We start from the raw sequence: 144,179 nt of genomic DNA on the forward strand, positions 1-144,179 counted from the left end.
AATACCAACTGTCTAAAAAGCGCAAGTACAGTATCCACGGCCATCTGTACCGGAATACCAACTGTCTAAAAAGCGCAAGTACAGTATCCACGGCCATCTGTACGTGAATACCAACTGTCTAAAAAGCGCAAGTACAGTATCCACGGCCATCTGTACCGGAATACCAACTGTCTAAAAAGCGCAAGTACAGTATCCACGGCCATCTGTACGGGAATACCAACTGTCTAAAAAGCGCAAGTACAGTATCCACGGCCATCTGTACGGGAATACCAACTGTCTAAAAAGCGCAAGTACAGTATGCCACGGCCATCTGTACGGGAATACCAACTGTCTAAAAAGCGCAAGAACAGTATCCACGGCCATCTGTACGGGAATACCAACTGTCTAAAAAGCGCAAGTACAGTATCCACGGCCACACGAACTGTCTAAAAAGCGCAAGTACACCATCCTAGCCAGCCACTGCATCCATCCTAGCCATACCGAATATCCCTCGTAGCTATCCCGACCCTCTCTCCTAGCCATCCCCTGTCTCCCTGCTAGGCATCCCCTCCCTCCCTCCTAGAAATCCCCTATCAGTATCCTAGGAAAAACAAACAGGGGGGATAGGGGGGCGGAGCCCCACCTGGGGAGGCGGGGCGGAGCCCCGCAACAGGCGCGCGGAGCGCGCCTGCCGATTTTTGAGCCTATTGTTCTCGTTTTATTTTTCTTTAATTTTCATTTTTATTTTATTTTATTTTATTTTATTTTATGTATGTATATATATATAAAATATATTATTAAATTAAAATTAAATTTTTTAATTAATTTAAGAGGAATTAAGTTTATTGAATCAGAAGAACTATTAGTTAGAGTCAGGAAATAATATGCTTGGTGTTGAGAGAGTGAAAAAAGTAAGATGTTTATTGTACAACAAACTGTGAAACATCAAAGGACAAATTTGTTAACAAAATTTAGAGAAAACATTTGTGGCAAAGTTTAAGAAAATTTTATACAAGTTGTAAGAATTTTTTTTACAAGTTATAAAAGAACATTTAAAGAAAAAATTTCTAACAAAATTTTAACGCAATTGTTTAGCCAAGTTGTATGCAAGCAAATTTTCATGCAAAGTTTGATGCAGTTTCAAGCAAAATTTTCAGCAAAGTTTAAAAATGTTGAGCAAAGTTTGACGCAATTTTAAGCAAAGTTTTACGCAATTTTTAGCAAAGTTTGAAATTTTGTTAAGCAAAGTTAGACGCCATTTTGGGCAAAGTTTGATGCAGTTTCAAGCAAAATTTTCAGCAAAGTTTAAAAATGTTTTGAGCAAAGTTTGACGCAATTTTTAGCAATGTTTAACGCAATTTTTAGCAAAGTTTGAAATTTTGTTAAGCAAAGTTAGACGCCATTTTGGGCAAAGTTTCAAGCAAAATTTGAGCAAAGTTTGACGCAATTTTGAGCAATGTTTACAATAATTTCTAGCAAAATTAGATGCAATTCCAAGTAAAGTTTCTAGCAAAGTTCTACACAATTTTTAGCAGAGCTTGAAATATTTTCAGCAAAGTCAGACACCATTTAAAGCAAAGTTTGATGCAAAGTTTGACGCCATTTTGAGCAAATTTTTAAGGAAAGTGCCGCACAATTTTCAGCAAAGTTTGAAATTTGTTTAAGCAAAGTAAAGACTCGATTTTGAGCAAAGTTTTATGCAAGGTTCTGCACAATTTTTAGCAAAGTTGAAATATTTTCAGCAAAGTCAGACACCATTTAAAGCAAAGTTTGATGCAAAGTTTGACGCCATTTTGAGCAAATTTTTAATGAAAGTTCCGCACAATTTTCAGCAAAGTTTGAAATTTGTTTAAGCAAAGTTCCGCACAATTTTCAGCAAAGTTTGAAGTTTGTTTAAGCAAAGCAAAGACTCCATTTCAAGCAAAGTTTGACGCAATTTTAAGCAAAGTTTGATAAAATTTCAAGCAATGTTTCAAACAATTATTATGAGCAAAGTTTCTTTTAATGAATCTTGAGTCTTGATCTTGAGTTTCACATCTCTTCTACAACCAGATCTTCATGGTGTGACGAGGGGGTCGACTCAAACAGCGAACTTGAAAATCTGTGTAATAAAAATAGAAAACAATTATAAATAAAGCAAGCAATTGTCATTTTACATTGATGCAATGTTTGGTAAAGTGTAACGGCAAATTTAACCAAATATATTGCAACAGAATTTTAACCAGTTCCAACTAAGTTCAAGCACAGTATGCAGCGTTTCTAGCAAAGTTTCACACAATTTCAACCAAATAAATGCAATTTGCAGCAAAGTTAAGGGCAGTTTCAGCCAAAAATAAATGCAAAGGGTAGCAAAGTTTTAACAAATTGAGCAGAAAATAAATGCAATTTCAAACATAAATAAACGCAATGTGTAGCAAAGTTAAGGCAATTTCAAACATAAATAAACGCAATGTGTAGCAAAGTTAAGGCAATTTCAAACATGCAAAGTGTAGCAAAGCAATTTCAACCAAAATTTAAATGCGCAATGTGTAGCAAAGTTAAGGCAATTTCAAACATAAATAAATGCAATGTGTAGCAAAGTTAAGGCAATTTCAAACATAAATAAACGCAATGTGTAGCAAAGTTAAGGCAATTTCAAACATGCAAAGTGTAGCAAAGCAATTTCAACCAAAATTTAAACGCAATGTGTAGCAAAATAAAGCAATTTCAACCAAAATTTAAACGCAATGTGTAGCAAAGTTAAGGCAATTTCAAACATGCAATTTACAGCAAATAAAGCAATTCCAACCAAATTTAAATGAAATGTGTAGCAAAGCAATTTCAACCAAAATATATATGCAAATTTTAAACAAAATTTAAACGCAATGTGTAGCACAATACAGCAATTTCAACCAAAATTTAAACGCAATGTGTAGCAAAGTTAAGGCAATTTCAAACATGCAATTTGCAGCAAAATAAAGCAATTTCAACCAAGTATAAATGCAATGTGTAGCAAGCAATTTCAACCAAGTATAAACGCAATGTGTAGCAAAGTTTAAGCAATTTTAAACAAATCTAAATGCAATTGGCAGCCAAGTTTAAGCAATTCCGAATGTAAATAGATAATATACGTACAATGTTCCGATGGGCTGCATGCATCAGAGAACCCCCTGTTTAACATCACACGTTCAGCACAGACATCGGCACAGTCATCAAGCTGAAATTCAACCAGAATATACAAACTGAATGTCATTGGATTGAAAATATTGTACAGTGAATGAAGGCATGAACAGAGAAACTTTTACATTGGACGATGCAGAAAGATGCAGAAAAATAAATAGTGAATGTCGTTGCAAGTAACAGGTTTATTATAAATGCAATGCGTTTAAGCAATGTGTAGCAATTTGCAGCAAAGTCGTAAGTGTAGCAAAGTTTAAGTAATTTGAACCAAATATAAATGCAATGTGTAAGCTTTTTCAATGAATATGTAAATGCATTTTGACATGTAATGTAAACATAAATATACGTACAATGTTATGACAGGCTGCATGCATCGGAGAACCCCAGGTAGACATCAAATTACATCTTGCAGCTCGGACATGTCGGGCCATCAAGCTGAAATTAAACCAGAAAACACAAACTGAATGTCATGCCAAGTAACATACTATAAATGTGTAGCAATTTGCAAAGTTGAATGCGGTTTCAATGTGTAGCAAAGTTTAAGTAACTCGAACTAAGTATAAATGCGAAGTTAAATCTATTTAAATTTAATATATACGCAATATACAGCATTAAAGCTATTCCAATCAAATATATAAATGCATTTTGACATGTAATGTACACATAAATATACGTACAATGTTTCGACAGGCTGCATGCATCGGAGAACCCCAGGTAGACCTCGAATTACATCTTACAGCTGGGACATCGTCGGGCCATCAAACTGAAATTAAACCAGAAAAGACAAACTGAATGTCATTGCAAACAAATACATTGGATGGAAAATATTATACAGTGAATGTCATGCCAAGTAACATACTATAAATGTGTAGCAATTTGCAAAGTTGAATGCCGTTTCAATGTGTAGCAAAGTTTAAGTAATTCGAACCAAGTATAAATGCGAAGTTAAATCTATTTAAATTTAATATATACGCAATATACAGCATTAAAGCTATTTCAATCAAATATATAAATGCATTTTGACATGTAATGTAAACATAAATATACGTACAATGTTATGACAGGCTGCATGCATCGGAGAACCCCAGGTAGACATCAAATTACATCTTACAGCTCGGACATCGTCGGGCCATCAAACTGAAATTAAACCAGAAAAGACAAACTGAATGTCATTGCAAACAAATACATTGGATGGAAAATATTATACAGTGAATGTCATGCCAAGTAACATACTATAAATGTGTAGCAATTTGCAAAGTTGAATGCCGTTTCAATGTGTAGCAAAGTTTAAGTAATTCGAACTAAGTATAAATGCGAAGTTAAATCTATTTAAATTTAATATATACGCAATATACAGCATTAAAGCTATTTCAATCAAATATATAAATGCATTTTGACATGTAATGTAAACATAAATATACGTACAATGTTATGACAGGCTGCATGCATCGGAGAACCCCAGGTAGACATCAAATTACATCTTACAGCTCGGACATCGTCCGGCCATCAAACTGAAATTAAACCAGAAAAGACAAACTGAATGTCATTGCAAACAAATACATTGGATGGAAAATATTATACAGTGAATGTCATGCCAAGTAACATACTATAAATGTGTAGCAATTTGCAAAGTTGAATGCCGTTTCAATGTGTAGCAAAGTTTAAGTAATTCGAACCAAGTATAAATGCGAAGTTAAATCTATTTAAATTTAATATATACGCAATATACAGCATTAAAGCTATTTCAATCAAATATATAAATGCATTTTGACATGTAATGTAAACATAAATATACGTACAATGTTATGACAGGCTGCATGCATCGGAGAACCCCAGGTAGACATCAAATTACATCTTACAGCTCGGACATCGTCGGGCCATCAAACTGAAATTCAACCAGAAAAGACAAACTGAATGTCATTGCAAACAAATACATTGGATGGAAAATATTATACAGTGAATGTCATGCCAAGTAACATACTATAAATGTGTAGCAGTTTGCAAAGTTGAATGCCGTTTCAATGTGTAGCAAAGTTTAAGTAATTCGAACTAAGTATAAATGCGAAGTTAAATCTATTTAAATTTAATATATACGCAATATACAGCATTAAAGCTATTTCAATCAAATATATAATGCATTTTGACATGTAATGTAAACATAAATATACGTACAATGTTTCGACAGGCTGCATGCATCGGAGAACCCCAGGTAGACCTCGAATTACATCTTACAGCTCGGACATCGTCGGGCCATCAAACTGAAATTAAACCAGAAAAGACAAACTGAATGTCATTGCAAACAAATACATTGGATGGAAAATATTATACAGTGAATGTCATGCCAAGTAACACACTATAAATGTGAAGCAATTTGCAAAGTTGAATGCTGTTTCAATGTGTAGCAAAGTTTAAGTAATTCGAACCAAGTATAAATGCGAAGTTAAATCTATTTAAATTTAATATATACGCAATATACAGCATTAAAGCTATTTCAATCAAATATATAAATGCATTTTGACATGTAATGTAAACATAAATATACGTACAATGTTATGACAGGCTGCATGCATCGGAGAACCCCAGGTAGACATCGAATTACATCTTACAGCTCGGACATCGTCGGGCCATCAAACTGAAATTCAACCAGAAAAGACAAACTGAATGTCATTGCAAACAAATACATTGGATGGAAATTATTATACAGTGAATGTCATGCCAAGTAACATTCTATAAATGTGTAGCAATTTGCAAAGTTGAATGCCGTTTCAATGTGTAGCAAAGTTTAAGTAATTCGAACTAAGTATAAATGCGAAGTTAAATCTATTTAAATTTAATATATACGCAATATACAGCATTAAAGCTATTTCAATCAAATATATAAATGCATTTTGACATGTAATGTAAACATAAATATACGTACAATGTTTCGACAGGCTGCATGCATCGGAGAACCCCAGGTAGACCTCGAATTACATCTTACAGATCGGACATCGTCGGGCCATCAAACTGAAATTCAACCAGAAAATACAAACTGAATGTCATTGCAAGTCATAGGTTAGAAATGCAAGCAATTTCAAATTTAAGTAAAGTGTAGCAAATGCAGCAAAGTTGAATGATATTTCAAAGTGTAGCAAAGTTTAAGTAATTTGAAACCAAATATAAATGCAAAGTAAAAGCTATTTAAATTTAATATAAATGCAATTTACAACAAAGTTAAAGCTATTTCAATCAATTATAAATGCATTTGGGCATGTAATGTAGTTAATAAATATACGTACAATATTCTTGCAGGTTCGGACAGGCTGCATGCATCAGAGAACCCCAGGTAGACATCAAATTACATCTTACACCTCGGACATCTGAAATTCAACCAGAACATACAAACTGGATGTCATTGGAAACAAATAAAAACAAATGCAAAATTTAAACAAATTATTGCAATTTGCAGCAAAGCTAAAGCAATTTCAACCAAATGTAGCAACTGGCAGCAAAGTTTAAAGCATTTTAACCCAACATAAATGCAATGTGTAGCAATGTAAAAGTAATTTCAAGAAAATATAAATGCAATTTGCCGCAAAGTTTAAGCAATTTCAGACAAAAACATTAATGCAATTTGCCGCAAAAGTTTAAGCAATTTCAACCAAACATTAATGCAATGTGTAGCAAAGTTTAAAGCAATTTAAATTAAATATAAATGCAATAGAAATGTAGAAAGAAATATACGTACAATGTTCTTGTATGTTCTGATAGGCTGCATGCATCATAGAACCCAGGTAGACATCAAATTACATCTTACAGCTCGGACAACTTGGGCAATCAAGCTTAAATTAAACACGAAAACCATTGCAAGTAACATGTTATACATATAAATCAATACAATTATAAGCGATGTGTACCAAAAGTTTAATGCTGTTTTAACAGATGGCAAAGGTTAATTAATTCCAACCAAATTTAAATGCAATGTGTAGCAAAGCAATTTCAACCAAAATTTAAATGCAATGTGTAGCAAAATAAAACAATTTCAACCAAAATATAAACGCAATGTGTAGCAAAGCAATTTCAACCAAAATATATATGCAACGTGTAGCAAAGCAATTTCAACCAAAATTTAAACGCAATGTGTAGCCAAATAAAGCAATTTCGACCAAAATATAAATGTAATGTGTAGCAAAGCAATTTCAACCAAAATATATATGCAACGTGTAGCAAAGCAATTTCAAACAAGATTTAAACGCAATGTGTAGCAAAATAAAGCAATTTCAACCAAAATTTAAACGCAATGTGTAGCAAAGTTAAGGCAATTTCAAACATGCAATTTGCAGCAAAATGAAGCAATTTCAACCAAGTATAAACGCAATGTGTAGCAAAGCAATTTCAACCAAATTTAAACGCAATGTGTAGCAAAGAAATGGCAATTTCAAACATGCAATTTGCAACAAAATAAAAGAATTTCAACCAAAATATATATGCAATGTGTAGCAATGCAATTTCAACCAAAAAATATATGCAATGTGTAGCAAGCAATGTCAACAAAAATTTAAACGCAAAGTTAAGGCAATTTCAAATATGCAATTTGCAGCAAAATAAGGCAATTTCAACCAAAACATAAATGCAATGTGTAGCAAGCAAGTTCAACCAAAATTTAAACGCAATGTGTAGCAAAGTTAAGGCAATTTGAAACATGCAAAAAAAAAGCAATTCCAAACATAAATAAATGCAATGTGTAGCAAAGTTAAGGCAATTCAAACCAAAATATAAATGCAATGTGTAGCAAAGCAACTAAACCAAAATATAAATGCAATGTGTAGCAAAGCAATTTCAACCAAACATATATGCAATGTGTAGCAAGCAATTTCAACCAAAACTTAAACGCAATGTGTAGCAAAGTTATGGCAATTTCAAACATGCAATTTGCAGCAAAATAAGGCAATTTCAACCAAAATATAAATGCAATGTGTAGCAAAGCAATTTCAACAAAAATATATATATGCAATGTGTAGCAAAGCAATTTAAACCCAAATTCAAACGCAATGTGTAGCAAAGTTAAGGCAATTTCAAACATGCAAAATAAAGCAATTCCAAACATAAATAAATGCAATGTGTAGCAAAGTTAAGGCAATCTGAACTAAATATAAATACAATGTGTAGCAAAGCAATTTCAACCAAATATAAATGCAATGTGTAACAACAATTCTTCAATAAAACAACAGTAGAATAAATGCATGAGAGGCACTTACATGTTTATGAAGCTTGGGTTTGAGAAGTACAGACGTGTACTACCAAGTACCCAAAGGTTGACATCAACATCAGGCTACCATGAGCCCATCAGGAATAGAACCGCCAGCAACCAGCATCGAAACAGGAATGAAGACTGCCAGTCGGAGGCCCAAGTTTTATACCCCTAAGCTCACGGTCCAAAGCCCTCATCAACAAAAGCCAACCGATTCAGAAGATGGTTTAGCCAATCAGAAGTTGCGTCTAGCCAACCCGGTATCTGTAAGTGTACAACAATGAATGAGTTAACTTCTCTACAATCCAGTCTATTTTGGGAGCTATTTCAATAGGAGTAAAGTCGTTAACTTCTATTGCGATTGTCGCCCGAGCGCCGGCCCTATTCAAAACATTTCTTTTCTTAGCCCTAAACGCAGATAGCTGATTTAAATGACTAAGAAATATGTCACATGGTATTGCTGAATTATTCAGTAGCATCTTTAATCTGCTGTTCTTTAAACTGGTTGGTTAGAATTGGTAAGATGTTGGACCATTCAGCGGACGCCCCGGGAATTAGTTCGCGGGTAATTTTAAGTTCGTGAATAATTTAAAGTTCTCAGGGAATGCAGTGCGAACCTCGCAGAGTATAGTACAAACAAGTTATCAATTCAGTTGCAAAGACGATGTTTGAATAATAAAACTCAAGGGTTGATCTAATTTTAATATTGTACAAATCAAATTCTCACTGAATAGATATCAATGAAGCATAACTGGTGAAACAATGAGCTCTTTCCGCAGAAGGCGCTATTTGTGTAATTAATCAAAGACAAAACAATTGACGTCGTGCGTGGGGGGTGTTTACGGTGCTGTTGTGAGGACGGATTTTCGCCCGGGCGCCGATTGCTATTTCGCCTGGGGTGAATATTATTTCGTCTGGGTTGAATATTATTTCGTCTGGGTTGAATATTATTTCGTCTGGGTTGAATATTATTTCGTCTGGGTTGAATATTATTTCGTCTGGGTTGAATATTATTTCGTCTGGGTTGAATATTATTTCGTCTGGGTTGAATATTATTTCTAATGGACTGAATATTATTTCGTTTCGGTTGAATATTATTTCGTTTGGGTTGAATATTATTTCGTCTGGGTTAAATATTATTTCTAATGGACTGAATATTATTTCGTTTCGGTTGAATATTATTTCGTTTGGGTTGAATATTATTTCGTCTGGGTTAAATATTATTTCTAATGGGCTGAGTATTATTTCTAATGGGCTGAATATTATTTCGTCTGGGTTGAATTTTAATTCGTCTGGGTTGAATATTATTTCTAATTGGCTGAATATTATTTCTAATGGGCTGAATATTATTTCTAATGGGTTGAATATTATTTCTAATGGGCTTATTATTATTTCTAATGGGCTGAATATTATTTCTAATGGGCTGAATATTATTTCGTCTGGGTTGAATTTTATTTCGTCTGGGCTGAATATTATTTCTAATTGGCTGAATATTATTTCTAATGGGCTGAATATTATTTCTAATGGGCTGAATATTATTTCTAATGGGCTGAATATTATTTCTAATGGGCTGAATATTATTTCTAATGGGCTGAATATTATTTCTAATGGGCTGAATATTATTTCTAATGGGCTGATTATTATTTCTAATGGGCTGAATATTATTTCGTCTGGGTTGAATATTATTTCTAATGGGCTGATTATTCATTTGCGTGTGGATAATTGTTTCATTATTTCCCGCGGCGAAGTGCTATTTCAAACGCAACCACAACTTGCAGTAGGTCAACCGTTCACATCAAAGGACTTGCCGCCGCTCATGTTGAATGCAAAGTGTTAGGCCGTGTCCGAAACGGCGACTTCGGCTACAGCTACGGCTAGATCGCGCGCGTCTGCCTATTCTTCAACGCTGGTAGACGCGCTGATCTAGACGTAGCTGTAGCCGAAGTCGTCATTTCGGACACGGCCTTAAGTATGTAATACATCGATGTTATACATTGTATCAACATCCGCCAAAGATGATGAGGTCATACTGGGCTAGGTTTGTTTACAAATAGAGCGCCCGCTGCGGCGATAATCTCGTACAAAATATCAAACAAAATTGGATATCGTCGATAATAAACAGAGCATTTATAAAAATACAAAATAATTGTCATTTATATTGCGCTAGTTTGGTGTAACTAAGCAAACAATCTATGTACATTAACTAATCTTCAATCGTAATTATATTGTCCCTAGATGGAAGGAAAATCTAAAACAAATCGTAGGAGTTCAAAATGCACATGATCAACTGGAACTATGATATTTGATAAATTGAGCAAAGGGGAAGCACTGGCTCTCTGATAATAAGCTATTTCAATTAAAGGGGAAGCACTGGCTCTCTGATAATAAGCTATTTCAATTAAAGGGGAAACACTGGCTCTCTGATAATAAGCTATTTCAATTAAAGGGGAAACACTGGCTCTCTGATAATAAGCTATTTCAATTAAAGGGGAAGCACTGGCTCTCTGATAATAAGCTATTTCAATTAAAGGGGAAGCACTGGCTCTCTGATAATAAGCTATTTCAATTCAACTATTTCTCACTGGCTCTCTGATAATAAGCTATTTCAATTCAACTATTTCTCACTGGCTCTCTGATAATAAGCTATTTCAATTCAACTATTTCTCACTGGCTCTCTGATAATAAGCTATTTCAATTCAACTATTTCTCACTGGCTCTCTGATAATAAGCTATTTCAATTCAACTATTTCTCACTGGCTCTCTGATAATAAGCTATTTCAATTCAACTATTTCTCACTGGCTCTCTGATAATAAGCTATTTCAATTCAACTATTTCTCACTGGCTCTCTGATAATAAGCTATTTCAATTCAACTATTTCTCACTGGCTCTCTGATAATAAGCTATTTCAATTCAACTATTTCTCACTGGCTCTCTGATAATAAGCTATTTCAATTCAACTATTTCTCTTTCATGCTAGTATCAACTTTCTTGACTTTCTACACTTTTTGAATTTTGTGGTTAAAGTATAACTGATTTTTTGTCAAGTAAATTTTTATAGTGTGTGTGTTTTTGCGGTCGCAGAGAAGATATTACCCTTACGTTCATTTTTCCCCCTTTTTTTATCAGAAATTGGGTTGATCACATTTTTGCTCACATATTTATCCTGAACGTTAATGCTTTCTTGGCTGTACAGCACTTTGCAAATGTGTTAAAGTGCTTTATAATAGCAATTTAAGTTAAGTTCAGTTAAATTAAGTTGATGAAAGTGTAGATTATTTTTACGAGTCTACACTTAACTGTAGATTTGTTATGAAGCTTCACTCAACCGTATATTCGTTACAAACTATAGTGATAGTTCAACTGGAACATGACTGTCTTTACAAATTGAAAGATAACATGATGGGCAAAATACAGCTGAAAACGTTTTATAATTATTTCAATTTAAACAAACATTTTCAAGTTACAAAATTTATTTAGCAAAAACACTTGTAAACTGATCAAACACTGTACTTGTTAATGTTGCACGCACTATAAAATATGCTTATAAACTTTGCAAAGAAGTGTTAATTGTAACCAAGCGTCGTTTGACAAAATACAAAGTTGGGGAGGGGATGGTTTAAGGCAGAGAAAAGACTCTGAAGTGTAGATTCGTGACTTCAATGTACTTGCTTTGACTTGGGTATGAGTTGACTTGGGATTGAGTTGACTTTGGTATGAGTTGACTTGGGATTGAGTTGACTTGGGTATGAGTTGACTTGGGTATGAGTTGACTTGGGTATGAGTTGACTTGGGTATGAGTTGACTTGGGTATGAGTTGCCTTGGGTATGAGTTGCCTTGGGTATGAGTTGACTAGGGTATGAGTTGACTTGGGTATGGGTTGACTTGTGTATGACTTGGTTATGAGTTGACTTGGGTACGTTGACTTGGGTATGGGTTAACTGGGTAGGAGTTAACTTGGGTATGAGTTGACTTGGGCATGAGTTGACTTTGGTAGGAGTTGACTTCGGTAAGAGTTAACTTGGCTATGAGTTGACTTGGGTACAAGTTAATCTGGGCATGAGTTGACTTGGGTATTAATTAACCTGGGTACGAGTTGACTTTGGTATATCAAGTTAACCAGGGCATGAGTTGTCTTGGGTATAAGTTGACTAGGGTATAAGTTGACTAGGGTATAAGTTGACTTGGCTATGAGTTCACTTGGCTATGAGTTCACTTCGGTATGAGTTGACTTGGCTATGAGTCGACTTGGGTATAAGTTTACATGGGTATGCGTTGACTTAGATACAAGTTGATTTGGGTAAAAGTTGACTTTGGTATGAGTTGACTTGGGTATAAGTTTACATGGGTATGCGTTGACTTAGATACAAGTTGATTTGGGTAAAAGTTGACTTGGGTATGAGTTGACTTGGGTATAAGTTTACATGGGTATGAGTTGACTTGGATACGAGTTGATTTGGGTCAAAGTTGACTTGGGTAGAGTTGACTTGTGTACAAAAAAATGGGCATGAGTTAACTTGTGTACAAGTTAACCTAGGCTGACTTGGCTATGAGTTGACCTGGGTATGAGTTGACTTGGGTATTAGCTAACATGGGTATGAGTTGACTTGGGTATGAGTTGACTTGGGTATGAGTTGGCTTGGGTATGAGCTGGCTAGGGTATGAGTTGGCTAGGGTATGAGTTGACTTGGGTTTGAGGTGAATTGGGTCAAATTTAACCTGGGCATGAGTTGACTTGGGTATACATTAACCTGGGCATAAGTCGTGTGACTTGAGTTGACTTGGGTATGAGTTAACTTGGGTATGAGTTGACTTGGGTATGAGTTGACTTGGGTATACATTTAATGATTAACCTGGGCATAAGTCAACATTGCTATGAGTTGACTTGGGTTTGAGTTGACTAGGGTATCAGAGTTGATTCGGGTATGAGTTGACCAGGGCATGAGTGGACTTGGGGTATGAGTTGACTTGGGTATGAGTTGACTAGGGTATGAGTTGACTAGGGTATGAGTTGACTTGGGTATGAGTTGACTAGGGTATGAGTTGACTAGGGTATGAGTTGACTAGGGTATGAGTTGACTAGGGTATGAGTTGACTAGGGTATGAGTTTACAGAGAAGCAAACTCTTCATCGATAACACAGACTTTCACCTGAATTCGATGAAGGTGGACATGTGTAAAAGTTAAGACACAACCTTTCAGACTTCAAGGGTGATTGGGTGCAGTTTGAGATGTAACAAGCAAGGCAGTTTGAGGCTGTTTGAGAAATGAAGTTTTAATGATAACGAAGATGAAAACATACCTTGCTAAGTTGCTTGTTTTATAGATGTTCTATCCTATATGAGGTGCAATCAATGTATGTTAAGTAGATGCTTGCAGAGTCCACTGGTTATCAATCAGTTACAAGTCGATGGCTCAAACTATTTGATCTGAAAAATATTAAAACAACATTTACTAGTTAATTTGCTGGTTTTGGTTTTATTGCACTTTCAAGGTATGAAAGATGTTGTGTAAAGAAACCTCAGACACATGAATTAAGATTGTTTGAATTGTAAATAATTTTTATCTGCAAAAACTTTATCCTAACACAAACCTCAAATGCTTGTTTCAAGGAGAACTCCCCAAAACCACAAGGTGTAAGCCTTGCATTTGACCCCTCTACTCTATGCTACTGGATAAATACTGACTTTATCCTAACACAAACCTCAAATGCTTGTTTCAAGGAGAATTCATCAAAATCACAAGGGGATAAGCCTTGCATTTGACCCCTCTACTCAACGCTACTGACTTTATCCTAACACAAACATCAAATGCTTGTTTCAAGGAGAATTCATCAAAATTACAAGGGGTAAGCCTTGCATTTGACCCCTCTACTCAAAGCTACTGAATAAATACTGACTTTATCCTAACACAAACCTCAAATGCTTGTTTCAAGGAGAATTCATCAAAAGCAAAAGGGGGTAAGCCTTGCATTTGACCCCTCTACTCAATGCTGCTGAATAAATACTGACTTTATCCTAACACAAACCTCAAATGCTTGTTTCAAGGAGAATTCATCAAAATCACAAAGGGGTCAACCTTGCATTTGACCCCTCTACTCTACGCTACTGAATAAATACTGACTTTATCCTAACACAAACCTCAAATGCTTGTTTCAAGGAGAACTCATCAAAATCACAAGAGGGTAAGCCTTGCATTTGACCCCTCTACTCTACGCTACTGGATAAATACTGACTTTATCCTAACACAAACATCAAATGCTTGTTTCAAGGAGAATTCATCCAAATCACAAAGGGGTAAGCCTTGCATTTGACCCCTCTACTCTACGCTACTGGATAAATACTGACTTTATCCTAACACAAACCTCAAATGCTTGTTTCAAGGAGAATTCATCCAAATCACAAAGGGGTAAGCCTTGCATTTGACCCCTCTACTCTACGCTACTGGATAAATACTGACTTTATCCTAACACAAACATCAAATGCTTGTTTCGAGGAGAATTCATCAAAATCACAAGGGGTAAGCCTTGCATTTGACCCCTCTACTCTACGCTATTGAATAAATACTGACTTTATCCTAACACAAACCTCAAATGCTTGTTTCAAGGAGAATTCATCAAAATCACAAGAGAGTAAGCCTTGCATTTGACCCCTCTACTCTACGCTACTGAATAAATACTGACTTTATCCTAAAACAAACCTCAAATGCTTGTTTCAAGGAGAACTCATCAAAATCACAAGAGGGTAAGCCTTGCATTTGACCCCTCTACTCTACGCTATTGAGAACCTGACTTTATAAAATACTTATTACAATGCCTTCTGGGATGGGAAGAAGACACCGTAAAATGTTCATATCCATCAAATTTAGCTAATTGAAGAAAAGCTTTGCATCTTATTAAAAAGCAATCCATGATGTGTACATAAATAAATCTTACCAGAGTGCCAAGATGTTATGATGAAGTAAGGCTAGGGTATAATTTTTGGGGTACAAATTGACTTGGGTTTGAGTTGACTTAGGTATGAGTTGACTTAGGTATGAGTTAACTTGGGTATGAGTTAACTTGTGTCAAGTTCACTTGGGTATAACTTTGGGGGTACAAATTGATTTGGGTATGAGTTGACTTGGGTATGAGTTAACTTGGGTCAGTTTCACTCGGGTACAATTTTTGGGGGTACAAATTGACTTGGGGTTTGAATTGACCTGGGTACAAGTTGACCTGTTTTTGTCTGCGATGAGTGAAGTAAATATTTGGGAGTAGGATAAGCAAGACCTTATCAGCCATAAACATAGCATTGGAGCATGCAAAGATAAACATGTTGTCAAAGCACACTGAACACTTAAACCCAAATGGTCGGACCAACCATTCTCTGACTTGAGTGAAATCTAGTTGTTATACAAACCAACAATGCTTCAAAAGCACATCGTGTTGTCTTTATTTGTGCGCTCAAGTCAAAACAGTCAACCTTTAGTTAACCATGGTGCACACTTGAACTTGTTCAAAGAGGAAAGCGTGGTATAAACAGATCTATATGGGATACTTATACTACGAATGCTTTTGGGACCAGGACATTGTAAAATGTTCATGTTCATCAAATTAAGCATATTCAAGAAAAGCTTTTGATTTTCAAAAGCAGTCCATGATGTGTATACAAATCACGCAAATATATCTGACCAGGGTGCCAAGATGTTATGACGTAGTGATCTTTCTCAATCTTCAAAGGATGGATGGGTTATTTAACTTGTTTTCATTGATGAATACCTCAGGACTTGTAACTGATGGGCAGACACAGATTGCAAACATTCTGGAGATGAGGAACATCAAATAAAAAGCTGTTTTTAAGACACTCGCAATTCCTGTTCTACCACACCCATTCTGAAACAAAACAACTTCAATGCCTCCCTATCTCTCAACAAATCATCTTCAAGCTGCTGCTCATTCTCCACAAAGCTCTTAATGGCAAGGCTCCCCACTATATTTCTGAACTGCTTCAAGTTTACACTCCATCAAGGAATCTTTGATCCTTTGATCAAGTTCCATGCTCCTCCTCATTGGGGGGGGGGGGCGGCAGATGTTTTTCTTCAACTCTCTACACATTAGATCTTGTCTTTGTACGACAAAATTCAAATCTCTTCTGAAAACTTACCTTATGTCACAGGTTTTCAAGGACTAATTTGGTTGTGTCTGTTTTCTTTCGTTTGTTTTTGGTTTACAATGCCGTGAACAAGCAACATGCGCAGTGAGGTACTTACTCGAACAACTCGTTTAGAAATCTAGTCTCCTGAGTTTGGAGAGACGCAAACTCTTTATCAATAAGAAAAATCTGTGCCGTCATACAGACTTACTCCTGAGTATGGAGAGATGCAAACTCTAAATCAACCAGAAAAATCTGTCCCAAAACATGAGTTTAGAAAGATGCAACCTCATTAACCCATAAGAAATTAAATAAGTTCTGTGTGATTGACATACACACATTCTTTGAGTGAAGTGTAAGGTTTCAACATACCTCAGACAAGAAGGGACTGATGTATAACAATCCAAGTTGATCTTGCTTGAAGTATTTTCTGATAAACAGGCTCTAGTACATGATGGATACTGCTGTTCAATCAGTCAATAATCTGCAAACAAAATAGGAAACATTAGCACTAAACTTGTGGTAGAACAATATTGGTTTTAGAGAGATTGATATAGTTCATGGAAACTTTTTTGAAATGGCAACAAATGGTTCTGGAAAGATATGTAACGTTCAACATCAACTTGGAATGTTTCAAGAGATGACAAGTAGGTGGTTGGGAGAGAAGCAAACTCTTAGTCAATAATCAACATCTGTGCCATCATACAAATTTTCTCCTGAGATTTGAGAGATGCAAAGTCTACATCAACAAGAAAAATTTATGCCGTCAAAAAGACTTTCTTCTGAGTTTTGAGAAACTGTTCAAGAAGAAGAAAATTTGTGCCGTCATACGGACTTACTCAGGAGTTTGGAGAGATGCAAACTCTACATCAATAAGTAAAATCTGTGCCATCATACAGACTTTCTCATGCGTTTGGGGAGACATAGACTCTACATCAATAACAAAAATCTGTGCTTTCATACAGACTTACTCAGGAGTTTGGAGAGACGCAAACTCCACATCAATAACAAAAATCTGTGCCGTCATACAGACTTACTCAGGAGTTTGGAGAGACGCAAACTTTACATCAATAAGTAAAATCTGTGCCATCATACAGACTTTCTCATGTGTTTGGAGAGACGCAAACTACATATCAATAACAAAAATCTGTGCCGTCATACAGACTTACTCAGGAGTTTGGAGAGACGCAAACTTTACATCAATAAGAAAAATCTGTGCCGTCATACAGACTTTCTCCTGAGTTTGCAATCTTGTTCTTAATGTTTGCACTTCTACACATATTCAACATTTGAAATGTTAGTTTCTACTTACCTCATACAAGGAGAGATTGATGCAATCCAAAACATCTTCTGATAAGTCAGGTTCTTCTTCATGATGGATACTACTCTTCGCTCAGTCAATAATCTGTAAACAAAATTTAAAACAAAGTCATAACCAATTTATCTATACTAGTTATGAATAATAATATGGACTTCTTATAGTGCAAATACATCTGTCACTCCCTGACGGTCATGTTTACAATATGAGAGATGTTAAATTTGCATCGGGGATGAAGAATATTAATTTTGTTTTTTTTACCCATGCACCGATGTGTGTTAATAGCACTGTATATTCAGTACTTTCCCGAGTCCTGTGAAAAAAACCCAGCCATGTTACTCGGGTGGGATTCGAACCCACGACCCTTGCAATTCTAGAGCAGTGTCTTACCAACTAGACTACCGAGGTTTCCCGGTGGCTACAGGCAGTTTGAATCCTATGTACCGCAACGATTAAAGAGATATTAAATTTGCATCGGGGATAAAGAATGTTAATTTGGGTTTTGTTTACAATGTTCTGTGCTGCATAATGCAGGCAATAAGACCATACAAGCAAGCACCCTGTCCAACTCCTTCACTTTAAAACTAGTGTTATGGGTTCTGTAACATGCATTACACAGCACACATGACCTACAGCTTTACATCCCAGCTGAAGGACAAGGCAATACTGGTTAGATGTCTCCCTTAATGACACAAGTGACTTGACTTGAACCCACACACTGCTGATGAGAAACACCACAGCTTGAGAACGGTCCTCTTATCCATCGAAGTAAATGTTTCTCACTTTTATCTTTGTTGGTGCAAACAAGTTCAACACCACTACATGGCTTGTGTTGCTGACGTACAGACATTCAACATGCTAAGTTAAGGGTCTCAACATACCTCAGACAAGCAATCCCACATACTACTATCCAGTTGTCCATGATAGGTACTGCCCATCAATCAGTCAATAATCTGCAAACAAAAACCAAAATACAGTGTCCTAAAAATGTCATCAAATGTCATCTGGATTTCTGAAAAAATAAAAAACGTCATCAACAGGTTCAGGAACTAGACAACATGAGAATACAGGAAAACCACAGATGGTATAAAACTAGTTGGAGAATTATAAGTTACCTACATAATTGAGTGAGAAAATATTTTGAAATAAGGATTTGGCTCTTATATCTTTGGAGATTCAGTCTTCAAAACAAGTTGAGCATCACTATCTTTTTGCATTTGTACAAGTCCTGTGTGACTGACATACACACATTCTATGAGTTAAAGGAACATGTTGCCTTGGATCGGACGAGTTGGTCTTTGTAAAGTGTTTGAAACCGTTTGTTATGAAATGCATATGGTTAGAAAGATATTTTATAAGTAGAATATAATGATCCACACAAGTATCACTCGAAATTGCGTGGTTTTCCTTTTACTTTGTCGACTAACACGGTCGACCATTTATGGGAGTCAAATTTAAAAAGTAAAGTAAAAGGAAAACCACGCAATTTCGAGGCAAGTTTGTGTGGATCATTGTATTCTACTTTAAAAACATCTTTCTAACTGATCCAAGGCAACGTGTTCCTTTAAGTGTAGGGCTTCAACATACCTCAGACAAGAAGGGACTGATGTATAACAATCCAAGTTAATCTTGCTTGAAGTATTTTCTGATAAACAGGCTATGGATGGATATGGTAGGGTACTGGTCTTCAATCAGTCAATAATCTGCAAACAAAATAGGAAACACCGTGTTAATCTTTTCATTTGAATAGTAGCCTACTGCACCAGCCTGGAATGGTTGATGAAAATGATTTGTACAGTACAAAAACAAAATGAATGGTTATGAGCAATGTCACAACTTCAGTTCTGAAACCATTTGTGTAGAACAACATTAACCTGAAATAGTTCTGAAACATGATGCAACATTGGTGGGACAATTTTGGGCAACATCATCTTGGAATACTTTCTTGAGGTGGAACGATACTGGTTTGAAAGAGAATTTTTTTAAAGTAAAACATAAACTTGGAAGTTTTTTTTTAAATGGCAAAAATTGGTTCCAGAAGGATATGTACAGTTCAACATTAACTTTGAATGTTTCAAGAGATGGCAGTAGGTGGTTGAGAGAGATGCAAACTCTCAATCAATTTGAAAAGTCTGGGCCTTCATAAAGACTTTCTCATGAGTTTGGAGAGACGCAAACTCTGCACCAACAATAAAAATCTCTTGTCATTTCAATAGGAGCCTACTGCATCAACCTGGAATGGTTTATGAAAAATGATTTGTACAGTACAAAAAATGAATGAATGGTTTTGAGCAACTTTGGTTCCGAAATCATTTGTACAGAACAATATTAACCTGGAATAGTTCTGAAACATGAGGCAACATTGGTTGGAGTATTTGGGGCAGTATCATCTTGGAATACTTTCTTGAGATGGAACAATACTGGTTTGACAGAGATTGATACAGTTAAACAAAAACTTGGAATGCTTTCTTGAATTAGCAAAAGTTGGTTCCGAAAAAAAAGAAAAAAAGTTCAATATCAATTTGGAATGTTTCAAGAGATGGCACGTAGGTGGTTGAGGGAGATGCAAACTCTTAATCAACAAGAAAAATCTGTTCCGTCACAAGTCATTAGTACAGAATAACATTAAACCTGGAAGGGTTCTGAAACACGATGCAAAATTGGTTGGACAATTTTGGACAATTTTGGGCAATAACATCTTGGAATATTTTCTTGAGAAGTCATACAGACTTACTCCTGAGTATGGAGAGACGCAAACTCTACATCAATAAGAAAAATCTGTGCCGTCGTACAGACTTACTCAGGAGTTTGAAGAGACGCAAACTCTACATCAATAAGAAAAATCTGTGCCACCATACAGACTTTCTCCTGAGTTTGGAGTGAGGCAAACCTTACGTGATTAGGAAAAATCTGTGTCGTCATTAGACTTTCTCCTGAATTTTGAGAAACTCTTTTTGAAGGAGAAAAACCTGTCTAGGGTTTCAACATACCTCAGACAAGAAGGGACTGATGTATAACAATCTAAGAAGTTGATCTTGCTTGAAGTATTTTCTGATAAACCATCTCTAGTCCATGATGGATACTGCTCTTCAATCAGTCAATAATCTGCAAACAAAATAGGAAAACCTGGCATTAAACTTTTAATTTCAATCGTACTGCATCAACTGGGAATGGTTTATGAAAACTAATGTGTACAGAACAATAAAAATAAATGGTTTGGAGCGATGTCACAATTTGGGTTCATAAATCAATTGTACGAAACAACATTAAAGCTGGATTGGCTCTGAAACATGATGCAACATTGGTTGGACAAATTGAGACAATAACATCTTGGAATACTTTTTTGAGGTGGAATAATACTGGTTTGAAAGAGATTGATAAAGTAAAATAAAATCAATTGGTTTCGGAAAAATATGTACAGTTCAACATCAACTTGGAATGTTTCAAGAGATGGCTAGGCGGTGCATGCAAACTCTTAGTCAAATCAACATCTATGCCATCTCTTGAGTTTCAGAGACATTAACTCTTAATCAATAGGAAAAATCTATGCCGTCACACAGACTTACTCCTGAATTTGGAGAGACGCAAACTCTACATCAATAAGAAAAATCTGTGCTGTCATACAGACTTACTCAGGAGTTTGGAGAGACGCAAACTCTACATCAATAAGCAAAATTTGTTGCAACATACACACTTTCTTCCAAGTTTAGAGAGGTGCAAACTCTCAATCAACCAGAAAAATGTGTGCAGTCATACAGACTTTCTCCTGAGTTTGGAGAGACACAAACTCTACATCAATAAGAAAAATCTGTGCCGTCACACAGACTTACTTGGGAGTTTGGAGAGACGCAAACTCTACATCAATAAGAAAAATCTGTGCCGTCACACAGACTTACTTGGGAGTTTGGAGAGACGCAAACTCTACATCAGTAAGAAAAATCTGTGCCGTCACACAGACTTTCTCCTGAGCTGAGTTTGGAAGACCAGACTTTTCATCAATAAGAATTGTGCCGTCATAGTTTGGAGAGACACAAACTCTACAAGAAAAATCTGTACGTTCTGAGTTTGGAGAGACGACGCAAACTCTAAATCAACAATCCTACCGACTGTCTCCTGAGTTAAGTGTAAGGTTTCAACACACCTCAGACAAGAAGGGACTGATGTATAACAATCCAAGTTGATCTTGCTTGAAGTATTTTCTGATAAATTGGCTCTAGTCCATGATGGATACTGGTCTTCAATCAGTCAATAATCTGCAAACAAAGGAAACACTGTCGTTAAACTTTCATTTCAACATTACTGCACCAACCTGGAATGGTTTATTAAAAAATGGTTTGTACAGTACAAAAACAAAATGTATGGTATGGAGCGATGTCACAACTTTGGTCACAAGTCATAAGCACTGAACAACATTAAACCTGGAATGGTTCTGAAACACGATGCAACATTGGTTGGAACATTTTGGGCAATAACATCTTGGAATATTTTCTTGAGATGGAACAATACTGGTTTGAAAGAGATTGAAACAGTAACACAAAAACTTGGAATGCTTTATTGACATGCCAAAGTTGGAGCTTGAAATATATGTAAAGTTCTTCATCAACTTGTAATGTTTCAAGGGATGGCAGGGTAGGTGGTTGAGAGAGATGAAACTCTGATCAATGATAAAAATATGTGCTGTCATACGGACTTTCTCTTGAGTTTGGAGAGACTGAAACTCTATAAGAGACTTGAAACTCTATAAGGAAAAATTTGTGCCATCATACTGAATTTTTTCCGAGTTTGGATAGACGCAAACTCCACATCAACAAGAAAAGTCTGTGCCGTCGTATAGACTTTCTCTTAAGTTTGGAGAGATGCAAACTCTTTAAAGAAAAATCTGTGCCGTCATAGAGACTTTCATTTCTAAGAAAGTTGTTCTGACCAAGCTTATTTTGTATTCCCATGTGTAAATGTTAAGATTAAACTTGTCAGACTTTTAGGGCGGTAGCAGGCTGTTTGAGAACTAAACTTTTGTTGAAAATTTGTTATGACAACATACCTTGCTAAGTTGCTTGTTTTGTAGATGTTCTATCCAATCATAGTCTATTTAATAAGATGCTTGCAGAGTCCACTGTTTTACCAAGCAGTAACTGGTTGATGGTTCAAACCATTTGAAGTTGCCATATTATCTGCAAACAATTTTAAACGATGATTACAATTTAAATTTTTGATTTTGTTTCATTGTACTCGTAATCCATGGATTACGAGTGCTCGAATTAAAATCCAGATTTTGACTTGCAATGAAATGTTTGCTGTAAGGCAAACTTTACATCATTATGAAAATTTGTGCTAGAGAGAAGCAATGTTTGTCACATAAATTTTTTCACAATTTCTACATCAAAACGAAAAATCTGTGCGGTCCTACAGACTTACTCCTGAGTATGGAGAGATGCAAACTCTACATCAATAAGAAAAATCTGTGCCGTCATACAGACTTACTCCTGAGTATGGATAAACCCAAACTCTACATCAGTGAGAAAAATCTGTGCCGTCATACAGACTTACTCAGGAGTATGGAGAGACACAAACTCTACATCAATTAGAAAAATCTGTGCCGTCATACAGACTTACTCCTGAGTTTGGAGAGACGCAAACTCTACATCAATAAGAAAAATCTGTGCCGTCATACAGACTTTCTCCTGAGTTTGGAGAGACGCAAACTTTACATCAATAAGAAAAATCTGTGCCGTCCTACAGACTTACTCATGAGTATGGAGAGACTTAAACTCTACATCAATAAGAAAAACCTGTGCCGTCATTCATACAAACTTTCTTCTGAGTTTGGAGAGACACCAACTCTACATCAATAAGAAAAATCTGTGCCGTCATAGAGACTTGCTCCTGAGTATGGAGAAACACAAACTCTACATCAATAAGAAAAATCTGTGCCGTCATACAGACTTACTCAGGAGTTTGGAGAGACACAAACTCTACATCAATAAGAAAAATCTGTGCCATCATACAGACCTACTCCTGAATTAAACAAACACAAACTCTACATCAATAAGAAAAATCTGTGCCGTCACACAGACTTACTCCTGAGTTTGGAGAGACACAAACTCTACATCAATAAGGCAAATCTGTGCCGTCATACAGACTTACTCTGGAGTTTGAAGAGTCGCAAACTCCACATCAATAGGAACAATCTGTGCCGTACTACAGACTTTCTCATGAGTTTGGTGAGACGCCAACTCTTCATCAATAAGAAAAATCTATGCCGTCATACAGACTTACTCGGGAGTTTGGAGAGACACAAACTCTACATCAATTAGAAAAATCTGTGCCGTCCTACAGACTTACTCCTGAGTTTGGAGAGACACAAACTCTACATCAATAAGAAAAATCTGTGCCGTCATACAGACTTACTCCTGAGTTTGGAGAGACACAAACTCTACATCAATAAGCAAAATCTGTGCCATCATACAGACTTACTCCTGAGTTTGGAGAGACACAAACTCTACATCAATTAGAAAAATCTGTGCCAACATACATACTTACTCCTGAGTTTGGAGAGACGCAAACTTTACATCAATAAGAAAAATCTGTGCCGTCATACAGACTTTCTCCTGATTTTTGAGAAACTCTTTTGAAAGAAGAAAAACCTGTGTTGGGTTTCAACATACCACAGACAAGAAGGGACTGATGTATAACAATCCAAGTTGATCTTGCTTGAATAATTTTCTGATAAACCGGCTCTAGTACATGATGGATACTGCTCTTCAATCAGTCAATAATCTGCAAACAAAACAGGAAACACTGGCATTAAACTTTAATTCCAATAGTACTGCATCAACTGGGAATGGTTTATGAAAATTATGTGTACAGAACAAAACAAAAAACGGTTTGGAGCGATGTCACAATTTGGGTTCATAAATCATTTGTACGAAATAACATTAAACCTGGATTGGCTCTGAAACATGATGCAACATTGGTTGGACAATTTGGGGCAATAACATCTTGGAATTCTTTTTTGAGGTGGAACAATACTGGTTTTTAAGAAGATTGATACTGTAAAATAAAAACTTGGAGTGCCATCTAAAAATGGCAACAATTGGTTTCGGAAAAATATGTACAGCTCAACATCAACTTGGAATGTTTCAAGAGATGGCTAGGCGGTGCATGCAAACTCTACGTCAAATCAACATCTATGCCATCTCTTGAGTTTCAGAGACATTAACTCTACATCAATGAGAAAAATCTATGCCGTCACACAGACTTACTCCTGAATTTGGAGAGACGCAAACTCTAAATCAATAAGAAAAATCTGTGCTGTCATACAGACTTACTCAGGACTTTGGAGAGACGCAAACTCTACATCAATAAGCAAAATTTGTTGCAACATACACACTTTCTTCCAAGTTCAGAGAGGTGCAAACTCTCAACCAACCAGAAAAATCTGTGCCGTCACACAGACTTACTTGGGAGTTTGGAGAGATGCATACTCTACATCAATAAGAAAACTCTGTGCCGTCCCACAGACTTTCTACTGAGCTAAGTTTGGAAGACGCAAACTTTTCATCAATAAGAAAAATTTGTTCTGTCATATAGACTTTCCTCTAAGTTTAAAGAGATGCAAACTCTAAATCAACCAGAAATATCTGTGCTGTCACACAGACTTTCTCCTGAGTTTGCAGTAAAGTGTAAGGTGTAAGGTTTCAACATACCTCAGACAAGAAGGAAACGATGTATAACAATCCAAGTTGACCTTGCTTGAAGTATTTTCTGATAAACCGGCTCTAGTACATGATGGATACTGGTCTTCAATCAGTCAATAATCTGGCATTAAACTTTCATTTCAACATTACTGCACCAACCTGAAATGGTTTTAAAAAAATGGTTTGGAGTAATGTCACAACTTTGGTCACAAGTCATTAGTACAGAAAAACATTAAACCTGGAATGGTTCTGAAACACGATGCAACATTGGTTGGACAATTTTGGGCAATAACATCTTGGATTATTTTCTTGAGATGGAACAATACTGGTTTGAAAGAGATTGAAACAGTAACACAAGACGTGTCAAAAGTTTGAGCTTTAAATATATGTACAGTTCAACATCAACTTGGAATGTTTCAAGAGATGGCAGGTAGGTGGTTGAGAGAGATGCAAACTCTCAATCAATTTGAAAAGTCTGGGCCTTCATTAAGACTTTCTCATGAGTTTGGAGAGACGCAAACTCTTTATAGAAACATCTGTGCCGTCATACAGACTTTCTCCTGAGTTTGGAGAATTGCATATACTACATCAGTAAGAAAAATCTGTGCCGTCATACAGACTTTCTACTGAGTTTGGAGAGATGCAAACCTCTTAATTATCTCTCATGAGTTTGGAGAGATGCAAATCACTTAATGTATAAGAACAATCTGTGCCATCATAGAGACTTTCTTCTGGGTTTGGAGAGATGCAAACCACTTAATTCATAAGAAAAATCTGTGCCGTCATACACACTTTCTCCTGAGTTTGGAGAGTTGCAAACCTCTTAATTTATAAGAAAAATGTGTGCCGTGATACAAACTTTCTCCTGAGTTTGGAGAGATGCAAACTCTTCAAAGAAAAATCTGTGCCAGCATACAGACTTTCTCCTGAGTTTGGAGAGACGCAAACTCTAAAATCAATAAGAAAAATCTGTGCCGTCATACAGACTTTCTACTGAGTTTGCAATCTTGTTCTTAATGTTTGCACTTCTACACGTATTCAACATTTGAAATGTTAGTTTCTACTTACCTCATACAAGGAGAGATTGATGCAATCCAAAACATCTTCTGATAAATCAGGTTCTTCTTCATGATGGATACTGGTAAAACCCTCACACAAAAAAAAAAGAAATAAGAAAGAAAGGGGAAGTAGGGGAAATAGTGTAAACCATATGCATAAATATTTTTTCCCCTTCTCTTTTGACTCTATTTTCACTGATATTATGTACACATACGCCCCATAGAAGTAGAAATTATCTTATTGTCACATAAAACTTTGCATGCAAGCGTTTCTTGAAACCCTCCCCCCAAAAAAGAACAAACAGAAGAAGAAAATAAAGGAAGTATAAGTTGCATAAATTAGAAATTGTCACCTTTTCCTCTACTTTCCCTGATAGTAGTAGAATTTATATTATCGTCACATAAAACTTTGCATGCAAGTGTCCCTGGAAACCCTCCCAAACAAAGTATCTTGAAAAGAAAATAGGGGAAATTATTATGCCCAATTTGTTGCATCCTTTTTTCACTTTACATGTTTGCCCCAATAGTGAGGTGGATAAATCCACACCCCCAGCCCGGGAAATAATTATGCCCAATTTGATGCATCTTTTTGTCCACTTTACATGCACGCCCCAATTATAGTGAAGTGGATAAATCCACACCCCAGCCCAAAATAACTGTCAGTTTTGTTCTCTTATATTGTGGGCCTCCATTTGATGAGAAATACAACCTTTAGTTTTAACACATTACTTTTTGAATTGATGACGAAATTTGTATATTTTTGGGATACCTTGATTCCCAACATTAATATTTGTTTATCCCCAATGAAAATTTGCATAATTTGAATTAACTTTAATAGTTAAAAGTGAAAATTGTATATCAATGTTGTCAGTCATAACAATGTAAGAAAAGTGTCATAAAACGTCAAAAACGAGGCAATGAATTGTTTACTTTATACACTGTAATCACCACACTTAAATCTATCAGAGCCTTATAAATATGTACATTGCTTTCAGTCTTAAAGCCCTGAAAAGTTTAAATTAAAAAATAAAAGCAGGCAGAAAATAAAACAAGTGCGCCCTCAATAGTCGGCTTTTGGAAAATGTTCACTTCCTGGCTGGCTGTTCCGTCTATTCTACTTACTTGCTACAACACATCAACAAACAAGGACCACCCTCCCACAATTGCCATAAAAATACAGTGTTCGTGTTCATCTTGCAAAAGATTTGCTAGTTGGTGTAAAACATGGGAATGGCTGTTTTACAGACAGTTCCTGAAGGTAGGTAGGGAATCCGGAAATAAACCGTGATCGTGCAAACACTAATACAGCATCAATGATTGATTCATTTTGGACTCCATTCGTTTGTACACACTACTGTCACTACATTTATGATTTACACACTCAGTGTGTTAGTGTACAAACTGACTAAGTCCGTGATTAGTTCATTCAGTCTTTGCCACTCACTAATGTCAGATGTTGTTGTAGTTCAGTTATTTTATACTTGTGTCATAAAAAACTCTTACTAAAACACTTTAAAATTATTTGTTAACGTTGTTTACACTATTGCCTTATTAATAATAATAATATAAGTATATTACTAAGGCAAGAGAAAAGTTTTACCATACCCGTAAAAGAGTCCTATTTTTATTTAGACCTTTCCTTATTCAACTGATCAGGGGCGTGCATTTTTGTTTCCGTTCTCAATTAAAAATAGGACTCTTGTGATCGTTAGCATTTGTTATCGCTGCAGTTATGTGACTGGCCCTTCACAGTACATATATTTCCCAGATGTCGAGAGACTTTGACACTATTTTAACATGTTCATGCTCATTTGCGAGTTGTTAATTTAAATTAAATGAATAGGATCAAAAAGCCAACCAAATATTTAACTAGGACTGGAGGTTAAACTTATCTGGTAATCCTGTATAGCAATTCTTTTCTGGGAAAAGTTTCTGTATGGCGCCACCACTTTTTCATTCGAAATAAAATATTATAGTATCTAATTTACCTGATTGATATATCCCCTTGTGTAAAAATTAGTGAAAAAGTGGTGGCGCCATACGGAAAGTTATCCCTTTTCTGTGCTTAGCAAGTTCTTGTGCGTACAAGTTTGATTAAATCCGGCCCTATTCTTTTGTGTGTATATTTCCGAGTAGGATTTACCAGTGCAGTAGAGCATCTGAACACCTTTCCTCAGGATATATTTGCAGAGCTGTGTCAGGAAGTCATATCTTTCCTCCAGTATACTAAGGGTCTGGTCAAAGCATCTCAGGTCCTTGATGTAAGTAGAGAATAGGACGAACATATACACGTACGATTAACAATTTGCAGTTTCCATCAGACAGTACCGGTTAGTTGCGATAAGGTAACGCCAGAACACTCCTCTAGGATTCGCTGTCGGGAGGTGGGTAACATTATCGCAACTGTATGAATCTTCTAGAGGAATGTTTCTGTCAAAGAGAGACGATTAAGGTACTGGAGTTTATGCTTGAAACTTCCCCTTTTCCCAGGGGTTATTGTGTAAGGGTGGGATGTGCACTAGACCTTTCCTTTGAACATGTAAATTGCAATGTTGTTGTGGGGGGGGGGGGGATGATATGATTTTGTAGCCAACTGTTTTTCCTCTTTGATTTAGAGACTTCATGAAGCCGATGTTGAAAGTAGCGAGGAAAGTGTACAAGCAGTCATCAATGCACTCACATTCTTATTCAGGTAACAGACGTTTAAAGGCACTCAACACTATTGGTAATTAATCTACTCAAAATAAACTTTAGCATAAAAAAACCTTACTTGGTAACGAGCAATGGAGAGCTGTTGATATTATAAAACATTGTGAGAAAAGGCTCCCTCTGATGTAACGTAGTTTTTGAGCAGTAATTTCTCACTCAAATGTAAAAGGACTTCAGGCCTGAAACCTGTTATTAGGCATCTGATTAACGCCAAGCTGGCAACAGCCAATCCCTCTCATAAAAACATTGGTTTAACCGATGAAAGACATTGGACACTATTGGTAATTGTCTAAGACCAGTCTTCTCACTTGGTGTATCTCAATTTTGCATAAAATAACAAACCTGTGAAAAATTTGAGCTCAATCGGTCATCGAAGTTGCGAGATAATAATGAAAGAAAAAACACCCTTGTCATGCGAAGTTGTGTGCTTTCAGATGCTTGATTGCGAGACCTCAAATTGTAAATCTGAGGTCTCAAAATTTGGTTTAGGTGAGAATTCTGAATCAGAGAATATCAAAGAATCTTTCTTCGACCGTATTCAAATTATTAATTTTCAACTTGTCAACAGTTGCCATTGTTGTTTTGTTTGCAGATCAGCAGCAAGATCAAAGGTTGTTGCAGAAGACTTAGTGAAGGAACTAAAACACAGCCTAGCGTGGTCTGATGGGAGCTTGAGTGTCATTAAACATTTGTGGGCAGATCAGGTTGGTAAACGTTGGGGGGTGGCCATTGGTAGGCCAGTGCATTAGCACTTAGAAATGGTGCAAGAACTGTTAAAATTCCAGTTAAAATGGATAGGTGACTATTGGTAATTATTCAAAAGAATTGTTAGCATGACAATTTACTTGATAACGATTAATGAAGCGCTGTTGATGGTATAAAACATGGTGAGAAACGGCTCCCTCTGAAGTAAGGTAGTTTTTGATAAAGACTTCAGGCCTGAAGTTTTTTATTAATATGCATCTAAAAGCACACAAAGTTGTGCAACAAGGGCGTTTGTTCTGTTATTATTCTCTTGCAACTTCGATGACCAATTAAGCCCAAATTTTCAAAGGTTTGTTATTTTGTGCATATGTTGGGACACACCAAGTGAAAATACTGGTCGTTCACAATTACCAAACGTGTCCTGTGTCTTTAAAAGATAAACATAGTGTAAAATACATTTTGTTTTGTACCTGAGGTGTAGTATCCTTTTTTTCTACTCCAGGGCCAGTCCTTCTCTTCCCTTGAGCTTGCCAATAATCTCCTCAGTGTTGGTCAACTTGTGGACATGCAGTGGAAACTAGGTGTAGCTATGACATCGGATAGCTGCAGAAGCCTCAATTCCACCTTTGTTGTCATGGCAATTAAGGTCGCTGACCCTTCCGGTAAGGTCACGACGAGGTCGTTTGAGATGACCGTAGCTGAGTTCAAGGTAAAGACTCAACAGTGGTGAACTATTTTTAAAACGCATTAATTGTTGAATCTAGGAATCATCAGCAAAAAAATGCATGTGAACTTGTAGTTTTAGAACATTAAAAAATGTTGGTGGTTTTTGCACACTGAGATAACAAAAGAATGATCACAAACTGTTCATACATGGACGTTCTGAAGTGCACAACTTAATATGTTATCTTTCTGAATGAGCCCACATAGTACAGTAAGCCAGATTACAAATCAATTATCAAAAAGTAAGAGAAGCTTCAATATAAGAAACTTGTAGTGCCACAAGTTGGATAACTTTTGAGTTATTGGTAGTTCTGACAGTATACTCTTCAGACATACAGAATATACTGTTTGAAATGTTGAGTCCATCGGTTCTCCATAGAACCACCAATCACTCTAAAGAGATCTATCCACATGATGTCACTAAAAGGTGATGTTTACGTTTATTGTCCTTCCACCGTGCAAACTTTCAAAGAGAGAGAGACTTATAAAATAAATATTCTATGCCTTTTTCCCCCCCGAAGGCTTTTTCTAAACAAATGAGGGAGATGGCAGCAATGTTGGAGACTGTATAACGCAACTAAAGAAGAAGAAAAAATGTCCACTACACAATCAGGCAGTTTGATGAAACCTATTCACATCTAAAGGGACCTGGAAATGACAGTGAATGAACTGCTTCAGCTCTCAGTATAGCTCCACTGCAGTTTTACACTTTAATCTTACTTGATAAAAGCTGTTGGTTTCACCTTCTGAATATTCTTTGGCCGGGTACATGTTTGGATGCCAGGGTCGGGACGTCATGATTTCATTTTCACTCTTTCATTTTGTCAAACAAATCTAGCACACAATGGGTGAGTTCGTTTAGCTTCCCTAGGTCGACCCTGGTGTGTGGCGGATTTTTTTTCTAGGACGAACGTGGGTTATTATCTGCACACGTTCGTCCTGAGAGAAAAAAACGCCACACACCGGGGTCGACCTGGGGAAGCTAAACGAACGCACCCATAGTTACCAAAGTGACTAGCATAAAGTGAAATCACTGCACACCACCTTTAATTTGTGGGTGATCAACTGTGTTTTAATGCTGAGCGAACATTTTATGTTCAAAACCTTTCATCCTCAGTTATGATACTGGGCCTAATGAAATGGCGTAATTTGCATAAGGTATATTGCATACAAACACCGCACGTACATTTTAATATCATTTTTTTTATACAGTAATCTATTCAAAAAATTTGAATACATTTGGAGTCAGGATTGTTTGCGCTTTTATACATTTCAGGTACTAATAAATCATAAATATTTTTGTTTATCTTTGATTATCAAGATGACAAATGTGTTAATACTCAACTGATTTGGTATCCTGAAACAGTTTTCTTGATAGTTCAACTACTTACATAAAAAAAACTGCTTAAAGGCAGTGGACACTATTGGTAATTACTCAAAATAACTATTAGCATAACCCCTTACTTGGTAACGAGTAATGGGGAGAGGTTGATAGTATAAAACGGCTCCCTCTGAAGTGACATAGTTTTGTGAAAGAAGCAATTTTCGATACCTCAGATTTAGATTTTGGTATCAGAATCAAGCATACAACTTTGTGTGACCATGGTGTAACGAGGGTGTTTTTTTTTCTTCAATAATATCTCGCAACTTTGACGACCAATAGGAGACTTTCCAACGCTAGGTGGCGGCAGACATACCGGGTAAATTTCCATTGTTTACGTAGTTCTGAACATGCGCATAATTCTGAGAACAATGGATTTACCCGGTAAGTCTGCTGCCCTCTATCGTCCCAGAAAGTCTCCCATTGAGCTCAAATTTCCACAGGTTTGTTATTTTATGCATGTGCCGAGATACAACTGTGGAGACTAGTCTTTGACAATTACCAATAGTGTCCAGTGTCTTTAAAGCTCTTGCAGAAACAACATCCTTGCATCTGTTGAAGTTGTTGCTACAGAAGCTTATGCAGTTTTTGTACATTTAGCTATAAAAGCACTGGACACTTTTTACTCAAAATAACTGTCAGCATAATAAATTACTTAGTAACAAGCAATGGAGAGCTGTTGATAGTATAAAACATTTTGAGAAATGGCTCCCTCTGAAGTAACATGCTTTTTGAGATAGAGGTATTTTCTCACTCAAATATGAAAAGACTTAAGGCCTTTTATTGTGCATCTAAAAGCATACAAACTTGTGCAACAGAACAAGGGTGTTTTTCTGTCATTATTCTCTTGTAACTTCGATGACCAATTGAGTCCAAATTTTCACAGGTTTGTTATTTTATGGGTATGTTGAGATACACCAAGTGAGAATACAGCCATCAATTTCACAAAGAGTTAGGACTCGTCTTATCAGGACGAGTAACTCGTCCTAACTTAGGATTAATCTTAAGGTCTGCATGCTACAATGCAGGGTTGGGACTCGTCCTAAGTCCTAAGATTAGTCTTAAGTAAGGAAGAGTTTTGTGAAATGGACGGCTGGTCTTTTACAATTACCAAGTGTCCAGTGTCTTTATGTGCTGCTACTACTACCTTCCTTGTTTGATGGGCTAATCAGTTGTGCTTAATCTCTTCTTGAAGTGCCACCATCTTCAGCAAAGTTAGGTACGATCTGATATTATTTATCTTGCCAAAACAAGTGAAGTAAAAACAAATGTTTGTGTAACAAAACAAAAAACATGCAATTGCTTTGTTTTCTAAAAATTTACATTGCTTTCTTGTCACATGTTCACAGGTTGTGCAATTTCTTTTTGTTAAACAAGATGATCCGAATGGAAATGATTTTGTAATTTACTGATCGTTGGTTAATGTGCTTGTAAATAAATAAGAAATGTAAATATGCAACAATAAATAGAAAAAAAGGAAAATAAAAGTGATATATTTGTAAATTGCAACAGTGTCTTTAGGGGTTCGTGGGAGGGGGGGGGGTTCGGGTGAGTGGGTGACTGCTATTGTAATAACAAACACAAAACAAATTAATTCAACTATGATTTTATTTTGTAAATAACATTTTTTAAATTAACAATATCAACAAAATCAACATCCTGGCAACAAAACAAAACTACAAAATGCTGTTTACAAAAAATAAATAATTAATGAGGTGAAATAGACAACAAAACGGAACAAAATGTCCAACACAAAATGATTTTGAACAAATGCAGAAAAGGTTTTTGTTTGTTACCTGTTCCTTCAGGCTTGTGCTTCTACATTTTAGTCCAGGACGAGCAACCTGTTTTCATCACAAAATCTTTTCTGGCAGTTTACTAACAACCTTTCTATGAAAAAAATATCTTCACAATCACTTTTTGAGTAACTCAATTGAAACTTGAAATAGAATAATTTTATTTATTTATAGATGCCCATTTTGCATCCAGGATCAAGAATGTTATTTGTTTTTTACCCTTCAAAACCAAACAGTATAAATAAAGGATTCAGACTGCCTCTGACCACTGGGCTAGCTCTGTGGTCTAGTCGTAAGATGTCTGCTCTAGAAATGCAAAGGTCGTTGGTTTGAATCCCACCCAAGTGATTTGCCTGTGGATTTTTCACAGGACTCCAGGGAAAGGACTGAGTTTAAAGTGTTCCATACACATACAGTAGCAAGGGTAAAAAAACAATTGATATAAAGTTTGTTTCTACATCACCTCATACATATTCATGATCGAGAGCCGAATTGTCATTGGTCCATTCACCATCACATGCCTTTTGGGCCTATCTCTGTTGTTTACCAAGCATTCACACATACGTTAATACACATATGTAGTGGGCACGGGCAACCGTCACACACAGTAAATAAGCATGCGCAGTAGACTATCACATGGGCAACAGTCCAATAAGAAAATATGTAATGGTCTACTATGTCTGCAGTTTAACGAAGCATTCCAAATTTTTATGTGCTCAATGATGCCAAACTAACAAAGTATGAGTACAGTTAAATAAACATAACATGGTTTATATCGGATGGACAGTCAATACAAGCTCTTATTGATATTGGAAGTTGACAAACTAGTTTCCTTGGCTATGCTTCGGGAGCAAGTCATCTTCCAATACTTCCGGGAGCTTATAAATCGACTGTGCACCCTCACACCGTGTTATGTTTGTATAATACTAACAAATTTTGAGAAAGAATGTTTATACACAAATTGATAAATTCAACTAGCATCTTTTCCATACACCAAATGGTGAGTAAAGTTTTTTACATGCTAAATTCCAAAAGTGGCTTTCTGAATAAAGATTGAATCTTAAGTAATTAATTTGTAATTTAAGGATATCAAATTAACAGAAGTTTTTACACAGAAATTTTATGAATTGAGTGTTCTTAACACGACACAAATCATAATTTTTGTATGATTGCTCATGAATGTATTAATTGGTTAAGCATCAAATCATTTACTTTAAACTTTTACTTTTAGTTGTCAAGGCTTAAGCTTAGTTGTAAAATTTTTGACTATGTTACCCATTAATGTTAGGCCTATTAAGTAGTTTGAAACTTCACTGGTGAAAACACACAAGGCCCAATTTCATAGAGCTGCTTATTTTAAGCACTTACAAAATGGAGTAGCTGAGCAAAACAAAATTATGCTTACCAGCATGGGGGTTACAGGCCCAAAAGCAATTTCTCATGAACCATCTGTGACTGGTATCTTGCTCATTTTTGCTTAGCAGAACTATGTTTAGCTATATGTTCTGCTTAAGGACAGAGTGTACTTTTGGTAAAGAGCACTGAAGAGCTGTCAATTATCTAAAACATCGTTAGAAACAACACCCTTTGAAGTAATATAATTTTCCATAAAAACAGTTCAATCTGAGATAGGCTACTCTCAGGCTTTGAAAAGCAAACAATTCTATGCAACAGGTGTTTTTTCCTTTCATTACTTTTCTGCAACTTTGATGACCAATTGAGTCCAAATGTTCACATAAGTTTGTTATGTTATGCACATATGTTGGGATACACCAAATGAGAATTCTGATTATTGACAGTTGTCAAAAGTAAACCCTGCCTTTAAGCAGCTCTAGGAAATTGGGCCCAATCTTCAGAAGCCACAACTCAAACAATTCCCACAACCTTATACAGTTGTAGAGTGCATCCTTTATGCCTGTGTCAAGTTTCTCAGAAAATGGTGTCTTTCAATTATAAACGTCATCCCCAAGCTAAGAACGCAAGACACGCCTGATTAACTCGGACATGATTGCAGCGGGATTTTAATACAATGCATGTCTAGTTGGTGTGATGAGCCTTTATTAACACCTGGGTCAAATTTCATGGCTCTGCTTACTGTGAGCGAAGAATCCTTGCTTATGGAAGCACGGAATTCTGCGCTTATGTCATACATATTTCACAGGTTAGCCGGGAATGGTGATTGAAAGCGCAGAGTTTGGCAATAAGCAGAGTGAAGAATCTGTGCTTATGGATGCAAGAAATTCTGCGCTTACATGTACATCAAGCGTATTTCACAAGTTAGTGGAGAATGGTGACCGTAAGCGCAGAATTTGGCGGTAAGCAGAGCCAAGAAATTGGGCACTGAATTATCATAAAATCTAAAGCTTACATTGTATATCGTGACAGTTGGTGTGCACCTATGGCAGATGCTATCTAATTAAAGCTACTTGGAAACGTACTTTTTAATAACGCAGATTACATATTGAGCCTACCTTCAGGTTTTAGCTAATGAAAAAGGATCAGAATTGATTGCATTTCTTGAACACTTGATATCATCCTCCCACTTGTTTTCTTCTATCAAGTTTCACTGCCATCAGCAAAGGTTCATTCAGCCATGGGGAAGGCCTCTGTTAACTAAAGTCTGTCTCTATTTATCTACAACTCAAATGAATTCCATAACGCTATGTTTCACGTGGTGCGGCCATCTTGGAATCAACCATAATGATTTAAGTAGCCAACCAAGACTTGACAAATAGAACTGGGCCCAATTTCATAGCGCTGCTTAGCGGCCGATTTTGTGCTTACTGTGCAATTTCTATTTCATAGCGCTGCTTATCATAAGCACACAAAAAGGCATGCTAACCTTCCGGTGTTTACCGCACGAAAATAAATGACGTCACAATGCAAATCAACGGTAAACACGCAATATGGCCGCCCAATTTTTCTGCTACAGTAAGCACGCAAATTTGCTTACCGTTAAGCAGGGCTATGAAATTGGGCCCTGGAATCATTCTTGTATAAATGTAGCCTTTTGCCAAGGCTTTCGTGGCTTAGGCAGCTTCATAGAGCTGCTATCCCAAGTGACTGGAAGGAGAGACCACACCTCGAGTGGCCCAGCACGAGGGCCTTTTACAACTCAATTACGGTTTCTTATCTTTTTCTTTATAAATCTTGACTTTTGCTTCCAAATCGGTGTGCGTCAGCATACTTTAAACAGTTATGCACACTGCCTGGTAAAAAAAAAATCTAAACTTGGATCGGTTTATAAAACAGTTTTGGGAAAGTCCATTTTTTAATTGGATAATCTTGCCGCACTTTGCATACAAGTTATGAATAATGCACAAGTCATAATTCATAAATAACCGCAAATAGGTCCTTTGCCACTCTTCCAGTCACCTGGGATCATGGCTATAGGGAGCTGTCTAAGCCACGACGGCCTTGACAAAAGGCTAGTATAAATGGAGAAAAACCCGGTACAATATACACATATTGGATGCATATTTGCAATATTGCAAAATATAACGTGAAATCTGGACTATTCCATTTCACGAGATGAAACTGATTGGAATGGAAAAAAACAGGTATCACAGAGTGATTTTATTCTGTGACAATGCACAAACAATGCATTCATTATTTGTTTTGTATACCTCACACATCCTTGTCATTTGAAAATGTTATCCTTGTCATCTGAAATTTACTCACAATAAACACAATATAGATCTGGAAACTCGTTCACCAAGCCAACACAAAAATATGGATGATTCCATAAATACAGCGACTTTGTATGCCGACCTTGCCTCACTTGAACAAATGGGCGGAAAACACCTCTCTTGAGGCCATGCAGCAAAGTGTCCATAAGTTACCCATATTGGACTCCAATATTAAATTATGGAGTGTCGGAATAAAAATACATGGGAAAATAGTGGATGACACGTGATGCGTGTTCTACCAATCAAATGACAAGGATCTGTGGTTTACGATATAGGATACAGAGACTCCGAGAGAACAACAAACATGATAAGGAGTTATTGTCATCAGAACATTTCACGACGACGACGCCACACCAGGGAAAGCTTAACGCTACTGGCTCATTTCTGCTTGAGTTCTTGTTTGACACATGCCTTGAATCCCTGCCAGCCTACTGGCTTCTGGAGGTGTTCCTGGGATTACAAAAATGGCAGAAAGTAAAAATAAATGTCAGATTATGGGATTTGAGGCATTGCATGGTGAGGTATCAATATATATTTGGTATGCGGTAACACCATGTGTGTGTGTCTCCTGACGATGACTAGAGAAAGCTAGTTGAAATGTTGAGACCAATAATAATTAATAATTTAATAATATTTTTATAATTTAATTTTTTTTTTTTTTTTTGGGGCAGCTAAGAGCTGAATTGCGAAGGACGCGGCTACACGTAATCGAGAAGCTGCCATAATGACCACGGAGCACAGCCAATTTCGAAAGTATTTGATTTTTTCCCCCGAGGGAGGAAAACCGGATGGTCTGGAAAACCCTCGTGACACAGCAGAGAATCAACGCACAACTCAACTCACATGTGGCCCCGGCCGGGAATCAAACCGGGGTCACCTTGGCGAGAGGCGAGCGCTTTACGCACAAGCCAACCATGCCAATAAGAACTCACTCCACGGTAGTGAAGTTAATAATATTTCACTATCGATTTACTACCTTCCACCAGGTAGCAGTTAAAAAGCAGGACAGTTCTAAAAAAAAAAAGAGAAGTCTCCCGAACACTGAAAATCTACTCTGTGGTAGAGTGTATAGCAAGAAAGCACTCTAAAGCACAAAATCCACCTTGCAAGTAGACAAACACATGGTGTTAACGCAAAAGCAAATATACATTAAATGTCAGATTGATCCTACCTTTTTACAAAATCTTTTCAAACAATTTGTGATTAGAAAATGGCAAAAAATCAAAACAAAAAATGTCAGTTTAATACAACATTATATAAAACAAATCACACTTAGAAAAGTAAGAAAAACATAATTCTTGAGCAGAAATCGGAAGTTATTTTTCACAAAGATAAAATCTATTGGTTGTTAATTTCATTTATGTACATGTACACCAAAGGGTTCTTCAAAACTGATCTAATTTGAAAATGAGTCATCAGTTTCCTCTTTTTTTTCCCCTCATCATCTCAATGTTCATTTTAAATTAAGTAGGAGGAAACAGCCATCTGTTGTGCTAATGCTGGGAAATTAGCGCGCAGATTAAAGGCAGTGGACACTGTTGGTAATTACTCAATATAATTATTGGCATAAGACCTTTCTTGGTGACGAGTAATGGGGAGCGGTTGATAGTATAAAACATGGTGAGAAACAGCTCCCTCTGAAGTGACATAGTTTTCGAGAAAGAAGTAATTTTCCACGAATTTTATTTCGAGACCTCATATTTAGAACTTGAGGTCTTGAAATCAACCACCGGAACGCACACAACTTTGTGTGATAATGGTTATTTTTCTTTAATTATTATCTCGCAACTTCGATGACCGATTGAGCTCAAACTTTCACAGGTTTGTTATTTTATGCATATGTTGAGATACATCAACTGTGAAGGCTAGTCTTTGACAATTACCAATAGTGTCCACTGCCTTTAAAGTGAATGTATACCTTTGGTAATTCACTATAAAAGTACATGACTATTACAAACTTAATTGGTAAGCAGAACTGCAGCTGTTGATAAATGTATCATTTTGAGAAAATATTTCTGCATGAAATGTTTATCAGATGTGTACTTCAAGTACGGATGCGAATGTATTTTTGACAATGTATGTAATAATAATTTCTTGTTTAATATCCTTTTCTTTGTTAACTTCTACTTGATGTAATTTTTTTAAACATATGATGTTGACATGTGCCGTTCAGTTTTTAACTGCGAGACATGTTTTAATAAACCATTTTTGAATTGAATTGAATTGAATTGAATTCTTTCTGCGTGGACATAACCGCTCCAGATTTTCAGCAATATCTATAAAAAACACTATAGCCTTTTGAAATTAAATTTTTACAGGTTAGCTTTATTGTATATTACACTTATATAATGTAGGATCATAACAATCACACAGATCCACAAACCAAAGGTAACCATTGCATTTAAAGGTAACTTGTGAAATTGGAAAGAAAAGTAAAAAAGAGAAGAATTGTAACAGGAAAATTAACATAATAAGGTGTATCAAGAAGAATTATGTGCAAGTCAAGAAGATAAATAAAACAAAATTATCCTAGAGCACATTATAAAGGGAAGGTAAAACATCCTGACTAGGTCTGAAGGTTCTAAAAATTTAGTTTCGCTGATGAATATTTAGGAAAAATAGTGACAAGAGGTTATTTTTTATTAAGGCCTGGGTGACTCAAAGTTGCGACTATTGATCGCTGTGTCAACTACCTGGTTAACCATGCTGCCACGACTACTATTATAAACTTGAAGTGTAGTAGTGAATTTCACTAGTAACCCACGCCTTATTGTCATTGTCTGTTCCGATACATTGTTGCATCAAAAAGGTAACTTAATGCAGTAACATCCATTGCAATGAATGCTTAAATTTCACCATAAATTTTACCACCTTGAGATCCTCAATCTTTGGTTTTGAAAAGTCACAAATAATGTCAAAGTTGCGACTAATTGAAGCACAGGTAGTGATTTTCACTAGTCACCCAATGCCTCAAAGTTATTTCGGGATACATGTACATTTATCAAATACCGTGCATGGATAAAGTTTCATCTTTCATTTAGGAGAAAGCCCAAACAAGTTTTTACCTTCCCATTATACTAATTCTACCACTACCAAGACTTTAATAGGACATAAAATGCAACTACATGTAAGCTTGCAACTGACTTTGCCAAGATCTGGTCGGCTGCTAACATATGCAACTAAAAAGCACAAACTGACTCTTTTATATATTGACCGAAATATCCATTAAAATCTAAAAGCATTAACGAATACATCTTTCTTTAACGACTCCAGACTTCTCAGTTTTGTCTGAGAAACTCATCAGTCAGTGAGCATTTAGGAAGATTCCCTCAACTAGGATCAGCCCGACTCCTGGGATGCATTTTCGCAGTCGTAACCAATAATTATTTTGGTCAATGGCTAGTGGTTAACCCATGGCAAGTTCACAAATTATTGGTTATGACCACGAAAATGCATCCAAGCATACTGCAAAGTGACAACTTGGGGTCGACTGTTGAGTGAGTGAGGATCAGTCGCATAACTAGACGACTACATCATTGGGGTAGTAGGGTGGGTTAGGGGGCGAACAGGGAGGAAACGGGGTTAGGACATAATTAATTGTTGTTTTAGGGGAGGGAAGGGGTCTTTGCATGTATCAAACCATTCATCTGTTTGATCCCTTGTTGGAGGGTAGGGGGGGGGGGCAAGGGTTTGTAACGTCCCTTCACCCAAATATTCATGATGGAGAGTGTATATAGAAGTGTTTTTAGAAGTCATTTGTTTGTCCACATTATGTACTTACCGTCTGTGAATGTGATGCCAATGGGAGGTAAACATAAAAGAGGTGTCAACATGAAGTTAAAAATATATTCTGTTAAGATGCATCGCCTTACTTTGTTTTAACTAGAACAGCGAAGCTGCCATGGCGAGCTGCCGATCGCCAGATTGAACCAATGAAAAACCAATCATTTAATCAACTGATGGTCAAAGGGGTGGAGACATTGACAAGTATGAAGTAATGACCATTTAAGTTTTTCATTGTTTTAGCTCATTCAACTGGAACCAGTGATAAACTCTTTGAGTTTCATCTTTTCATTGTATATTCATGTAAGAAGCATTATTTGATTTAAGTTTCAAGTGAGAACATCCTTGCAATAAGGAGATATGACCATTTAAGATTTTCATTGTTTCAGCTCATTCAACTGGAACCAGCGATGCACTCTTCGAGCTATATCGTTTCATATGCATCTATATGTTAGAAGCATTATTTGATTTAAGTTTCAAGTCAGTACGCCATTGCAAAAGGAGTTATGACCATTTATGTTTTTCATTGTTTCCGCTCATTCAACTGGAGCCAGCGATGTACTCTTTGAATTTTATTTTTTATTGAAAGCTGTTGCTATTTAGTCAAGGATGTTATTAACTTTCACTTGAGACTCCGATTGAAAATTCCTATCAACTATTAGTAATCCTTGGTTTAAAGGAGACCCACATGAGTTGACGCCAAGGCCTAACATTATTACCTCATGTTACCAACAGCCATGTACAATTGCATGAATTGTGTGTGGCATACACAAATGTAATAGTTGTTTAAACTTGAAACATCATAATTTGTCAACGTTTGCCTTGAGAATAACTATCCTACACTAGGGGGTCTTTTAGCCAAAAGTGGGGGTGATGCAACTTCGAATGAAAAATTAAAAAAGTACACCACTTTTTCTTGGTCAAGGAGTTCCACAGAAAGATATAGACAAATCCGGGCGCACACCGGGTGCGCAGGTGTTGAGCACCGCGCGCCATTTGCTGCGGTGTCTTCAGTGTATAGATTGTGCACAAAAAGACACCGCAATTTTAAACAATTTCAATAGAGGGCGCTACCAATTTTGTTTCGTCGGATTGGTTTATAGATAGTTCCCACACAGTGTTTAAGGCACTGAACACGTTGTACTGAACATACATGTATGCATAAAATAACAAGCCTGTGAATATTTGGACTCAATTGGTTCTTAAGTTGCAAGAAAATTATGAAAGTAAAAACAACCTAAAAAGGTTACGGAGAGTAATGAGCAATAGGGATTGTGAGAAACGCTGAAGTAAAACAGTTTTTGCGAAAGAGGAAATTTCTCGCTCAAATAATAAAAGACTTTATAGGCGGATGAAAACACACAAGGGTTTTTTACTTTCATTATTCTCTTGCAACTTCGATGACCAATTGAGTCCAAATGCATATTATGTTGGGATACACCAAGTGAGGATACTGAACGTGTCCAGTGCCTTTAATAAGTACCGTAACAGCTTGAGGTTCCAATCATAGAGACAACAGATTAATGCTCTTAAACCATGACCATACAAGTGCAATGACTGTCCCATTATTTGTATTGTTATTAAACAGGAGAGTGCATTTATAGGTGAAAATGGCTGTCAACACCACCCTGTAAAGTAGGTCTGCAAGAAACCAAACAACAGAAGTCTGTCAACTAAGCTCTTGCACCGTGACCATCAAAACTGCCAGCTACAAGTACGTTGACTGTCCATTGTTATTATTACTCGGTCGACGACATTTCCTTTCTACATGGAATGTTTCGACGCACAAGTATTTCCAATGCTCAGTCAATCAGTGTGTTTAAAAACTACTTACCCTGAAGCCACGGTGGATCCTGTTTTTCATCACTCCCAGGAACTCGTTCTGACTCAGTTTACCATCGCCTGTCAACGAGAATGAAGTTGCATCAGAAATGATCAGAATGCTCAGGTGAACATATTCAAGACCTAATTGTAAACCATCTGGTCAACCTCGACCCTGACATTCAAGAAATATCTGCTGTGTACCCGCAGTCACTTGCAGCTCTTCACAAGTTTGATTTCTCAGAAGCAAATACATTCAAGTTAAAGGCAGTGGAAACGATTGGTAATTACTCAAAATAACTATCAGCATAAAACCTTACTTGGTAATGAGTAATGGGGAGAGGTTGATAGTATAAAACGTTGTGAGAAACTACTCCCTCTGAAGTGACGTAGTTTACGAGAGAGAAGTAATTTTCCTTGAATTTGATTTTGAGAATTTGTGGTCTCGAAATCAAGCATCTGAAAGCACACAACTTCGTGTGACAAGGTTTTTTTTTTATTATTATTATCTCGCAACTTCGATGACCAATTGAGCTCAAATTTTCACAGGTTTGTTATTTTATGCATATGTTGGGATACACCAAGTGAGAAGACTGGTCTTTGACAATTACCAATAGTGTCCATTGTCTTTAATTCCTTGTACATTTAGGAGAATGTGTGATATTGATTGACCTGCAAGAGTGAAACTATTTCAGTGTCAAGGTCCTACATGTACAGGCTTTAATAATAATACTGGCTTCTTAAAGACACTGGACACTATTGGTAAATGTCAAAGACTAGTCTTCTCACTTGGTTTGTCTCAACACATGCATAAAATAACAAACCTGTGAAAATTTCAGCTCAATTGGTCATTGAAGTTGCGAAATAACTATGAAAAAACAAATCCCACTTGTCACACAAAGTTATGTGCTTCCTTTATGGGTCTCAAAATCAAATTTGTGGAAAATTACTTCTTTCTTGAAAACTATGTCACTTCAGAGGGAGCCGTTCCCCACAATGTTTTACACTATCAACCTCTCCCCATTACTCGTTACCAAGTAAGGTTTTATGCTAATAATTATTTTGAGTAATTACCAATAGTGTCCACTGCCTTTAAATAGCATGCATATCAGTCACTCAGTGTTGCTTAAAGGGTCTATGTACTTTTTGTAGGACAAAAAACACAATGTCTACAGATTTACACTCAACTTCCCTGAAAGCTTCCCTGAAAATATTAGTTGCTGAGGTGCTGTAGTTTTTGAGAAACGAGTAAAACAATGTCATGAAAATAATTTTCGTCTCAGTGATCATGAGACAAAAATTATTTTAGCATGTAAAAACGTATTTTCAAGAATTGTGGTACTCATTTCTCAAAAACTACAGCACCTCAGCAACTAACATTTTAAGGTACGCTTTCTACTATCATTATCTTCGAACGTTTAATGTAAATCTGTGGACATTGTGTTTTGTGCTACAAAAAGTACCCAAATCCTTTAACATAGAGTATTTTCCTGCAAGGTATGTGGGGCTACGTTTTGAATTATGAGACCTTAGGAATTTCACATAGCACTTTGTATTGTGGCGCAATATGCTGCCAATCAAACCAGGAACACCAGGGAAAACCCCATCTCTTTTTGATAAGTCCTCTGGGTTCTTTTACGTGCGATACAAAACACACCAGACCAAGGGTTTTACCTCCTTCAAAGGACAAAACTAGTTGCTCTAGGACAAGATACATCCAATTCAATTCAATTCAATTCATTAAGGTTTATTAAAAATAGCACAAAATACACGACAGAAGTTAAAAAGACTTAAATTGGCGTGTTTACATACATTATTGCAAACAATGACAAAAAACACAGACTTAAAAGAAGAGAAGGAAAGCTCCAGGCATGAATGCACAAAAAAAGATAAAAATTCGATTAAATTTGATAAACATTTGATAAAACTGATAATTCATTATTATTAAAAATTACAAAAGACAACAAACTCTGACTTAACAAGGAGAAGAAACTGTAGGCATGAATGCACAAATTAAAAAAAATTTGATCAAATTTGATAAACATTTGATAAAACCTAACCCAACTGTTAGAGATACTTGTTGATGAAGCCACAAATTTGATAAACATTTGATAAAACTTAACCCAACTGTTAGAGATACTTGTTAATGAAATCACCGATTATTATACAGTCTCACTAAAGCTGGAACACTAGACATTTTATATCTCTGAGTTCTCATTAGGGGCAAGTGAATGTTGTGTGAGTTTCTTAGTCCAGTGCGGGAGAGTGTTTGGCGTTCAGGGGGGAACAAATCTCGGTGTCGTGTTGAGATTGTGATAGATTTGGCAAAGTCTGTAAGTATTTCAGTTCTTCTTAATGCAAGGGAGGGAATACCAATATCTATCAGGATACATATTGATTTCCTTCTTCTTCTACATTACACAACAGACAGGACCAGTGGTTTTTATGTCCAATCTATAAAGGAAACATTAGTTTCCTGGACCCTTGCTCTTAGACAAGGTAGACTTTGATTTCCTTCTTCTTCATACTTCAATAATTTTGTGATGAAATTTTCATGTGAAATCCTTCCTGATCGGAAATGGAAAGATGTGTTTGGCGTGATAAAAGTCTCAATTCATCCAGATAAAATAACTATTAAAAAAAGTTGATGAGGCAAAATATCAAACATATGACCACAACTGTGTCATCGTGTTTCAGACTTACTGATCTGCACCTTTTGTATGCATACTAAAACAACAAAGTTTACGGAATCAGTGACATGTTATACCTATAGATCTATTTCCCCAGTGGTTTAAAAAAATTACCAGCGGAGGCTATTTTCACAGAATCAATAAAAATGAATAAATCAATTCCCAAACAAATAGGGAAGTGGTATATTTTGTTTGTAATCAGATACAAAGTTGTGAAAGGTTCTAATATAATGGAGGTAAGCAATAAAAACTATTTGGCAAATTTTTGGGAATGGATTAATGGTACAGGCTGAAACAAGGGTACAATTTCGAGGGGGGGGGGGCAGAACATTAGGTGACTATTTTTTTTAAGGGGGTACTACTGGCTAATTTAAATTTGCATTTCCCTAAAATAAGCTCCTTTTCAACGCTTGTAAATGATCAAAGACGGTCAGGTTGGTGTAGTGGCGTCTTGCCTCGCCTTCCATCTGTTGAACCCTGGTTCGAATCCAACCAGGGGCACTATGTCGATTGGGTTTTCTGTCCCTACCCGACTGCATTGGTGGTCCCCGGAATAATTCTCTGGGGTTTTCCTCCCATATATATATCAGGGGTGAGAGTCATTACAAACGAAAAAGTCTGAAACTTTTGGTAACCCCTGGGGTTATAGATTCCAAGGGTCTTTTGAAAACAGTATCCAAAACACTGGAGAAGTAGACAAATTAGCAGGATTTCTTTATTTGTGGAAAAAAACATTGTCTGATTTTCTTCAACAGGCCGACATAAAAAGTCTGAATTCAGACAAAAGTCTGAACAATCTCATCCCTGATACATCTCAAAGTGAAGTTTCCTCATTGTCTACTCTCTTCGCATTTGGCTTTATTGAGCGTTATTCCAAAAATCAAAATCCAAAATGGCAGATATCCGCTACTAGACATCAAATGAATAATTCAAAATAAATAAAATAATAACGACAAGTTCAAATCAATTCTCACCGTCCATGTCAAATATCTGGAATACTGTGTGGACCACATGTGGATCTAAGAAGTGTCCCGTTGCTATCTGCACAGCTCGCCCAAACTCTCCTGAAGAAACAAGACACAAAAACAAACTCGGTAAAGTTAAGTGGTGTGCCACGGGGGGGAGTTCAATAGGCTTAATTTATAATAGATGGATTGTACAAAGCGTCATCGACCGCCTTATTTGATGATAAACAATCTCAAAACTTGCCTCTACAGTCAAGCCTACCATTTATTTTCCCTTAATCACTTATAGCGCAGTGAATAGTTTTTTTCTCTAGATAACAGTGCTTTATAAGATTTATTATTATTATTATTATTATTATTATTAAAAAGGCATGCGTATAAGCGCTGCGCACAACTCAGCCACTGATAGCCTTTCACGCATGCACATTTCCTCAAAGATGGTGGTCAATGACGTCCTGTGCGATCCATCTATAGCATAGTGATTCAAGTACATGAGCAATGCAATTTCTATTATTTGGCTATATATAATGCTATCTTCTTTGCATGTTTTTGAATGTAATTTCGTTATTGCAAATTCTAGAGAGCTCGAGGTGCACAACAATTTCTGATGTTTTGGTTTTTAACTTTTTAACATTGGCTTAAAAAAAAAAAGAGTTATAATTCTATTAAATTATTGGAGTCTTTAAAAATAGCACAAATCTATCCACCAATAATGTGCTCATGGCACTTGAACAAATAAAAACATTTTTTATTGATTTTCAAGTTTATGAATTATGAGACCCATTTATGCAGCAGCTAAGGTGCTGCAGTACGATGGGCAGCCACTGCCAAAAAACCTGGGTGCGAACCTCTTCTTTTAGTGATAAGTTTTGTGGGTTCTCCTTTAAACGCATTACACAACACACAGGACCTCAGGGTTTTATGTCCCATCTGAAGGGCATAGTAGTAAAGGTTAAAGCCATTGGACACTTTCGGTAAACAGTATTGTCCAAGGCCCACACTTCGTGTATCACAACTTATATATCAAATAACAAACCTGTGAAAATTTAGGCTAAATCGGTCATCGGAGTCGGGAGAAATTAATGGGAAAACCCACCCTTGTTTTCGCACGTTTCGCTGTGTCATGACATGTGTTTACTAAAGTCGAGAATTGATAATGGTTTTAATGTTTTCTCAAACAGTAAAGCATTTCATGGAATAATATTTCAAGAGAAGTCTTTTACCATTACCTTCTCTAAACCCTGTAAGTTATTTGTAAATCTGTGAACTTTTTTTCTTCTTCTCATTTCCGAAAGTGTATAATGGCTTTAAGTGTTTTGCTTTATAAAGACACAAGTTTCAAGACTGGAACTCCAACCGATATACAATAAGCTCTGAAAGTAAAAACTCATATTCAAAGGCCATCACAGTTTATATCCCTCCCTGAAACATCAACCATCTTTTGTCTTTTGGTTAAAGGGAAGGTACACGTTTGGTTATTACTCAAAACAAATATTAACTTAAAAACTGACTTGGTAACTAAATTGGAGAGCTGTTGATAGAATAGAACATTGTGGGAAATGACTCCCTCTGAGGTAACATAGCTTTTGAGAAAGAGGTAATATCTCAGTAAAATAATAAAAGACTTCTAGCTAGAAGTCTTTTATTCCTGTCTGAAAGCACACAAGTTCGTCCAAAAAGGGTGTTTTTTCTTTCATAATTTTTTTAAAACTTCGTTGACCAATTGAGCCCAAATTTTCACAGGCTTGTTATTTTATGCATATATGATGGGATACACCAAGTGAGAAGACTGGTCTTTGACAATTACCAAAGGTGTATCTTCCATTTAAAGAAAATTTAGTCCAGTGAAAGTAGAGTGAGGTTAGTTTTGATCCATGTTTACACGACTTCAAGGAAATTGGTAACCACTGATAATTGAGAGGAAATTATAAACAGTCCAGGATAGAAACAGAAAACTCCCCTCATATCACATATGTTTTACAAGTTACAAGGGTAACTCAAGGTCAGATGTAAAAACATCATGGTCTAGATTTTAACTCCATTTCCAAGAAGTTGTGGGGTAAAATAATGTCCCACTGGGATTAGTGTTGTCTGCAATAAGAGATGTAGCCATTTCAAGGTGCGCTGCACCATAGAACAAGGACCTTCTGGGCACAGGTTCATAAAGCTGCTTAAAGGGAAGGTACTCGTTTGGTTATCGTCAAAGACCAGTCTTCTCACTTGGTGTATCCCATCATGTGCATAAAATAACAAGCCTGTGAAAATTTGGGCTCAATCGGTCATCGAAGTTGCGAGAAAATGATGAAAGAAAACACACCCTTGTTAGACGTATTTGTGTGCTTTCAGATAGGAATAAAAGACTTCTAGCTAGAAGTCTTTTATTATTTTAGTGAGAAATTACCTCTTTCTCAAAAACTACATTACTTCAGAGGGAGTCGTTTCCCACAATGTTTTATACCATCAACAGCTCTCCAATGCTCGTTACAAAGTCAGTTTTGAAGTTAATATTTGTTTTGAGTAATTACCAAACGTGTACCTTCCCTTTAAACAGGAAATATTGCTTTACTGTTGTCTGCTTAGAAGCAGAAATGAGCAGAATACCAGTCACAAATTGTACGTGTGGAAGGGAGGTTTGGCTGGTAACCTTATTTTAGTGAGCATAATTTTGTTGTGCTTTGTTGGTAATTGTCAAAGACCAGTGTTCTCACTTAATGTATCTCAACATATGCATAAAATAACAAACATGTGAAAAATTGAACTCAATTGGTCATTGGAGTTTGGAGAAAATGATGAAAAGAAAAAACACCCTTGTTGGACGAATTTGTGTGCTTTCAGATAGGAATAAAAGACTTCTAGCTAGAAGTCTAGACTTCTAGCTAGAAGTCTTTTGTTATTTTAGTGAGAAATCACCTCTTTCTCAAAAACAACGTTACTTCATCAGCTCTCCAATGCTTGTTACCAAGTCAGTTTTTAAGTTAATATTTGTTTTGAGTAATTACCAAACGTGTACCTTCCCTTTAAGTAGCTCTTTAAAATTTGGCCCAGATCTGTTACTACTATATTGTATAACTCATTTTAAACTTGTGGTAATATTTCACTGTTTCAGCGTTGTCAAATAACAATGTCAAAAGAATAAATTCTACACCAGAGTTTTGGGGGAGAATGATGATCATATGAAAATGGGGTTTGGTCATACCTTCATTCATGGGCTGGTCTGCGAAGGTGAACATCCTCAGAACAATCTGAAAGTCATCCAGGTTATTCAAGAACTGAAAGAAGTCCTTGAAGTTCTCAAAGTTTATGCCCTGACAAAAATGGAAAGAAACAATAAATTATGTGAATGTAAACAGGCACTGAACACGTTTGGTAATTGTCAATGACCCGTATTCTCACTTGGTGTATCCCAACATATGCATCAAATAACAAACCTGTGAAAATCTGGACTCAATTAGTCATTAAAGTTGCAAAAAATTAATGAAAAAAAACCCCAAAAACTGTTGTACAAAATAGTGTGCTTTCAGAGGATTCAGTATTTTATTATTTGAGTGAGAAATTTCCTCTTTCACAAAAACAAGGTTACTTCAAAGGGAGTCGTTTCTCACAATGTTTTATACTATCAAAAGCTATCCGTTGCTCGCTAGAAAGGTTTGATGCTAATATATATTTTGAGTATTACCAAACGTATACAAATGGAAGTTTTGCATACATTGGCTTGAGTTTACTAGTCTGACAATGAAATTACAGTCAAATTCCAGACGTGCCCATAATCTGGACAGTGTTGTACCCAAATGTATGTTGTTTGCAGCAGTATTTAGAACATGTGGAGAATTGGCCTTGTAATAATGAACCAAGCAATGCCAAGGATTAAAAGGTTCTAGGAAATTGCTCAAATGTTCTGTACTTCGTTTTCATTAAAACCATGAACCCAAGATGAAAACACTTCTATTTATAAGCTCAAGGCAATCAATCTTGTTCATCTGGTTTTGTTTTTTGATGGGGGGGGGGGGGGGGGGGGATGATAATGGATTGTGACTATATAGGGCTGCTATGGGGCTTCTTTCATGGATGGTACTAATGTTGTATGGATCAATGTGATCCTAGGGATATGGTGGTCCTTGCTAAGTACAGATACGCAGTCTACTTATATCAGAGATGCCGACATTTGCATCTTGCAATAACAGAGATTGCAGTCCACTTATCCATGGAACTTTAATAAGGGAATAAATATGTGCTTGGCCGGTTTTAAACACACTCTGTTTAATACTGGTTGCAGTCATCAGCACCCAGACTGCATCTGGTTTTAAACAGAGTGTTAAATACCGGCCAAGCACATTTTTATTCCCATCATAAACACCTTTTTGGTCAAAAAACATCAAACTTTTAGGTCCAAAAGTAAAAAAAAATCTAAAATTATAATTGTTCACTGAATTCTTTTAACAAAACAACCCTCCAGCTATGAAATGGTAAGGCCCTCTAGTAAAAACTCCTTATAAGGAGATTGGCATGCGCGTCGCGCGTATAGCGATATGTGGCACAGATGTTCCAGCCGTTGCTCTCGACCAATAGGAATGAATATACTGTCTGATATAAACACAGGTGCAAGGTCACGTGTCACGCCCATGTTGAAACACTTCTGACTGTGGTTATATCATCCGTTTAAACACCCCCACATGATTTCCTCTAAACCAATCAAATATAGAGAAACTGTCCCATGTATTTATGAATCTAGTTTATTGCTCCTTGCTTAGACAGAGCTGCAAACATTTGCCCCTTGCATTCGGGGAGATTTTGTACAACATGCTAATGGATCTGAACCTGCCTCTAACCATTGGGCTCAGCTCGATGGTCTAGTGGGGTAACCAAACTGAGGCTGGGCAAAATAATAGTCTGGTGCCATGTTTTCGCAAGGAATGTTAGCATTCCTTACTGTTATGGCAACAGGGAACATGACCAAGAGGGCTGCACTATGATAAAGTTCTATAACTGGTGCTGGTGAAAAGCTATAAATGTTGGAAGAAAAAAACCCTTGACAAAAGGTCATCCATTCAAACAAAACTCAAGATGTTAATAAAATATCTCATATAGTCAAAGAAACTCCGGTTTCAGAAGTTCATCATTCAATCAGTCAAACAATCAAACAATCAATCATCATAGACTATATGCCGCCTAAATCAAAGGTTTGCTCAAATGCGTTGAGGCACAGAGGTAATAAACAAGTTCATCATGAGAAACTGCAGAGAGGAATTATTTCACTTTATCAACAACTGTTTGGCTGTGGTTTAGATCACACCATGACATTTCAGATAAATACTGATTCTCATTTATCGGTAATGACAATGGGGGACTGTACTGTGTTTAGCGGAAGGTATAAAGGAAGAGAGGGCAGATTTAATCACAGCCTAAAAACAGGTTGCAAATTTACATGGAAGTCAAATTGCATTTGCATGAATGCATGACCCCATCGTTCTCTATTATGGTCCTGCGGAGAGACTAGCTGGGAAGTTAATCAGGCCAGAGGTCATCAATCCAACAGACTAAAGCCCCTTTCACACGAGAGCAATTTAGCAAGGGTCCCTTGCTAAATTGTAGCATGGTTGTAAGATTTTACAAAATGCACCTTGTGTAAAAGGACAATAATTTTTGGAGTGTCCAGGGTCCCTTGTTAAATCTTGTCCAACATTGCTACATTTTGCCGGAGGTCAGCGGAAGTTTTGACCAAGGACCTGGGCTACATCCTCATGTGAAAGGAATCTTGTTTATTGAACGACGTCCTAGGTGAAAATGCCCATACAGCGCATGCTATTGTGGGTGCTATCTTGTCCAATCAAGGTGATCAGGATTACCAATTCGTCATATCACTCTCATGGCGCACAAGGGTTGTTAGTTTTTTAACTTTGCAGTGTGAAAGCTCACAAAATCAGTCACGCACGGTGATAACAAATAAACAATACACGCTCGTATATTTTGTAGCAAGGGACCCTAGCTATACTTTTGCCGTGTGAAAAGGGCTTTAAGTACCATGGTCAGTTATCTTTGCAATGACCACCACAGTATGATAAAGTTTTGCTAATAAAGGGGCAATGTTGAATTTTTTAAAATAGACCTTATCGATTGACGTCATCCAACCGCCATCTAAGAGGAAAAATCGAAATTGACCTCTAGGTGATGTGCGCCCTACTGAAATGACGTCATGTACATAGGTCTATTGTGGGTGGGTTGGTCAAAAGAAATAACTCATCAAAACCAAAATTCAGTTATTAAAATAAATCACGTTATTGTACAAAAGAAGTAAAAGGATCTACCTGCTTTAACAATCGAAAAAAGTGGACAAGATAAGCAACTTTTGATTTATAGGTAGGTTTGTCTTGACCTAAGTTTTCTTGGCAAGATACAATTTTCCTTTCTTTCTATTTGGTAGTCGAAACATGAAAAAAAATAGCTAAACCTTGTTCTTGTTTTTCTTCAATCAGATCAACAACTTCATACAAAAACAACACATAATTACAATTGAAGTGTGGACCTGCTTCTAATTTTCATAACTAAGAAATGAAAAAGAAGAAGTAAAACTACTTTGCTAGCCGTCCAAGATGGACAATTTCATTCCTGATTTGACTACAAAGTTGTTCATTTAAGCCAGCATGAGGAAAAGCCATTGAAAATTACTGATGTTGGAGACCTTTGATCTAAAATATTGGGTGCATCACTTAGTTCTTCAGGGTGTTCCTTGTTCTATAGTTACATTTTTCTGTAACAATAGAGCAATAATAGTGTAACAATGTAATGTAATAATGTAAAAGTATGGCTTCTTAAAAGAAGCCATTCAAACAGCAAGGGCACCAAGGCATTTCTCTTTGGCAAAGGGCACCCTATCAAGGAATTGGCCATTTCTACTGGAGAATTTCATCAAGGGCATCAGGCAATTGGACCAGGGGCATGGAGGCAATCACCTTTGTTGCATCCTTTCCTTGGGGCTGGTGAGAGGGTTGGTGAAATCAATCAAATAAAATCAATTTGTTTTTACGTCTTAATGGCCCCGCACAAAGTCCCATGAGTTTTATTCATCAAATGAAATTATCTTACTAACAGTTTGTTCTGCTTAAAGGCACTGGACACTGTTGGTAATCACACAAAGTAATTGTTAGCATAAAACCTCACTTGGCTTTATGAGCAATGGGGAGAGGTTGGTAGTATACTTATAAAACATTGTGAGAAATGGCTCCCTCTGAAGTAATGCAGGTTTTGAAAAAGAAGTAATTTCTCACTTAAATAATAAAAAGACTTCAGGCATAAAGGGTGTTTTTTGTTCATTATTCTCTTGCAACTTTGATGACCAATTGATCCCAAATGTTCACAGGTTTGTGATAATAAGCCTATACGTTGAGATACATCGGTTGAGAGTACTAGCCTTTGGCAATTACCAAAGGTGTCCATCATGCTCTTGTAAACAACTGTTATTGAAAAGTAGAAAAATCAGACCAGGAAGGAAATAACAACAGGGTCATCATTTCAAACTCCATGGTCGTCCCATGATCTATGGTCATCCAAACAACTGTTTTTGTAGATAACAGACCAATGACTCAGTGAAACACCAGGGAGGTATAGGGTGGAAACCAGGGAGGTAGGGTGGAAACCATATATGGAGGTAGGGTGCAAAGCAATCCTGTCTGAAATTGGTCCATTTTTTCTAGCAGTATAGATTGGGCACCCATCCATTATGTAACAGTTAATCTTATAATCAATTAAGCGTAGAGAAGTATATAAGTGTCTAAGCAGCACCCTCAACCTCTGTCCTTGATAGATGATACCACACCAGCATGGAAGATAACAAAAGCATCTAAGTAAATAGTTGTGTACATAATCAGCAGCAGCCTAGTAGTAGGTATCAGTTGGGCCAGTCTAGCCATAGAGGAAGGTCTACCAGAGAAACGCACTGTTCTCCACTGAATGGCAATGCTCTACTACCAAGCTTAGATATGAACAGAAACATTAAAAATCGGCCAACAACTTTTTTTATATCAGTTCCAGTCTCAGTTGCTATGTGATGCTTTAGAGCGGAAACCAAGCACTCAACAATAAATTCATTGCGCAGGAATTGCTGAACAACAAGTTGTAGCCAACAGTGATCCCATAAATCACTACATTTCTTCCTGGTTCTGATGTGAAGCCACCCCTAGAGAATTCTCTGACTGTTTCACCCAAGTGCCACTATGATGACGATATGCACGCATGGCTGAAGTAACTCCAACACTAACACAGTTGGTTCAGGAAGTGGACACAAAGGATCTGAACTTTTTTAACACAATCTTCAGTGTCCAATACACAGTGGTGTGAGAATTGTCATTGACACAATTGCTGAGTGCTTAATCTGACTCTCACAAGATCGAAAGAAAATTTGTATTCAAGGCTTCACTTTCGCTGAATATTTAATGCTGCTATGAGTGACGACGTCATTGCTTTTATGATCACGGTACTACAGCTAGGCAGGTGCTTGAGGGATATAAGTGGACTACACCCAACACTTTGAATTTCAAAGTAGTGGGCTTGGATGTTTTCTTTCCTCAACGACTCAACGTGTATGTTTTATTCAAGCAGTGATTATATCATGTAGGTTCCTGTATATGCGGCTATTATGATACTCTAACAGAGCACAATATATTATTTGCAGATTCACGGATTAAACACCCATGCGGACGCTAGATGAGTATCCCATGATAAGTCCACATAGTACTGAGTGCTACCATTTACCGGACAATCAACCTTCGTGATTAGTATTCTGCTCAAGACCTAGTTTTCACCAGCTGGTGTTGAGATTTGTGACATCGCACTATGATTACCGTACAACAGCCAGGATCTAGGAATATCACCATCGCATGCGTATTCATGGTTTGACTCAGTGACAACTTGACAATTGTTATTGATTGTGACACACAGTGGCTATTCACACCACAGTACAGAGGGTCTGTGTGGTCTGCATTTGGTGGCTTCACAGTACTGAGAACAAACTTCACCATGGAGGGTGAGGAAAATCGAACGGAGGAGGAGGTGACCGACATTGTCTTCAACATCGTTGGGGCCTGTGCCTGGACTATAACGACCGTGTTGATTCTGTTTTTTAACACCATGTGCCTGATCATCCTACCAAAGGTTGGTGAGTTCCACCATTCCACCAGGATCTTCTTACAATCCATGACGGTTAGTGATCTGATGCTGGGTGTATTCTTCTACTTTCCAATGACAGGGATTTGGCTGACAGGGTCGGGAGTATGGCCGTATGGGGATGCATTGTGCTATATCCAAGCATGGATGATCAGACAAGCACTACCGGCGTGCTCCATATCTCTACTGCTGGTAACAACAGACCGTTACATCGCCGTCGTTTATCCCCTCAAGTACAAGACCCTACTAACATCACGACGAGCCAAAATCATAGTTTGCATACTCTGGATTATGACCAATATCTACACATTGATATTGACAGCATTATCGCAGTGGAAGAATAAATACAATGACGTACTCTTCCTTTGTCAATTTGGAGAAACAACCAACACCCTTGCAGCTTTCATCGTAACAGTGCTAACGCTATTCGTCGTCGTGGTTATCATTCTGATGTACGTCCAGATACTTCACATCGCACGGAGTCAAGTATCGCGGATTGCAACACAGCACCATCTTGTCACCATCGATGGTGAGTGGCAATCACCACAAATCAACCGCAAGTCTTTCACCACAATCTTCATAGTCACCATGGTTCTTTTCGTCGGCTGGCTTCCATCCATTGCTATGGGACTCATGAGGAAAAATTTCTCTCCGCAGTTGCGAGTCTCCAGCCAGATACTGTTGGCGTCAGTGAGTTGGTTAAATGTTATAGTGTACTATGTAAGGAACAAGGCTTTCAGAGGAGCTGGGCGAAACTTCCTCTTAAAGATAACCAGGAACTGTTGTGGATACTATAATAAAAAACCAACCTACACTACAGGACACAATAACAACAGTATTTAAAACATTGAATCCAGTGGAGTGCCTCGTTTGTGATAGAGGATCAACTGTTTATGTACTGTTAAAAAACTCTTCAAAGACAGTGGGAAAAATACTTTGAGAATGTGCAAATAGTGTGAGTATTCAAACATTAGGTTTTCCCACACATTGAGTCATGTATGTGTAATGGGAACAGAAATCCTGCACTTAAACAAAGCCAAACATTTGACTCATATGACTCAAGACGTAAGGCTTACCTGCTCTATTGCCTAAATAACTAACTTCTTTTTTTGTTTTATCAGGAGTGGATAGTGTGTGGGTAGTGTGTGATATTTGCAAATGGTAGCAACCATGGCGTAAACAATTTTTAACTTCAAAATTCAAGAAGCTTTTTAAACGAAATAGCAAAATTTGATGCAGTTAGTTTAGATTTTGTTCTTGAATTTTGACGTCGTGTCAGGAACATCATGTCAGTATTAAAGCCTGGTTCATACGTCGTGCTAATTGGAAGCAAATTTTGATGACAGAGCTCTGTTGTCACCGCGAACGTTTAGTAGACGTTACCCACAACTCAACTCTTCTGAATTATATGCTGCGCAATTGTGACGTCAACATTCGTATTGCATTCACATTCGCAGGAAGTAAGAATCAAGCTTACGACTAATTCTCAAGAAGCTCAAGCTGTTTAGCATCTGTTATATAACACCCAAGCAGATCCTTGACATTTGATTGGAGGATTGTCCGTCACGTGATAGCAAATAAAAGTACCATTGCACGCTGAGTCACTCACCGTGCTTTTTCGTTCCATCCGAAAAGTACCATTGCACGCTGGCAGCGTGCAATGGTACTTTTCGGATGGAACGAAAAAGCTGAGTAAAAACATCACTGCGTGCGCGTGTCTTTGGTAACGCAGCAGGTGTTACTGCAAGAAGGCATAGTAAAATTACTTGCATTTCAGCTTCTACAGTTGAAATTGTTTGTTTTGAAAGTTGTATCTTTCAATCAAAATGACAAAGATCTACTTGGATGTTATATAAAACAAATAATGAATGTTTTTCATTCGTGCAATGGTGCGAATATGTTCATTCGTTGAAAGCTGGAATGTTCCATTCAACTCGGCTCCGCCTCGTTGAATAGAACATTCCATCTTTCAACTCATGAACATATTCGCACCATTGCACTCATAAACATTCATTATGTGTATATTATTTCACCTATACTTGTCTCCTCCTTATAAAAAAATCAATGTAAAAAAAGTAATCAGAAATTTGAGAATACAGTCTCTGTTCCTCTACCTTACAATAATATGAATGCATGAACACACATGTTACCCAACATCTGACATCAAATGCCTTTATGCAAGGACATTTGAATATGTATGGCATATATGCACCGTACACTCTTCTGTACACCGAAACCAACCATCAATGCTGATTGAAAATAAATTGGAAAACATATCAAATACCATCTTGCTGCATTATGACTGCCTTCAAAACTGAATTGTTGTTCGTGCAAGCAATAAACTAAATAGAGCGAGCTGTATAGCTCCACTTTGTGGTCAGGTTACAGGGAAATATGTAATTCGGAACAACCTATTGACCTCTTTATTATTGTATTCTGAGCAACAACAAAAACATCCCAAACTAACTACAAACAAAACCCCACATTTCAAAAGACACGTTTTCCATGAATCTATCACAATGGTCTGTCAATGGTACAGAATGAAATTTGGGATTTGTGAAATACGACCAAAGTAATTGTTATTGATGAGTCAGTTGTTATTTCTGGTTGTATAGGAAAGATATTTTGGGTCTTTTCCCACTCACAATCTTTAAATTAATCCCGAGGTGCATTTAGATATGCAGGCCTACAATGAAACCAGCCAGTGAACATAAAAAAGGTGGTAGTATTTTTTGAGATAAGAGATATTGCCAAAAATCTGGATTGGTTATATCCACACAGGAAGAACAATCCGTAAAAGGAATACACAGTCTAAAAAATGTTTCATGCAGAAACATTTCTCAGATTGAAAAGTGCCTTTCTCTATAAAGCACATTCCCTAGAATAATTTCTTAAAATGTTATAGATTTACAACAGCTGCAATGCTTCTGAAAGGGAAGGTACACCTTTGGTAGCTGTCAAAGACCAGTCTTCTCACGTGGTGTATCCCAACATAAGCATAAAATAACAACCTGTGAAAATTTGAGCTCAATTGGTCATTGGAGTTGCAAGAAAATGATGACAGGAAAAAACACCCTTGTTGGACGAATTTGTGTGCTTTCAGATAGGAATAAAAGACTTAATTTTAGTGAGAAATTACCTCTTTCTAAAATTGTATGCTACTTCAGAGGGAGCCGTTTCTCACAACGTTTCATACATGTACCATCAACCTCTCCCCATATTACTCGTCACCAAGAAAGGTTTTATGCTAATAATTAATTTGAGTAATTACCAATAGTGTCCACTGCCTTTTATAAGGAAGTTTTTTATGATCATTATTATTTGAAGTAGTTACCAAAAGGTAAACCCTCCCTTCCATTCGGCATCAAAACACTGGAACATTAAATGCTATAAATAAAACAAAAAAGAAAGTCCAAACTCAGGACTTAGTCCTAGGAGATATTAAAAAAAACTTAAAGGCAGTGGACACTATTGGTAATTACTCAAAATAATTATTAGCATAAAACCTTCCTTGATTGTGAGTAATGGGGAGAGGTTGATAGTATAAAACATTGTGAGAAACGGCTCCCTCTGAAGTAACGGCGTTTTTGAGAAAGAAGTAACTTTCCACGAATTCGATGTCGAGATCTCAAGTTTAGAATTTGCGGTCTCAAAGTCAATCATCTGAAAGCACACAAATTCGTGTGACAAGGTTGTTTTTTCTTTCATAGTTATCTCGCAACTCCGACGACCAATCATGCTCAAATTTTCACAGCTTTGTTATTTTATGCATTTGTTGAGATACACCAAGTGAGAAGACTGGTCTTTAACCAATAGTATCCAGTGTCTTTAAGCTTAGTCCTAACTCGAGATAGTCCTAAACTCTTTGTGAAATCTACCCCAGGTATCAAGCCGTTTGATCTCACACACTCAAAAAGTGTAATTAGTCTGTGACCAGGAGAAGAAATTATACCTACACCTGCTTTCATTTGCATGAGCTCCAGACAATGTTATTAACAATTAATCTTACCAAGACCATATGTTGTATGTAGGTCTATGTGTAATGATTTCTTTAAAGGCATTGGTAACTTATCAAAAAAATTAATGACCATGAAAACTTACTTGGTAAAGAGCACTGGAGAGCATAATGATATTAAATAAAACATTGTTAGAAACGACCACTTTGAAGTTACATCATTCTATAGAAGGATGTAGTTTTTCATTTTCAGTTTGTAGATTGAAATTGTGCTCATAAGCTTGTTTACAATTAAATACATCAAAGCTCTGTTCTATCTCTATGACTACATTTACTGTACAAAGTGACACAATAAGAAATCTAGTTTGTGAGTAGTGGAGAAACGCTGGTTTCTGGCTGGACGCTACAATCAGTATGCTCCGAGTCTGACCATCTTCTCAAGTTTGCTCGAAGACAGTCAGAGCAAACGATCAAAACATTGAGAAAAAATCAGCTTTTTTCAGAGCCACAACTTGGTGGTCACCACAAACCTTACTTACTTTCCACACTGCATAGCCTTAAGTCTTCTTATCTTACTGTCCAGGATGGTATTTGTTTAGATTGCCATGATATGTAACTAAAATTCCATCCAAGGTTGCATTAGGGCTTATCATGGATTTCATCCTATCTAGGAGGCTGTACTTGCTGTTTGAATTATCACAAAGGTGAACTACTTATGTACATCCAGAAAACAATTCATCTATGGTAAACACATTTATGGTTTATGGTTTGGTGGAACTGGGGGGGTAAATTCAATGGTCATACCCAACCACGTTTACAATAATACATTTGATGCAGTCTTGCTTTTTAGGTAACCACAGTCTTTCAAACGGCAATGTAATAATAATAATAATAGCGAAGTCTTATATAGCGCACGTATCTACCAAACAAAGTACTCAAGGCAAAGTACTCAAGGCGCTGAGTATATACAAACTTTCAGAAAGGTAATTGCAGTGATCGATTTTGAGACCCAAGTGTTTAGCACTTTACAAGGTGCTACGGCGCATACAACAGCCACAGCCAGGAACAACGGGGCGAACCCCTTCTCTTTTCAAAAAGTGCCCTGGGTTCTTTAACATGCGTTACATAACACATGGGACCAACAGCTTTACGTCCCATCCGAAGGACGAAGCAATGGTTGAGTGTTTTGCTTAAGGACACAAGTGTCACGGTTGGGGATCAGTCTAACTACCACAAGAACATCTGTGAACTTTGGATATCAAGCAAAATGTTCTTTTGATTCCTATCACAAACCCTGAACAAAAAATTAAACTTTTGTGCAGTGAAATGTGTTTTACTAAAAACAAAACAATGAAAAACATAATTTACAGGGTTGCCCTTAACCTTTTTCAGTGACAAACCTGCAGGATCAATTAGCTTGTCTTTATAGCAACCAGACATGTGAGTAACTAGCCATGAAAAAAAGAGGAAAAGAGATAACCAGGCAAGCAAAAAAAGAGGAAAAGAAAATTTTCCTATACTTTTGTACAAAGTGAGTTAAGGAAAAAAGAGGAAAATCAAAACCCAAAAAGAGGAAATCAGTTGAAAAGAGGAAGTCTCTCTGCCTGAGCAAGTCACCAAGCTTTTTCACTGGGCCATGGCCGAGTGGTTAAGAGCATCGAATTCAAGTTCTGGTGCTGATTCACCGGAGTGTGGGTTCGAATCCCGGTCGTGACACTTGTGTCCTTGAGCAAGATACTTTACTATAATTGCTTCTCTTCACCCAGGGGTATAAATGGGTACCTGCGAGGGTAGAGGTTGATATTGTGTATGAAAAAGCCACAAGCGCCTTACAGGCAGCTCAGGGCTGTATACTCCCTAGGGAGCTGAGAAACATTACAGGGATGTTATTGGCCCTATGACCAGGGCACTAATGTAAAGAGCGTTGATCCGGTTACTGTGAAATGCGCTATATAAGAATTTGTTATTATTATTATTATTATTATTTCAAAACAATGAACTAGCCAGACCAACCATCTGACATTTTTTTTACTGGTCTTGGGGAGGTTTCAACTGGCATTTGGCCAGCGGACCACTGTTTAGGTAAATGTTATTATTATTTTGGGTAGGTTGGTTCATTCAGATTGCTTACTGCAGAAGTTCAAGCCACTGAATTCCCATTAGGGAAAGTGAGAAGAGACATGTACAAATAACAGACTGGTCATGATGGAACAACTTGCTGACTGGAGATCTGTTCCTTTTTTATTTTATTCAGTGGGAGAATAAACAAATATAAACCATCACCTGAAAGCTTGTTTGGATGAAAAACATGACCATGGAGCACAGACAAAGATCAATAGTGTTTGGATTTTCCGGAGGGAGGAAACCAGAGGGCCCAGAGAAAAAAACATCATGACAAATAGAAGAAAAACAATGTACAACTCTATTTATGTAGGCCTTTACCTGGAAAAAAAACACGGCCGCATTAAAGGTGTTAGGCTTGATAAACTAGCCACCTATACAATACATTGTATGACTTTATTTTGTATGAAAATGATTCTACCAACTTGCTGCTTTTTAATAGTGTCAGTGTCACGTTTCCTACAATGAATAACAGCAGCATATGTGGGTGTGGGTTTGGATTTTGGTCATAGTAAAATTACTTGCATTTCAGCTTCTACAGTTGAAATTGTTTGTTTTGAAAGTTGTATCTTTCAATCAAAATGACAAAGATCTACTTGGATGTTATATAAAACAAATAATGAATGTTTTTCATTCGTGCAATGGTGCGAAAATGTTCATTCGTTGAAAGCTATATTATCAGTACAGTGTATATTATCAGTACAGTGGCTATTCTCAAATATGCTATTTGAGAATCACTTCACAATGAGGTAAATGTGGTTATGGACAAATATTATACACATAATGAATGTTTATGAGTGCAATGGTGCGAATATGTTAATGAGTTGAAAGATGGAATGTTCTATTCAACGAGGCGGAGCCAAGTTGAATGGAACATTCCAGCTTTCAACGAATGAACATTTCGCACCATTGCACGAATGAAAAACATTCATTATTTGTTTTATATAACATCCGAGTAGATCTTTGTCATTTTGGTTAAAAGATACAACTTTCAAAACAAACAAAACGTAGGCCTACAATTTTTAATTGTAGAAGCCGAATGTTAAGTAATTTTACTACCTTGCAGTAACACTGCTGCGTTACCAAAGACACGCGCACGCAGTGATATGTGTTTACTCACCTTTTTCGTTCCATCCGAAAAGTACTAATGCACGCTGGCAGCGTGCAATGGTACTTTTCGGATGGAACGAAAAAGCACGGTGAGTGACTCAGCATGCAATGGCACTGTTATTTGCTATCACGTGACGGACAATCCTCCAATCAAATGGCAAGGATCTGCTCGGGTGTTATATAAAAGTTTTTATCCCAAAATAAATTTGAGATGGTATATTCCAAGTACAAATGATTAAGTCCCAGGAGTAGGTGGTTATGTGCCCCTTGTGACAGTTGATTAGGGTCGACATTCCAAATAAGTGAATTGTATCCCTATGCCTTGAAGTGGAGGTCCAGCGATTTCTCAACAACAAATACCAAAAAATCAAATAGTTATTTTATCTGTCTGTAGATTACTACTACTAGTACTAGTTGATAATTAATGGAATGTGTGTGTCCCACAAGGATATGTATATAAAGAAAATAAAACAGGAAAACAGTTTCCTCAGAGTATAAACATTCATGTTATTGTTTTCTATCTATTCACACTAACCATACTAATATCTCACCTATTGCTAAAGTGATTTCCTGCTTAGCAGAAACAAGCAGGACTTCAGTCACAAATCATACTTGTGACATGGTATTTTGGCTGGTTACCCTAATCTGGTAAGCATAATTTTGTTGTGCTTGGCTACTTTTTGTGCTTTTAAGAAGCTATATGAAAATGGTCCCTGACTACTGAACAAAAAGTCCACTACTAATCCCCCCCCAAACCCCCCCCCCAAAAAAAAAAACTGTTAAGTCAAAGAGAATAAATAGCTAACGAGGTCACAAAGCTGCTGTCTCCAGTATGCAGACCAATGTATACTTTATTAACATGCACAACATAAGCATACTAATCTAAGCCTGTGATCACACATTAACAACATGATTCCTGACAGCCCCCCCCCCCCCCCCCCCGGGAAATTAGCGCTGCATTTTACTGCCAGACTATACAAACAATTTGATAATTAGAAGAACTTGTCAATGTTTTCATTTATTTTTTAACTCCTTTTACTTTGAAACTCTTGCATGGCTTAAAGGCACTGGACACTATTGGTAATTAGTCAAAATAATTGTAAGCATAAAAACAAATTTTGGTAACGATCAATGAAGAGCTGTTGTTGGTATAAAACATTGTGAGAAGAGGCTCCCTCTGAAGTAACGTCTTTTTTGAGAAAGAAGTAATTTCTCACTCAAATATTTGAATTGATTTTGAGACCTCAAGCGTGAGGACTCGAAACCAAGCATCTGAAAGCACACAACTTCATGTGACAAAGGTGTTGTTCTTCTGTTATTATCTCGCAACTTCAACGACCAATTGAGTTCAAATTTTCACAGGTTTGTTATTTTGTTCATATGTTGAGATACACAAAGTGAGATACGTTTGGTTATCACTATTAAAAATTAAAGGCAATAAAAAGCTTCGGTCATTTTATCAAACATTTCCCTTAAAAGTAATGTGTAGGATTTGAAACTTTGCATGGTGGAAATACAATATAGAAGAGTTTGCGGTAACACCATGTAATAACAATCTCTAAATGAGTTTCTCCAGAAGACGATCAGAGCATACTGATCGAAAAGTCGAGTTAATCCAACGGTTCTTTTCAGAACCACCCCAACTCATTTAGAGATTGTTATTACATGGTGTTACCGCAAACTCTTCCATAAAAGTAATGTGGTTATGCAAAAATTTGAATTTGTGTACTATTAGGGATTTATTCTTCCTGAGTGGACAAATTCCGCCGGATTTTTTGGCGATATCTCAAAAAAGCTACCACCTTTTGTAGTCCAAATAAACGAAGGTATATTTCACCTTTAAGAACAAAGTTATTGCCCACCTTATTGTGAATGAAAAAGGTAAATGAATTCTGAACCATGTTGTGGTATTTAGGCCAGCATGACTACGAATTAAGAAGGCAGAAACTTGCCAGTATTCGTGCTTAATGCTGATCTCTTGACCATGTTATGCAGCAGTTTAATGTGGAATGCTAACTACTTGTCAAAACACATCAGGGGTTTCCAGCGTACATGGTCCAGATGCTGGTTAAAACACGCACGAATATTTGATCAATGTTGGTTTGGCCTGACACTTGTATGCATTATCAGTAACACATCTGTAAATGCATACACACCAAACACTTTCAACTCCATCAGTTTGTTTGGTCAGGGACACAAATGGTAATTGTCTAAGACCAGTTTTCTCAATTGGTGTATTCCAACATATGCATTAATAACAGACCTGTAAAAACTTTGACTCAATTGGTCATCACAGTTTCAAGAGAATAATGAAAACAAAAAACACTCTTGCTGCATAAATTTGTGTGCTTTCAGATGCCTAAAAAAGGGCTTCAGGCCTGAAGTCTTATTCTATTTGAGTGAGAACTTTCGTCTTTCTCAAAAACTACGTTACTTCAGAGTGAGCCATTTTTACAGTGTTTTATACCTTCAACAGCTCCCCATTGCTCGTTACCAAGTACGTGCTAACAATTATTTTGAGTAATAACCAATAGTGTCCAGTGGCTTTTGAACACGAGCCACTATTTGATCAATGATGGTTTGGCTTCACGCTAGTACATATTATCAGTAACCCATCTGTAAATGCATACACATTGACCAATTTAAATTCCATCAGTTTGTTTGGTCAGGGTACACTTTGGGTAATTGCCAAAGACGAGTTTCCTCAGACGCCCGATTGTTGAAAAATTTCTCTTAAAGGCACTGGACACTATTGGTAAATTTTGTCAAAATTCAGTCTTCACAGTTGGTGCATCTCAACATATGCATAAAATAACAAATCTGTAAAAATTTGAGCTAAATCGGTTGTCGAAGTTGCGACATATTAATGAAAATAAAAAACACCCTTGTCGCACCAAGTGTGTGCTTTCTGATGCCTGATTTCGAATCCTCAAATTCTAAATCTGAGGTCTCGAAAACTACGTCACTTCAGAGGGAGCGTTTCTCACAATGTTTTATTCTATCAACCTCTCCCTATTACTCATAATCAAGTAAGGTTCTTTGATAATAATTATTTTGAGTAATTACCAATAGTGTCCACTGCTCTTGAACAACATTACCTCAAAGGGTGACATTTCTCACAACGTTGATTAATATCAACACCTCTCCAAATAATTAGATTTTATGGTCATTTATTTTTGGAGTAATTACCAAAGGTGTACCCAATCATTGCTCCATGGTACAACCACGTGTAAATCTCTTTTGTGGGAGTGTTGGCTCTTGGTCTTCTCAGAGCCAACACCCCCACAAAAGAGATGTACACACTATTTCTCCACACCATGCAAGGCTTCAAACAATACTTAACTATAAACCTTTCTATTGTTGATAAACAAACAGTGCTAATTGGCAGGGGCGTCAGAGTGTTAATCAAAAGCATTTAATCGTGTTTATAACAGATGTTTGAACCGAAGTCAACATTCCCAGCAAACTTTCAATTAAATCAAATTTCTTATTGTTGAATATCCGTTTTACATTGTTACAAACTGTGGCTGTCTGTTTTTGTTTTGCATTCATGGCTTTCCAGAGTTTTCCAACCTCGGTTGTTCGCAAAAACTTGGACTGTGACGTTGCAATATAGAAAGGTCTTTCAAGCTTGGCAGCACGATTTGCTTGGTTTCAGAAGATGTATTGCGGTATATTTTAAAATGCGCTTCTGCGTATCAAATACTCCTTCACTAACTACAAGGGTAGGGTAACCTCTGCCGATTGTAAATAGTGTCATCTCCCATGATAAGCAAGCTTCATCGTTAACATTCACACCAAGAGGGTGTCATGGCCCAGGGGGTAAGAGCACCGAACTCAAGCTCTGGTGTTTCTGTTCAGCAGAGTGTGGGTTTGAGTCCCAACCAAGACATTTGTGTCCCTGAGCAAGACACTTAACTCTATCTCAATGGTAATTGAGTACCTGTAAGGGCAGAGATGGTTCTTGTGATTGATTTAGCTTAGTAGTGCATATTTGTTGCACAGGCTGTATACTCCCAAGGGAGCCGAGATGGTTTAAGAAATGAATTTGATGGCACAGTGACCAGGGATAATGATGTTGGAAGCGCTTTGAGACCCAGTGTGAAAAGCGCGACCTAAAAATGAATATTATTATTATCTCCCATAATGAAATCAGCAAGCCCTCATCATTAACATTCAATTGTGCTACAAGTATGACTGATTGAGTACAAGTCAGACAAAGGACATGGACACATTTTAAATCAGAGGGCTTCTCAATTCTTTAAAAATTGAATAAAAAGGGTGAAGGATGAAGTGAGTCTGTCATCGGTGAATAAAAACTAATGGCTGTATTAAGCCAGCCTCAGGTTGACATACGATTTTTATGCACCCGCAACAAACCCGACAAAAATATACTCAGGTCAGGTCACAACAACTGAGTCATCCTGTGCCTGCGATTGGTTCGAGACCGTCGGGATCACGCCGTACAAGTTTAAATTATTCTACTCTGCCACTGTAAAAAAATTTGAGTGACGACTGTTTCAGATTATCTTAAAATCATTGCAGTTATGCTCAGGTCGTAAATAGTGCCGAGTTGATTGATTGATTTTTATTTCCAAATATCACAATAAATAATCATAAAACATACAAGAAAAAAGAACAAAGGGTGATAAGAGGAGGGCACCAGGAAAAAGCTTAGGCTTATACAGAGCCTGTCGTCGATTTCACAAAACTCTTCTTAAGACTAATCTTAGGACTTAGCACGAGTCCCAACCCTGCACTGTAGCATGCAGAGCTTAAGATTTATCCTAAGTTGGACGAGTTACTCGTCCTAACTCGAGATAACATGAGTCCTAACTCTTTGTGAAATGGACCCCTGGACCCTTTAACGAAAAGTTCCCAATGGTCTTAGCTCAGGCGCATAGTGTGACCCTGAGAAGTTCCCGGTGGTCTTAGCTCAGGCACATAGTGTGACCCTGAGAAGTTCCCGATGGTCTTAGCTCAGGCACATAGTGTGACCCTGAGAAGTTCCCGATGGTCTTAGCTCAGGCGCATAGTGTGACCCTGAGAAGTTCCCAATGGTCTTAGCTCAGGCACATAGTGTGACCCTGAGAAGTTCCCAGTGGTCTTAGCTCAGGCACATAGTGTGACCCTGAGAAGTTCCCGATGGTCTTAGCTCAGGCACATAGTGTGACCCTGAGAAGTTCCCGGTGGTCTTAGCTCAGGCACATAGTGTGACCCTGAGAAGTTCCCGATGGTCTTAGCTCAGGCGCATAGTGTGACCCTGAGAAGTTCCCGATGGTCTTAGCTCAGGCACATAGTGTGACCCTGAGAAGTTCCCGATGGTCTTAGCTCAGGCGCATAGTGTGACCCTGAGAAGTTCCCAATGGTCTTAGCTCAGGCACATAGTGTGACCCTGAGAAGTTCCCGGTGGTCTTAGCTCAGGCACATAGTGTGACCCTGAGAAGTTCCCAATGGTCTTAGCTCAGGCACATAGTGTGACCCTGAGAAGTTCCCGATGGTCTTAGCTCAGGCGCATAGTGTGACCCTGAGAAGTTCCCGATGGTCTTAGCTCAGGCACATAGTGTGACCCTGAGAAGTTCCCGATGGTCTTAGCTCAGGTGCATAGTGTGACCCTGAGAAGTTCCACTTGGTCTTAGCTCAGGCACATAGTGTGACCCTGAGAAGTTCCCGGTGGTCTTAGCTCAGGCACATAGTTTGACCCTGAGAAGTTCCCGATGGTCTTAGCTCAGGCACATAGTGTGACCCTGAGAAGTTCCCAATGGTCTTAGCTCAGGCGCATAGTGTGACCCTGAGAAGTTCCCGATGGTCTTAGCTCAGGCACATAGTGTGACCCTGAGAAGTTCCCAATGGTCTTAGCTCAGGCCCATAGTGTGACCCTGAGAAGTTCCCGATGGTCTTAGCTCAGGCACATAGTGTGACCCTGAGAAGTTCCCAATGGTCTTAGCTCAGGCACATAGTGTGACCCTGAGAAGTTCCCGATGGTCTTAGCTCAGACGCATAGTGTGACCCTGAGAAGTTCCCAATGGTCTTAGCTCAGGCCCATAGTGTGACCCTGAGAAGTCAGTTGCCGACTGTTTTTTGTTGACCCAAGGTCGACCTGACGCCAGCTTTAGAGGGAGGGTTTACCTTTGGTAATTACTCACAGAAGTAATAATCATAACAACTTATTATTACTTAAGAATATTAACTGTACTAGGTATTTTTTAGAATGCTCCTGTGTGTGTGGTTTATTCCTTCACCATCATTTACTACAAGGTTAATGCCAATTGTGATCTCTGTGGGTAAAGGTTCGATTCCTGATTAAGACCACAGTTAGATATGCATAGGAGTACATGCTTGATAATCAAGGGTTACTGCTGTGTAATCTGTCTATCTTTCTCTAGAGAGAGGAAAAACAACTGACTAAACAAACAACTACATGTACTGTATTGTTCAAATGCAAAGTCATAATGATGGTCTGAAAGAATAACATTTCAAGAACAAACACAATGAAAATCCTTTCTAGGAAGTTTAGAAGTCTATAAAAAAAATTGAAACAAAAGATCACAAACAATAAACTGGTTTTTGTTTCCTTAATCTGAACCAGTTCTTTGAACTTCTTAATTTTAATGGTTCTAACCAAAAATTGTTAGTGCCATTAATTTTAATAGCGATTACCAAATGTATTTATTCCCTTTAATGTCAGTGGACACTATTGGTAATTACTCAAAATAATTATTAGCATGAAACCTTTCTTAGTAACGAGTAATGGGGTGAGGTTGATAGTTTAAAACATTGTGAGAAACGGCTCTCTCTGAAGTAATGTAGTTGTCGAGAAAGAAGTAATTTTCCACGAATTTGATTTCAAGACCTCAGATTTAGTATTTGTGGTCTCGAAATCAAGCATCTGAAAGCACACAACTTCGTGTGACAATACGCATATGCAATATGCATATGTTGAGATACACCAACTGAGAAGACTGGTGTTTGACAATTACCAATAGCATCCAGTGTCTTTAACCAAATCAGCAACAACAAAGACGACTTTTCAGGTATTCCACAAACTACAATTCAAAGAGTTTGACACTCATTTCTCACGCAAAGATTTAAACCATCACCAAAATAGTGCAACAGTCATAGAGCGTGACACTAATAAAAAACAAAAGAGTGTAACACTCACCAAAAGACCATGACACTCACCAAAAGACCATGACACTCCAAAAGACCATGACACTCACCAAAAGACTGTGACACTCACCAAAAGACCATGACACTCACCAAAAGACCATGACACTCACCAAAAGACCATGACACTCACCAAACGACGGTGACACTCACCAAAAGACCGTGACACTCACCAAAAGACCATGACACTCACCAAAAGACCATGACACTCACCAAAAGACCATGACACTCACCAAAAGACCATGACACTCACCAAAAGACCATGACACTCACCAAAAGACCATGACACTCACCAAAAGACCGTGACACTCACCAAAAGACCATGACACTCACCAAAAGACCATGACAAACACCAAAAGACGGTGACACTCACCAAAAGACCATGACACTCACCAAAAGACCATGACACTCACCAAAAGACCATGACACTCACCAAAAGACCATGACACTCACCAAAAGACCATGACACTCACCAAAAGACCATGACACTCACCAAAAGACGGTGACACTCACCAAAAGACCATGACACTCACCAAAAGACCAAGACACTCACCAAAAGACCATGACACTCACCAAAAGACCATGACACTCACCAAAAGACCGTGACACTCACCAAAAGACCATGACACTCACCAAAAGACCATGACACTCACCAAAAGACGGTGACACTCACCAAAAGACCATGACACTCACCAAAAGACCATGACACTCACCAAAAGACCATGACACTCACCAAAAGACCATGACACTCACCAAAAGACCGTGACACTCATTGGTTTCACACTCAATTCTCTCAAAAAAGTAGTTTGAATGTCACTTCTCTCCAACACAGTTCGACAATCTCCTCTCTCAAAATGGTATATATTTAAGACCTTTCATGCGGAAAACTTGCTGTGAAGTTGAAGGCAATTCACAAGGTTGCTCATATAACAATGACAACAATTACAAGACAATGGCAACAGAAACAGAAATTACTTCCCAGGTGGGATCTTCTTTCAGATAATTGATAATTCTTTTACTAGTCATTATATCATAACAAGATTTGATTAGTTTCAATCAGGAAGTTCAATGATTAAAAAGATCATACCAGACCAAACCTCTTCCCTCGGAAACACTTTCAATAGTAAAGGAAACTTGAAAAAACATGCATGTCACTGATACTTATTTTGAAGAACACAATCAAAATAAGCCTAATAAAACATGTACAGGTCCAGACAAAATATTCACAGGTTTTGAGTGTCTTTGTTAATTACAGAACCAGTAAACTTGATGACATTTGAACAGGTCGGTTGTTATAGTATGTGCAAAAATATTTTAATGGCGTGACATTTTGGCCCAAGCAGAGTCTTTCTCAAAGGCTTAAATGATTGAAAACTAGATGATAAGACGAATTTATAAACAAAGTTATACTTTTTCTTTTCATAACTTCCTTCCTGTTTTAAGTACTGCATGGTATGAAGCAAAGGTATCAGGACTTTTTGTTATTTAGTGTCAGCATTTCCTTGATGACCACTGAAGTACACTGATCACCAAAACATCTGACATAGACGTTGTGTACATGGAAGTGAGATGTAATGACAAGTTAACTGAACAAGGGGGGAAGGCAATATATGTAAACAATTGTTTTACAAGATTGTGAAAGTTTGATTGGTTTTCTGTCATTTATAAGTCATCATAGGAAAGTTAAATTCTGCATGGGAATAGGAAAACATATCTTTAATGTAATTCTAGTAACAGTAATGCCACATTGTTTTGGTCCGGGGCCAATTTATTACTTACATTCTTTTGTTACTGTGAAACAAAAGTACACCGATTGCGAAAGGGTCTGACATAGTCGCATGGCATGGAAGAAGGATGTAATCAAAACTTACCAGAGAGAGGGCATAAGTAATCTCTCCGGTTCTCTGTAGAATCTTCAATAATTCCATTGCCTGTGGGCGTCTTCCTCGTGGTTGGAAGCTTGCCAACATCACCCCTGTGTTTTAATCTGGTGACCGTTCCCTTCTTAGCAACTATAGGCCTATTGCTCTCACTTCTCTCGTTAGCAAGATCATGGAGAGACTGTTAGCTAATGCTGTTAAAGATCATTTAAATTCTAATTGTTTATTGTCTGATAAGCAGCATGGTTTTGTTCCTTACAAATCTTGTGTCACCCAACTTATGAATGTGTATCATTCATGGGCTACAACTTTAGATAAGCGTAGTCCCCCAAGGATTGATGCAGTTTTCTTGGATATGAGCAAAGCCTTTGATCGTATGCCCCACCATATACTTGTTCGTAAACTTGCCAGTAACTTTAACATCCGTGGATCTCTCTGGAGCTGGATAAAAGATTTTCTGGTTGATCGTCAACAAAGAGTCACATTTGTTGGTATGAACTCCTCATGGTCCGTAGTTAGCTCTGGTGTTCCTCAAGGAAGTGTTCTTGGGCCTCTGTTATTCAATTTATTCATCAATGATATATCTTACAACCTCAGTTCTAACTGTGTTCTTTTCGCTGATGATGTATTAATTTATCGTCCAATCCGTTCCTGTTTAGATGTAAGTTCCCTCCAGCATGACCTCGATGAGCTAAGCACTTGGAGTGTTTCCAATGGTATGACGTTCAACCCTACGAAGTCCAAAATCATGCATATTTCCCGTAAACACTCTCTCGACCCCCCTGTTTACACTCTTTCAGGTTTTCCTGTGCAACCCACATCCTCTGTCAAATACCTTGGAGTCACTCTGAATGCTCAGCTCTCTTGGAATAACCATGTTAAAAATGTTGTTTCAAGTGCCAATAGAACATTGGGCCTCATTAAGACCATTGCTTTCAATTCTTCTGTTTCAGCTAAGTTCTGTCTTTATAAATCCCTAGTTCTCCCAATTTTAGAATATGGCATGCCAGCTTGGCTCCCTCATACATCTCTCCAGACTCAGGCCCTCGAACGGGTACAAAAACGTGCTACTCGGTTTATTCTTGGGCAGAGGATGGGTGAGATGTCCTACCCCGATAGACTTAAGTCCCTCAACTGGTCGTCTCTGTCAATTCGTCGTAATTTTTCTGTTTTGTATTTTATCATTAAGTGTAAGTTTAACCTTATTCACTGTGATGTGGCAGACATAATTTCTGTCAACCATAGATATCCTAATGTTCTCACCTTCAAACACCTGTATGCTAGAACCGATGCTTTGCATTTATCTGCTCCTCATCTTTTCCCCAGACTTTGGTCTAGTTTGCCAGAAAACATTCGTAATTCACTACGACTCTTGCCCTTCCAAAGCTTTCTCAAATCACTTAGATTTTCTGTCTGTCAACCTCATGAATCTACTGAATAGTAGCTTTAGCCCAATGACTTGTGCAATATTTTAAGTCGTTTTAATTTATCTACAAGTTAAGGTTTTATTTATTTATTTATTTACCTTTATTATTTATCCTTACCTCTTCTGTTATTTTTACTTATTTATTTATTCTTAAATTAATTTATTTTTTATTCTTAATATATATTTATCATTTTCTATTGGTTTTTAATTTTCTGCTTTTATTATTGCTTTGTGTACTATATTATGTTAAATCTATATTAATTTTATTGTGTACCCCAGATGTGGGGCAACAGATCTACGGATCATAGTATGTATTTGCTTTTGTTGTCCCTTGCCCATCTTGGGGTATAATGTTGTCAATGTATTTTGTTTTGTACTGTTATGGCAAATAAAATAATAATAAAAATACTAATAATAATAATCAATGTGCAAAAATTGGTTTGCAAGAGGGTGAAAGTTTGACTGTTTTTTTGGGCCATTCATGAGTCATCATAGGAAGCTTAAATTCTGCATTTGGAATGGGGAAAATCACATTGGGGTAATTCTATTTCTACTAACTGTATATGCCACTATTTTTTTGGTCAGGAGATGTTTTTTTACTGGGCAAAAAAGTGCTTTGTGTGCCCATCATAAGGGCGGAGAGCCTTACGCCCTTCTCCAGGGCACAGGACACCATGACATGGTGCAGTTATTAAGTACACCTATTGCCAAACAATCTGACATAGTGTAAACTGTTTGTAAAGAGGTGTGGTGTGGGGGAGTAGAACCCACAAGGGAAGGTAATTACATCTTAAATAGACCACGACCTCAAAAGATCCAATAATGGTTTCTAAATCAGGAAAGTTTCCTTACCACGGTGTGACCATGGAGCTGTAAGTGTGACCATAGAGAAACTCTATGGTGTGACCCACAAACCATTACTCAGTGAACTTTGGTTTCACTCAAATGGTCAAAGACTACACCATACTTCACTCATTACAGTAATTCAATTGAAGAAAATGGTTCATTTTGTGCCTTTGTTTTGATGTGACTTATTTCATTACAAAACTACAAGGTCTTTAGGTATGGAGCCCCCCCCCCCCCACACCATTGCACTGCCCACAGTGGAGAAGTTCAATGGATCCATCATCAATGCCTGTGTCACAAGCTTTGTACTTTGTACACCACGTAGAGCACCGGTGTTTAAAGTTGAATGATATTTCTAAACGCAACTCTCCTCCAAAAGTGTTCTCAACTAGTTTTCGTAGCTTACAGTGGACACTTGATGATTTCAACTTATGTACAAACTGTTTTTGAATGTTGGATGTCCTAAATCAATAAGCAATTGAGTAAAATTAAGGCCAATGTTTGTTTGTGAAACTGAATTAAAGACAATTTCAAATGTACTATGGGCGAGTCACGGGAGTACGAAAGTCCGTGCATGCTCCACGCACAAGTACATGTGTCAGTTCTCTGAAAACAAATATTTAGTAGACATTTAAACAATTAAAAACATGGTTTTTGTACACACAGTGCTTTTGGGTCACCAGTGACGCACAGCAATAGATAACAAATTAGGTCAATGTACATAAAATGGGCCCGTACCGGGTCAATGTCCCTGATAACATTGTACATGTTGTAGCAAAATGATTTAATCATTTTCCCAAGTATTGATATGTCATCATTTAAAGTTAGACCCAGAACAAGGCTACACTTTGTAAATATAAGAATAGTTTTCAGGAACTATAGTTTGCAGCGATCCTCCAGTCCAAAACACTGATTGCAACTTCCTGAACTCTGCCGACCACAAACCAACTTTCAATGACACACCAAAAAACACCATTTCCTGAAGCTGTTTCAACAAAATAAGTCCCACGCATTAGTTTTCCTTCTACCCATTCCAAGGCTCTGTTTTTGAACTGGGCGATCTGAACATATGGTTTCATCATTTGGGTTTGGTGTGTGGTAATTTTCCGAGAACTCTATACAGTACTGCGTGTAATTACTTTTGGCAGACACAGGGCCTTGCAGCATTCCTTTCTCAGCAGAGGGAACAGAGTTGAATGGAGTGCAAGTTCATTTCAACCTGTGGATTTATTGTCTTGTATTACCACAGTCTAACATTTGGAAGCTATGCTGTGAACTCTCCAGTGGATCAAGTGAATGACAGCCACAATGCTACCATAGTAAGTCCTTTCTGATTACTCTCTACTGTCAGATACTGCTTCAGGATTTACAACTGCTACAGATTTACTTCCTCAAGTTAAGTTCCATCCGAGTACAGTATCGGTGGAACCGATTCTGAAATCTGAAAAACAGGCAATATGATTCTGCAAGACAGAAACGTTTCCAGCAACTCCACGAGCAACGAAGTTATCAGCGTGGTTTGCGTTTGTATATGGACCATAACTACAGTGCTAACGCTATTCCTCAACACGGTCTGCCTGGTTCTACTCCAGCATGTGCAGGGGTTCAATAAGTCCACATTGATCTTCCTAAAGTCTATGACCGTTTCCGATCTACTCTTAGGAGTGTTCTTTTACTTGCCTACCATCGCGGTTTTCGCTGCTGGACAAACATGGCCTGATCATGCCCTCGGACCAATTTTCTGCCTGATTGAGGCATGGGTTATTAGACAAGGGCTACCCACAAGTGCGCTGTCAGTGTTACTGGTTACCATTGATAGATACATTGCTATTGTATATCCTTTGAATTATGAGGTATGGTTATCGCCAAAGAGAGCCAGGTTAATAGTATGCACTGTCTGGTTCACAGCCAACATGTATGCCCTCGTGTCGTTACTAACGACTAAGAACATGGAGGCAACCTATAGTGACATCTTCTTCATATGCACCATCGGAGAATTCAATGAAACTAAAGCGGCTTTCACGCTGGTTTTACTGAGTGTAGGGATCATGATCTGTATCACCATCATGTACATCAGGATTTTGATCATCGCGAATAGACATGCAGCCCACATAGTCACCCATCGCCCCAGTACATGCAGTAGGGACGGTCAAGTACAACCAACAACGCCTACTCCCAACAGGAAATCTTTCACAACAGTCACCATTATAACTATGACTCTAGTTATCGGATGGATGCCATCTGTAATTATAGCACTGACCAACACAAAAGACACACCGCCCCTTGTTATTATTGTTACACAGGTACCACTTGCATCGGTAAGCTGGTTGAACGTTATCGTGTACTATGTACGGAACCAAGCATTCAAAGAAGCTGGACATGCTCTCCTCACAAGAATTTTTAAATACTGCAAAGGCTGCTGTCGGAATAAAGAAACTGAACTTTGAAGGTGCCAGTGTGGCAAGAGATTCTTTCCCCCATACTGAAAACTGTGCACAAACTTCTTCTGATAGCGCCCTCTTTTGAGTCATCCTCCTCCAGCCCATGTTCAATTCCCAACTTGGGGACTGAATCTGCGGAATTCCGTGGGACACTGACAATGATGGAAAAGACAATATTCAGCCTGAAATACTGGACAATCGTTACAAGACAAAGCCATAAACATAAAGAGAACACTCGACCACAGTCCCAGAGCTTATAAAACATGCAATCATCAAGAACTTGTACAGCAACCACAGAGATATTTTGAATTACACTCAACATAATAGGTAAATCAAGGAGCAGTTGTAGCAGAAACTAAAGACCAACTAATTACATTTATAAAACACCCCATTAAACTACGTATCAAAAACTACTTCATCAGATGCAACATAATAGGGAAAATGTTTACACAATCAGGGAGATTAGAGCATTAAATTAGTTTACTTTCATGGAACTGTCTGCAGAATCGAGGAGATTTGGTGGCTCTGTCAGTCCATTTTACCCTACTGTACTAGGTGACAAGGTTTTAAACAGATATTCATAAATACCCCAGATGGTTTCGCAAATTTAGACCAGCTGGAGCTGTTTATAACCAGCACGCTCGAGGCCTTGTAATAATTATTGCAAAGCCATAACCCTGCCAGAATTTATTCTCCTTCCAAAATAATGCCCTTTTGTTAAAAAGCATAATAATGTAGGGAAATTCTGTCAAACTTGTCTGTTTTGTGTATGTACAATATTCATGTCTAATCCCTAAGCTACATTTACAAATAGTATGTGACGCTATCGGGTGTGTGAACATGTTGGTACTAACTGATTATACATTGAGTTCTGGTATGTATCTGATTGCTTTACACATAGATTTAGCACCCGCGTAGATTTGAACACTTTTCACCCTATGTCTCAACTAGACGTTAAACAGAATCTCATGATCTCCTCTCCACCAATCAGAATGGATAAATTGTCTTGGTATTTATGAATGTGCCATTAATCACAGTTACAGATACCATTCAGGGGTCCAAAAATAAAGGTAAAAAAAAAAAAATCCTAATATGCAACCCAGTAAATAATAATGTTGAAAATTTCTTGTGTGCCATGTCTGTCAATAATGACACTCCTGGCGCAAAAAAAACAAGAACTCTGCTACACAAGACAACCAAAAGTTTGACGGCTATAGTTTCCCATATAGATATGTTTTGAGATTTATGAAGTTTCTGCTTTTCAATTTTGTTTGAAGAGTAATTTGTGAATGCGAGTAAATTTGTGTATATTTTGAATAATTTGTAAGGATTGATTGGCAACAGCAACAAAATGGGAGTAAACTTAAATGATCACTATTAAATATATTTGAAATATGGGTTTAACAGTGACAAACTTGATCATAGTCTATATGGAAGCAAGAGGCAATAATTAAAGCAATGGTTTAAATCCATACTTTGAGAGTACATACTTTGAGAGTGTCAATGGTTTGTGTTTTTAATTAATAAAGTTCTTTCCAACTTGATGATATTTGATTCATAGTCTTTTACACTAAATGCGCACACAGATCCTTGTCATTTGACTGGTGGAACACGCGTCACATGTCATCTTTCATTTGTCATACAGCTGCCAAACGCTCCAAAATTTAATATCAGAGTCCTAAAGGGATAAATAATGGACACTTGGCAGTGTTTGTTTCCAAAATTAATCATTCGCTGTTCATTTGTCCAAAAATGCATTGTAAAAACAACATACATGTAATTTCTCAGACAAATAATTATACATTTCATTCATGCACTGCCGCAGAATATAATCATATAATATAAAGCTTTTCCATTTCACTTTGCTTCGCCTCCTGAAATGGAGTAGTCAAGATAACACCTCGTGATTATATTTTACGACAATGCAGTCACATGCATCCAACACTTGGGTGCGTTTTTGCGACTGCAACCAATAGTTGTTTCGGCCAACGACCAGTGATTAACCAATGGCAAATTAGTCATTGGTTACAAACATAGAAATAGAAACCTGTGAACGCGGCGTATCGATACCACGCGATCCGCATGTATGGCAAAATGATCATCGCATGACACGTGTCATTGGCCAAATTAGCATCATGTGAAACACGTATATGGCCAAGTGGCAAGACGTCAGCGCACATAGACCGTTTATAGCGTGTATATTTCGCCATACACGCGTAACAAAAATGGCGTATGCACACGCGTAACAAAAATGGCGTATGCTCGTCCATAAAAATGGTATCACAACGAAATCGGACGAACAATGAGACACTCAGCGTTCTCTGGGTTCTATTTCTATGGTTACAACTGAGAAATCGCACCCTTGTAACTTAGAACAACAAGTTGTATCCTACCTTTTCTTCAGGCATCCGTTCTTGAACTCTGTGAATGAACTCCTGCATCTTGTACTCCTCCATGTTGGTGTATCTCAGTAGAATGTGAGCAAACTCAGACTCTGAGATTGTCGGCATACCCTTAGAGAACTCATAGAAGTACACAGGAAGTTAAGGAAAAATTACATCAAAAATATTGAAATACAAAAACACATCCAAAAACCTATTAAACTGATTCCAATGCAGGTGACTTAAAGGCACTTTACACTATTGACACTTACTCAATAAATAACATCTCTTGTACTAAATAGTTGTTAGCATAAAAGCTTCCTTGGTAATGGTCACGAGCAGTTAAGAGCTGCCACATTGTTTAAGAGGTAATTTCCCACTAAATTATTAAAAAAGACTTCAGCACACAAATGTGTGCAACAAGGGTGATTTTTCTTTCATAATTCTCTTGCAACTTCAATGACCAATTGAGTTCAAATTTCCACAGACTTGTTATTTTATGCATATGTTGGGATACACCAAGTGAGAAGACTGGACTTTGACAATATTACCAATAGTGTCCAGTGTCTTTAAAAGGGAAGGTACATATATTAATTAAAATAAATGGCAATAAAAACTTATTTGGTCAAAAGTACAGCAGCTTTGGATAGTATCGTGCATTTTATGAATCATTTCACTTTGACGTAATGTGGCTATGGAAAAGTAAATCAGTTTTTATATCCACCAAAATTTGAATCTCAGAAGCCCTAAACAGTAAACGCTTTTCAGATTGTTAATTCCAATTACAAATTATTCTTCCTGCATGCACATAATCGCTCCAGATTTTTGGGAATATCTCAAAAATTCAACCACCTTTTGAAATGAAATTTTCACACTTTTTTTTTGGGGGGGGGGGGGGGGTAGTTGTCAAAGACTAGCCTTCACAGTTGGTGTTTCTCAACATATGCATAAATAACAAACCTGTATAAATTTGAGCTCAATCGGTCGTCGAACTTGCAAAATAATAATAAAAAAAAAAAAAAAAAAACCTTTGTCACATGAAGTTAAGATTGTTGATTTCGAGACCTCAAGTTCTAAATCTGAGGTTTCAAAATCAAATTCGTGGAAAATCACTTCTTTCTCGAAAACTTCTCCACTATAGAGGGAGCCGTTTCTCACAACGTTTTATACTATCAACCTCTCCCCATTACTCGTTACCAAGTAAGGTTTTATGCTAATAATTATTTTAAGTAATTACCAATAGTGTCCACTGCCTTTAACGAGCAAGGAACATATAACGAGCAAAGACGGAAGAGATTGTAGACAAGTATATGATTTTACCAAAGAAATACTGTACATTAGTAGGCCCCTTTGGCTAAAAACATGATTAATGAGGACAGTATCACACCATCTTGCCACCCGGCACGCTTTCAGGCAATCATTTGGTGGCCTTTTGGTAATGTAATCGATGGTAAACAAGCCTCTTATTGGCATCCTCAAGGCATAGAGTCCCTGTATGCACATTGAGTCATTATGACAGGAAACGCTCACCCTAACATGTCCCAGATCGCGACACTTCAAACCCAGACAATTTGGTTTCCAAACTCTGTAGGGCTTTCTCCTGGTTCAAATTCCCCTCAAGCAAAATGAACTTGAATATTAACAGACATTTGTATTGTACAACACCTATATGAATATACTCTACTATAAAAGGGATGGAACAACACCGGCTATAACAAGACTCATTGTTTTGTTTACACAATTAGTTTTATATTGGAAGATGAGAGGTTTGTTAGAAAGGTATACGCCTCCATTTCATTTTGTTTCCCTTCAATTATACTGGTTGTGAAGCCAAGGACTCTCAGAATTAAATCCCTTTACAAGCCAAGAACCAAGTGGAGAGAAAACAAGTAAGGAAGTCTCAGTTTAAGATGTAGGAGGAATATTCAAGAGAAAACCCACAAAGTAGGGACTGAAAACCCAATCCACATAGTGCCCCGGCGTGATTCAAACCAGTGTCCTAGAGGTGGAAGGCGAGGAACGATACCACTAAGCCAACCCGACTACAGGCTTTTGAGATAATGCGTTCTGCCTTTATCGTAATTGGATGCCTACTGTATTACATTATGCAGTTAAAGGCACTTAGTTATCCGAGGCCTAAATGAGATTGTCTTGAATAATCAACAAGGGCTCTTGTGCGGTAATTTGAAGCACACTTAAGGTTTCGCTTGTTTCACGTACAGTTTGATCAACAAGATTTGCTCAATGACAAAAAGCAATCCCACTGTAATTCTATTGACTCTCAAAGCACAGTCAAGGAGAAACCTTTCATAACATTTATTCTTCAGGTTAAATCGCTGGAAGGTGCCTGATATAAATGAGCACCCAAGACAATGTTCAAGAAAGGAGATTACTCTAGAAACGCCTAAACCAATTGAAGGCCATGTCGCACTGATATAAAACTACATAACTCGAAATGTAAGAAATCTTCTTTCCAATATTTGTCAAGTCCAACAGTTCAAAAACAGTTGTAATAAATTACCGGTAGTCTTACCAATGTTAGTTCCTCTGAATAATTTTGGGGAAAATAATAGTCACTAGAATAGTTATAAAAGAACTGACTCCGTGGTAGTACAGTTAATCACGATCCTGTAAGCTTAAGTAGATAGTCCCAGCCTGTTTTCTGTAGATGATGTGACCTATGTTTACATTCAAACCGCACTCTGTTGACAAAACACTGTATACGTCATGTTTCGCTTGGCAAAAAGACACGTAGTCATGGTAAGATTGCATAAACTTTCTAGCTGGCTGCCAAAACACAAATGTGTTGCCCGGCGGTATGCGTGTGAATCATGTTATGTTTTGAGTGACGTCAGAGGTCACAGCGTCTATACTATCTGCCCGTAGTTCTTTTCAGAACTGACAAGTCTCCTGAACCCTTGAACATCTACTCCGCAGTAGTAGAATAAAGCAAGACAGTTCTCTACGAACAAACTCTACCTGGCAAGTAGATACACGCAAACCAAATATATATTGATACCTCAACATGCAATGTCTCAAATCCTATAATAGTTCAATATTCTTACCATCCTAAGACTTGGTGAAAGTTCTCTTCTAATGAGAACTGATGACACAAATTACTAAAAGGATATTTCAAGCTCCAGAACCTCCGCCTGTAAATTATCCATGAACCTGTTGGGATGAACAAACAAAAAATGGAAACATAAATGTTGTGTTGTTAGGACATAAAAAAGGTCATTAAACTAAAAAGAGATTGAGGAAAATATAGTTTGTGAAGATTTAAAAACTGACTTTAAAAGCACCGTTTGATTGTTTAAATCCTACATAAATACATACAATAAAACTGACCTGTCAAAATTACATTTCAAATGGTGATTGCAATTTTTAACATGCATAAAATAACAAACCTGTCAAAATTTGAGCTCAATTGGTTGACGGAGTTGCGAGAGAATACTGGAAGATAAGACACCCTTGTTGCACAAGTTGTGTGCTTTCAGATGCTTGATTTCAAGATCTCAGCCGAGGTCTCGTATTCAATTAAATACTTAAGTGAGAAATGACTTCCTTCTCAAAAACTACGTTCCCTACGAGGGAACAACTTCTCACAATGTTTTATACTATCAACAGCTCTCCATTGCTCGTTACCAAGTAAGTTGTCGTGCCAAAATTTATTTTGAGTAATTACAATAGTGCCTTTAAGACGTAAAAGGGCTATAATGAAAAAGACATTGTGAAAATATACTTTGAGAAGATTAAAAAATTACTTTGAAAAAAGTCAAAGAACACCAGACTAGGGTAGTTTTGATCAGACTGGTGCTACTGACCCCAACACATAAACCTCAACATTGTGACAACCTGTGTTTGTGATTTATAGACCTTGCAACATCACAACCCAAGTTCTTGCCAACCAAGGTTGGAAAAAACTATGAAAAGCCATAATTGCAAAACAAAAACAGATGTCACACAACTATTCAAAAAAAGTGTTGGAAGCAACGAATCAAGGGAGATGTTTTATTTAATTGAAAGATTGAAGACAATTTTGAAATTGATCTGTTCACACCATTGAATGTTTCACTAACAATCGGCCATTATGCACACTAAAAACCCAGACATCACTTATTTCCGGGTCAAGTTTACCCGGAAACTGGCAAAAAAAAAAAAAAAAAAAAACCCAATATGGTTCAAACTGACATAGAATCTAAAAAGCCTTTGGAGTGCTTCGGTTGCCCATGGTTGTATACTCCCCAGGGACCTGAGATAGATTATAGGAATGTTGTTGGCCTAATGACCAGGGCACTAATGTCAAGCGCATTGAGGCATTTATTGGGAAATACACTTCATAAGAATTTGTTATTATTATTATTAATAAGGAAAACCAAATTTTTGGCAGTTTCTCTGGGTCATTTTGACCCGAAAATAGGTCACGATGGGACTTAATAAAAATCTGGGTCAATTCTGACCCTAGAGTTTTTAGAGTGTGTCAACCAAAAATGCATGCTAATAATCATCTTGCAATAGGAACCAGATTTTTGTTGTTCTTCCAGCCTCTGTTTGGTAACATTGATATCAATGGGAGAAATTCAAGATGGCTGCACCATGATAAACATCTATTCTGAACCAGGAGTATTTAATAATAATAATAGTACAAGAGTAACCAGTACTTATAAAGCATTTTTCCCACCCGAAGGGCGTCTCACAGCCCTTCCAACATTCGTACCTTTGGTCACTGGGCCTTAATTGACTCCTTAAACCATCTAAGCCCCCTTGGGAGTATATTTTAGAGCGTGTCACCCAGTGGGGTTTGTTTATCAACAACAGAAAGGCCTATACTCACGTGCAGAAGCAGGTATAATTGAGAGTTTCTGTGCCCTTTGCGCCAAAGAAGTATCGCAACAGTGTGGTTTCCTGAACCTGTAGCTCCTGTTTGAAGGTTTAAGTGAAGCATGGCAGGTAGACAAGTTAATAACCAAAACAGAAAGTATTTCCTTTTACACATACACCAAAAACCATGAAACTAAAATTAGTTGGTTTCAAAAATGATTTTGTTGGGATTGAATTTGGACGTAAAGCATAAATAGAATGAACAAACCTTATTTCATTGTACTATTTGGCGAATATATTGAAGAAGAAAAAATGTCCCCACTCAACTTAAAATGCAATTGATACCTTTTACCATGTGATATATTTTGAAATGATAGTAAACCATGCAGAGAAAATCACATAATAACACAATCTTCCAGGCAAAGATAAATCATGCAAGAGTGGATCAGCCTTAAAACTGATGAAAAAACCTCCACAGAGAAAAAAAGATGTGCAAAGTGAGAAATGGATTTGTCAATCTATAAAAATATAAGCCTATGTTTCTGCTACATAAATCTAGACACTGTGTATGACATTAATGTTGACAAAGGCTACATATCGTCACTGACACTGCGAGCTAGCACACATGTAGATAACAGTAAAAATTGGCAATTGGAGAAAGCGGTGTTTAAAGTTTAATGCTTTTTAAAATCAAGTTTTCCAACAATATTTCAAGGTATTTTAGTGTTCTCACAGTGGAGACTTGATACATTGAACTCTATATATAGACATTGTTTTTACTGCTTTTTGTCTTAAAATAAAAAGCAAATGTGCAAGTTCGTGCGTTGAAAATTAATGCAAATAGACATTTTCCATTTTCCAATGACATTCCATCCAATGTATGTTTGTCGGTCCATGAAAATGTAGAACAATGCACACGTTACACACAAGGTTGTTGCTAGTTCGTTGCAATTGTACATTTTACCTTTGTGTTAGTTCGTGGCAATGACAATTTTCTGTTTCAGTGCAAACTTCCAATGCCTTATCATAGTAATTAAAAAAGTAAAACTCCTGAAGAGTTGAAACTTCATGAATGTAAGGACTGAACCCCAGAAAAAGTTGTGTGCTAGTTTGTGGCACTGGTGACGATATCGTAGGCAATGTATAATTGTAATGTTGGCAAAGGTTAGCTTTTCTTCTTTTGAATCAAGATATAACCACTGTATACAGCACTAAACCTTTGGAATAATCAGCAATAACACGTATGTATATATATAAATAAATAAAAATGAATATTCCTTTTCAATTTTACATTTTTGAATCAAACTTTTTAATAGGGAAAAGATAAGTGCGAGAGTAATTGATTCTATTTATGTCACCAGGGGTGGATTTCACAAAGGTAGTCCTAACTTATGACTAGTCCTAGGCAATGCTGAGATAGGACCAGTCCTAAGTTAGGATGAGTTACTGGTCCTAACTTAGGACTGGTCCTATCTCTTCGCATTGCCTAGGGCTAATCCTAAGTAAGGACTACCTTTGTGAAATCCACCCCAGGCAAGCTTAGTGGTTTTAGTGGTAATACATCTGCTCTATCAATGCAAAGACCGTGGGTTGGATCATCCCACCTGAGTGATGTGCTTGATTTTTTTCAACAGAACTTAATGGAAAGTACTGAGTATATAGTGTATAGTGTTTTGCACACATCTGTGTATGGATAAAACCAAGTAATATTATTATCCCTGATTTAATATCTATTGAACATATCAGTTATAGTATCATTTGTTTGCCTTCATGATGATGATTTGGTTTCAGTGCCATAAAACGCCGAATACATCGGTGCGGGAGTAAACAAACAAAATATAAAGCCCAATACAAAACTAACATATACTAAATCCATTGTTGCTCATACACGTATTCCAGTGTGGAGTTCCCTAAAGTTTGATGTGTTTCCCTTCTGCTCTACCCATATATTTGGGATCAGCTTGACCAGATTTACATGAAATGACAATGCCTGACATCTACATCTGCGCTTCTGGTAAATAGATCAACAAACCTGTCTGGTTTTTACTTGTGCTCATTTTAGATACCATACAGAGACCAAGGGCAAATAAAATAAAAACAATTAAAAAAGGGAACTTATTTCTGTGACTTTAAACAGCATGGTTGCTGTAGGTTTACAGTGCAGAGCTTTTCAGCGGCCCTTATAAGTTACTGTGGCTTGCAAAAGTCTTCTGCGTCTTTTTTTTGGGTAAGTTAGTTTTACATCACAGTCGCAGTAAGTTGACAGGGAGGTCAGTTTAAAATGCGTCGCCATTGGTTTTAATTTTGTCATTCTACAGAAATGTTGTGGTACTCTAACCCCCAAATCCATCGGGAACACGGTTTGATTTGGCTTTAGATTTCACTGTTTCGCTTTTAGATGTAGCTTTTATGTAAAGCATTCTGTGAACTGACAGGAAATCATGTAGAGGAAGTGGATTGACCTGGAAACAAGAAACCTTTATTGACTTACCGTTTGAAAGATATTTACATAAACAAATATTATAAATCAAGCTTTGTCTGAACAAACTACATGTACTAATACCAACTCATCATGAAGAGAAAATCATACTATAACTGTTTAGTCACACAAAGTTGTGTGCTTTCAGTTGCTTGATTTCGAGACCTCAAATTCTAATTCTGAGGTCGCAAAATCAAATTCGAGGAAAATTACTTCTTTCTCGAAAACTACGTGACTTCAGCGGGAGCAATTCTCATGTTTTATACTATCAACAGCTAGCTCCCTTTTACTCATTACCAAGAAAGGTTTTATGCTAATAATTATTTTGAGTAAAAACCAATAGTGTCCACTGCCTTTAATTTATGGACTCAGGATAGTATACCGAGTTTAAGTGCTTTACACACATCTGTGCAAGGGTAAAAACCAAATAAAATGTAACTGCTGTGGTCTTAGTTAAATTTTGATTCAAAGATATAAAGCGCCACCACCAAGAGGTATCTTTGCCTTAACAGCCTTGTTTGTAAATTCACACATTTGAAGAAAAAAAATGTTGGAGAATACATTCTCAAAGAAATATGTATAACACCAGAACGTACAAAAAATGAAGTTTTACAAAATGCACTTTTAAAAAGATGCAAAGAAACAGGAACAAAATTCAAAAAGCAAAATGTAATGTTTTGATTATTAATGGGTAAAATAATAAAAGCTGTTATAATGAAAAACGTGGAAAACTCAAAAACGTTTTGTGATAAAACACTGTTATTATGTCACTGGGTATTTTCAAGCACTTCACACGTTCCTACGTTTCGCATTTAGCGTTCAATTCCCCCAAAACAATGTATTGTAAAAAAATATGTATGTGTTGTTGGAATGCATTTTGTAGTCATGTTGGTTAAAATTAAATCCACCACAATTACCGGTTGAGTTGAGGATCTAGTCTTGAGGTTTCTGTCGTCTCTCAAAGCCTTAAAAGAAAAGTGTCACAACTAAGTTTAAAACGTCAACACTACTATCGCTCGTTAATTTCATGGCAAGCAAAGGAACATAATCAAGGATGGGTGTTATGACAGCATGACTTTGATTATTGGAGAGGCTTAATTTAGTTAATACCTGTTATTTGTAAGGTCTACCATTCATGCCCTTACAACTTTTCTACTAAAATGTTGAGCTTTTTTCTGCAAAGCATTTAGTGATTGTCATGCAGGAACTTGTTCTCGATGATAGATGAAAGTTTCATCGACAAAAGTTAAGATAGTTTTGACTACAGTTATTCATCTTCCCTTAGTACACTGCAGTGAGTTTTACACAGCTTGTCATGAACTCAGTTCAGTTGTTCACGTAAGAATTTATGTCCAACTAAACTAAACTGTTTTTCCTCAGAAAATGTCTGAGATTAATTGCTGGTCCATTCAATTACTGAAAGACTTTAACAGAATATGTGCCACTGAAAGCCAGTTTGCAATAAATTGAATTTCATCCAAACATCCTCACACAAATGGAAAAATAATGGCTCCATAAACAGTAGACCATATAACCCTGTAGGAATCATCAGGAATAATAACAAATTTGTAATCACTAATTCTGAAATTTGTTTACTTCCTAGACTTTAAAATAGATTGTCCTATTACGTCTTTTATCGAACGCTAGTTAGTTTAGAGTTGATTGATTTTGACTACTGCTGTTGCTGCAAACTGCCTTTTGAGATAAACAATCCAAGATTCTAAATTGCATTGTGTTTGTGTATAATAATAATAATAGTAGCAAGTAGTAAAGTGTGCAAAGTGTCACCTACGCCTAGGATGCTGGTTAGATTCTAATCAATTTATGTAAGGTGCAGAAGATTAACTGGTGCAGTAAGGTATTTTGTGTGCTGATTGCTGGGCCCAATTTCATGGAGTTGCTTAAGCACCAAAAGTAGCTTAGCACGGTATAAATACGTTGACCAGAATGCAGTTTTTATCCAAAGAAGCATTCCATATGTATCTTTTTGTGGCTCTGGTAAAGCTGCTTATTTTAATGCAGAACAATTGTTAAGCAGAATTTCCTGCTTAAGCAGCTCTATGAAATTTGGCCTAGGTTTTGGTTAAGATCATTATATTGTGAATGTTGGAGTGAATTGTATCGCAGAGTGACAGGGTTTGTTAGAAAAGATGTTAATTATTTGAACATGAGAAGATCGAAGTAAAAGCAAAACTGATCCGTCACCAGTAAGACGCATTAGCATGAAAAAATGCATGTGCAAATAATTCTAGCATTTCCACATTCTTTTCAAAGGCACATACCGTGAGAATTGTCAATGCTTAGTTCTTAAAAAAATGTCAATCATGCAATAAAAGACCGAGTTTGTTTTCAAGATATTGGTGTTATAAACTAACAGCCAACTTCGTCAAGTATTCAGCTTGCTACATCAATAAGCCCAATGCTATTTGTGTCTTTTGATAATGAGAAGGCAAAATGAATTGAAGATGAGTGCTTCAGTAGACCGATCCATTAAGCTCCGCCCCATTGCGTATTGACCAACCACAACCCAATGAAGGTCTGACAAATAAGGACCGACATGCGTGCGCATTCTAGGGGCGCGCGGCAGAGTTGTGCAGAAAGGCATTGGAGAGCCCCCATGTTCTTGCTCACACGTGCGTCGTGGGCGGAGCCTACTGGATCGGTCTATTAGCGATCTGACCACAATAAATGATGTTAGTATTTAAGCAAAAAAGCAAACCCTCTATAAAATTCATAATTACAAAATATCAATAATTCAAAAAGCCATTGAACATAAAGTTACAGCAGAAAGGCACTAATGTAACTAGAAGTTTGCACATAACTACAATGAAGTGACTTGAACATTTTTAAACACTGCTCTAATTAACATTGCTCTAAATAGATTAATTTGCATGCGGTTGAAGCTGAATCACCTTATGGAGCATTATTCCTGATCTATTAGGCTACGATAGCTACCGCATTATGTCAAACACATCTTCTATTTATCATAACATGCATTGGAGTCATCATGTATGGCTCCAGAGTAACACCGAATCAAAATACTGAATTAAGCACATGAAAAGTTTGACGTCTGAAACAGTTGGGAGCGTCTTAGTTTCAGTCGTTGATCTTGGCCAATTTTAGGCTCATGTATGGAAATTGGATGAAAACAGATGGAAAACTGACATCTGCTGGCTCAGAGCCTGTTGTTTTCAAATAGTAGTATGGAATACCCTATTACTGTGGTACTAAAGCAGGTCATTAGATTAAGAATAAAACATTTCCAGCAACCTATGAGATCGGCCTGCTATTAATGTTTGGAGCGGCTTAAACAAATTTTGTATTACTATTTCCAGCCAATTTACAAATTAGTTCAACTGTCAGAATTAAAATTTTACTTGGGACCGACGTACAGCCGCTCCCAATCTCTTTGGTTCAACACGACTCTGGAGCGCCTGTCTGACCTGAATGTAAGACTGCTCTTGTAAAACGAGACAGAAGCCAGCGTTTTTGAGAGTGCCAACATATAAATTCCATCATTATTTCTGACAGCTTAGGAAACTGTATCCCGAGGAAGAAGTGATTCCTGAAAATATCCTATAACGGCCAGAGTGGAAATTAGTAACATTGTGCAATTTATGCTCAAGTAGTAGGTCATGCTTTCCATGGCAACCGCAATTAAATTATCAAAAGTCACAGGCAAAATACTGAAGCCAACATACAAAAAAAATGGTGAACGTTAAAAAAAATAAACTTGAAACTGATGAAAAGAAACATAAAAATTTATGAACACTGAATAATATAAATTTAAAACTGATGAAGCCAAAGAATTGGAACGGCAGAAAAAGTAACAGGGATAAAATTGGTTGGGGGGAAATCAGGAGAACTGTTGGGAGTGCAATAGGAGACTTTCCAACGCTAGGTGGCAGCAGACATACCGGGTAAATTTCCATTGTTTACGTAGTTCTGAACATGCGCATAATTCTGAGAACAATGGATTTACCCGGTAAGTCTGCTGCCCTCTATCGTCCCAGAAAGTCTCCCATTTGTATGATTGGATACCTACATGCAGATGACCAGAGTATCATCCGGGGTTAAGTGAGAATGATACACACAGGAAAGGGCAAAACGGAAAGGAAGAAGTGTCAATAATATAATGGGTTAGGATAGGTGTCAGGTTTAAATCCATTGTGAAAATTATTCCAGCAATAGGACCTATTGTAAAACGCGCAGCGCACATACATGTGCGTCTCCTGCACGGCATTTTGGGTTCAAAACATGCACAAAAGGAATGGACTCCCCGAAAACGGCAGAAATGGTTGATTGCTTTGTTCGTAGGTGCCTGAACACATGTATCATCTTTTTGTGTTCATTTTGACACACAAAATGACAGACAGCAGAGGTGCGTGCAAGTGCGCTACACATTTTGCGATGGGTCCATAATAGCCAAAAGACATTCACCTCAGTACAAATCTTTAGTAAAGAAATGTGAACAAAGTAAAATTCAGTGGTGCAAAGGTCTCAATTGACAGGGTAGAAATATTATGACGAATTGTCTGTAGACTTTTTCAGATATTTGTCATTTTAACTATGGATGGTCTAATTACCGTTTCCCAATAAAATACTATAAATTATTTAATATTGCAATGGAATGAAAGGCAATGTATATTTTGTGTTCAGTTTGTGGAAAACTGAGTCCACTACAATTAGGGCCACAGCTGGATACAGCTTAAGCCCAGTTCAAACTTCCTGCAAATGCGAATGAGATTCAAACTTTGACGTCACAAATTCGAAACAAATAACTCGCATCAGTTGACTTTAAGCTCAACTCCTACAAACATTTGCTGCCAAACAGCCCTATGCCATAAACATTTGTAGTGCATTTGCTTTCGCAGGAAATATGAACCGGGCTAAAGTGACCTCATTCGTATAAAAATCCAATTAATATTAAATGCTTGAATACACAAACACAACCTGAAGAAGAGTATGGAGGTTTATGACGCTACTCATTAAGCTGTCACATAATGGCAGGAGTTATTGGAGCATTGAATGCAAGGGTGGACTGATGAATACTTAATAAGCCAGATATTATGCTGTCCAATTAGTTTACAGTGGAAATAATACACAGGTAGGACTACTTAAAGGATCACTATGCCTTGGATCGGTCAAGTTGGTCTTTGAAAAGCGTTTGAAACTGTTATTAAATGCATATGGTTAGAAAGATATTTTAAAAGTAGCACACAATGATCCACACAAATTTGCCTCAAAATTGCGTGGTTTTCCTTTTACTTTGCAAACTAACACGGTCGGCCATTTATGGGAGTCAAAAATTTGACTCCCATAAATGGTTGACTGTGATAGTCAACGAAGTAAAAGGAAAACCACGCAATTTCAAGTGATACTTGTGTGGATCATTATATTCTACTATTGAAATATCTCTCTAATCATATGCTTTTTATAACAAATGGTTACAAACGCTTTTCAAAGACCAACACGACCGATCCAAGGCAACATGTTCCTTTAATACAGCAGTCCAGACTAAATGATATGAGGTATAGAAAATATATTTATATTGAACTCTGATTGAACTGAGCAACATAATGGAGACAATCAGTCGTGTAACCAGATGGGGAAAATGGTGCACATGTAGTTTTTGGAAAGAAAAAAAAAATTGCTTCTATATGCAAGTAGTCGCAACTCACTGAATACAGAGCTCTGCCAATGACAATCGTATAGCCCCCTCTTGTGGCCACTTACATTGGGAAGGGTTCCAACCACTGATCTCTTATAATACCGACTGGGATATAGCAGGTTGTGTGTGTTCATTGAAGTCAGTAGACACCATTTTGAAACTCGCATTGATTGAACATTATCAACGCATGCCGAGCATGTATTAATGCCAATTTTCAAGAGGAGTAAACAATCAATAAAATTACAATGTGGGCATAAAAAAGCTTTAGCAATCAAGATCCAAGAATTGTTAGGCATTTTGGACCCAACTATGTGGATATTTGGCCGAAGCACACTGAAGTAACATGCAAGGTCCTCAGAATGTTTTCTTCTTGGTGTTTATCCGAGTTTTAAAAGCCTTACTGCGCAATATGGAGCTATATGGTTTTCTCTTGATAATTTTTAAGAAGAAGAAAACAAAAAACACTTTATGTATGCAGTGTTTGTATCAAAAAGGTTTTTATGCGAGTTTCAAAGTAATGACCGCCGCATGTATGTGACAACCTCACGATTTTGTGCACGCGCAAAGGCCCGACCTGCTCACCGGTTGGCATCATATAGGTCAGTGGCTGCAACTCATCCAGCACAATGCCCTTACCATCTTGCTGCTTTTTTTTTTGACAGAATCTTAACTGAAGCTAAAGTCACACACAAAGTTTCCAAAAGCTACATTAATGCGTTCAGACAACTACACACTCAAGTGCATGCGCTATGATACATTACAGAGTCAAACCAGGGTGCTGTTTCATTGACCAAGACAAGCAGATGATAATGATGCAACTAAAGCCCTGTTCATACTTCCTACGAATGCGAAACGAACTTTCACATCACAATTCATTACGAATAATTTTGTGTCTGTTGACTTGTGCTGAACTCCTGCAAAAGTGGCCACGTGACGCAAAAAGTTGTTTAGCATTCACAATAGTAGGAAGTATGAACCTGGATTTACGATACTACATGTATGTGTGCAAAGTTAACATTAAACAGAAACAACACATACAGCATGCCAGACAGTGGTACAACACAAACATCTACACAGAAAGATGCAAACAAGTCTTTATGAGCATCATGGGTTCAAGCACATGAATTTGATCTTGCATTCACAATGCGGCAAATGCAGCACAATGCACAATACTGTAGCTCATGCAATAAATAAATACAGCAAGTTAATTTTGTTGTTGGTTAAAAATCAATACAAAGCTCACTTGTCTGTTATGAATCTGTACATAGTTGCATCTGAGGTCATCATTCTGATTATCAGCAACACAAATGTGTAAATAAAAACTTTACAATTGTTTTCTTTCGTAGTCGCTCTGATACGTAACTCAGAAGTAGTACCCAAAATTTAAAAACATTACATCCAAAAATAAAAAACATTTCCCTGAGAAATTTGTCTTGTTTTTTCCCTCTGAAACTGTTTCTTGTAGGAGGCACATTGAAAATTTTGTCTCAGGCTTTTAACGTGAGGTTTACAATAAATTGAATTGAATTTATTTGAACTCGTGCAATCTTACAAACCTTTTGTAACTTTAACTATGAAAATATGCTGGAAAAAAGTAAATTGTTGCATAGCATTCCATTCACAAGTTCTTCATTTCTTTCGAGCAATTTATTTTTTACCACACTCTGTAAAAGTTCGCTGAGAGAGATTACATCCTCTGGCAGAGTTGATTTGTTGATTGCACTGTGGGAGCTTTGAGGCCATAATCCCAACAGACGGCTCCAATGTTTAAGTGCATGCTGTTGGCAATCAGATATGAACTCTTAAAGGCACTGGACACACTTGGTAAATGTCAAAGACCATTTGATGTATCCGTATCCCAACATATGCATAAACAAAAACAACTCTGTGAAAATTTGGACTCAATTGGTCATCAAAGTTGCAAGAGAATACTGAAAGAAAAAAAACACCCTTGTTGCATTACCTTGGTGTGCTTTCAGATGTATGGAAAAGGCTTCACCTAAAGTCTTTTATTATTTGAGTAATAAATAACCTCTGTCTGAAAAACTTACCAATGACATTCAAGTTTCTAATTGCAAAAAAGGGTGAAAATTTCCAATAACACTTAACTTTAGTACAGTGTTTTTCAGTTTTCTATGGCACTGTTTTGAAAACAAACAAAGAGGAAGTCAACTGATCAGCTGATAAGTTGCATGTCTGGTTTATGCTATTATTTTGAGTAATTACCAATAGTGTCCAGTGCCTTTAACTACAACTGTTCTTATTCTAACAGACAACAATTTCTTTTAATTATGAAAGTGGCTCACACAAAGCCTGGTGTTGAGAGACAGATCGGCGCATCATAAAACAAAAAATAAAGAGAAAAAGAGAGATAGACAAACATTGTAGCAGAAACACCGAGCAAAAGACCCACACTAAAAGCTCCAAACCTAGCGCACAAAGAATAACACAGACATTATCAGTGCACAGAAACTCAGCCTGGGGTTCAACGAAAAGAGATCAATGGTTAGTTCAATTGGACAGTGTTGTGTGGCAAAAGGGGGAGAAGATAAAGTTAGTTGACTAGTAAGCCATTTGCGATTTAGATTTGAATATTGTCAGGTACAATGACTTGCTTGATCACAAGTTGCCACTTAAATTTGAATTCATCAGACTATAGAGTCAGTTGCTATGTCAGATGATTCGGGGCAAGCTTTTGCTTAGTTTTGTAAGAGACGGTGAACACCCATACACAATTCTGAATGGATGTGTATGGCATAATGGTACCAGGGTCTGTTCATCTGGACAGTCTGCATCTGGAGGTTGCTATACAAAAGCTTGTCCTGAACCGTGTGACATAGCAACTGTCTCTATAGTCTGAGGAACTCATATTTAAATGGTAACTTGTGATGCTGAAGCACGTCATTGTACCAGACAATATTCAAATCAAACACGCAAATGGCTTAATGTGGCAATGAAGTCAAATGTTTATTGAGGAGATTTCTATACTAATTTACACAGAGTGCATTTCTTATAATAAACCGCCCTTCATATCCAAAGAAAGTCAGCATGGGGATTTAATTTTTTTATAAAATATTTAAAAAGGTCAAAATAAATAACTGGGAAAGAAATTGCCAACTCAGAAAAAATTAAGCGCTGGTCCAAGTAAATGTAGCATCAGTATCAGCATTTTTTTTTTTCCATAGCAGGGAGTTTTAGTCATTGATGTTACTTTGATTTTGCCAAAAATAGTAATAGGCCTGACATTTTGACCCAAGCAGAGACTTTCTCGCATAAATAAAGACATGGACACTATATTGGTAATTGTCAAAGACCAGCCTTCTCACTTGGTGTATCTCACATATGCATAACATAACAAACCTGTGAAAATTTGAAATCAATTGGTCGTCAAAGTTGCGAGATAATAATGAAAGAAAAAACATCCGTTTCACACAAAGTTGTGCGCTTTTAGATGCTTGATTTCCAGACCTCAAATTCTAAATTCGAGGTCTCGAAATCAAGTTCGTGGAAAATTACTTCTTTCTCAAAAACTATGTCACTTCAGAGGGAGCCGTTTCTCACAATGTTTTATACTACCAACCTCTCCCCATTACTCGTAATCAAGAAAGGTTTTATGCCAATAATTATTTTGAGTAATTACCAATAGTGTCCACTGCATTTAAGCTTTGTAATCGAAATGTCAGGCTCCATATGCTAGGGTCATTTGTTACATTTATACCATAGGTCCTTTTGGTTGGTAAGCAGCAGGAAACAGCTAATTCTATTTTTTTATTTGAATTTTTGAGTTTTTGTGCCGCAAACATTTGAAAAACTTATTCTGGACGCATAATCTGTCTGGAAACAACAACACAGAGGCCTGCCGTGTGCACACCATAGAAATTGGAGGACATTACATACTGGCTTTGGTGTGTAGCGGTATTTGGTTAATAAACTCACAAGCTCATTGCTCATATCGCTCTCGGTCTTCTTACGGAATATCTCCTCCATCTGTAAAATGAAGACAATGTTTAATCTAATCATTAATCAAGTCATGAAACATATGAGTTAGCTAAGAGAGTTTTGCCGTAACACGATGTGACGTGGCGTGTCATGGCCGAGCGGTTAAGAGCACCGGATTCAAGCTCTGGTGTTTGATCGACAGAGTGTGGGTCCAAAACCCGGTCGTGACCCTTGCTATGTATGTACATGTATGGACTGTAAAAGTGGTAACCCTGTTTCAGCCCTAGGAGTAGGTGGCAAAGGCCTCTGGAAAAAAAATATTGTAGCCCACACCTTGAACTGGCATTCAGGCCTTGTGTGTCTGGCGACTTGCATATAAAAAGTTTTTTTTTTAAACCCCCATGGAGAAGTGCTGGGTTCTGAAAAGAAATGGTGGTTTAACAATTTAATGTTTCGATAAGTATGCTCTTATTTTTCTTCAAGAGAAGAACACCAGTTCTTTTCAGAACCAAGACTACTCAAAGAAATATTAACATGGTACAAATTGCTTACAAACATCGGTGTAAAAGTAAGGACCACATAATACACTATTAAATGTTGGCAAACCATTGAAAGTAAATATTACATTAAGGGTGCGTTTTGCAGTCGTAACCATTAACTGTTACGATTCACGTGGCTAATTGTTAATCATTGGTCAATGACCGAAACAGTTATTGATTACAGCTGGGAAAAACATACCCCTGCTATTTATTGTGTGACCCTTGTTCTTACAAAAAGAGTGACTCTGTGCGTTCCGGGGCATTTCCTGGCAAGCAAGATACTAATCTTTAAATTTTGTGTCACAATTTCAACATAAAGAGCAATAAGTTATTAAAGTAACACTGAATTTTTTTTTTCTAATTAAACATTGAAACCCCTAAACAGCAGTGCAGTTTCCATGAAATATTTGATTTTATATTTTCTTCCATTGGGATGTGTGCAAATTGTGCCCACAGGAAGTCCAGGCTCTGTGGCATTTTTGTAAGACAAGAAACTCTAGCTTTTCAGCACAGTGCCACCTTGTGACCAAAATTTACTGCATTCAGGTAATAAATTTAACACCAGTTGGAATTTGCTGTGCAGTTAAACATCGGGCGCCCCCATGTGGCAAATAAAAGCCAACTGCTTTTTTTTTTAGTGTGTTAATCTGCTTAAGTTTCTCTTTGGGATTTATAGCTTGTTTTGTGCAATGTATTTCATTTGTACTGTTGTGGTTCGAATAAATAATAACAGTAATATACCAGAAGGAATTCTCTGCGGTCTATTTTGTTGTTGCCGTCTCGGTCAAACATCTTGAACGCCACCTCATATCCTGCCTTGGGTTCTGTGGAGTAAAAAGCAAACATCTCAACAATGGTACCAAGGAGCTGAAAGTTGACACAAAGATGCAACAAGGAAACAAAGGAGGAACAATAACTGATTGTTAGAAAGGTGGTCCTAGGAGGGACATAATAAGTGTAGTGTTGAGTCACTTGTGATCATCCTGGTATACAAATAACACTATAGAGAATATAGGTTCCCGGTTTCTAAAACCCTTCATGTTATTTTTGTTGACATTTTTTACTGAATAGAGAGCATTTATTTCTATATGATCATCACGAAATGCCCAAGCATCACTAATTCTTTTCATTCAGTTATTCAAATTTGTTTAGTAGAAATGTCAACAAAAAGAACATGAAATAGAAAATTTGTTTTGGTGTTCCTTGAGTCCCTATTTTAAAGGAACATTACAGAATTGGTAAGAAACAAAAATCGTGAAGATCACAGATTTACATAAAACTTACACGGTCTAATGATGATGATAGTAGAAAACATCCCTTGAAATAATTCTGTCTGAAGTTTCATATTTGACGAGAAATAAATAATCTAACTTTGTGTTTGGAGTTTATCGCTCGGTGAGCGTTGTATTCATGGTTGTTTTGGCATCGATGCAATGCAAGATTTGTAATCAATTTTTCACTATTCTCTCTTAACCCAGATAGCCGATCGATCTCAAACTTCTACAGGTTTGTTAGGTTATGTATATGGTGGATTACATAAAGTGCTTACACTGCTAGCAAAACCAATTCTGTAATGTTCCTTTAACATAAGAACCATTTCATATCTGGGCATGACCTTTACTTTGCCTTCGTTATGTGAGTGGAAGTAGGTCAAATCTTGCTGTCATTTTTTCTGCCCCCTTCAGGCTTTTTTGGATCTAAAAAGGGTTAACATCTGAATTGTGTTACATGATGAACTTACTAATTAATTGATACAAATATGTATGTTAATTCCTACCAAATATTTCATGTTTTGCAAGTTTTCTAGCTAGCTATTTCAACTGTAATAACAATTAATACAGCTTATGTACCCCGATTGGTTGAAAACTGGTCAAAAAGGGGTGTACTTACATGATATAAAGACCAGCTATGTGAACTCGTGGACTTAAATGGCCCCTTAACAAGAATATTCCATGGTGACAGACTTTTGTGAAAACCTTTTGCAAGTACAGACGGTGCCACGTGCACACCACGCTTACGTACAGACAATGTATCAATTTAAGCTAGCTGATATGCAAACAGGCGAACAATAACCAAAGTATTTAAATATGGTGATGTTAACTTTCAAAGCTCATAGTCTGTTTTTTTTTTGCAAATAAGCCTTTATAGTAAAATATGTGTAAGAGATAGGATCCCATGCAAACATTTAACAGCCTAAAGAATGGCCCTTGGACATGAATAGAACAATTCTATACAAATATCAGCAAAATGAAAAATGAAAAATTCTGATGATTGTTACCCTTTTTTTCTCTTCATTAAAGGTACTTACTACCAGCACTGACAGTGTCGGGAGCAGGTCTTCAATGTGTAGTAAAGGACCTTAGTTTGGTGGCTGGTGACTATGTAGCTGCCAAACCAAAACCTGGTCATTACCATGCAGTGAAGACAGGCTCCTCACAGTTATTGCTGAAGCATATACTGCGATATAAAGGAGTACTTAGGTATAACCATAGAAAAAGAACCCGGAGAACTCAGAGTGTGACATTGCGCGTGTGATTTCAATGGAAAACCTTTTTTATTATTATGCGTGTATGGCAAAATTAGCAAATAACTCAACTGTTTTGCTGTCAGTGATAATATGATGCCATACAGTGGACGTCATGAACATTGATCAATGAAAACACATAAAAATGGTCTATGTGGGGTGTAATAAGCTGGCCATAGATGACACACGCGGCGGTCAGGCTCAGCATTCTCTCGGCTCTATTTCTGTTATGGGTACAACAGATACTTACTGGTAAGTATGCACAGCAGAAACAAGTACTCAGTGTAGGAAATGATTCCTGTATTGAAATAAATCAAAAATAAAGGAAAACTTTGAATAACAAACAGAGAGCACAAAACAATTTCAAGCTTGTCTACATAATTTTGTACTTATCTTATTGCAGTGATACAACTGAGGCAGTTGTAGCTTAAAACAAATAGTCATAAACCAACCCCTTTTTTACAATTGAAAGTAGCCATAAGTTAATTATTAAAGAGGCCCATTTTTGGCAAAGATTGGAAAATGTTGCCATTTAGAACAGTAATGATGAAGTTCAGCAAATTGTTTTCCTAAGAATGAGAGAAGGAGGAATGGCCATATGATTTAGTATGAGTGATGTATGGGATGAGTTGAGAAGTAGAGCTGAAGTGGAGGGTACAGTGAGGCGTAGGCATGAAGGAGTTCTTGGGTCACAGATTGGTTGAGGCATTTGTATGTCAGTAGAGGTGAAATGGAGGGTACACCAAGGTTTGTTCAATGAGGTTGGTATGAATGAAAGAGTTCTTGGGTCGCAGATTGGTTGAGGGATTTGTATGTCAGTAGAGGTGAAATGGAGGGTATACCAAGGTTTGTTCAATGAGGTTGGAATGAATGAAAGAGTTCTTGGGTCGCAGATTGGTTGAGGGATTTGTATGTCAGTAGAGGTGAAATGGAGGGTACACCAAGGTTTGTTCAATGAGGTTGGTATGAATGAAAGAGTTCTTGGGGTGCAGATTGGTTGAGGGCTTTGCATGTCACTAGCTGGACTGGATGGAGGGTACAGCGAGGTTTGTATTGATGAAGAAGTTCTTGGAGGTACTGGGGTGCAGATTGGTTGAGGCATTTGTATGTCAGTAGAGGTGAAATGGAGGGTACACCAAGGTTTGTGCGATGAGGTTCGCATGAATGAAAGAGTTCTTGGGGTGCAGATTGGTTGAGGCATTTGTAAAGCAGCAGGAGCATGAACTCAACTCCTTTGGAGATAGGTGACCGATGATGTGTACAGAAAATGAGGTGATATTTTGGCGGGATGATGAGCCGGTGACAAGTAAAGCAACAGCGTTAGGTGGTTAGTTTAAAAGAGTCTTTCCTAGTTTCCTACTGATGTTAATAAACTTGAACTTGATTGATGTAGAACTTAGGCTTTAGACCTCTAGATTCTTGTGTTAGTGTTGTACTGAGTTTGTAGAGGCCTTAAAGTATCTGCCATTCCATTTGTTAGTGAGTTATAACTCGACACAAACCAGATGTTTTAGGAAAGAGGGGGATTTACTCTTGTTATGTCACGGTACCGCAGAAAAATCCTTTGAAATCCCTTGTTAAGAGATGTTTGACGCAGATAATGCTTTTAGGTGACTCACCAAACACCAAGAAACTTATCAATCACTTGTATCAGAAGACTGGTACAGTGAAGTGCGCCCTCTGTTGAAAGTTTAAGGACATCTTTTTAGTGTGACTACAGACCATGAGGGCCGTCTCTATAAATAGACAACTAGAAACGAGTGGTAGTAAAGAACATTATTACCTTTATCCATTATGGTTCTGAAGAGTTGTGTTGTGGATCCCTTCTTTTTACCAGGGGTATTGTCAAGCATATATTTCACCTTTTCTGCCTGCAGTCGAAAACGGCCAATACGAGCTAAGAATTGATAAAAAGAAAATTAATTTAAAAACATTGACAAAAACTATACAGTGAGATCAAGAACAATTATTTGAATACACCCGCTCATCATCAACATCTTTCCTTGCTATTAACTTTCCATTTTTTTATTTTTTTATTTCAACAGTGGCATGTTATGGTCGAGCGGTTTAGTTCACCGGACCCAAGCTCTGGTGTTGTCAGGAGCAGATCGTGGGTTCGATACCCGGTCATGTCACTTGTGCCCTTGAGCAGGGGCTGATTCCACAAAGAGATAAGACTAGTCTTATCTGAAGTTAGGACAAGTAACTGGTCTTAACTAAATACTAGTCATATCTCTTAGCATTGCCTAGGACTAGTCCGAAGTTAGGAAGAGTTTTATGAAATGTACTTAGCCATACTTGCAAAAAAAAAACAGGTTGGGAAAGTAGTGTATTCTGCTCTCCCAGCCAGGCTCCTAGTGGATGATACCCATGTCTACTCCTCACGGACAGTGAAGGGGTAACCCTGTTTAAGCCCCAGGAATAGGTGGCAACATGGCCATAGGGACAGTTGATTTGGGTCAATAGCCCAAATCAGTTAAGTGTAGCCATCACCTTAATATGGCTTCTGAGGCCTTGTAATGTAAAAAAAAAAAAAACGTTACAAATAAAAAAACAGTTGGCATCTTCTTGTTTACTAACCTCAGTGTACACAGCCTACAATCTAAAAAGGGGGCAGTCTCTACATGCTTTTAATAAGACACCAATGTCAATTAGGTAAAAAGAAACAAAATCTGGCCAAGTCAACATGATCAACACTTTGTGTGACGTCAATCTGCTTGGTCATGACGTAATTTTCCTTGCTTTTTTAACAGACGTCTGATGATTGCTTTGTAGTCCATATTGACTGAGGGTTAATTAAGCATCCCGTGGGGATGAGTTAAGAGGGGGAAATCGTCACAGTTTGTCATTACAGGTGATATTTACCCAAGGAGGTCTGTTGCTCTCAAACACCGCAACAGAATATATCAAAAATATATCAATAATGCTCTATATATAGATGGTAAGATTCTTAATAGAGACAGGGCGTGTATCAGTTAATGATTAAAAGAAAATCAATGTTTACTTTTGAAAGTAAAGTTTATTGAGCGTAGGCGATGGTTACACCAACACACTTCTTCAGGAGAACTGTTGCTCAAACTCAGTGTCAAGTTTTCGGCCAACATATCCAATTAAGCCAACCATGTGCTCAAACTCATAAGTTTAACCTCTTTAACAACTTTCAAGCACCATTTATTTTAGTGATAAATTTATCATATGGACACATTAATTGTTTAAACGATTGTGGCAAATTGTGACCCCCAAAACTGGTCACAGTAGCCCCCTCAGGGAGTCCTCTTTCCAATTCTGAAAACTATACAATGTGGCTGTGAGATATTTATCTTTTCTGAAGGGATTTAATACTGGTCATTAGTGATTAGTTTGCGCGATAAAGTGGCTTGATTTAAATATCCCCTTTCCTAAAATCTAACAGTGCTATTGTACTTTAAAGACACTAGACACTATTGGTAATTGTCAAAACCCAGTCTTCTCACTGACTTGGTGTATCTCAACATATGGACAAAATAACAAACCTGGAAAAAAAATTGAACTCAATTGGTCGTCAAAGTTGCGAGATATTAATGAAAGAAAAAACACCCTTGTCACACAAAGTTGTGTGCTTTCAGATGCTTGATTTCGAGACCTCAAATCTAATTCTGATGTCTCTAAATCAAATTTGTGGAAAAAATTACTTCTTTCTCGAAAACTACGTTACTTCAACCTCTTCCCCTGATTCGTTACTAATTATGGTTTTATGCTAATAATTATTTTGAGTAATTTCCAACAGTGTCCACTGCCTTTAATTATTACCAATGATGTTACTGGAAGTTTTTCTTAACAAAGTGGAAGTGAAATAATAAGCTACAAGGGTAAATTTGGAGTAGTTTGAGGTTGACAAAAGAACATTGACCCGAGCTAGATTTCAACCCTTGGTATTAACCACCGGAGCTAGATAGCTAAGTAGGTAAAGCACCAGCATGTTAATTCTGGAAGGGCGCAGGTTCAAATTTTGTTTGTTTAACACATGGTATCCTAAATGGAAATCAAAAGGATAAAGGGGTCCACAGTGGATCCTTGTAAGCTATGAAGAAGGTAAAGAAAGACCCCCTAACAATTAAGTCAAAGATGTTAAATAAAAAGGGCTCAAATGATCCACAAGACTAATGTTGCTTAAAATGTTTATAAGGCCAGAAAATGTTCATTGGGCCAGAATAGCATTTTCAAGACCTGATTCAAAATGAAAAAAAAAAAACTTCCTGACACAGTTTAGCAATCCTAACTAGTTTTTTTTAACAAGCACTAAAAAATGTACAAAAAGATTTATCTCATCTGTCTTTATGGGCATTAAGTTCTTTTCATTACTCAACAGACTTGACAAATATTTGTCCAGATTCACAGTCAACATATGACCATAATTTGTTGTTGTTCAAGATATACACAAAGTAAGGTATTGAAAAACACATGACCCACAGACTTTTCCAGTTATGAATGGATCCTCCCCGTGAAATATGCTAATCACATTCGCGCATGCGTACAGACCCTGTTGGTTGGCAAACGCCATAGAGTCGTGCACCAAGCAGACGCGCAATCGCGTCTGCGTCACGCACCCATTAGCCGTGTACAAAACAGCGCGATGTTCCCTCATTTTGCCAACCAAAATGTTAGTGCCCAGGCGCTATGTGCAATTTACATATTTCATGGGAAGGGTCTATTGACGGCCCACACTAAAACTTCTGGTCTCAGGCCTGTGGTCCAGTGTCAAATTCAAGCCAAATTTCTACACCAAATTTCATAAAGCCTGTAAGCTCAACAAATTGCTAAGCACAGAAAAATCCTGCTCAACAGACACTGGTTACCAGCCAAAATAGCCATGCAGTTTACAATATTTCAACTGGCCCCCCCTGATTTGTTGCTTAGCAAAGAGAATTGGCAAGCAATAATTTCCTGATTACCGGCTTTAAGAAGTTGGGCTCTGACCACATGTGGTAAATGATATTGCTTTCATATTACACAATTGCGGTTTCTTTCCAATCTAAAACGTCTATCTTAAAAGTGCAGGGGAGGGGGTTTAACATTCTTGACACAACAGCACCAGAGCAAATACAATTAGGTAGGCAGCGCAATTACTTACAGGCCTAAACTAATACTGTACCCTTCTAGAAATCGGTTAGACAGCACAAAAGCATCTCTACCTACTGTTTGCATGAGACGTGGGTGTGTACTCCACACAAGATATGAAATATCTTTGACGTCTTCTTACGCTGACCACCGAGAAATGAGACAATGGTTGGGATCTAATAATATATGTAACCAGGGCTTGTATGCCGTTACAAATTATTGAGGCCCTTTCTATAGTGACACGACGCCATATAATGCAGACGAGGCGTCAATTCCTTACAAGTAGAGGTGTTTAAATGAGTGCGGGTAATCAAGAGTCAGTCTGGACCCATTAAAGGTTCATAAATACTGGGTTATTAGCTAATAGAGTACCAAATCGCAGGACTTGTGTCTCCAAGGAATAAGAGTATATAGTAGTCTCAGGTAACTTGGTAAACATTCCTCTCTTTTTCAATCATGTACTTTTTTTTCTCTACTTTTTTTATTGATAGTCGTGATTAATTTCCGGGGAGTGTGAAACTGAGAAGCTCAAACAGGATTAACTGTTTGCAAAGACTTTCATCATCAAAGATGGGCGGATATTTATTGGCGGAGAGTTGAGTTTGACGCGACAATGATGACTCAAAAACAAACAGAGAACGAACAAACTCTGACTGTTTATGATAGATGACATAACAATGTCTATTTTAATTATTTGGAGGGAATTATGAATACTTTAAAAAAGACAGACCACAGGGATTAATCAGCTAGGTGTAAAGTTAATCAATATTAAATCGATACCCAACTTAAGCTTTACACAGCGTGGGAGTGTCACTATGCAAGATCTGTTGGAAATGTTTAACTATTAATTTCTTAGAGAAAAACAAATTCCGCCCACTAACCAATTTTGAACGTCAACTTTTGATTTAAGGAAAGCTATTAAAGTCTGCAGATAGTATTTGTATGATCGATGGAATATTTTCTTCTCCTGCAGCTCATGACGGCATTAGACTACAAAATAATATTTTTTTACAAAACAAAATTTTGTTCCCTTCTGAATTAGTGAGTTGTGGCAAATTCCATTTTAGAACCGTGCTAAAAAAAATTAAATAACTGAATAAACCACAAGGTAAACTAAACTGGCTGGGTAAATTCTAAAAGATTTGAACAAAGAAAAATTTATCAGAGCGGGAATAGAACCAAAGACCTCCAGATTAACATACCGGAGCTCTACCAACTGAGCTATCAAAGATGTTGGCGGTCTCCCTGTTAGTCAATGCCTTTGTTCGGGAAAAATAAAATAATACTTGCACTCTACCAACTGAGCTATCCAGCACTACGTTGGCGGTCTCTCTATTAGTCAATATCTTTGTTTGAGAGATAGAATAATAGAATAAAAGATAAATGTTTTTTTTTGTTTGTTTACAATTGCACAATTGCACTCTTCAAAGACACTGGACACTATTGGTATTTGCCAAAGACTAGTCTTCACAGTTGGTGTATCTCAACATATGCATAAAATGACAAACCTGTGAAAATTTGAGCTCAATAGGTCGTCAAAGTTGCGAGATACTAATGAAAGAAAAAAACACCCTTGTTGCACCATGGTCACACGAAGTTGTGTGCTTTCAAATGCTTGATTTCGAGAACTCAAATTCTAAATCTGAGGTCTTGAAATCAAATTCGTGGAAAATTACTTCTTTCACGAAAACTACGTCACTTCAGAGGGAGCTGTTTGCCACAATGTTTTATACTATCAACCTCTCCCCATTACTCGTAATCAAGAAAGGTTTTATGATAATATTATTTGGAGTAATTAGCAAAAGTGTCCACTGCCTGTAACATCAATTTCATTTTATATTGTCACACTGGGAATATACACACTGGGAATATATCATTCCACTTTAAAATTCATCTGAAAACTTAAACAAACACAGTGTCTTGCTGACAGAGCTTGGCGTTTTCTGTCAATCTCGAATATTGTGTGTTAAGTCTCATCAAGAAAGTGAACTGATGGATGAGGTGTGATCAAAACAGTGTTTGCCTTGGAAGACCTTTCACATGAGTGTACAGAGAGAGAGAGAGAGAGAGAGAGAAAACAAAACTACTAGACCAGTAAGACGTTATCAGTGCTTGCCGACAACGATGAACATAAACATTAGATGAATGGGGAACCGCCTCATTTAGCTCCCACGCAAAGATCAAACACCGAACACACCGCCCGCCCATAGACTTGATGACACTACGGCCCATGCTGGCCAGCAACTTAAACAAATTAATATTTCCTGTTTGAGATGTTTGTGGTTTTGTAGGATGGGGAGGCAGAGGGGGTAGCTGTGGTTACATTGGATAGCTATAGGGGTAACGTAAACTGTGGGGGCGGTAGAGATGGACTTGAGCCTCCTCTCCTTTGTGTGCTTAAAAAAAAACATCACCTTATTTTTATACCGTGTGTTTAAGATCCTGTCATTGCACACAGTTTGATAAATTAGTTCAAAGCTCAAATTTGTATTCCTCAGAAGTTTAATTAACTTTCACCGAAGAACTTGTTTTTGTTTTTAATCTACTGTTGACCTTTAGGTTATTTCAGACTACTCTGACACCCACACATTACCATCCTTTTTTTGAGTGACCAACAAAGTCTCGTTAAAGAAAGTTTATACAAATATTTTGTGTAAATATAAATTGTCCTCACTTTGCATTTGTGTAAAATATCAACAGGGCTTTATGACATCACACATAATCCTGACAGGCAATTTTTGACTATAATACTACTTAAATCCTAATATCTCTTTCTGCTTATGAGAGAGGGGTCTTAAATTAAAGGAAAATTTTGAAGTTTGAAGTTTATGTGCTTATCCCTTTCATCAGGAAACAAAGTACACTGGTTTTGCGAAAATGACAGTAACAATCAGGGAGTCTTAAAAGAAAGGGGTCTTAAATCTTATATTGTAGGATCATATTGAAGTTTGAACTTTAATTGCTCATTCATTTCATCAAGAAAACAACGGTACACTTGTTCTGAGAAAATGACAGTCACAACCTGGGAAGCAGCTGTTGCAACAATTTTCATCACAGACCTTTAACCATAAATTACTTTTAGATTGTCCCTTTTTTCAACCCCCAACTGAAAAAAACTTTCATCAAAAGGATGAGGAAGTACTTTTATCTTATAGCCCCGGTACTGTTTTTCCATGGAGGTAGTTTCTATCTCCATGGTTTTTCCAAACGTAGAGTATCTTTGACTAACCTCTGACCCGTAATAGTCACTCCTCTATTAACCTTTGACTTCCATGAGTTAGTTTTGATCCTCCACTGAGTCCAAGATTGTTGATGCATCTGCCCCGCACTCCACACTTCGTGCCCTATAGAAATCTTGGTCAAGTGTATTGTAGGATGAACATCGGTCTCTAAATAGCTGTAACATAACTACGTGAACTTGACTGAACCATAACCTCCCAAGATTTAAAGTGGGAGGGTATTTGCCATGATGAAAATAGGAATAACAGTGCTTTCCTTTTATTTCTCCCCTCCCGACCGAATAAAAACAGAGGTAAGATACCTCTCTGTAAACCCAGTTTCCACCGACAGCTGAGTATACGTAGATGGATTGAAACACATGGAGGATTTATCCTCGCAAACCCTTGGATCGCCTCCCCTCCTCCTTCCAGACGTTACATCAATAACGACCTTGCCATTATGGATGTAGTTTTCTTCTCTGTTTTAACTCCTGCCAAAATAAACAGTCACTTCTATATCCCGACGACGTTTGCATGTAACAAAAGACTGCTGCTGCGCGTGCCAAAAAATCCAAGACACCATTAACTCTGGGAACACTTTACTATACAAAAAAAATTGTGTGTGCTCCGACAGCGCCAGGTCAGTTTTCTCAGTAAACATTATCTCTTCCATTTAATGTCCTCATGGATGGATGGAAGTTATAATGTGTACTCCCATCTTACGTGGAAGGAATCTTAATGATAAGGGGGTAAAGAAGTGGGGATAGTTTAAGTAAACTGGAATGGTTTGTATTTTCTCCTTCAAAGTACCCCAAGACCTCTGTCTTCAATATCTCAAATAAAAAAGTACTGCACAATAATAAGAAAAGTTGAGCTTGTCATCCCGATAACACAAGCAACGTTGACTATGAATATGAGTCACTTTCTTTAGCTAGAAGAAGAATCTTTGCATGCTGCTTTAGCTTTTTTTTTTTTTTTTTACTCCTAGTGAAAAAATACACCCTTCATGTAGAGAGGACTATTTGATACCAATGACTGTCGGCTTTAATTTTCATGTCAAACTTTATTTAACCTGTTTTACGTTACACAGGGGGGGAAAAGTTCAATTGCAAGGTTTAAAACAATGCATTGCAGCAAATCTCTAAATCCGACAATGGAAAAACGACCTACGCTGTCTGCACATAAGAAGATCGGGAGGGCGTGAAGGGAAGAGGGGACTTGATCAAATTTCCTTGTCGGGGGTGAATGTATCTCTGGCCTTTCTTCTTCTGCAGATTGCTTTATCCTGTGTAACTTCATCGCTCAATCATATTGGACTTAAGTTGGATTTGCCCCGGACATGGAAAAGAGCGTGAAAAGCGTATGATATTTGACCTACTAAAGAGCTGTATCACTAGTAGACAATGTTTGTAACCATACATATTCACAGGTCCATGATTCATCAAAAAAAAGCACCCCCAAATTGTTCTTATTGCTCCATGACAAGACACAATGTTACCATATTTTCACAACTATTTCCACTTGACAAAGTTTCCTTTCTCTCTTCATTTACGACTTAAGACACTACTGTCTATCAGACTCACCTCCAAAGTACTCTCCCATGAAAAGGACGGTGCATGAATAATTTGGACATTTAAAGATTATCCCCTACATCTTCTCAAACCAAAATAAGGACAGTGTACATTTGGCTAAGCAGATTAAACCCCCTAGAATCTCTTTTGATTTGGCAAGAAGATAAACACAAGAGGAAGCATGGTATAGCGACTCGCAGACCAATCTTACATAGAGCAAAGTTATCCACAGTCAAAAGCACAGTCCAGTGAGTCATCTCTATAAACAAAACAAGGAAAAGCCCTTACCAAAGCAAAGGATGACAAAAACTCCACTTCTACCTAATGGGTAAGATGACAATCAGCCAGGCAGACAAATTACCTTAAGGATGGTTGCCAATGTAAACCTAACTAGCGTCTGTAAAGCCACTGTCAAACAATTGCAACAGTTCCCCATTCAGTCTCCCCGCTCTCAACCGATTTCGTGTTCAACTCGAATCAAGTACCCTTGTCCATTGACAAATTAGGACACAGATTCCTTTGTGTGCTGCATTTGAAACACAAAGTGAACAATACATCCAAAACAGGCTATTGTTGTTTGATTGAAACAATTAGCTATTCATAAACAGTGGACAAAGACAGATCTGTTGCTCAGATGATTAAGCCAATAAGTCGGACTTAACAGATTGACTTGGAGCAAGCAAGCGAAAGGAAAAGGCAGGAGAGTCAATAAGAAGAATCAATCCAAGATTTTTTAAGCAAAAGCTCTCTCAGCAAATCTTTTTGACAAAATCAAATGGAGGAAACTCAAAAGGCTACACGTCAATATTATTCTATTTACTTATGGATTAAGATTATGAAACAGTCTTTTGATGAACTGAACACAGATTGTTGTTCTCTCTTTCATTCGTTTCAGGGTGTGTGGAAAAACATTTCTTACAGCAGTGTCAGAGCTGCTTAGGCAGTATAATACTGCTTAACAATTTGCTGCTAAGCAGAGATGAGCTGAATACAAGTCACAAATTGAACTCGTTACACGGTAGTTTGGCTGGTATAACTTTATTCTGGTAAACATAAACTTCTTATGCTTAGCTTCTTTTTGTGCTTAAGAAGCTCTATGAAATTGGGCCCTGTAATACTCAACTACAATTCTTGATGACAGAAATGATAAAGCCACCTTAACGTTTTCAGATCACATCACACAGGTTCCTATCTATACTGAAGAAAGAAAACCAGGAGGCAAACTTTCTGTAAAGAAGTCACTCTCGGTTTATTCTGTAATCCTCACTACTCCAGGCTACATTACAAACTGAGTGCTGAGAACAGAGCGTCAACCCAACCGGAAACAAATCCCAGACAATATTAGTGCCACGATCTATCCAGGTGGAAAATTTACCAACAATATACTACCTTACCCTGAGATTATACTTTGTGCAATCCTCTTGAGATTTGTCATATAACGGTCCGCCTACTCACTACTTGGGTTCCGAGTCACCCCAGTAAGAAGGAACGAGGGGAAAAAGAAGAGATATAGCAACAGCACGTGGCATCAGAAATTAATTGCCATCATGGGACTCGGGAAATGTTCAGAAAAAAATGTCGGTTAAATGCTGTGGGGGGAAAAAGGTTAAAAAGCTGTCCAAATGTTGTCACGCCTTGGGAGGAAAGGTTTTGGTGAAGAAGTGGCTAAAGGGGCCTGACATATGTCGGGGCGTGATCTGTAGTGCTCTCCTGGGGCAACCGCTTCGTCATAATTGCAGAGAGACCCATCCATTATATCACTTGTGTGGAGCTTGAGGCAAGTTGCATTTTCACTGCAGTCTGCTGCCCTCGTTTGGTACTACACCGTCATGCATCTCTTTTTGCAAAGTCACTTTTGCAACCATGTCACAACCCACAGGAGATTTACTTACTTTTAAAATGTCAATGGTATTAGTAATGTATGATTTGGTGGAAAGATAAACATTTCACGATACACTGAACACAACCTGAAGGTATCATTCCACCCATTACTGTTTTCCAACAACCCAAAGCAATCAACAATTACAATAAGAAGTCTGTCAGCACAAGCCCTCTTGAAAATGATATACCAAGTCGGATTAAAACGAAACCTCTCAGACTTTCTTTCTTGTATTCTGCCAGTCACATTTTACTTTCCAATAGATCTATAACAACATGAGGCAATCAAAGGGATGCAACCCACCACTTGATAAAAGTAATAAGTCCAGATTAAGTCTTGCTCAGGCTAGCCCCTGACAGCACAACCTCAGTGGCCAAGCCTTATCATCACTGATGCCAAACCACATTTATAGAAACCAGATCCCGTGCCATACTTTGGAATTAAGGATTGTTCAATTTGAGTTTCAACCACTATTTGCAAGGAGGAAATCTCTAACAATCACAGCAATCAATCTAGGATTTAATCAAGGGATAAACAGTAAAAAAAAAAAAAAAAACAGTTTTATATACAGAAATTAGATGGAAAGATGTCACAATAAAGCCTTTCTGGTATGAAAGGTTTCTGAATTAATTAAATAGTCTGGACATCTTACAGCAAGGAATACTATCAGAGCATGCTTAGTTTCTTTTTTTTTCACGATTGTCCAGGATTGGTGAATCATTAAAAACACATCTATAAAGTGCTGACAATTTCTTATAAACAACTGAAAAGTAAAAAAAACAAAAAACAGTCCCTCGTTAGATAATATCACTGAGAATCGCATACTGCATGTGCTCTCCTACTCAAGAGGTGTTCTTAAGTATAATTTTGTCGCGACAGATTTATAACGTTAAATAGGCAGTGCTGATAAAAGCCTACTTAAATACTGTCATAAATATCTAGACAAAGCACAACTAGTACTCAGGAACACAAGACTGTCAACTAGATACACAAGGTGTGTGGGTTGCACATGGGGATGTATTCCAATAACATTATATTACACAGTTAAAGACACAGGACACTATTGGTAATTGTCAAAGACAAATCTTCTCACTTGGTCTATCTCAACATACGCATAAAATAACCAACCTGTGAAAATTTGAGCTCAATTGGTCATCGAAGTTGCGAGATAATAATGAAAGAAAAACACCCTTGTCACACGAATTTGTGTGCTTTCAGATGCTTGATTTCGAAATCTCAAATTCAAAACTTGAGGTCTCGAATTCAAATTCGTGGAAAATTACTTCTTTCTCGAAAACTACGTCACTTCAGAGGGAGCCGTTTCTCGCGATGTTTTATACTATCAACCTCTCCCCTTTACTCACTACCAAGTAAGGTTTTATGCTAATAATTATTTCAAGTAATTACCAATAATGTCCACTGCCTAAGGTACTGGAGGACACTATTGGTGTTTAGTCGAAATAACTGCATGAATTCTTACTTGGTAACGAGCAATGGAGAGCTGTTTATAGTATTAAAAAACACATTGTGAGAAATGGTTCCCTCTGTATAGAAACACCAGAAACCTAAAACAAGGGTGTTTTGTGTAAATGCAAAAAGATGGTTTATGACCCAATGTTTCAACTCTAACAGAGTCTTTGTCTTTCGGCTTCAGTAAGAAAAAAGTTGGGACAAATACCAAAACATTGTTGTTTGTGTTTCTGTTTTGTGTTGTCATTATAGTCTGTCGGTGTCTGTAAAAATGTAAGACCATTAGGGACACTTAGTGCAGATATCCAACTCTATTCATCTTCTTATGATCAATCTAAAGACACAACATCAAAGTTTTGCAGTCCAATTTTACAGACTTTTTTCCAGATGCTTAGAATGTTTCCAACATGGCAAGTTTTCCTCAGACAGTGATAATCAATACTTCAGCAGACTTGAATAAAGCGAGATTTTCAAAAACTTCTGACAGTTTTGAAATCCTTTGGTGCTGGTGACAAACAGTAGTGGATTCAAACCAACATATTGTACATCAATCCCACCACGGACCACCTTTTAATAAACATTGAAGCGTAAGCAGATGAAAATGGCTTTACGAAACCACTATCGCTGAAGCATACGTCCCACTATTCACAAAACCAGAGAGTCCGAGTGTCTTGCAAGTTAAGCTTAAGCGATACTTTTAAAGATCCGTAGTCTGCTCCAAGGACAAAAAGTCAGTTTTTTTTTATAGAAAACTTTGAGGGGGAAAAATTTAGGGGACACAAAGGAGCAAGTCAGATCAGTTAATGAAACATTTGGAGAGGGTACAATAACTGTGTATTTCTAGGTGGAATGCAAGTGATGGCCTGGCTTTAGTCTGGAGTGATGGATCCTATAGGATTAGCAAGGTTTGCACGTCTGAGAGTATGAGATGTCAATCTAATCTGGGTAAGGCTGTGTGATAGGAGGCGGTATGAGGGAAACTGCTCAGCTGGTGATACCATGGTTGCTAACAATATTGAGACAGGTTGACAAAACAGAAGCACTGTAGTGGCTAAAAGGATTAGGTCTCCTTGCCTTGGAACCATTGGAACCTTCAAAGTAAAGAGAATTAAGGGGGCTCGGAAATGAAGATGCACAAATCAGTTTTATTTCTTCAGGGAACCTGACAGTATATCCTCTGCTTACCAGTTTTCACGCTATTATGCCTTTTTCTTTGAATTGGAAAAAAAATAATGATGCCATATATCAACCGATGCCCTAATTATCTTCATTTGTTAATATTAAGTATGCAAACATGTATTAAAACTTGATGAACATTGAAATGTTCAAACCACACACCGATCTTCGATGACTTCAACTGGCCTCATTTGTTTTGAGTTTTTCCAGTTTTCACGGCGAATGAGAAAGTATGGTTTCCCGGTGAAGCCATACATGGAAGAAACATCTGCAGTGACTACAAGTGTTCTTTGAGACTCTGTGTATGACTGTATAGCCAGTTGCCTTCATTTTATTCAAAATATTTTTTCTAATAAATGTTTTAAATTACCATGGAAACTTGCAAAAATAAAAAAATATTAAAAGTGTGAATAATTACTGGCTTCCAAATCTGATTTTTTAATTTTTTTAAAATTTGTTTTGTCTTAATATTTATAATAAAGCGTATAAATAAACAGTGATAATTGAATGAACAAGCTGATGTTAAAATTTTAATATTAATAATAGTATTGATATGAGGGTTACAAAATAAAAATCTCCAAAATTATTAGAAAATGATATAAGGCACATGGCTTCTTTAAGCCTCGGTATTTTTTTTCCAGAATGCTCAGCAAAATATTCAGTCACATGATTTGATCATCGTGAATTGTGAATTGAAATAGTGTTTGATGAAACGTTTTCGGTGGGCAAATATTTTTATATGGCCTCAACATTATGACATATTTTTGTACCTTGTAGAAATGCCTAAAGTACCAAACTTTTTGCATTTACGAGAGCAAATAACCAGTGGAGCCTTACATGTTCCTAAGTTTTGGTCAAGGGAGAGGAGACTCTTTGCTTGGCAAATAAAACCACACAACATCTATCTACGGACTGTTTACATCGCGCACAGAGAGGCAAAAGATTTGCCACGATTTTAGGGACACCTCGAAAACAGGACCTCCTACGATATAGGGCTCATAGAGCTGCTTAAGCACAGGCAGTAGCTAAGCACAACAGATATATGCTTACCAGAATAAGGTACCAGCTAAAATGGCATGTCACATGTCAATCTGTGACTGGTATCCTGCTCATTTCTGCTTAGAAGACAATTGTCAAGCAATATTTTTTGCTAGAGCAGCTCCTTTATAATTGGGCCCAGATTTGAGCTGTTAGAATTCAAGATGTTTATAAATTATAATGAAATACTGAAACACAAAATAAATTGTATTATATATAGCTCCCCACCCCCCCCCCCCCCCCCCCCAGTATCAACTCTCTAGTTTAATTTCAAATTTAGAACTCTAAAGTTCAAATCTAATAATCTGTCAGAATTCCATTTGCAGCGCTTAATCATTTCTTAATATTTGCCACATAAAAGCCTAGAGCTTGGCCCTGTGATGTGAGAGTTTAACCACAACTAAGGGAAGCCTCGTAAAACTGCTTTTTAAAGACCTTCCACACCCAGTATGTATGGCCCACTTAAGTCTCCTTTACACTACTCTGAAATTTACGGAGTCAGGCCCTCGCGGGTGCTCACGCTGGGCCCAGACACTGATCTAAGCTATCAATATAAATGTATTTCCACTAAATCATACATCTGTCTGTGGCTGTTTCTGCAGTAGCTGCCAGGGCTCACAAATCACACCAGTACAACGGTGTACCTTTGGGAAAAACCGCAACGTTTTTCGTGTCGAGGACACACAGAAGCTGGCCACCTTTTTCCTGTGCTGGAAATTTATGAATTCAAAGAATTAAACCGCGATAAAGTAGAATCTCACCATTTACACCGGTCGTCGATAAATTCTTCAATGCGTCCACAAATCATATTTCCTTTTATGTCTTATGTTAGTATTGTTTGCCCCAGTGGAAGGGAAGGCCCACAAATCATTCAAGCGCATTAACCCTCTAAGATAAAAACGCACTAAATCATCTTAACATGAAACGGTCCAAGAAGCAGGCAGTGCGAAAGTATAGATGTATAAAGTACTCGCTGACATGTTAGAATAAAAAAAAAAAACAGTAAAAGAGTCAGAGTTTAAGTCAAGTTCACTGGGTTAGATCACATGTAGACCAAAGTATGCCCACAATGAAGATATAACCTCCATCTAGACTGCATGTGCTGTATAGTAAAACAGCTTGTTCTTTGATCCTTATCAAATAAATCTTTTTTGAAAAATGTTAAAATAAGCTAGCCCCATTAAATGAGAAATTACAACTTACCCCCGTTTGGGTTCACATTTATTTTGATATTTATAAATCCCTTCATTATCTCCGCTCCACTTGAACCAAACTAAGTTCTCTCACATTACCCCCCCCCACACCAACTCCCTTCAACCCTTAAGAATTCCCTTCCAACCTTAAGAAAACTAACCCTGTGAACAACTGACTTTTGAAGTGAATCTATGATACAATGATCGGTAAAAAGCTTACTTGTAAAAGTTCATAGTTAATTTCAAAATTTGTGTGAAATTTAAATTAACAAAGCAACTATTTGAATAACCTGACCTAAAGCAACAAATGAAATAATTCATTACAACCTGCACACCCTTTTTACATTTTGGAAATACAATACATTCCGACACTAATTATTTGTATTGTAACTACGCCAAATACAATATGCTTGAACTACCACTATCATCATTATCCATCAATCACAACTTGTGCTTGATATGCCTACGACGTAAAAACCAATTAAAATTTCTAAAGATAAAGGCAACCGGTGTCCTTTCAGTATTGACGTGCATCACTTTGATGCTGACGATATCAGGAAAATTGACGCACAAAGTCTTGGAATGACGTCATTTTTATAGTCACCTCGCATGATCTTTCACCCAATACTGACCCCATCCCAGATACTTCGCTCCCCACATTTTGTTCGCCGACAACGTGTTCACCAACTTGCTTCCGGCGGCTGCATGATCAGAGACTGCGGAGTACACTAGAGGTAATAAACATCCCCTTTCTCAAGCCAACCTCGCCCTTCTATTATATAAAGAAACACCAACTACCTGGAGCAGTCCTCTCGCCCTGTCAACACCCCTATGCAACTTGGCTGTAAACACCTCCCAAAAACAAGGCATGAGCAAAAACAGACTAAATAGACTTTAACGAATATTGGCTCCTGCGGGTGAGAACAGGGTCATCAATCAAGCACCATAGGAATTGCTAAAGTGCATTCGCCAGGCGATTAAAGGCACTGGACACTCTTTTGGTAATTACTCAAAACAATTGTTAGCATAAAAAAATTGGCAATGGAGAGCTGTTGATAGTATAACACATTGTGAGAAACGGCTCCCTCTATATAAAAGTAACATAGTTTTTGAGAAAGAAGTATTTTCTCACTAAAATATTTGAGTTGAAATCGAGACCTCAGCCGAAACCTCAGCTGAGGTTTCGAACTCAAGGCATCTGAAAGCACACAACTTGTGCAACAAGGGTGTTTATTCTTCCATTATTCTCATGCAACTTTGACAACCAATTGAGTTAAACAAATTCACAGGTTTGTTATTTTGTGCAAGAGAAACACCAAGTGAGAAATCTGGTCTTTGACAATTACCAAAGGTGTCCAGTGCCTTTAACAGGCAGTGGAAGTGTTCGCTTCGCTCTCAAAGGATGACGATGCGTAACCGCCTGTTGTGGAACCACGGTGGGGTGGGCTAGACGGTAAGCACGTCGCTCCGTGCTACTACCGTAATGTTGCCTCTTACAATAACAAGGCTTTAATATCATCTAATACCAATCATTAGTCTGGTATGTGTTGACTTATTCAACTGTGCAGGACCTTTACCATAATGATGCTACTTTCAAAAAGATATGTCAAATTTACACTTGGGCAAATTTGTCAGCATTTTGAAACCCAAGTAAGGATAACTTTGATTTATGTACCAAGTAATTACCTACATCACAAACAACATAGTATCAAATGCAAGCAAACCATCTACAATTTGTTATTATTCAAATAAGTACTGTGCAAAATGCCAATGACCGTACTTTACAATTAGTTCCTAAAATCTGTTAGTGGTGTGTTTCTGCGGCCTGACCAATAACTCCTACCGAAGACAGGCAGCATCAACACTGGTGGTAAGATTTAAGGCCTTGCCTTCATTGTGGACACCACAGTGTCTATTTTCTCTTTGTGTATCTTTCCTCCATTGCTGCACCCATTACATCTTTGTGGAAAAAACCACTTCCCTCTGGGGCCCCCTCTGTTTATCATGTAATAGACCCAGGAGGTGAACGATGTTTATTTGTTTGCCCTCAAAAAGTAGTTTACCACTGGATGTACACATTTATAATACCATCATATCATATCCTGATTTATTTTTACACCAGGCTCCAGACCACAGGGCCAAACTTGTTGCTTCTATTCCCATCATGAAGCCCTGTGTGTGAACCCATGATTTCTTCATCACTTGCCTAGCCTGGCTCACCCTGTCTGAGTATTACAAGCAAGCAAACCTCAACCCAATTGTAGGATATTGCCCTTGGGGGAGAAACTATTACATAGTAGTATTCTGTGATTTATGAATCATCAAAGTTCATGCTCCGCTTTATAGTGCCCTGATTGAACTTAATTAAACTCATTGGTAATAATTAGCATAAAGCACATCACAAGATAAAGATGCAATGTTGGCAGCTACTTGAGAGAAAACTCTCAAACAAAGGTATTTCACAAAATGGGGAGACTGCCAACGTTAGGGCTAGCTCAGTTTGTAAAGTGTCTACACATTTAATCCAGAGGTTACAGGTTGAAGCCTCGCTTTAGCCAACTTTTCTTTGTTCAACCCCAAATAATTTTTTTTTTTTAAACTGACAGACAATAAAGTTATTGATGAACATAGTTTATAAATAAACGTTAAAGTTTGATGCCAAATTAAAAAGAGGCTATGTCAAAAGTCTTAAGCAGTGATTTGACCTTAACTTGTTTTGTGACTGGCCAGCAGGACAAGTTAGCATGTCATTTCACTGCGTTTTCAGTAGTCCTTATTTCAAATGAAATATGGATGCTTTTTAACTCTGAACTAGACGGCTGGACCACTTGGAATGAATTCTGACTGGTCCTCATGTGTTTCAACTGACATTTGGCCAGCGGAACCATTGCCTTGGATCGGTCGAGTTTGTAACCATTTGTTATAAAATGCATGGTTAGAAAGATGATTTAAAGTAGAATACAATGATCCACCTAAATTTGCCTCGAAACTGCGTGGTTTTCTTTTTACTTTGCGAACTAACATGGTCAGCCACTTATGTGATCAAAAATTTGACTCCCATAAATGGCCGACTGTGTTAGTCGACAAGGTAAAAGGAAAACCACGCAATTTAGAGTGATACTTGTGTGGATCATTATATTCTACTTTTAAAATGTCTTTCTAATCATGCATTTTATAACAAACGATTACAAACGCTTTTCAAAGACCAACTCGACTGATCCAAGGCAACGCGTTCCTTTAAGGGAGAACTCTGTGAAAATTGGTTGAAAGTGGCACAGCTTTACATAATATTTGATTTGCTTTAAAACCGTGTGTGTATCTACCTGTTAGGTAGATTATGTTCTTTTGAGAACTTGTCTTGCTTTATATTCAACTACCGCGGAGCAGATTTAGATTTGTAGAGTTTTCGGGAGACTTCTCAGTTCTGAAAAGAACTGTCTTGCTTGGTACAGGGCCCAACTTCATAGAGCTGCTCAAGCACAACAAGCAGCTAAGCACAAAATAATTGTTCTTACCAGAATACGTTTACCAGGCAAAACACCATGTCCCTATTTTTCACTGGTATCCAGCTCATTTTTGCTTTGCAGAATATTTGTAAGCAATATTTATTGTAGCAGCTCTATGAAAATTGGGCCCAGCTTTGTCTTATCACACAGAATAAAAACTTGTACTTCCTAACTTTATTATTGGTTGCATTTTTAACTTAATTATGGGCGGGGAAAAACTTCAGAAAGTAACAACGTGATGAGGGAGGTGGGTGTGGGAAACTCCTGGCACCCCTAAACTCCTGTTACTGACATTCTCCTCCAATCTACAACCCCAGAGTGAGAGTCCAGCCCAATGTGATATCTCTCTGAGCTGCTGATTTAATACCAGCGGACAGTATTTGTGTTTGCCTGGTGTAGTGTGTATGTGTATATTTAGTGGTAGATTAAACAGCAGACAGCCTTTGTCAACGAGTTACACCAATGTTCTTTTATGACCCCCTTGGAAGAATACAAAAAAGAAAATCGACAAGATAAACCCACAGCAAAGGTTTGTCCTTGGATTGGAGGAAAATCTTTCTGCCTTCTTATATAAAAAAAGTTGTGATTTAAGAAATTTCGAGATGTATTTATTCAAGTTATAAAGGCACATGGTGATAAGAGTGTTTCAAATTGTGTCAGTTGGTAGGTGGTGTGGTCATTTTATGAAACAGCGCTGCACCTTCTAAGCACTGGTTGCTGAACAGAGTGTGTAATCAAGTGAGGCTTAAATTAAGCTGACAGAATAGATCTCCCTTGAGTGGAAACATTTGAAATAAAGGATTGTGTCAAAACGAAAAGGGTAGAAACGAAGTGAGGAACACAGAAGGGAAAGAGACAGGTTACCCCCACTGGAGTGAAAAGCAATTAATCATAAAAAGTTAGCCACAGATACCAGGTTGGATATAAAGAATTAAAATTGAAAGAAAAAAATACTATTATACAAAATAATGAATGTTTATGAGTGCAATGGTGCGAATATGTTCATGAGTTGAAAGATGCCGAGTTGAGTGGAACATTTCATCTTTCAATGAATGAACATATATTTGCACTATTGCACGAATGAAAACCATTCTTATTTGTTTTATATAACAGGCAAGTAGATCTTTGTAATTTTGAATGGAGGATACAACTTTCAAAATAAACAAAGCGTAGGCCTACAATTTGTAATTGTGAAATTACACCCGTTTCTTTTGGGTTGGCCTGTTTGACAATGTGCGTTCTGTACATTGAGACACGCAGTTGCCGAATGCTAGTATGTGCCTTGTAGTAACACTGCTGCGTTACCAAAGACACGCGCACGCAGTGATATTTTTTTATCAGCGTGCAATAGTACTTTTCGGATGTAACGAAAAATGCACACTGAGTGACATAGCGTGCTATAGTACTTTTATTTGCTAACACGTGACGGACAATCCTCCAATCAAATGGCAAGGATCTGCTTGGGTGTTATATAAAAAGAAATATTGACAACATCATGATTTGAACCTTTGGCCTCCAAACTATTATGTGCCGGTGCTCTACCAACTGAGATCATAGTAAAAAGCAACTAATCATGAAACGTCACAGTTATCAGGTTGGGTATAAGGAATTCAAACTGAAATTTAAAATTTAATTGAAAGTTTTGGATTGAATTATAAAGAAAAGTTGACAACAGCAGGATTTGGACCCTTGACCCCCAGTTAATGTGCCTGTGCTCACTGAGATCAGAGTCAAAAGCATATTATTATGAAAACGCCAGTTATCAGGTTGGATATTAGAATTGAAATGAAAAATTTAATTGAAATTCAAATAGTTTTGGGTTAAACTATAGAGAAAAATGTACTACACCTTCATGTGCCGGCGCTCTACTAACTGAGCTATCTAGCCCTTATGTTGGAACAAGTCAGTTTCACTAGTGGTTTATTACTTCATATCCAAATTCAAATATTGACTTTTGTCTCCAAGGCTCAACTGAATCTTGATCAGTGTTGTAGCCATGGTGGGCAGTGCCGGACGGGCCTGCCCAGAACGTACAAATTTCGCCCAGCACTTGTAGCAGCTTACACTTTCCCCCAGATTGCACGTCAGCAATGATGGCCCTCTATCTGAACATGAATAGTTTTGTTGATCGCTCGCCCTTGGTGGACTTGGATTTAGAGCCCACCATTGGCCTAGCTACATCATTGATCTTGATAAATCAACTCAAATGCAGTATAGGTATATGTGAAACCATGGTGAAACCAATGAAGACTTTGGGTGGGCTACCATCCAACCAGTAACCACCAGGATAAGAAGGGTCATATTGCCCAAGTATCAAAGCCACTCCTGGGAAATGGTATCACAGTTTACTGTGATAAAAATGGATGTCAGAAATATGGGTTAGTCAAACACATGAAGAATGTGTAGTTTTGACATTTATTGTTAGACGTGTTATATATTGGGTAGTTCGGAGATAGTGACTGTGTGGAAATCTTAATGATGGGCCGGCCCTACTTCTTAATGTTAAGTCAACAATGGGGTTTTTTCTGAGGGCAATGTGAACATGAACAACATAGGTTTTGCATGGTTGGTAACTATTCAAATTCAGAGTCAATGTACTCAAAATGGGATATGAATCAAGATAAATAAAAAAAAAATAGATTTGCAATTTTGAAAGCACCTTTTGCTACAGGTAAATTTCACTTCATAATATGCACTGAATAAGTAATACTTAAAAGCACTGGACACATTTGGTATTTGTCAGAGACCAGGATTCTCATTTGGTGTATTCCAACATGCACACAAAGTAACAAATCTGTGAAAGATTTGACTCAATTGGTCATCAAAGTTGCAAGAGAATAATGAAAGAAAAAACACCCTTGTTGCACAAATTTGTGTGCATTCAGATGCCTAAAAAGGGTCTTTTAATATTTGAGTGAGAAATTACCTCTTTCCTAAAAACTACATTACTTCGGAGGCAGGCGTTTCTCACACTGTTTTATACTAGCACTAGCGTTCCATTGCTCAGTACGAAGTCAGTTTTTATGGCAACAAATATTTTGGTAATTACCAACAGTGTCCAGTGCCTTTAAATGTATCTCTTAAATGTATCTTTTTTTGAAACTCAAAATAGAAATGTGAAGCGACAGCAATGTTTGTTTTACAGACAACGGCGAGCTACGTGTGCATCTTTCCCAGGGTCTCCTCAGTAAAATTTAGAAAAGTGAAGTAAACAAAAAATGGAATCAAAACCTTTCAGTCACATTGCACAGACAGACCTTTTAAAAACTATTTACCTGACCAATTACTTTTAGTATACAGTATGAGAAATAATCAATGCATTGTTCAAGTTGTCTTGCGTGGCAATATGCCAGACAGCTTTTGTGTAACTTGAGTAAACAACCTATTAAAAATAGGTTACCCTGTATAAAACGCAAATGATTTCGCAACACTCTGCCAGTTTTCCCCAGGGCCCCTTTACTAATAATCATTCAGCTGTTCGTATCCATTTCAATTAACAACTGTTTCTAATTACCTGCCATCAATGAGCTTAAAGGGAAGGTATATATATATCTGTTAGATATCACTCTTAAAGGATTAGGGTACTTTTTGTAACACAAAACATAATGTCCACAGATTTACATTAAACTTACACTGTTTGAAGATAATGATAGTAGAAAGCGTACCTTTAAATATTAGTTGCTGAGGTGTTGTAGTTTTTGAGAAATGAGTAAAACAATGTCATTAAAATATGTTTTTACATGCTAAAATAATGTTTGTCTCATGATCACCGGGACAAAAATGATTTTCATGACATTGTTTTACTCATTTCTCAAAACCTACAGCACCTCAGCAAGTAATATTTTCAGGTAAGCTTTCTACTATCATTATCTTCAAACTGTGTAAAGTTTAATGTAAATCTGTGGACAGTGTGTTTTTTGTCCTACAAAAAGTACATAGACCCTTTAAAATTAATGGCAATAAAAAATCATTAGAATAGAGAAGCCTACAGCAGCTCTCGATACTATAAAGTATTTTGAGAATTATTTCACTTCGAAGCAGGTCTACTGTGGTTATGGAAAAATATATTTGTTTTCATCCCTTAAAATTTTGAATTTGAGAAACGTTACTCACAGCAACATCAGATAAGTTTCCCAAATTATGTATTCCAGTTATGGATTATTCTTCCTGCGTGGATATAACCGCTCCTGATGTTTGGCTATATCTGAAAAACGCAACTACCTTTTGAAATGAAAATTTTGTCAGGTTAGTTTTACTCATATCTATACATTTGTATAGAATTAAAACAACTAAACGATTCCAAAAAAATCACTGGGTATACTTTGCCTTAAACTGAGTTTGACTGCAAGTCTTTAATGAATCAAAATATGTCAACCATTTGCTTCTCTTTACGAACTGTAAAAAATTGTACCCCTTCACTTTGTCTTCAAAATACATTACAATACAAGGTCTCTGCTACAGCAAACGTGATAATTGGAGGTAATTTGGCACGTCTAATTAACTCGGGAAATCCTGTTTGGGGAAATTAAACTTGCAGGTGAGGGACAAATTTTCACCCCAAAAAGGAGACAAAATTAAAATGTCCTTTGAGGTAGCCCTATTTGAGTCATTCACAAACTCATACTAAAGTAAGGAAAGACCTTTGGACAAGGAGTTATACTTTTACCCATGGAGCAGAACTTTCCATGACCATTGCCGTAGTTTTGACATGGTCGGCACCCTGTTGTGGACCCTTAATGCTTTATTGGAGGTTCCATTCTTGAAGGACAAACTTTGACAGTACTTGAAGAGCTTGGAATTCTTTAAGGTAGGCAAGAGTTATGGATGATTATTCTAATAGTAATACACTTTGTACACAGCCATTGAAGATTTGCCATTTGAATTATTCATTCAAAACCCAAACTGCAACTTTTGAATTCTATATGATTAGACCCTCTTCCAATGAACAATACTTGAAAGGCACTGATTAATAATTACTCAAGATAACTGTAAGCACAAAATCTTACTTGGTATCAAGCAACAGAGAGCTGTTGATATTACAAACATTGTGAGAAGCAGCTGCCTCTAAAGGAACGTAGTTTTTTAGAAAGTTTAATTTCTCACTCAAAACATTAAAACATTACAAAAAAACATTAAAACATTTTTGTTTAAACATTAAAAAAGACTTTAGGCCGGAAACCTTTTATTTATTAGGCATCTGAAAGCATACAAATGAGTGCATCAAGGGTGTTTTTTTTTCTTCATTATTCTCTTGAAACTATGATGAACAATTGAGTCAAAATTTTGACAGATTTTTTATTTTATGCATAGCCTATACTGGGACACACCAAGTGAGAATACTGGTCTTTGACAAATACCAAAGGTGTCTATCCAGTGACTTTAAGGATGTATAGATGGTACAATTAAAGCTATTCCTTATCAGCCTATACAGATAAACCTGGGGATGTGTCAAAGACACATGCTTCGGTAGTTCATTGCTGAAACAAGAGGAGAGAAAAAAGAAATCCACTAAATACCGGACATTTTTGTGGTGAGGTATCCAGCTAGGAAGCCCTGCTCCATGGGGAAATATAACTCCTTGTCCAAAGGGAACTTTTTGTCTGCCCTTAGACGTTTAAAAACAAACATTTATAATTTCAACTGTCAAGTTCTGATGCTTTTAATGGCGGTTTGGGGCTCTAGGAAATTCCTTTCCCTGGATTGGTTTTCAGCGGAAAATAATTATAATTTCACTGTTGACAGCTGGGTGAAAGAAAGACAAAAATAATAATAAGAAATTTGCTCTAACATAGTGAGAGTGATGGTGTAGAAAAACTGAATCCCCCAAATAAAGGCTTACTTTTAAGGGAAAGTGTACCTGTAGATAGTTTTGAGTACCGTTTGATTGTTTTAATCACTATATAAGCATATATATTTACGATTCAAAACTAACCTGTGATTATTCAATTTCAAAAGGTATCAAAATAAACCACAAGGGAAACTGACTGGGTAAATTTTGAAATGATTTTTTGGGTTGAACAATGAATTGACTAGTCAATTCCTTGTTCAACCCCCAAAATAATTTCAAAAGTTGGTAGCCTTTTTGAGATATCGCAAAAAATGCAGAACATTACGCAACACAGAATAATCTGTAATTGAAATACATATTCAATAACTGTTACTATCAGTAATGCTTCTCAAATTAAAATTTTGTTTGATAAAAACTGGTATAATTTTTGACATAACCACATACAAAACGAAATGATTATGAAAAGCCTTTATACTATCGAAAGCTGGTGTACTAACCAATCCGACATCGTAACTGAGTTGGCCGGAAACTGGACTGCTTGCTTATAGTGTGTAACGCTATGTTGTTTTCAGAGAACTTGGGAAAAAACGACTTGACACTATGGGCGCTGTAAAAAGAAGGGCATTATTTGTGTGTACACACGGGACCTGCAGTGCAAGGAGGGGTGCTTTGTTTTTGTTCAGCGGAGTCGCTTGCGCTTGCGCATTGTAAATGCATTTGTAGGTATCGGAGGTGAGCTATTTTCTGTAATAGAATACCAAATGCAGACTTTCCCTATAACTCCATACTGTGGAAATCTTGCAAAGAAATGTAGAATAAGATAATGAATGAGTTTGATTGGCAGTTGTGCAGGGCAGTGACAACAAGCAAACAAAAATTACAATTGCATAACTTTCCCTTTTCATCTAATTTGTTATGTCTATCAACAACAATATATGTAACTTTGGTTGCATAAACTGACTAAACTGGTCCAACTGAAACAGAAGCACAAATTGAACTACTATTGGTTCCAGTCAACTATGTATACTTTGTCGCTTAAAGCCATTATACACTTTCGGAACAGAAAAAATTTTTAAAGTTCACAGATTTACAAACAGCATACAGGGTTTACAGAAGGTAATGGTAAAAGACTTCTCTTAAAATATTATTCCATGAAATGCTTTACTTTTTGAGGAAACGCTAAAACAGTTATCAATTCTCGACATCGAGAATTACGGATTTATAGTAAACACATGTCATGACACGGCGAAACGTGCGGAAACAAGGGTGGGTTTTCCCGTTATTTTCTCCCGACTCCGATGACCGATTGAGCCAAAATATTCACAGAATTGTTATTTTATATATAAGTTGTGATACACGAAGTGTGGGCCTTTGGACAATACTGTTTACCGAAAGTGTCCAATGGCTTTAACAAATAATTGTGTAAAATAAGCCAAGGGCAAAGGTGGGGCTTTTTCCAAACTGACATAGAACACAAGGACCTCAATATTAATATCTAAATTTTAATTTCTCACATTGCGTGCTAATGTGACTCATCTATAAGTAAAAACAGGAAACACCGAATTAACACTATACTGCCTGTAACACATAAAGGAACCCAACGAATTCTATTTCCTTCTAAATGTTAGTGATTTTTATTACGATTGAGAGACCCAATACATTAATGTTTAACTTCTAAACGACAACTTCAATCACTTCAAAGAGTATGTTCTTTGAATATCTTATGAGCCGGCCAGTGCATAACACATAACTGTCAACTTGGGTAAACTAAGTGTATTGATTGATATTGAAGATGGATTTTCTTTTCTGCTTAGGGGTACAGCACACAATTAGCAATTGGAAACATGTGTAAACACTTTTTTAACAATTGGTTATAAAACAAGCCTGGTTCAAATCTGTTTAATACTTTATCTTGACTTGATCATATCAAAGTAAGTAAGGTACAAGCTCTTTTGTGAGAAAAGATCATTTTTGCCTTTTGATCAGTGTGCCCTGAACATCTTCAGGAGAAAGTATCAAGTCCTTTCGTGCTTTGATGTGCATTGCTCAGAAAAGAGAAAGTTTTGTGTTAAGGTTATATCAATATGCTTAGAAGTGGAAGCAAATTAAAGAAGAAGGTAAGGGGTTATTAATGGGACCGAAATAGAGTTAATCTTGGATTGGCGATGCTAGTATTTGGGTTAGTCACCAGTGGAGGCACAACATCGACTGGCTCCGAAGGACTGGACAACTCCAGGAATCTTGTTGCGATAGTTTGGCACAGCCGCCAGGCAATAACCAGGTAGATCAAATCGAAGGCTAATTTGCATAACTTACATTATTCACATAGGGGTGACAGGAGAGAAATTGGTCACAGTCTGTTCCTCATGGACCCAACAATGGAATGATTTGTTCAACATGTACCTCACAAGGGAATTCTTCAGGGAAAATGGAATAATAGAAGTTAACAAAGTTATCAATAGATTCATTTCATGCATATTCAAATAAATGTGGGCCAAGACAATGGCTTTTGAGACACATGAGTTTTTTAGACACACATCTGTTTGATTTTGATATTTCTTTCATTGGTGTTTTGATCGCTGGCAGCTATGTTAATAACACAAATGTCACCAAACAAGACTAGACTAGCAATGGTTAAAGCCATTATACACTTTCGGAACAGAAAAAAATAAATAAAAGTTCACAGATTTACAAATAACTTACAGGGTTTACAGAAGGTAATGGTAAAAGACTTCTCTTGAAATATTATTCCATGAAATGCTTCACTTTTTGAGAAAACATTAAAACAATTATCAATTCTCGACATCGAGAATTACGGATTATAGTAAACACATGTCATGACACGGCAAAACAAGGGTGGGTTTTCCCGTTATTTTCTCTCAACTCCGATGACCGATTGAGCTTAGATTTTCACATGTTTGTTATTTTATATATAAGTTGTGATACACGAAGTGTGGGCCTTTGGACAATACTGTTTACCGAAAGTGTATAATGGCTTTAAGGATGTACTCAAATTAAAGATCACTGGATGTAGGTTGGTGGCAAATTGAGAAGGGCAGTATCCCTTAAATCTCCTCTCGGTGCTATTGTTATGGCATACATATAGCAGTAACACAAAATGAATAAAAAAAATCCCCATCCTAATTTTCCTCCATATCTGCTTAGATGTATTCATAAATCAACCATTCATGCCAGGCAGTAATTTGTACAAGCTAGGCAGGATGATTACTCCAGGCTCCTCTGAAACGAGGCACCCATTACAACCTCTTCCATATTCTCTCTGACTATCCACCTGTTGAGATCAATACACACAGCTGAGCCTATTAGGCAATGACAGCCATGGTCTAGAAAACATCACGCAACCCTACAGTATGTGTAGTTGTACACTTGCGCCTACTATACACCCACCAATGACACATTATTCCTTCACATTGGCTGTTACTGCGGTTGCTATGGTTAAATCACACTGTCCACTCAGGATGAGCTTATGGGATGATCCAGCACTTTTAAACCACATATTATCATGAGGTTTGTGGTCATCAAACAATCACAGCTCAAACCAAAAATGAATTCATCTAAACTTGTGTCAGAGTTTGCGAGGAAATATTATTTCACTTTTGAGAAAACAGTTATCATTAACTGTATAATCAAGAAAGGTTATTGAGCTTGGGTACATGGCCATGTGTGGTTTGTGGTAGACCGCAGTTCTACTCTAGCCTAGATTGTATTTCCATCATGGGAACCTTAAACTCTTCATTAGTTTTATTACCGTTTGTATTTCATGCAGATGCAAACAAAATTGCAGTTATTTTGTTGCGTCAGTGCAAAAACACTGTTCCTCCTGCAGCTGATTTCACGAAACTTTACACAACTGTGTAAGCCACAACTTGCGCATAAACGTTGCGCAGGTGTACTTATGTAGTTGCGTAAAGTTTCGTGAAATCAGCTGCTGAGATTGAACTTGTCAAACTGTCGTAACTCGCTTAAAATAGCCTAGATGTACATACAAAACAAGCAAGCCTTCAAACTAAGGTATGACAAAACAAGTAAGCCTACAATAAGATATGGCGTTTTTGCTAAAAGCACATCCAGGGAGATACAACTTCATGTAGGCCTATGTTGCAAAATTGAGATATGACACTTTTTCACTGACGCAACAATTTAATCTCTCATCGCTGATACGGTGTTGAAACCTATTCTCATTTCATGGAAAGCATTACTCTGACACCACAATCCCCTCACCCTTTGTGCGGAGTATACGTGTACCTCTTGCTTAATAGATGATGGCAATCTGAATCCATATATATGATATATTTCCTGCATTATTCACAGCATCTTAACACCTGACGTAGTGTCAGAGAAGGGTGGACTTAAAGCATCTCGGTTGGATCGACCTTCCGAGCAACGGATTATTTCAGGACCAAAAATTACTCTGATTCAAGTGATAATACAAGACAAAAGTTGAACTTTTCTGTCTGAGCTCCACAATAAATAGTACTATAATAATGTGTTGGAAAAAAACCTACATTTTGAGGTCGCTGTCAACTATAATATAGGAAGACATACAGGAAACATACTCAAAAAAAATAATAAAAACCGTATTTACAACGCGCCTTTTGCCAAAGGATACAAAGCGCCAGGTATTATTACTGCAAAGAGTGGGACAAAGTTTGAAATATAAGACCAAATCCATTAGCACCATGTAATGGTTTACAAGGTGCCAGCCAGGAACACCGGGGCGAACTCCTTCTCTTTTTGATAAATGCACTGGGTCTTTTACATGCGTTTACGCAACACATGGGGCCAACGGCTTTACGTCCTATCCGAAGGACGAAGCAATGGTTAAGTGTCTTGCAAAAGGACACAAGTGTCACGGCTGGGGATTCGAATCCACACTCTGCTGATCAGAAACACCAGAGTTTGAATTCGGTGCTCTTAACCGCTCGACCATGACACTAAACAAACTACAGCACCTCAGCAACTAGTATTTTAAAGTACGCTTTCTTCTATCATTATCTTCAAACGGTGTATGTAGTGTAAGTTCAGTGTAAATCTGTGGACATTGTGTTTTGTGTTACAAAAAGTACCCAAATCCTTTAAAGGGTACTTTGTGTACGCACAAAACACAAACCTCCAAACATTTGCATGAAACTTACATAGTTTAAAGATAATGATGGTAGAAAGCTTCCCTATAAATATTACTTGCTGGGGTGCTGTAGTCTTTGAGAGCTTCTCCTTAAATATTACTTGCTGAAATAATTTTCACTAATTTTCTCTCTCAAAAACGTGACCATTTATCAAGCTTCTACAGGTTTATTTTAGTACAGATCCATTCACAGTGAGTAGGGATTCATGTAAAATGTACTAACACCCTTGCAGTGTGACTTTTGACAGCACATATTGCAATGGTGGAGGTCTAGTAGTGACATTTATTAACAGTTGCTCCCCTCGTTTGAACCAGCATTCCAGATGTAATAAAACCAATTTCATACATTTCGTCATTGTAAGGAGATAAGCCACCTACATTTGTGATACACCTGTTATTGGCCCAAGTTGTCTGCATATGTGACATTTATTGATTTCAGACAGATGTCAAGACAAGGTGGTTAAAACTTTGGACAATAAAAAATGGGGGGTAAAAGTCCTTGGGCAAAAGGACTGCATGGATGGGACCTGGTGAAGAGCCAGCTCTGCAGTCTAATCAACAGCTGATAACATGCTGCAGTGAAAAGCTAGCAGCTCAAAGAAACCAGACAATTTCATCAAGAGGAACTTACTATAGTTACTACTTGTTACAATGTTACTACTTCTCCATGATGTTCAACTTGTTATGCTCTGTTGGGATGTTTCAGTGTTTTTGTTTTCTTTTTAAAAAGATTTAATCGCAGATTGTTTTTTTCTGAAGGAGAGTTGAGAGAGGTAAATTACTGTTTGTGAGTTTAACGTCAATGTATGCTTAATCAAGAAAAGGGGAAACGCGGACCAGGAACTCACATGAAAGTAACACCAAATGAAAGTCACTTTTTTTCCTGTTGGATTGGAGGAGAGCCAAAAGTCAAAACTTCTACCTCCGTGGTAACAGTCAGGTTTTGATTAAAATCACAACGTGTTACACCAAAGACTTGCTCATTCTGGCACTTTCTTCCGACTTTTTCACGGGAAATCATTCATTTACGTTGTGAAGAATACAGTGTTTCCTTCACGGGAGAAAAGGGGGAAAACTCTTGATGCGATGAACTATAAAGCACTCGATGGGAATACATCAGCTGAGCCCTCACAGGATTTGATCTGACCTTCAAGAGAGGTGAGTAAGGGTATTACAGCATCCCCCTTATCCCAATTACTGGTCGAGTACTAGCAAGCGCTTTAGCTAGTCACTTGTACTAGAACGTAGCATGGAGGTCTTTTTCTACCTCAATGCTATGAATAGTACTACTGTTACTTGGCTCAAAAGCACTGGTCCAGTGCTAGCAAGTGCTTTAGCTAGTCACTTCTAGTGAACACTATTTTAACTTGCTCAAAGGCACTGTTCCAGTCCTAGCAAGCGCTTTAGCTAGTCACTAGTTAAGCACTACTGTTACTTGGCTCAAAATCACAGGTCCAGTGCTTTAGCTAGTCAATTTTAGTGTACACTACCGTAAATGGCTCAAAAGCACACCCATGTAAATGCAGGGGAAAAAAGAGACAGGGGTTAACATCGGAGCTTCTTATTTTGGGGAATCATGACTATAGGAACAACTCCCCCTCATACAGGTCTTCCAAGTACTGGTCCAGTGCTAGCAAGCGCTTTAGCTAGGCACTAGTACTGAATACTGTACAGTAACTCAAAAGCACACCCATGTGAATGCGTGGGAGAGACAGGGGTTAACATTGGAGCTCATATTTTTGGGGATGCATATCTATAGGATCAATTCATGCTGTGGTCACGCCAAGGTTTGGGTTACCTTTTCCCAGTCTCTCCTGTGGAAACGAGCAAAGAAATCCAGCAAATAGTACAATTTAGAAGTGAAGGACATGCCTCCCACTGATTGGCTAATGGCATAGCGTCCACACTGCCTGGTTGGAAGCTGCAGAATGCCTCCAAACATCACTCTCTGTTTATCGGTGTAAACCAAAATTGTGTTTGATCTTTTTTGACAAATCGTTCGATGCCCATTTCTCAAAATTCCGAGGGGTGGTCTCATCCAAATTTGCTGTTGGTTAGGGTTCCCACTGATTCCCATGTGAATGATTAATTTCTAAATGCAGCTATTAGTCAGACCACACTAATCAGGACCAATCAGGACCCACTGAGAAGAATCCGTTGAAAATCTATAAATATAAGTTGATGTCTTTTAACTTGAAAATGTAGACAAAGGGATCTGTGTAGTTGTAAAAATAGACGTATACAAAAGAACGTATTTTTTTCATGGTATAAAAATAGAATGCACCTACAAAGACCATACATAAAAACTGCATGGTAAAAAGTTGATAAGGACTTATCCTGCATCAAAAACAAAATTGAAATTAAACACATTTTACCTTGAACAAAATTATTAGTAAGTTAGTGTACTGTAAAGCCTATTTCTGCAAATGATGTGCGTAAACTTTCCATACTACTGCACTGAGACTAAAATTGTTTGTGTGTGGTATTGAAGTGGTCTATGTGCTAGTTCTCACAAACTACACACATTAATCACCGAATGACAGTGAAAATGACAAGATGATAGGGCAGGCCTTAGATCATAGAGCAAGGACAGATAAAGAGGTTGCAACAAGTTACCAGTCAGACCCCCAATAACTAATGGTTTTCCCAGTCAATGCTTTACAGTGACTGCTTTTCAGTGACGTTAGTAACTCCCCCAACAGCCTCCAGTGTAACATAAAACTCAATAAGCAGATAAATTACATCATGGTCTGGGGCTGTTTTCACAAGAGCTCAAATATTTCTACAAACCCTAAGCCCCGCTCAATACCAGCAACATTGTACCATTTAGTTTAACAATGAGATTAGAGCCCAAAGCGGATTGAGCCGTAAGCTCAACTAATCAAAGTGGGACGTGGATGAGGTTTCCTTAAAACGCACCGCCGAAGTCATGAAATAATAAGATATTGTTTTTAAAGTGCACATAAGAAGCTCAGTGTTACCTCTCTCCCTAACCCCCTTTTGATCGGCCACCGACAGCATGAATTGCGCTTGATTAGTTTGGAGGGGGGTTTTGTGCTTCTGCATCTAACAAGTATCTGTGTCAAACCAGGCCTTAAGAACCACTCAATATCTCTAGTGCTGATTTAGATAGGCTCTGCTGACATCTTGAAAGTGGGGTTTTTTGTTCGAAGGAATGACACTGTGCAGACTAGACATTAGTGCACATTGGCAGATCACTGATCAGACTTTTGTTGTTTAGGGGGAATCCATACAATAATCTGCAGAGTTAGACAGTTACTTATAAAGCCCTTGAACAGTTAAATTCGCGATTTGACCACAATGGTCATCTATATAATTAATCCTGGAACAAAGCCCTTTTCACACTACTGTATTCCCAGGGGATTACCCTGGGAAATAATGGCTGGGCCCTTTCACACTAGGATCGATCTACCCCGGGGTATGTTCATACCTCTGTGAAAATCCAACCCTGCTCTGGAATAGGGGTACGGGTAAGCGATAGATCCTGTGGGTATTCTTGTGTAGCGTGCAACCAGAACCGTGCAACCAGAACCCTGTGGAATGGGGACCTAGGTGGGGACAGTGCGCCAGGGTAACAGTGGACTAAAAAAAAAACTCCTGGGGCCTCCCCAGGGCTGTATTCTACGGGGATAAGAGAGCTTCATGAAAATGAGCTAAAGTGGTCTTCCAACTCACAGGTACTCTCTTGCCCCCCCTCCTGCTTTTCTCTTGATCTCTTGTCCAATTTGTTCCCGGTTAAAATTCCTGTCTATTCAATATCAATCCAAAAGCAACAACTGTGCTCACTAAGAAGGCCTAATCCCTGGGTGTGATTTATTTCTGACCCGCCCCTCTTGCTTATTTGCTTCATTAGTTGTGTTGATATACTTTTGGGATATACAAACAAATAAATAAGTATATTCAGTTCCCTGTATTGGACCCTCTTTCAATTAAGATTCACACAACTTAAAGTTTTCAGTGGAAGAGATTTACACATTCAGTTTGTGTATAGGAACAATCAAGGAATTTAAGCAACAACAAGCTTGACAGAACAGTACACTATATCATTTTGCTCATCATACTACTACTGTCTCTGTGACAAAATCTGCATGTGTACAGGGCCCAATTTCATAGCGCTGCTTAGCGGCCGATTTTGTGCTTACTGTGCGATTTACATTTCAAAGCGCTGCTAACCGTAAGCACATGAAAAGGCATGCTAACCTTCCAGTGCTTACCAATTGAAAATAAAAGACGTCACAAGGCAAATCCACGGTAAACACGCAATACGGCCGCCCATTTTTTTCTGCTAACCTATGAACCACACTTGCCCCAATGAGCACGAAAATTACCATTAAGCAGCACTATGAAATTGGACCAAGGTCGAGGAGGAGGTACAACAGATGCAAAGTCTCACAAGACATTCTGAAATATCCTGTTTTCAACTCATCTTCCCAGACGATGGGCTGTCCCTGTCTTGTTTTGTCCAATCCTTTAATACCAAGAAAGTTTGAACAACACACCTTCTCATCGTTAATATACACCTGATGAGTCAGGGTACTTCAGCGGGTCAACAAACACCCTCTGTTCCCAACACCACTTGAGTGTCAAAGCGCTGCACAATTTCCCCCCACTTATCTCTCTGTTTTTTTGACATGGCCCTGGTATTACATCCACACCACATCTGGTTATCACAGACCAGCTTGAGTCAGAGAAAATCAAGTGGTCCTCAGAATATCTTGGTTTGCTTTTGTTGTTGTTGTAAACAACTGTCACACCCATGGAATTTTTTTTCTCTTCTGGAAAACAACGAAAAGGGTCAGTGACCACTTGGATGCTTTATAAAGTTGAAAGCAACTGTCCAGAGAGGATTGGTTCCTTATGCTGGGATGGGAACAGAGTTTGTAGTTGAACCTGTTTGCCGGACTTGACTTTGACCACAAACTGTGAGCACACTGTTGATGGAGGAAATTGGTGGTAATGGTTTTACACTCAAAACACACATATTCTAGATAGAGCCCCTAATGTCATTATATCCAACTGTTCAGCCACAAAAACAATAACAACACATATTGGAAGAACTCTCTTGTTATTGTGTGGGATCAAGGTTATAGGAGGAGTGGGTGCTCATAAAATTGGTGGATGATGGAAACTTCTAGATTAATCACCACCTGAGGGTGCTGTCTCTTGATCGGGAAAACGTTCACTTTTAACATTGTCTTGGATTCCATTTATTTTTTCATTTGGTAAGCTGTAATTTGGGAAGTTCTAATTAAGTTAAAACCCTGCTATAGCCCACTTTCCTAAGAATAAATGTAAATGTGTCACTTAATGATCTGTTTTTAACCATGTAACAGCACAGGCTAAGTTCGGACTTCATATGGTTTTTAAATCTAATTTTGAATTAATAAAACACCCTAAAAGAAGCATGCGGTGACGCTAAAAACAATTTGTTACGCCATAAACATGGTCTTTTACCATCCAGAAAGAGACTGCAGAACATGTACATTGTAGTAAATTAAGTTCAATGGGTGAAGAAAACTGTACCAAATTACACACTTTTCCCCCATTTCGACCAGATCCACAAATAAACTTGGCACAAACACACTCCTTCCTCCGTGACTCAACCTCTGAACCAGTTTCATGCCATCCATAATAATCATTTATTTCTATCCATAGACTAAATTAAGTTCCTGTCATCAATACATTACTCCATCTTTTTCCCATCCTCCGGAAAAGACACGTCAAAGCTTTAAAAAACACACACATAGATAAAAGGATTCCAATAGCTTAATTAGTTTAGTCTATCATCTTGATTGAGCCTTGCTCTATGATTGAGCTGACCATACATCAAATATATTTCCTCCCGATGCCTGATGAAGTAGTACCTGACAGTAATAGCAGCAAAGTTTCTAATTAGCACATTTCTTAAATAATGCTTTAACCAAAGTTTCAGTACAGGACCTAATTTCATAGAGCTGCTTGATCATAAAAAGTAGCTAAGCACAACAATACCAGAATAAGGTTACCAGACAAACTACCATTCCACGTTTCTAATCCCTAACTGGTATCCTGCTCATTTCTGCTTAGTAGACATTTGTTGAGCAATGTTTACTGTTTAAGTAACTCTATGAAATTGGGCCTAGGAGAGGAAGCAGAAGACGTTGAAATCGTGGCTTTATTTGGAAACCTAAAAGTAGTAGTTTTGACTGGTCCTAATTGCTCTCAATTAGGGCCTCAATTAACAAATTGGTTAAAGCCCATGGGTGCAGTTGGGGGGGGGGGGTAATTGATGACCCTGATGAACAGCCATTTAGTAGAGAGAATTAAAGTGGCTACTTTGTAGCTACATTCCTGGTGGTGTTAACTGGTCAAATATACAAAAATATCCCTTTTCAAATGCATTAAGGGTAGGTTCCTTGCTCTATGGTTAAAACCGCTAAGTTAGAGACATCAATATAAAAACATGCTTTGTGTAAACAGACTAGAATTGTCCTTTAAAAATGTCACAGGTCCACCCAACCTCCCTCCCCCATCCCTTAAGGCACAACCTGTCACCATTTAGTGCTAATCTACCCATGGAATCTCAGCTTTAAGTGATTGATTGGCTGTAATTGGTCAGGCTTGCCAAATAATGATCTGGTGGTAATAGTATGTGCTACTTTCTGGCCATACCCCAAATACCTGTAGCCTATTTTCCAGGAGAAACAATAATAACTGTCCAACCTTGGTTGGTGTCTGTGGTGGCAACGACCACTTAACAAATTAGTGGCTGTCGGACTTGGGATGTTTTTAAATCCATGAACTTCTTCATCCATGGCATTGGTATCGTTTTTTAGTTTACAACCAACATGATTTTAACATATCGGCCTCGCTAAACAAAGTGAGAAACTGATTTAGATCACAAACATTGGAGCGGATGATCAAATTTGATCATAAATGTGGGATATTAAATTAACTGTCCAAATTGACAGTTAGTGTATGTCTTAGAACAATGGGTCAAGAATTTGGGTTGGTTCGCACACAGTAAGTTATTTCACTGTGGTCTTTGTTTCTAATTATTCAAATGGTGGGTTCATGAGAAAAAAACTTTTTCCAAAATCTACCATGCGTTTTCAGTGGTCATGGTCACCATTGGCAAACACAGTAATACAGTTGTTGGTAGTTTTTACCGTTTGATTATTTGAATCCTGTGTAACTGTATAGCTAATAGCTATATATATACAATACAAACTAACCTGTACAAATTTCATCTGAAAAGGTGGTAGCATTTGTTATATATCGGCAATTATCTGGAGTTGGTTGTTATAGTTGCGCAGGAAGAATAATCCACAATTGGAATACACAGTCTAAGAAACGTTTCATGCAGAAACAAATCTCAGATTGAAATGCTTTTGAGTCCCTCTCACTAAAAGCACACTCCTATGAAGGATTATTTTTTCTCAAAATGTATTTAAAAAATACATTATCAACAGCTGCAGTGCAACTTTCAAATCTCTTTGAGTGATAACCAAAGGTATCGGGGGGGGGGGGGGGGCTGTCAGTTATTTAAGTTGATTAACTTTTGTTTGAGTTTATTAAAACAAATTTGAAGGCATATAAATTTAATACCAATATTCAGATATAGATGTTTGTAATAATGTTGATATGCTATGGAAAATAACAATACTTCAGAAGATTCTTGGATGTGTAGTTTTCAAAATGTATGTGTGCTTGGATCTAGTGTTTTTTTAAAATGAATGTGCAATGTTTTTCTGTGTAAATTTGTAATATTTTTATCTTAAGTTCACTTCTGTAGTTTGTTATTAGCTGGGATCCATGGGGATCAGTGAGTTTTTCTTACTGAATGGATTTCCCAGGATAAACAATAAATAAATAAATAAATAAATAAATAAATAAAATTCTTTTCTTGGGGGTGGGGTGGGGTGGGGGGGTCAACTTTATACCAGCATTTTGTATTTCCCAGGTACCCTTTTTTTCACTGGGGCCCCAAAAAGCACTGCCCAAGGTCTTGCTCAATAAAACCTTGAAGCTGTTGTCTCTAATAAATATATAAGCATCCTTGACATCATATTTCCTCACAGACTTACGTCATTCCGTGGAAAATCAACAATGGAACTTGCTAGATTTCGTAACACTGCTCTTCCTATTTTCAACATCCCTTTCCTGTAGCGTATTTTCTTCTGATACGAGATCTCATCAATTTATTGCCAACTACTATTTTGCAATAATCAACTTGGCGAATGGTATGCATTAAACGACATCTTTACCAATGAAAAGGATAATGATAAAATGGAAATACATCAACAACAAAAATGGGTGACGGAAATGAGTATCTAGGCCTATACAGTCCAATATTTTGCTCTAAATGGAAAGCAGTATACATGCATCTGGCAAAATGTGCCATGAGGTGCAAAATGGCAAAGACAAAAAAAAAAAAAATTCCATTATTTTATACTGGCAATTTTGTGCATTGTTTTATAGGATTCTATACTGTAATAGGACCTTAAAATAAATGGTTTAAGCAAACTTTTAGCAATTAGGAATCATACCTGCCAGTCTAGGGATTACGCAAATGTAGTAATGAACTCTACAGGTATTATGTATGAGCGAAGTAGACTAATACAATGTTGTCATATCTAATGACAATTCCGTGTGCACTACTGTTTTGTAGGGTTCTGTACTGAAATACAGTAGGCCTTATATGGCCTTTTCCAAACCACAGCATTAATAACAGTTAGATATGAATAAAAGTTGTGAGACTTAATGTAAGTTCATAACAGGGCCATACGATGACTTTTATACACCAGGAATTTCCACGATTTCTTTTGTTTTGTTTGATTCGATGGACCATGAAAGGATAAGCGAAAAACGTGATCAAAGTTTCAAGATGATACTTTGGCATAGTGTACATTTTACATGATCTTTCTAATATCAAATGGAACCCAGACCCAGAACCCAAGCCGACCTTTAAAAAAACCCAACAAACATTAGTTTGTATGTGATGTTTAAGACTAAAATCAATAGGGCCTTAATATACTAATAGGTTCCATTACTAATTAATACCTCAAACTAAGTCATCATCAAGCAAATTATAACTTTGGTTTTACCCTTACATTGATGTGTGTTGGCACTGTATATACTCAGTACTTTCCCGGGTTCTGTGAACAAAATCCCAGGCATAATACTCGGGTTGGATTCGAACCAAAATCTTTGCAACTTCTAGAGCAGTGTTTTACCAACTAGACCACCAAGATTGCCTGGTAGCTAGAGGGGGTTTGAATCACATATTTTAGCAGCGAGTTCCCGATTTAAAAGATGTTAAAAGATCAAGTCAGCACCGCCTCGTTGAATCGAACATTTTATCTTTCAACTCATGAACATATTTGCGCCATTGCACTCATAAACATTGATTATTTGCATACTAATTGATGATAGGAATACAATAATACATATCCAGAAGGTGTTTAGTTTCATAAACCGTTTCCTAGAGTTCTGTTTATGGAATGGTTCTAATGAATCTTTTAACTCATTGTTTGCCAAGGAAGTCTTCCCACGCACAATGTATGTGCAAAAGTTAACCTGGTGAAAGGTGACCATGTTGATTTAAAACAAGTTCAGTTTGACCTTCAATGACAAACAAACAAGTTTGTTTTTTCAATTAAAAACTTACTCAATTGTTTCTAATTAGTACTGAGATGATCGTACTTTTCCAATATTGAGTAACTATGGGAAACAAGTCTTTTTCATTGATGTATGTTAGGGCAAACTTGAAACAGCGCTGTAAAATTATCAATTATTCGCCTGGCAGGCTTTTCATATAAACAGTTCTAATTTGTAAAAAAACAAAGCCTGTATCCCTTACACAAAATGATGCACATTTACCTAATTTCTTTAGATTAAATTAAAGCCAACAATGCAAATGTCCAATGGTCCATCTGCTCTTAATTGTTGCAGTACTTTGTATTTACAACAGGTATTTCTCTTGACTGAACACTAAGTCAGTGGCAATGAGTTAACCACATTAACCGCAAATGAAGCTATACAGTTGAGCTTTACTACTGTGTTGTGTCATAGATAATCACTGACCATGGGAAATACAATAATACTAGAATTGGCCACAATCAATGTTGACTGGCTTGGCTACTTCCGGAAGCTCGCACCAATGAGAAAAGGAAGTTATTCACCTTTGTATATCAAAAGCAAAGTTTGTCCATAACGGCATACACAGTTTATAGCCCTTTTCATTCTATATTTCTTATGAGTCTTATCCTGTTGAATGCAGCCTGTTATGTTTTCTTTAAAGACACTGGACACTATTGGTATTTGTCAAAGACCAGTCTTCTCACTTGCTGTATCTTAACATATGCATAAAATAACAAGCCTGTGAAAATTGAGCTTGATTGGTCATCTGAGTTGTGAGATAACTATGAAAGAAAAAACACCTTTGTCTCACAAAGTTGTGCGCTTTTGGATGCTCGATTTCGAGACCTCAAGTTCTAAGTTTCGAAATCAAATTTGTGGAAAGTTACTTCTCTCTCGAAAACTATGTCGTTTCGCACAATGTTTTATACTATCAACCTCTCCCAATTACTCGTTACCAAGTGAGGTTTTTATGCTAATGATTATTTTGAGTAATTACCAATAGTGTCCACTGCCTTTAACCCCATGGTTACCTTGGCACAGTATCACGGGGTTATTGTGAAATCCTGACATCCTTTTGTTGTACAAATGAGGATAATTAACAAGATACTGACAGGCGGCTATCATTGTTTTTCAATGTCTCCGTCATATGGGAGGTGGCTTATAGTCAAGGTTCAAGCCTATTGTCTGTCAGACATTCCCCCAATTTCTCAAAAGAGAAAGAAAAACGCTGGTACAAGAGGACTTTTGTTGTCTTTACTTAATTCCATTATTACCATGAAATTCAAAAGAGACTGGTAATACACTGCTCTAGAATTGCAAGGGTCTTGTGTTTGAATCCCACCTGAGTAATATGCCTGTGATTTTTTTTCACAGAACTCGGGTAAGTACTGAGTTTACATTGCTAGAACACATTGGTGTTAATGGGTAAAACCAAAATTAATTAACAAAACAATAATAGTAAAATATATTGTGCAATGACACAGTAAAGATTGTTGTTTATGTAGACATGGTCTTAGTTTTGTCTTGTGCATCTTGTGAATTCTCAAGGTCAAATTACAGTCTTTGTATTATTATACTATTATAAGGATAAGTTGACGTTGGTCCATCATACACCTGACTCTCCCACGCTTTGATCATTCAATCAAAGTTTGACAAAACTACGTACACTTCCTATAGGGTAGGCGTATGTTACGAAAAGAAAGGAAATACTGTCAATCGAAAAATACTGCAAAAAACAACAAACAGTACAAACAAACAAGTGTAATTCTCGTTACTAAACAATGGGAGGAAGCAATAGGACTGCAAAACTAAATAGGTTCATCTCTTCATAACTTTACTATCTTTATATGGCGGTTACCTCTACGTCACAAATTTTGGGCAGAAGCTGAGATAACAGACTAAACTAAACGTGTGACCAAATTATTATCGGATAAGGACCAACAACTCTGACAAAGGTAGAGTTTTCAATCTCTAAAAAGTCTAGTGGTCTTCCATGCTCACTGAAACAATCAGATATGAGAGTCACTGCTGACAAAAAGAGTCTGAAACTGGGACCGAAATCTTAGGAGGTACCATTTAAATGATGGTAAGTCCACCTTTTGGTAAAAACCCCTGAAATTTATATAGATTCCAAGGAGATTTTTTTAGAACAATATCCTCAGTGCCAGAAAAGATGATCAAAGAGCCTAGCTTATAAAATTAAAAGAAATTGATTTGGGTTAAAGGGGTTTTTGATTGGCAGATTTTAAACGATTGTCAAAGTTTGTACAGTCCATATGCTCAATTCCATCAATTTGTACTATAAAAAAATAAAACCCTTAACTTGATGGGTCATTTTATGCAGAGATGTCATTTTAACTTTCCTTAAAGTCGCCTGGAAGTGATATTTTGTCAAAATACGGCTTTTGTCATTAAAATATGCGTTTTGATGAGTGAAATATGAATAAACAGTGAACTAAGGTTCTAACAAAAAAAGTTTCCATTTTATTTAGAAATTTATAAGTAGGCCCGACCCGAGAGGGCTCTGTTCATGACGTCAATCAAGGCGCGATACTTGATACCTGATCAGTATGATGCCTACGTACAGAACTACGGTCACGGAGCAAACTGCACGCACTGTATGGCTGTTGTGCGGACGGTCCACTCGAATTACCCAACACAGTGAATCGCATGCAGTTCAAACACAAGAAAGTGATGCTTGGCGCTAGCTAAAAACATGCCCTCAAAGTTGAAACAATACCCGAATTTATTCATGTGAGGCAAACGCTACTTTATGATCATCACGTCTTTTTAGGTACCTTCTTCGACTTCCAACTAGCTGGACAAATTGTTGGGATGGCGTCATGTTTTAGAAAAGAACTTATCTCTTCATGTCAAAATGTGTGGTGTATTCCTGATTCTCGAAACACGACGGATCGAAGTGTATGCTGCACAGCGCTGGAAAAGACATTGGACCGGACCACTTTGCAAACTGACCCTATCTATAGTTGTTTTGTTGCATCCAGCAGCAAAAAAACCTGGTCGACATTGCCAGAAAAATGAAAGATTTTTTTTTGTTTCGAAACGTACAAACTCACGAATAGGACTTGCATGTACTTGCACGTACGTGTGTTCGATGTTCGATGGAGGCAAAGTCTACCGCGTTTGACGTCACAAAAGGGGATAGGCGGAGTCACCCCCCAAACAACTTCATCTATTTTTTAAACATATAAATCGTTACAAACAATTACTCAAAAAAAAAAATTGATTGTTCATAAACATTTACTCTAATGTTTGAAGAAAGAAAAATTATATTTCCAGGTGACTTTAAAGGAGGTGTTTAAGGCACTTGACACCTTTGGTAATTGTCAAAGACCAGTATTCTCACTTGGTGTAGCCCAACATAAATGTATAAAATAACAAATCTGTGAAAGTTTGGACTCAGTTGTTGCAAGAGAAAAATGAAAGAAAAAACACCCTTGTTGCACAATTTGTGCACTTTCAGGTGAATAAAAGGGCTGAGGTCTTCTAACATTTTAGTGATAAATTACCTCTATCTCAAAAGCTATGTTACTTTAAGGGAGTCGTTTCTTACAATGTTTACACGACACAACTCTCCATTGCTTGTTACTATGTAAGTTTTTATGCTAATCATTATTTTGAGTATGACCAATAGTGTCCAGATCCTTTAAAGGCAGTGGACACTATTGGTAATTACTCAAAATAATTTTAGCATAGAACCTTTCTTGGTGACGAGTAATGGGGAGAGGTTGATGGTCTAAAACATTGTGAGAAACGGCTCCCTCTGAAGTGCCATAGTTTTCGAGAAAGAAGTAATTTTCCACGAATTTGATTTTGAGACCTCAGATTTAGAACTTGAGGTCTCAAAATCAACCATCTTAACGCACACAACTTCGTGTGACAGGGGTGTTTTTTCTTTCATTATTATCTCGCAAGTTCGATGATCGATTGAGCTCAAATTTTCACAGGTTTGTTATTTTATGCATATGTTGAGATATACCAACTGTGAAGGCTAGTTTTTGACAATTACCAATAGTGTCCACTGCCTTTAAGCGCTGATGATATAAGGGACCACTTTACAAGTTCTAGGATACCGTATCTCATTTGTTTATCAAGTCCACAATCCCTCTTCAAGCCACTTTCATAAATGGGCACTTTTATTTTAT

General features: G+C 37.4%; 4 protein-coding genes and 2 long non-coding RNA genes across 11 annotated transcripts; 3 read left to right on the forward strand and 3 right to left on the reverse strand.

Annotated features, from left to right (window-relative positions):
* Window positions 1-1,142: 1,142 nt before the first annotated feature.
* On the reverse strand, window positions 1,143-15,331 carry LOC117293191. 6 transcript variants are annotated; one of them, XR_004519373.1, is made up of 15 exons: window positions 15,301-15,331; window positions 13,669-13,795; window positions 8,376-8,632; window positions 6,866-6,959; window positions 6,417-6,497; window positions 6,059-6,144; window positions 5,685-5,770; window positions 5,311-5,396; window positions 4,938-5,023; window positions 4,564-4,649; window positions 4,190-4,275; window positions 3,816-3,901; window positions 3,489-3,573; window positions 3,094-3,175; window positions 1,143-2,080 (listed from the first exon to the last, which is right to left on the reverse strand). It is a non-coding gene; the product is annotated as an uncharacterized LOC117293191 (long non-coding RNA). The 6 variants fall into 6 exon arrangements; XR_004519374.1 differs by lacking the exon at window positions 6,059-6,144; XR_004519375.1 differs by lacking the exon at window positions 5,311-5,396.
* A 738-nt stretch (window positions 15,332-16,069) lies between these two features.
* LOC117293982 lies at window positions 16,070-26,991 on the reverse strand. Its single transcript, XR_004519496.1, has 6 exons — window positions 26,582-26,991; window positions 25,523-25,634; window positions 24,482-24,593; window positions 22,858-22,987; window positions 21,958-22,069; window positions 16,070-16,168 (listed from the first exon to the last, which is right to left on the reverse strand). It is a non-coding gene; the product is annotated as an uncharacterized LOC117293982 (long non-coding RNA).
* Window positions 26,992-27,682: 691 nt separating this feature from the next.
* Window positions 27,683-31,601, forward strand: LOC117293682 (COMM domain-containing protein 6-like). Its single transcript, XM_033776084.1, has 6 exons — window positions 27,683-27,829; window positions 28,708-28,832; window positions 29,187-29,263; window positions 29,873-29,984; window positions 30,488-30,694; window positions 31,230-31,601. Exons 1-6 carry the CDS (start codon window positions 27,796-27,798, stop codon window positions 31,278-31,280), a joined length of 606 nt encoding a protein of 201 aa, XP_033631975.1. The 5' UTR covers window positions 27,683-27,795; the 3' UTR covers window positions 31,281-31,601.
* Window positions 31,602-36,798: 5,197 nt separating this feature from the next.
* On the reverse strand, window positions 36,799-101,180 carry LOC117293375 (calcium uptake protein 3, mitochondrial-like). The gene is made up of 13 exons (XM_033775674.1): window positions 101,073-101,180; window positions 99,540-99,587; window positions 97,507-97,589; window positions 96,185-96,274; window positions 93,531-93,575; window positions 87,534-87,581; window positions 84,151-84,236; window positions 82,448-82,487; window positions 79,329-79,466; window positions 50,030-50,138; window positions 46,843-46,932; window positions 43,192-43,259; window positions 36,799-38,024 (listed from the first exon to the last, which is right to left on the reverse strand). Exons 1-13 carry the CDS (start codon window positions 101,140-101,142, stop codon window positions 37,953-37,955), a joined length of 987 nt encoding a protein of 328 aa, XP_033631565.1. The 5' UTR covers window positions 101,143-101,180; the 3' UTR covers window positions 36,799-37,952.
* Window positions 55,752-57,570, forward strand: LOC117293374 (probable G-protein coupled receptor 21). Its single transcript, XM_033775673.1, has one exon. It carries the CDS (start codon window positions 55,843-55,845, stop codon window positions 56,830-56,832), a length of 990 nt encoding a protein of 329 aa, XP_033631564.1. The 5' UTR covers window positions 55,752-55,842; the 3' UTR covers window positions 56,833-57,570.
* LOC117293373 (G-protein coupled receptor 3-like) lies at window positions 75,424-78,073 on the forward strand. Its single transcript, XM_033775672.1, has one exon. The coding sequence runs from the start codon at window positions 75,952-75,954 to the stop codon at window positions 76,939-76,941; it is 990 nt and encodes a 329-aa protein (XP_033631563.1). The 5' UTR covers window positions 75,424-75,951; the 3' UTR covers window positions 76,942-78,073.
* Window positions 101,181-144,179: the final 42,999 nt, after the last annotated feature.

The sequence above is a fragment of the Asterias rubens genome, chromosome 8, assembly GCF_902459465.1.
Source record: "Asterias rubens chromosome 8, eAstRub1.3, whole genome shotgun sequence".
Taxonomy (NCBI): Eukaryota; Metazoa; Echinodermata; class Asteroidea; order Forcipulatida; family Asteriidae; genus Asterias; species Asterias rubens.

What these genes read in the sequence shown, in the direction of transcription:
- LOC117293682 (XM_033776084.1), top strand. Translation starts at nt 27,796, where the DNA reads ATGGGAATGGCTGTTTTACAGACAGTTCCTGAAG. An exon ending in TTTACAGACAGTTCCTGAAG is followed by an intron (nt 27,830 to 28,707) that starts GTAGGTAGGGAA and finishes ATTTCCGAGTAG; the next exon opens with GATTTACCAGTGCAGTAGAG. An exon ending in AACATTTGTGGGCAGATCAG is followed by an intron (nt 29,985 to 30,487) that starts GTTGGTAAACGT and finishes TTTCTACTCCAG; the next exon opens with GGCCAGTCCTTCTCTTCCCT.
- LOC117293374 (XM_033775673.1), top strand. Translation starts at nt 55,843, where the DNA reads ATGGAGGGTGAGGAAAATCGAACGGAGGAGGAGGTGACCGACATTGTC.
- LOC117293373 (XM_033775672.1), top strand. Translation starts at nt 75,952, where the DNA reads ATGATTCTGCAAGACAGAAACGTTTCCAGCAACTCCACGAGCAACGAA.
- LOC117293375 (XM_033775674.1), bottom strand. Translation starts at nt 101,142, where the DNA reads ATGCTTGACAATACCCCTGGTAAAAAGAAGGGATCCACAACACAACTC. An exon ending in TACAGATTCATAACAGACAA is followed by an intron (nt 87,582 to 93,530) that starts GTGAGCTTTGTA and finishes TTTTCTTTTAAG; the next exon opens with GCTTTGAGAGACGACAGAAA. An exon ending in CGGAGGTTCTGGAGCTTGAA is followed by an intron (nt 79,467 to 82,447) that starts ATATCCTTTTAG and finishes CTTCCTGTGTAC; the next exon opens with TTCTATGAGTTCTCTAAGGG.